Below are 112851 nucleotides of genomic sequence, written 5' to 3'. Positions count from 1 at the left end.
CACTGTTTAACAATAAGTGATATGATTTTTCTTATTTAATGTAATTTATTTCATTGCTACCAGAAGTAATCATTATGACATCAACTTGAACAAGGAAGATTTATGATGACAAAAGAAACGTTTAGTAAACCTTTTTAAAAAATCTTTTTACACACACACACACACACACACACACACACACACACACACACAGAGAGAGAGAGAGAAAGAGAGAGAGAGAGAGAGAGAGAGAGAGAGAGCGAGCTATTAATCTTGAGTTGAAAATGTTGACATGTCAATGTAACCAGTTCATGTATCATCTGCTGTCTGACGTGTTTCAAACTAATTTGTTAGGCCATTCTTTACACACTGATTTTGACTACGGAATTATTCCGTTTATCTGATTAAGATGTAGAGGCAATACAACTTATCACTGGGTCAAATGCTGTCTGATGTGTTTCAAATCCATTGTTATCGTTCTTAGCACACTGATTTTGACTACGGATAACTCCGTTTACCTGGTCAAGATATTAGGCTCACGGTGGATGTGAACGGTCGACAGGGGATGCTTAGTCCTAGGCACCTTATCCCACCTCTGGTGTGTCCAGGGTTCCGTGTTTGCCCAACTCTCTGTTTCGTATTGCTTATAGGAGGTATGAGATTGATCACTGTTCGTTATCTTCACCCTTCATAGGGCTCACGGTGGGTGTGACCGGTCGACAGAGGATGCTTACTCCTACTAGGCATATCACCCCGTATGTGGTGTGTCTAAGAGTCCGTGTTTGCTCAACTCTTTATATTGTATTCCTTATAGGAATTATGAGATTGATCACTGTTGGTTATCTTCACCTTTTCATCAAATACATGATCGGCTTATTTGAGCTCTTGGAATGAAATTGAAGGTAATGAGTCTATAAGATAAAGAAGACACTTCATGATTGTGATATCTGAATGTCCCGAATAGGTCTTTTCCTCCTTTTTCTGTCCTTAAACGGGGAGGGGCATAGATTCTCTGAATTATCTTGTTAATCCTTTTCATATGAAAACTGAGAAAAATATTTTAGCTACATATACATATATATTTAGTGAATCGTACAATAGAATTATAAATATTGAAGCTCGTTCAGAACAGACGTTATTTTATTGCCCCATATTGCACTCGATGATTTCAATATGTAGACATTATGTTTGTTCTCAGCTTTCGTAGTTTAAATTTAGTGAGTGTTTGCATTCTTATTGTATTTATCTAGTTTTCATTTATATGTATATGTTCTGTTGTCCTGAAGAAAGGATACATGTAGGTCGTCCCGAAAATTTGAGAAGTTCATATTGTACGTGGCGATGTTCATTTTTTACGCTTTATATATCCTTATTTATTTGACCTCGTACATTAAGATCTGACACTTTGGAGTGTTGTTGGTATTTAGTGCTCTCTCTCTCTCTCTCTCTCTCTCTCTCTCTCATATCTATTAAAACACTAAGTGTTATATCAAAATCTAACGATAATGTAAGGAAATTAATCTGGAATGTGGAAATGAACTATGTGTCTATTAAAATTTCATTTCAATCTTACTCCTTACAAGGATTTGTGATATCTGTACCTGAATCTATTTTCTCCTAGATACAAAGATTGTAAAACTTTGTAAAATGTTTTCAAAAATATCTAGTAAGTATAATGTAAGTACATATAAGATTAATCTCGAGGATATAAACCATGTACATTGATATCTGACGACTACGTGAAAACAAATAAGTTCAAGGACGAATTGAGTGATAAACGTACAATATCACGTCCTGGAGGATGGTTTACGAAATATGTAAGACGAATTGAGTGATAAACCTACAATATCACGTGTCCTGGAGGATGGTTTACGAAAGATGTAAATTATTTCAATCGATTTCTTCATTGTCAAAGTTTTCTTCATTCTAATCCTGGGCTTACTTGTCCAGAATGCAAAGTAATACGTAATAAAGTAGATGTTCTTCAAAAAGGTTAGTAGATAAAAATTAAAAAGTTTACGAAAAAGCAAACAAACCAAAAGGAAAAAAGAAAGAAAGAAAATTAAAAAAAAAGAAGAAAAAAGGAAAAGGAAAAAAAACATACACCCCACCAACCCCCCCCCACCCCCAAAAAAACAACAACAAAAGCAAAACAATGAATTTTTACATAAAAAAAAGAAAGAAAGAAAGAAGTATGTCGATCTTTCGCTGCTACTAAACGAAGTTCTTATAACCAACTATTTCTATTTTATAAAACCAAGATAGTAATCACTTCAACTGCTAACACCACGGGATGATCATTTCTGATTGATGCAATGCGGGGTCATTGAGTCGGTATATCCAATTTCTCTTTCATTCTGATTGAGCAATTCATCGCTCATTGCATTTACATTATTTCCTTTTTACTTCGTGTTTTTCTCGGGAATAAACAAAGTACAATGTTTGCTGTGATTCATGCTACAACTGCCCAAAGACGGTCTTGAATACGTCAGGTGACGTAACCAATATACTAACCAATGGAATGATTGGTAAAGCCAGTGGCTTAACTTTCATAACTGATTTTCATTTTGTATTCACTATGACATGTCCATATATAGAAAATACACACATACATATTCGTATACAGATTGGGTGGTCTTTGCATCTTTATCTGACAGGGATAACAATGAGATAACAAAATCAACGTTCTCGATATTCACAGCAATACTGTACGCAGCTTATGTGCAATATATCTAAGCCAACATACTGTTTGTATCTTTAAACATGCGGATGTTCGGTTTTGGCGCTGTTTTTGTAGCGTTTTGTGCAATTTGTGATGCCGATATACAGTTTCCATCTTATGAAGACCTCATATCGTTCGACGTCAGATTGTTAAATCCAAAACCCCTAAGTAACGTCACAAACCGGCTGCTAGAGCTGAAGTCTGTTGTTAATCAAGTACATGATGTCAATTTCCTAAAATCCTTAGCAGATTCTAATGGTGACACTTTGAAATCATCAGCAGAAGACGGATCTGTTCTATTCGCTGACAAATATAACGTGTCGGAAACCTGTCGAGATCACTGGAATCGCGCGTTCACAGCACTGAGGGCGAATGAGTACTGGGCTCTCAAAAGTAGGTATACTTATAAGAAATATTAGTTCAATGTCGATGTCAGTCCTCCTGGGAAGAATATCCGATGACTGTACCTTTGAGATATATTTTCTTTTCAGTGATTGACTCTTCCGCCAAAATTGAATCTGGAGTTTTAGATGGCAACACTAAATGGCTGGGATCCTATGATGAGTGCTTTAATTTGGAAGTTCCAGTGAAGCATTTCAACATCAGTTCGATTGAGACACAATTCTGTTTTGCTCACATACCTTTAAAACTGGCGTATATTCCTTTAGAGGTAGGTATTAATCAGAAGGAACAATATCGAATATGTTTTGTAAACTAAGGACAAACAATGTAAAACCTTTTTACAGACAGATATTGGCCTGTGTGCACCCAAAGCATGTTCACAGAGAGACTTGATGGAATTATACAACGAATGTAAGTAAAGTACTAGTACTTAACAAAAGTTATGTATGCATCTTCAATTCACAACAATACGTACAAAAGTACATGACACTATTGAACAAAAGTAAAATAAGTATCTGCAAGACAATAGATGGCAAAAGTAAAGTATCTACACGACAGTATTTAAAAAAGATAAGTATCTACACATTAGTACTTAACAACGGTAACGTAAATATCTGCACAAAAATATAAAAAAGAAAAGCTTTGTTCTAAGATGCTTTTTTCTCTCTTATCTATTGATTATGCATTACTTGAAATTATCATCAAAACTTTTTACGATTTTCATTGACCACTATTCATGACAGTATTGGGTATTGTACAAAGTGTGATACCCACGTCCAATCCAATCTACGCTTCCTATGTGTATTGTCCAGAGAAACCCGAAATCGACACAAGAGCCATTGTTGCCATGTAAGTGCATGCATAAGTTCTTATGTAAAAGTTAAAGAAAGCAAAATGTCCACTGTTAGACGTAGGTAAAGAATTATCATTAGACGAGGAGACTAGCATTTAGTGTCCACACTGGTTCCTAGAAAAAAGGTTGAATGGCTTATCATAAACATCGATGGAATTATTTGTCATTATTTCCTGCTTCATTCCATTATGCTGATTGATATTCAACCTCTGGTGTGTCCAGGGGTCCGTGTTTGCCTAACTCTCTATTTTGTATTGCTTATGGGAGTTATGAGGTTGATCACTGTTCGTTATCTTCACCTTTCATCCACACTCTTGATCTCTATTTTCAGCTCCATACTTGGAGTGTTTGCCGCTTTGATATTGATAAGCACAACGTATGACGTTGTGAAGCAGTTGTTGTCTCGCACTGATCGTAGTTCAATGAAGACCGTGCCCGATCAATCAGTAGAAATCTCGACTGGCGAGAAAACTCCCCTACTGATGGATGAAAAGGCAAATATGATAAAAAAGGAAGAATGTGAGTAAATCATGATATGACAATTATTTGCAGAGTAAAATATGTTTTATGTTACAAATACAGAAAAGCTGTACATCACTTCAAGATGAAAGTAAAATATTTTATCTTTGAACTACCTTTCATAGCAATACTGGAAAAGTTGCTGCTTTCGTTTTCTGCTTACACCAATGGGAAGAAGCTTCTCCAAGTGAATCAGTCCGCGGGAACACTGACTGCATTGAATGGGATACGGTTCCTCAGCATCTCCTGGGTCGTTCTCGGACACTCTTACGCATTCATTATGGGGGAAATGAGTATGGAATTTCAGATTGTTAGAAAATTTGCGCTGTACTTGAGCTTGTTTTTGAATATTCAAAAAATTAATGATTAATCATCTTTTATATCTGTGATAGACAGATTTTAATATTTCGTTCTCTTACTTTGAATTAAAGGCAACTCCTATTCTGGATATGCAATGTTATCCAAACGCTGGTCCTTTCAAGCTGTCATCAATGCTCTGGTTTCGGTAGATTCTTTCTTTGCTTTAAGGTTAGTGCTCATAAGCCTTTACCTTCTGCCCAAGATCAATGTCCAGCATACAATGCGTCATGACTTATGCACTATGAATTGAACTTTCTTAGGTTGATATTTATACCCCATCTTCAAGGAGGTATACAAACTGGTTTACCTATGTCTTTCAGTCCGTCCGTCCGTCTGTCAAATCTTTTCTTGTTGCAATATTACAGATAATGGTTTCCGTCTATATTCTGATTCTTGATCAGTTCTAAGTCATGTAGGAAGAAAGATGCCAAGCAACAAAGTCAAATTTTGGTCGCATTTCTGGTCATAATGGAGACCTTTGATATTAGACTATGTGACATGTTTTTACACTCAACAATTGTTTACTACCTGACAATCAGGAAGGCATATGTCACAAATAATTCCGCTTCCATCGCACTTTACTCAGCAACTGCAAAAATTAGATTTTTCGTGAAAAGATGAAGATAACGAACAGTGATTAATCTCATAACCCCCATAAGGAATACAAAATTAGGAATCGGGCACATGGACCCCTGGACATACCATGGGTGGGATCAGGTGCCTAGGGGGAGTAAGTCGACCGGTCACACCCGCTGTGAGCCCTATATTTTGATCAGGTAAACTGAGTAATTCACAGTCAAAATCAATGTGTAAAGAACGGCCTAACAAATCTATTGGTATCAAACACGTCAGACAGCATTTGGCCCAATGGCAGGTTGTATTGGTAAAACAAATCATTTTAACGTCCATATAATTTGCGGAATGCTGACTTTAAAGAAGACTGTTGAAACCCCTGTAACATCAACTTGTTTGTCAGTAATATGCCTCAATTTAACAGAACAAGCTTTTGCGTATCGAATCAGTTTGAGAGACATAAACACCATAATGATAATGGAATATTGTTGCATGAATAATGGAAGTTGAGAATGGAGAAGCTGATATATTGAAAGGGGATTCGACTTGTCATGTGACAAATTTCTATTCCATGGGCCCATATTTTGCAACAATTTTTTATTACTCCGAGTCAGATTATAACCCATAAACTCCCTAAAGATCATTTGTTAAATGTGAAGGATATGAGAATCTGGGTTTTTAAAAAAATATATCTTTCATTATTTTTGTAAGGTACATATTTTAGAATCTCATACTTTGAATATGAGTTTTGTGGGTTTTTTTAGTCTCACTAGGATATATCTCCTGATTTAGTTTTTCCCTATTCAGTGGCCTGCTGCTTTCCTACCTGACACTGAAGGAAATGAAGAAAGGGAAGGGGACTTTCAGGATCAATTGGTTCATGTTCTATTTCCACAGATTTTGGAGGTATTTATATATTCACAGATTTTGATGGATTGATTTTTAAAAACATATTCTGTTCATAAGAGTTATAAGGACCTCATTGGAAATAAATTATATGTAATTTCAACTTTTATGGGTTATCCTTAAACCATCATATCATTATAGGCTATATTATGTATTTTTAATTGTTATAATTGTATGGTATAACAGAATGTGTCAAGCTTCAATTTGCTATTTTTAATTTACAATTATATCACTCTGTGATATTTTACACCTGAATAAAATGAACATTTGTATACATTATGAATATCAATTTTAGATTCTTTAAAAAGTCTAAGAGTTCAGACATATTGGTACACAAAATTACATGTCATATCTGTGTTAATGCTTCAATTGGCAAATCCCAAATTTCTTATCGATTATTTGAAATCATAAGTGATTGTTTACTGTAACAATCACAATACAGGTGAAATACAATAGCAAGTACTTTTGGTAATCCTAATAATACAACGTAAAGTAAATCAGTCCAAACTAATCAAATATACAGGTACATGTGCATACAATTGCGAGGGTATACTCAATCAATGAAATGATCATCAAATCTAATGTGGAAAAGAGGTATGTGAAATGTCAAGGCTGTTTTCTTTCAATATTTAAATAACTGACAACACATTTGATCTTCAGAAGAAAGCAACAGATATCATCTAACAATTTATTGAGATATATCTGTTACCACTAATGAATTTGTGATCGTTGTAGATTAACTCCCGTGTACATGATTGTACTGATGATCAGTGCCTGTCTTGGACGGTACTTTGGAGATGGGCCAGTGTGGCCTAAGGACGGGTTCGAGAGAAACTTTTGTAAAGACACGTGGTGGAGAAATCTTCTTTACATCAATAATTTATTCAATGACGATCAGGTAATGGGATTAGATTAACGTAAATTTTAATTTAAATTCCAGCCACACCATATTCGGTTTACTAAAAATGCATAAAATCTTGGCAGTCAATACAAGAAACATAACTCTTAAAATTTAATTTTAGTAGTCACTTGTATGATACATGGCAGGGTAATATACAGTGAAATTTCTAATCTTAGTGTACGACGAGATTAAAAGAAACATGCATTTTCGGCCATCTTACAGTTTTTTAATATTCCTCAATTTTAAGGAATATGTGTTTGAAAATCTTTATTTCCTGTATTTGTAGTTATATAATACACTTTGAAATGTCTCTTTGAATTGAAAATTCTTGATGGAACGCTGAACTCAAAACAACAAACAACCTTGTCATTTTCAGTGCTTTGGAGTTTCCTGGTACCTTGCAAACGATATGCAGTTCTTCATATTAAGTCCACTTATGCTTGTGCCGTTGTATTTGTAAGTTGTTCTTCCCCGAAAGCCCATTATCATGCAAGTTACATTGATACCAATCGGTAGATTAGAAAATAACTACAACTTCATGTATTTGAATTTATTTTTCTCCCAGCTTTTATCCAGTAGGAATAGGCATCTGTTTTGTTTGGCTGCTCGGATCTGCTATAACACCAGGGGTTATCTCAAACGTCTTGGATCTTCCACCATCAACGTTTGGCGGCGGAGGATCGGAACAGTAGGTATTCTATTGAATAAAGAGTTTGAATATTAGAATAATTCCTGTTTCTTACAGAGCAATGTCTGAATTATTTACAGAGGAAGAGCAGATTACTCCAATAACTACTACATCAGACCCTACTGTAGGATAGGACCCTATATTGTCGGAATCATTGTTGGATCATTATTATACAAAACAGACTGTAAAGTGAAGATCAATAAGGTATTTTGTTTAATTCAATTTAAATCTTTGACCTTAAGATGGAATTAGAATCACAGGGTTAGGGTCATCAGACGAATTGATATATGTTATTACCGGAATAATGAAGGATGAAGAAGGAGATAATGTTATAGCATTTAATGGCAGTACATACATTCAGTCTAAATATATCGATAGACAGTTACTAATCATTACCTTCAACATGTTCTTAGCTAAACAAAGGTTTCTAATACCATATTCCTCTAAACCCGTGCACAGTAGGCCACGGGTTTGTGAAAAGAGTATCAGGACCAGCATTTCTATAGTGTAAACCGCCTTATATGAGACTGATCACTGTCTGTTATCTTCACCTTTTCATCAGTCATGTGGTGCATCCTTTATGTTCTTATGATAAGTTAGTTTTCTATTTCGTAGTTCTTGAATCTGCTCTTGTGGTTAATCTTCGCCACTCTGGCTATCGTAGTCCTGTACGGACTCCATGATCCTATCTCCCATCCGGATGATATCCTTAATCGTGATGTGTCAGCTCTCTACAATGCCACTCATAAGATTGTATGGGGAGCATGCGTATGCTGGGTTATATTTGCCTGTGCTACTGGAAATGGCGGTAATGTTCAGATACAGTCGATTTCGGAGTTGTTATATTTTCTTATCGAATACATGTGTTTCATTATTTGAAATATCTCAAATTAAGGACCACATTGAAAACAAAAATTACTTAGAGAAGACCAAGAAGTGTCCGAACACCCTGCTGTAGACATTCCGTTTTTATTATTATGTTTTCTTACTTTGTAAAGGATTCGTCAATACCCTGTTGTCGTGGTCTCCATTTGTTCCACTAGCTCGACTCTCGTATTGCATCTATCTGACTCACGCCACTGTGATGTATGCTTTTATATATAGCCAACGTACAGAATTTTATATGGATGACATCAACGCGGTGAGTTCTCTTCATAAATGAGAATAGATACATTCCTTTTATCATTGTAAGAATTGATGTATTGATTCGTCTCTGGTTGTTTGGAACATATTCCCTTCTATACATTTCAGATCTATCTATTCCTTGGCCATCTTGTTCTGTCTACTATGACAGCCTTTGTGGCCTCAGTTGCATTCGAGGCTCCGATGATGGGATTAGAGAAAATACTTCTTAGAAGACGACAGAGAAGATAGTTTTCACTGAATAATCTGATTCATATACTCTAAGCTCCCTTCGTGTGTGCGATGTTTTGTCATAATTATGACTATATTATGATTGGTATCCTGTAACTATATGAAGGGAAGATAACTGCAGAACGAAATATCAGCAATGTAGGAAGTAGAAAAGATAGGTTAAAGAGCCTATTTCGGCCCCAAAATTAATGGTTTATTATAAACATTAGCCTAATAATCATCCAAACGATCCATATTGACTACCTGTCTTTCATTATGACATCATGACTGTGGATTTTTTGTGTTATGACGTCATAACCTGCGTCATCAATTGCAAATTCTTGAAACTGTGTAAAATAAATTTTGGGTTTTAAACCATTTTCATCTAATGATAGGATAAAAGAACATTAATGAGTTTTCGATGTTACGTAAAAAAAATAATCGTGGGTTGGAGGTTTAAATATTTATTGTTTATTGGATTGATCTTTCTCTTAATTATTGGACTGAATATTCTTTTGCATTCAAAATCTTTAATATATATTTTGTTGTGATTCGCAGAAAACGTGGTGTTTGCTTGAAAGGTCATTTCAAGTTCGCCATGGATATGATGGATATGAAATATAGCATTCTTCAATAATGTCCAATATAGGTTTGCGCTTCCATGATTTCAACATAACTAAATAATTCACATTTTGTGTTATTTGCAAGATGTAAGATTTTTGGTAAAGTGCTTACTGTCCGAATGCAAACAGATTTTATCATTATGTACTGTGAACCTTTTCAATAAATGGAATAGAGAGATTAATATCAATCCGCGTTCGATGTGTTTCCTTAGTAACTTAATGTGCATGCAATTGCTGTTCCCAGTTCTATGTGCATTTTTATGTGGATTTTTTCCCTAAGTACATGTATTTCGTTTTATCAGTTCATCATAATACATATTTTTTCATACGTTTGCTACATGTTTACAGCACACCTGTACAAAAAATGAAGAAGAAAAAAAGATTTTCCGATAACATTTCCTCGTAAAATGTACCAATGGAAATTTTATACAAATAGAGACAGAGAAATTTACAAACCTAAATAAACATTTTGCTTTACACCATGATAGTCGCTAAGAAATGGGTTTTTTTTTTTATCTAAAAAGCATAGATGTTCTGAATATATTCTAAAACTTCTACGTGACAAGAAAAACCTCTTGCTGTAACCTTGTTAGATACATCGATGATCAGTGTTTTTATTTTTAATATATCGACTCCATATACCCCAGGGACCTCAAAATACGACAACACAGTCCTTTCCATCTGTTTCATATTTGGATATATCACTGAACATAGACGTTAACGGCAGACTGAAACTGAATTTTATATTGGATGGGATCTGCTCAACAACTACAATAACCACAGGGGTAAAATGTAGTGAAAGTATCCTCTTGTAGTGTAGATTTAATTTTCTGAATTCAATGATTTTGGATCCAGAACAGATATATGCGCGAAGTATAGAATTATATATACTCTTAGTGTTCTAAAATGTCTCTGTATGATCAAGGTGACCCAATGGACGTTGTGGTCCATTGGCCTTTCATTTAGATTTTAAAGTGTTTTTCTTAACGAGCATATTACTAACCATCAAATTAACCACATCAGCATAAATACAGAACACATTGTAAACGAATTTGATTTATATTGAAATTCCGATTTTAATAAGTGACAAAGAGCTTTTCCACGTGCAATGCAAATGCAGCAGATGAATGGACACGAATAAGAAACAAAAAACGATTTATCACTTCCAATGTTAACTTCAATTTATATGTCAGTAGCTAAATCCGCTGACGTTTCTTCAGTGAATCTGCAAGTGGTATTGCTTACGAAAGAAAATCTAAGTAAATCATGTTTGTATCTCCATTTTCTTTGTTGACAAACCTCCCAACGATTTCAGTTCCCGCGATCTCCATCTCCACGTACCCAGTAAATTTTTCTGGCCACATTCCACCGGGAGGTTCCATGATGATCTGTCCGTGTTTTGTGCAGTTAGAATCGGTGACGTAGAGAGGATGTGCGTCATTACTAACATAAATTTCCGTTATTTTTGGTTCTTTCCTTAAGTCCTGTCGAATTTCACTTTCATATGAATTATGAATCGGATACCGGAATGTCTGACCAATTTTAGTTTTCTCATCAACTGTGAAAAAGACTTGAAACAAGTTTTTGCAGTAATATTTCCCGTCCACCAATACCTTGTATTCTTCTCTGTGGATGCCATCTATGAACGGTCTTGCAATTCGTATTCCATAGGTACATTTACAGATCCTTGAGCAAATACACTCGGGATTTTGTCCATAGAGAACAGCACCTTTCAACACGGCCATACTTGGTTCTTTCGGAGTGATGATCATCATGTTGGGAAACGCTTCACGAACAGCATCTCGAACAAGAGGTGACTCGGTGAAACCCCCCACCATTAATAATGTAGCAATATGGCGTCCGGAGTTTTCATCGAAGATCTCCTTCATGTGTTTGATAATGCTGTCGATGGTTTTCTTAAAGAACTCTCTGAAAACGTTAGGGTCTATCAGAATTTTGTCACCTTTAACAATAACTTTGCCGTTATATTTTGTCTCGCGAATCACCTCCTCCAATTCAAACCCAGTCTTTAACTTCAGCAACATCCGTAGCTCTGCTGGGATCTTAAATGGGACTTCATCTGTTGTTTCTTTTGAAACTTTCCGCTTTTTTATCTCAAAAGCGCGAACCATTTCCAAGTACTCCGAGGGATTTTCTGCCCAACATTGATTAACAACGTCTTCGCCAAAAATCTTATTGAGAAATATAGTAAATTCCTCGTTGACTTTGCCGCCTCCCCACGCCCCACCCGTTGCTTTACGAATGTGCTCGATGTTTCCATCATTCACGACTTCCATCACTGAGACATCACACGTGCCACCTGAAATAAAAAATTATGAAAAAAGATGTCACACTGGAAATTGAATAACATTTGTTTGAATTCATGATAATTTATTCACAAATAGTGAAAGAGTATAGCCTATTCTAGCCCTCTCTCAATTCGATTTTTGAAAATCTGTATACTGAACCCACCTCCTAAATCAAGAACCATGAATTTCCTTCCTTTGTTAAACGACTGTAAAAGATCTCGTCCTCGTAGACCGACTAGACTCTTCTTTGGGAGCATTCGACAGTACACGGCAGCTACTTCAGACTCAAAAGCCAGAGTGAGGTTTTCGCCCGGAATTCCAGCCTGAAAAATCAACAAAATACAAAAATCTGGGAAATAACAAAAATTAAGGTCTTTTAAAACTGTTGTGAAATTAGATAGTTCATAGTACAGAGTCAAACTGCTAAAGTATCGAATGGGTATATAGCTTTACGGTAAGGGAAAAAAAAGTTTCGATGAAAGAGTTTACATCAGTATACTGTTTTCGAATTGAACACAATGATTAAAACAAAGGTGATGTTCTAAGATAGCCCTCTCTATATGTCTAGGGCCTCACAAACTCTGGTGTGTCCAGGGGTCCGTGTTTGCCAAACTATCTATTTTGTATTGCTTATAGGAGTTATAAGATTGTTCTTTATCTTCACCTTATATTGGTAAATCCGGATTCGTTCCACCATTTCTCCCACAGCCATTACTCTATAGGGATAGGCGTCTGTTTCATGTGGTTGCTTGGATCTGCCATCACACCAGGGGTTGTCTCAAACGTTTTGGATCTTCCACCCTCAAGCTTTGGTGGAGGAGGATCGCAACAGTAAGTGTTTCCTGAAGAGACCTGCCGTGTGTTATAATTCTAATGGGTTTATTACAAGGATCTATACGCATTATTTACAGAGGAAGAGCAGATTACTTCAATAACTATTACATCAGACCCTACTGTAGGATAGGACCCTATATTGTCGGGATCATAGTGGGGTCGTTTCTATACAGAACAGACTGTAAAGCAAAAATCAACAAGGTATTTAAGTAATGTTTAATAACAATTCATACTTAATGTTTGTTTAATTTGTTAAGAGAGCTATTAGGAGAAGTAATATCACTGTGTTTAATGATTGAAAAAAATTAACCTTAACATTAAATGTACGTAGAGAAAGTCAAACATTTTATCATCTAGCTCCTTAATGTGCTGCTGTGGTTGATGTTTGTCGTTCTGGCTATCGTTGTCCTGTACGGACTCCGTACGCCGATAGCCTACCCAGAGGAGGCACTCAACCGAGGTGTATCCGCTTTCTACAACGCCACCCATAAAATTGTCTGGGGAGCATGCATCTGTTGGGTCATATTTGCCTGTGCTACCGGAAATGGTGGTATGCCTATTCATAATTAAGCGATAGCTATCAGCTGAACCCGTCATATTTCCCCCTTCATATTTTTTTTATGGAGATGTTTTAATTTATTTGTACAAGGATTTATCAATACTTTGCTGTCTTGGTCTCCATTTGTACCACTGGCTCGACTTTCGTATTGTATCTACTTAATCCACCCGATAGTGATGTTTGTTTACATTGGCAGTCAACGTTCCCATTATAACATGGATGATATCCACACTGTAAGACTTTAACAATAAAGAGAAACATTCTGAGTATTAATGTCATCGTTGGCCGTTCATCATTATGTAGAAAATTGATTTCGTTGGACAAATATTCATTTTCAGATATATCTCTTTCTGGGACATCTCGTAATGTCCACCGCTATGGCGTTTGTGGTCTCAGTTGCATTCGAGGCTCCGATGATGGGATTGGAGAAAATACTTCTTAGAAGACAACAGAGAAGATAGTCTATTTTCATAAACTATTACTACTGTTGGTTTTCCTGTGGACAAGTTTGTTTTATAGAAGTGTAACATGTATTATAATAAAATTCAACAAACCTTTCGTTGAATGTACAATTCTTCCTTGAAAGCCCATTATTACATGTAGTTAATGATGATAGCTGATAAAACACGTTTAATTTATCCTTTATGTTCCAATGAATCGTCATTGACACAAGAGTAACAAATGATATATTTGTCTTAGATAATGTCCAAGCCATGCTCTGAACCGTTTTCAATATATGTATATCTGCTAACAACCAATGATAATATAACAATGAATTACCTACAAAAGCTATAAAGTAAATGATAAAGACTCTAAATAAAACATGGTAGTACATGTAAGATGACAAGGCGGTTAACTTTGACCAGCAAGATACAACTTACACACAGGTATTATAATTGCTAATTTGATAAAACGTCGTCGATATATCGAAATGTCAAATTGAAGTCCACGGCAAGATATTTTTTCTTCTCACGTAAATGTTTTTGAATAAAGATTGCTTTATAAGAATATAAGAAGAAGACACCCCTATAGCATTCATCTCACTTATTGTCCATGTCTTATGAAAAAATCAACAAACCAAACAAATTCATAACTGCACTATTTATTTATCAATAAGGTGAATATTTTGTTTCAATTTCCCTTTTGTCTGAGGTAAAAGTAATCTGAATTAAATCATGCTTTTTACAACAAATTGGACCATTCTGGTTTTGGGGTGTCGAATTTTTATTGACCTAAAGACAACATACTTAGAACAATTAAGAATACCTTTCATTATAAATGAGGTTCATCTGTTCTTTCATCTTTTCGGTGATGTTGTCTTTTCATGTCCACGTTTTAGGAGCCAATGATTGCTTTGACTAACAATTACCTGGAACGTGAAAAAAAAATTCGGATAAGTTAAACAAACTTTATAACAAACAGGATAATTCCAGCTCCTCCACCGCCAACTTCCCATATCTATGTTGCAATATTTCATTATTACCTGCATATGGTGTTTATACCTCTCCCCTGATTCGATAGGCAAGGGACTGTTCTGCATATGATCAGTTTTTAAATCGAGGCATGCTACTGACAAATAAGTTGTAATAGGGGTTTCAGCAGTCTCATTTAAAGTAAGTATTTCGCAAAATCTATGGTCGTTATAACGATCTAGTTTGACATTACAACCTGTCATAAGGTCAAATGCTTTCTGACATGTTTCACACCGATTGTTATGCTGTTCTTGCCACACTGATTCTGACTACTCCGTTTACCTGATCAAGATATAGGACTCACGGCAGGCGTGACATGTCGACAAGGGATGCTTACTCCTCCTGGGCACCTGATCCCACCTCTGGTGTGTCCAGGAATCTGTGTTTACCCAACTCTCTATTTTGTATTCTTTAAAGAAGTTATGAGATTGATTACTGTTCGTTATCTTCACCTTTTCACGATAGACGAATTAAGATTCTTTGTCTTTAATGCAAGGATCAGCATTATCAAGTTATATGGTGTTAAACATTCTGCAGGGTTTCGTTAATATCTCACCAGGTCGACCATGTCCCACTTTTCAAATAATATAAGTTTATGTATCATTGAAATTGAACTAAACTTAACTAAGGCCATTTGATTGTGGATACTTTTATTTAAGTTTATATATAATATTAAACTGGAAAAGATATCTCGATTGGTGTAAATTGTTCGAGAGAGTATGAAATTTATGTAAACTTTCCTTACCTAGAGTCCAAAAGAATAAAACAACCATCGAGGTATCTTTTCCAGTTTCTCAAAACATATTGGACGGTCGTATCATCAAGAATCTTTGGTTGTTGACTGTACATTTTTGGTTTCAAAAAAGCAAGTAACATCCCCACGTCAGAATTGATGAAAACACAACAAAAACCTGACAACTTGTGAAGAAAAATTCCAGTGATAATTACTCACAACACAAGAACTTATAACATCAAAACGTATTTCCCTCTATTTTAAAACAATCTGATAATCTGAAAAACTTGTTCAGCACCTCGGATATCGTAAATACCAATAGGCAAGCATCAAACCTTAAAAGAATCTGAACAACGGTCACATTTATTTCACAGAAAGAGACAAAACCTATTTCTAAATGTGGAGATCCGCGATGTGGAACTTGTTAGTATATTGAACGCCAACAAGAATTGCAAAAGTGAAAACCTGATATTTTGAACAATATGCCCCACATGCAAAGAGTTCTACATTGGACAAACGGGAAGACAGATCGCACGAGTTCGAGTACACAAACAGCAGATTCGAGTCCGCACTACTTCGTGCTGTCAACATTTTGCTGAATGTGACAAAGGACAGTTTAAACTTTTACTCTTTCACAAAATGTGGAACGAGTATGAAACATTGCGTTTATTGAAGGATAAGTTTTTCATAACACTGTTTAACAATAAGTGATATGATTTTTCTTATTTAATGTAATTTATTTCATTGCTACCAGAAGTAATCATTATGACATCAACTTGAACAAGGAAGATTTATGATGACAAAAGAAACGTTTAGTAAACCTTTTTAAAAAATCTTTTTACACACACACACACACACACACACACACACACACACACACACCGAGAGAGAGAGAGAAAGAGAGAGAGAGAGAGAGAGAGAGAGAGAGAGAGAGAGAGAGCGAGCTATTAATCTTGAGTTGAAAATGTTGACATGTCAATGTAACCAGTTCATGTATCATCTGCTGTCTGACGTGTTTCAAACTAATTTGTTAGGCCATTCTTTACACACTGATTTTGACTACGGAATTATTCCGTTTATCTGATTAAGATGTAGAGGCAATACAACTTATCACTGGGTCAAATGCTGTCTGATGTGTTTCAAATCCATTGTTATCGTTCTTAGCACACTGATTTTGACTACGGATAACTCCGTTTACCTGGTCAAGATATTAGGCTCACGGTGGATGTGAACGGTCGACAGGGGATGCTTAGTCCTAGGCACCTTATCCCACCTCTGGTGTGTCCAGGGTTCCGTGTTTGCCCAACTCTCTGTTTCGTATTGCTTATAGGAGGTATGAGATTGATCACTGTTCGTTATCTTCACCCTTCATAGGGCTCACGGTGGGTGTGACCGGTCGACAGAGGATGCTTACTCCTACTAGGCATATCACCCCGTATGTGGTGTGTCTAAGAGTCCGTGTTTGCTCAACTCTTTATATTGTATTCCTTATAGGAATTATGAGATTGATCACTGTTGGTTATCTTCACCTTTTCATCAAATACATGATCGGCTTATTTGAGCTCTTGGAATGAAATTGAAGGCAATGAGTCTATAAGATAAAGAAGACACTTCATGATTGTGATATCTGAATGTCCCGAATAGGTCTTTTCCTCCTTTTTCTGTCCTTAAACGGGGAGGGGCATAGATTCTCTGAATTATCTTGTTAATCCTTTTCATATGAAAACTGAGAAAAATATTTTAGCTACATATACATATATATTTAGTGAATCGTACAATAGAATTATAAATATTGAAGCTCGTTCAGAACAGACGTTATTTTATTGCCCCATATTGCACTCGATGATTTCAATATGTAGACATTATGTTTGTTCTCAGCTTTCGTAGTTTAAATTTAGTGAGTGTTTGCATTCTTATTGTATTTATCTAGTTTTCATTTATATGTATATGTTCTGTTGTCCTGAAGAAAGGATACATGTAGGTCGTCCCGAAAATTTGAGAAGTTCATATTGTACGTGGCGATGTTCATTTTTTACGCTTTATATATCCTTATTTATTTGACCTCGTACATTAAGATCTGACACTTTGGAGTGTTGTTGGTATTTAGTGCTCTCTCTCTCTCTCTCTCTCTCTCTCTCTCTCTCTCTCTCTCTCTCATATCTATTAAAACACTAAGTGTTATATCAAAATCTAACGATAATGTAAGGAAATTAATCTGGAATGTGGAAATGAACTATGTGTCTATTAAAATTTCATTTCAATCTTACTCCTTACAAGGATTTGTGATATCTGTACCTGAATCTATTTTCTCCTAGATACAAAGATTGTAAAACTTTGTAAAATGTTTTCAAAAATATCTAGTAAGTATAATGTAAGTACATATAAGATTAATCTCGAGGATATAAACCATGTACATTGATATCTGACGACTACGTGAAAACAAATAAGTTCAAGGACGAATTGAGTGATAAACGTACAATATCACGTCCTGGAGGATGGTTTACGAAATATGTAAGACGAATTGAGTGATAAACCTACAATATCACGTGTCCTGGAGGATGGTTTACGAAAGATGTAAATTATTTCAATCGATTTCTTCATTGTCAAAGTTTTCTTCATTCTAATCCTGGACTTACTTGTCCAGAATGCAAAGTAATACGTAATAAAGTAGATGTTCTTCAAAAAGGTTAGTAGATAAAAATTAAAAAGTTTACGAAAAAGCAAACAAACCAAAAAGAAAAAAGAAAGAAAGAAAATTTAAAAAAAGAAGAAAAAAGGAAAAGGAAAAAAAACATACACCCCACCAACCCCCCCACCCCCCCCCCCACCCCCCAAAAAACAACAACAAAAGCAAAACAATGAATTTTTACATAAAAAAAAAAAGAAAGAAAGAAAGAAGTATGTCGATCTTTCGCTGCTACTAAACGAAGTTCTTATAACCAACTATTTCTATTTTATAAAACCAAGATAGTAATCACTTCAACTGCTAACACCACGGGATGATCATTTCTGATTGATGCGATGCGGGGTCATTGAGTCGGTATATCCAATTTCTCTTTCATTCTGATTGAGCAATTCATCGCTCATTGCATTTACATTATTTCCTTTTTACTTCGTGTTTTTCTCGGGAATAAACAAAGTACAATGTTTGCTGTGATTCATGCTACAACTGCCCAAAGACGGTCTTGAATACGTCAGGTGACGTAACCAATATACTAACCAATGGAATGATTGGTAAAGCCAGTGGCTTAACTTTCATAACTGATTTTCATTTTGTATTCACTATGACATGTCCATATATAGAAAATACACACATACATATTCGTATACAGATTGGGTGGTCTTTGCATCTTTATCTGACAGGGATAACAATGAGATAACAAAATCAACGTTCTCGATATTCACAGCAATACTGTACGCAGCTTATGTGCAATATATCTAAGCCAACATACTGTTTGTATCTTTAAACATGCGGATGTTCGGTTTTGGCGCTGTTTTTGTAGCGTTTTGTGCAATTTGTGATGCCGATATACAGTTTCCATCTTATGAAGACCTCATATCGTTCGACGTCAGATTGTTAAATCCAAAACCCCTAAGTAACGTCACAAACCGGCTGCTAGAGCTGAAGTCTGTTGTTAATCAAGTACATGATGTCAATTTCCTAAAATCCTTAGCAGATTCTAATGGTGACACTTTGAAATCATCAGCAGAAGACGGATCTGTTCTATTCGCTGACAAATATAACGTGTCGGAAACCTGTCGAGATCACTGGAATCGCGCGTTCACAGCACTGAGGGCGAATGAGTACTGGGCTCTCAAAAGTAGGTATACTTATAAGAAATATTAGTTCAATGTCGATGTCAGTCCTCCTGGGAAGAATATCCGATGACTGTACCTTTGAGATATATTTTCTTTTCAGTGATTGACTCTTCCGCCAAAATTGAATCTGGAGTTTTAGATGGCAACACTAAATGGCTGGGATCCTATGATGAGTGCTTTAATTTGGAAGTTCCAGTGAAGCATTTCAACATCAGTTCGATTGAGACACAATTCTGTTTTGCTCACATACCTTTAAAACTGGCGTATATTCCTTTAGAGGTAGGTATTAATCAGAAGGAACAATATCGAATATGTTTTGTAAACTAAGGACAAACAATGTAAAACCTTTTTACAGACAGATATTGGCCTGTGTGCACCCAAAGCATGTTCACAGAGAGACTTGATGGAATTATACAACGAATGTAAGTAAAGTACTAGTACTTAACAAAAGTTATGTATGCATCTTCAATTCACAACAATACGTACAAAAGTACATGACACTATTGAACAAAAGTAAAATAAGTATCTGCAAGACAATAGATGGCAAAAGTAAAGTATCTACACGACAGTATTTAAAAAAGATAAGTATCTACACATTAGTACTTAACAACGGTAACGTAAATATCTGCACAAAAATATAAAAAAGAAAAGCTTTGTTCTAAGATGCTTTTTTCTCTCTTATCTATTGATTATGCATTACTTGAAATTATCATCAAAACTTTTTACGATTTTCATTGACCACTATTCATGACAGTATTGGGTATTGTACAAAGTGTGATACCCACGTCCAATCCAATCTACGCTTCCTATGTGTATTGTCCAGAGAAACCCGAAATCGACACAAGAGCCATTGTTGCCATGTAAGTGCATGCATCAGTTCTTATGTAAAAGTTAAAGAAAGCAAAATATCCACTGTTAGACGTAATTATAGAATTATCATTAGACGAGGAGACTAGCATTTAGTGTCCACACTGGTTCCTAGAAAAAAGGTTGAATGGCTTATCATAAACATCGATGGAATTATTTGTCATTATTTCCTGCTTCATTCCATTATGCTGATTGATATTCAACCTCTGGTGTGTCCAGGGGTCCGTGTTTGCCTAACTCTCTATTTTGTATTGCTTATGGGAGTTATGAGGTTGATCACTGTTCGTTATCTTCACCTTTCATCCACACTCTTGATCTCTATTTTCAGCTCCATACTTGGAGTGTTTGCCGCTTTGATATTGATAAGCACAACGTATGACGTTGTGAAGCAGTTGTTGTCTCGCACTGATCGTAGTTCAATGAAGACCGTGCCCGATCAATCAGTAGAAATCTCGACTGGCGAGAAAACTCCCCTACTGATGGATGAAAAGGCAAATATGATAAAAAAGGAAGAATGTGAGTAAATCATGATATGACAATTATTTGCAGAGTAAAATATGTTTTATGTAACAAATACAGAAAAGCTGTACATCACTTCAAGATTAAAGTAAAATATTTTATCTTTGAACTACCTTTCATAGCAATACTGGAAAAGTTGCTGCTTTCGTTTTCTGCTTACACCAATGGGAAGAAGCTTCTCCAAGTGAATCAGTCCGCGGGAACACTGACTGCATTGAATGGGATACGGTTCCTCAGCATCTCCTGGGTCGTTCTCGGACACTCTTACGCATTCATTATGGGGGAAATGAGTATGGAATTTCAGATTGTTAGAAAATTTGCGCTGTACTTGAGCTTGTTTTTGAATATTCAAAAAATTAATGATTAATCATCTTTTATATCTGTGATAGACAGATTTTAATATTTCGTTCTCTTACTTTGAATTAAAGGCAACTCCTATTCTGGATATGCAATGTTATCCAAACGCTGGTCCTTTCAAGCTGTCATCAATGCTCTGGTTTCGGTAGATTCTTTCTTTGCTTTAAGGTTAGTGCTCATAAGCCTTTACCTTCTGCCCAAGATCAATGTCCAGCATACAATGCGTCATGACTTATGCACTATGAATTGAACTTTCTTAGGTTGATATTTATACCCCATCTTCAAGGAGGTATACAAACTGGTTTACCTATGTCTTTCAGTCCGTCCGTCCGTCTGTCAAATCTTTTCTTGTTGCAATATTACAGATAATGGTTTCCGTCTATATTCTGATTCTTGATCAGTTCTAAGTCATGTAGGAAGAAAGATGCCAAGCAACAAAGTCAAATTTTGGTCGCATTTCTGGTCATAATGGAGACCTTTGATATTAGACTATGTGACATGTTTTTACACTCAACAATTGTTTACTACCTGACAATCAGGAAGGCATATGTCACAAATAATTCCGCTTCCATCACACTTTACTCAGCAACTGCAAAAATTAGATTTTTCGTGAAAAGATGAAGATAACGAACAGTGATTAATCTCATAACCCCCATAAGGAATACAAAATTAGGAATCGGGCACATGGACCCCTGGACATACCATGGGTGGGATCAGGTGCCTAGGGGGAGTAAGTCGACCGGTCACACCCGCTGTGAGCCCTATATTTTGATCAGGTAAACTGAGTAATTCACAGTCAAAATCAATGTGTAAAGAACGGCCTAACAAATCTATTGGTATCAAACACGTCAGACAGCATTTGGCCCAATGGCAGGTTGTATTGGTAAAACAAATCATTTTAACGTCCATATAATTTGCGGAATGCTGACTTTAAAGAAGACTGTTGAAACCCCTGTAACATCAACTTGTTTGTCAGTAATATGCCTCAATTTAACAGAACAAGCTTTTGCGTATCGAATCAGTTTGAGAGACATAAACACCATAATGATAATGGAATATTGTTGCATGAATAATGGAAGTTGAGAATGGAGAAGCTGATATATTGAAAGGGGATTCGACTTGTCATGTGACAAATTTCTATTCCATGGGCCCATATTTTGCAACAATTTTTTATTACTCCGAGTCAGATTATAACCCATAAACTCCCTAAAGATCATTTGTTAAATGTGAAGGATATGAGAATCTGGGTTTTTAAAAAAATATATCTTTCATTATTTTGTAAGGTACATATTTTAGAATCTCATACTTTGAATATGAGTTTTGTGGGTTTTTTAGTCTCACTAGGATATATCTCCTGATTTAGTTTTTCCCTATTCAGTGGCCTGCTGCTTTCCTACCTGACACTGAAGGAAATGAAGAAAGGGAAGGGGACTTTCAGGATCAATTGGTTCATGTTCTATTTCCACAGATTTTGGAGGTATTTATATATTCACAGATTTTGATGGATTGATTTTTAAAAACATATTCTGTTCATAAGAGTTATAAGGACCTCATTGGAAATAAATTATATGTAATTTCAACTTTTATGGGTTATCCTTAAACCATCATATCATTATAGGCTATATTATGTATTTTTAATTGTTATAATTGTATGGTATAACAGAATGTGTCAAGCTTCAATTTGCTATTTTTAATTTACAATTATATCACTCTGTGATATTTTACACCTGAATAAAATGAACATTTGTATACATTATGAATATCAATTTTAGATTCTTTAAAAAGTCTAAGAGTTCAGACATATTGGTACACAAAATTACATGTCATATCTGTGTTAATGCTTCAATTGGCAAATCCCAAATTTCTTATCGATTATTTGAAATCATAAGTGATTGTTTACTGTAACAATCACAATACAGGTGAAATACAATAGCAAGTACTTTTGGTAATCCTAATAATACAACGTAAAGTAAATCAGTCCAAACTAATCAAATATACATGTACATGTGCATACAATTGCGATGGTATACTCAATCAATGAAATGATCATCAAATCTAATGTGGAAAAGAGGTATGTGAAATGTCAAGGCTGTTTTCTTTCAATATTTAAATAACTGACAACACATTTGATCTTCAGAAGAAAGCAACAGATATCATCTAACAATTTATTGAGATATATCTGTTACCACTAATGAATTTGTGATCGTTGTAGATTAACTCCCGTGTACATGATTGTACTGATGATCAGTGCCTGTCTTGGACGGTACTTTGGAGATGGGCCAGTGTGGCCTAAGGACGGGTTCGAGAGAAACTTTTGTAAAGACACGTGGTGGAGAAATCTTCTTTACATCAATAATTTATTCAATGACGATCAGGTAATGGGATTAGATTAACGTAAATTTTAATTTAAATTCCAGCCACACCATATTCGGTTTACTAAAAATGCATAAAATCTTGGCAGTCAATACAAGAAACATAACTCTTAAAATTTAATTTTAGTAGTCACTTGTATGATACATGGCAGGGTAATATACAGTGAAATTTCTAATCTTAGTGTACGACGAGATTAAAAGAAACATGCATTTTCGGCCATCTTACAGTTTTTTAATATTCCTCAATTTTAAGGAATATGTGATTGAAAATCTTTATTTCCTGTATTTGTAGTTATATAATACACTTTGAAATGTCTCTTTGAATTGAAAATTCTTGATGGAACGCTGAACTCAAAACAACAAACAACCTTGTCATTTTCAGTGCTTTGGAGTTTCCTGGTACCTTGCAAACGATATGCAGTTCTTCATATTAAGTCCACTTATGCTTGTGCCGTTGTATTTGTAAGTTGTTCTTCCCCGAAAGCCCATTATCATGCAAGTTACATTGATACCAATCGGTAGATTAGAAAATAACTACAACTTCATGTATTTGAATTTATTTTTCTCCCAGCTTTTATCCAGTAGGAATAGGCATCTGTTTTGTTTGGCTGCTCGGATCTGCTATAACACCAGGGGTTATCTCAAACGTCTTGGATCTTCCACCATCAACGTTTGGCGGCGGAGGATCGGAACAGTAGGTATTCTATTGAATAAAGAGTTTGAATATTAGAATAATTCCTGTTTCTTACAGAGCAATGTCTGAATTATTTACAGAGGAAGAGCAGATTACTTCAATAACTACTACATCAGACCCTACTGTAGGATAGGACCCTATATTGTCGGAATCATTGTTGGATCATTATTATACAAAACAGACTGTAAAGTGAAGATCAATAAGGTATTTTGTTTAATTCAATTTAAATCTTTGACCTTAAGATGGAATTAGAATCACAGGGTTAGGGTCATCAGACGAATTGATATATGTTATTACCGGAATAATGAAGGATGAAGAAGGAGATAATGTTATAGCATTTAATGGCAGTACATACATTCAGTCTAAATATATCGATAGACAGTTACTAATCATTACCTTCAACATGTTCTTAGCTAAACAAAGGTTTCTAATACCATATTCCTCTAAACCCGTGCACAGTAGGCCACGGGTTTGTGAAAAGAGTATCAGGACCAGCATTTCTATAGTGTAAACCGCCTTATATGAGACTGATCACTGTCTGTTATCTTCACCTTTTCATCAGTCATGTGGTGCATCCTTTATGTTCTTATGATAAGTTAGTTTTCTATTTCGTAGTTCTTGAATCTGCTCTTGTGGTTAATCTTCGCCACTCTGGCTATCGTAGTCCTGTACGGACTCCATGATCCTATCTCCCATCCGGATGATATCCTTAATCGTGATGTGTCAGCTCTCTACAATGCCACTCATAAGATTGTATGGGGAGCATGCGTATGCTGGGTTATATTTGCCTGTGCTACTGGAAATGGCGGTAATGTTCAGATACAGTCGATTTCGGAGTTGTTATATTTTCTTATCGAATACATGTGTTTCATTATTTGAAATATCTCAAATTAAGGACCACATTGAAAACAAAAATTACTTAGAGAAGACCAAGAAGTGTCCGAACACCCTGCTGTAGACATTCCGTTTTTATTATTATGTTTTCTTACTTTGTAAAGGATTCGTCAATACCCTGTTGTCGTGGTCTCCATTTGTTCCACTAGCTCGACTCTCGTATTGCATCTATCTGACTCACGCCACTGTGATGTATGCTTTTATATATAGCCAACGTACAGAATTTTATATGGATGACATCAACGCGGTGAGTTCTCTTCATAAATGAGAATAGATACATTCCTTTTATCATTGTAAGAATTGATGTATTGATTCGTCTCTGGTTGTTTGGAACATATTCCCTTCTATACATTTCAGATCTATCTATTCCTTGGCCATCTTGTTCTGTCTACTATGACAGCCTTTGTGGCCTCAGTTGCATTCGAGGCTCCGATGATGGGATTAGAGAAAATACTTCTTAGAAGACGACAGAGAAGATAGTTTTCACTGAATAATCTGATTCATATACTCTAAGCTCCCTTCGTGTGGGCGATGTTTTGTCATAATTATGACTATATTATGATTGGTATCCTGTAACTATATGAAGGGAAGATAACTGCAGAACGAAATATCAGCAATGTAGGAAGTAGAAAAGATAGGTTAAAGAGCCTATTTCGGCCCCAAAATTAATGGTTTATTATAAACATTAGCCTAATAATCATCCAAACGATCCATATTGACTACCTGTCTTTCATTATGACATCATGACTGTGGATTTTTTGTGTTATGACGTCATAACCTGCGTCATCAATTGCAAATTCTTGAAACTGTGTAAAATAAATTTTGGGTTTTAAACCATTTTCATCTAATGATAGGATAAAAGAACATTAATGAGTTTTCGATGTTACGTAAAAAAAATAATCGTGGGTTGGAGGTTTAAATATTTATTGTTTATTGGATTGATCTTTCTCTTAATTATTGGACTGAATATTCTTTTGCATTCAAAATCTTTAATATATATTTTGTTGTGATTCGCAGAAAACGTGGTGTTTGCTTGAAAGGTCATTTCAAGTTCGCCATGGATATGATGGATATGAAATATAGCATTCTTCAATAATGTCCAATATAGGTTTGCGCTTCCATGATTTCAACATAACTAAATAATTCACATTTTGTGTTATTTGCAAGATGTAAGATTTTTGGTAAAGTGCTTACTGTCCGAATGCAAACAGATTTTATCATTATGTACTGTGAACCTTTTCAATAAATGGAATAGAGAGATTAATATCAATCCGCGTTCGATGTGTTTCCTTAGTAACTTAATGTGCATGCAATTGCTGTTCCCAGTTCTATGTGCATTTTTATGTGGATTTTTTCCCTAAGTACATGTATTTCGTTTTATCAGTTCATCATAATACATATTTTTTCATACGTTTGCTACATGTTTACAGCACACCTGTACAAAAAATGAAGAAGAAAAAAAGATTTTCCGATAACATTTCCTCGTAAAATGTACCAATGGAAATTTTATACAAATAGAGACAGAGAAATTTACAAACCTAAATAAACATTTTGCTTTACACCATGATAGTCGCTAAGAAATGGGTTTTTTTTTTTATCTAAAAAGCATAGATGTTCTGAATATATTCTAAAACTTCTACGTGACAAGAAAAACCTCTTGCTGTAACCTTGTTAGATACATCGATGATCAGTGTTTTTATTTTTAATATATCGACTCCATATACCCCAGGGACCTCAAAATACGACAACACAGTCCTTTCCATCTGTTTCATATTTGGATATATCACTGAACATAGACGTTAACGGCAGACTGAAACTGAATTTTATATTGGATCGGATCTGCTCAACAACTACAATAACCACAGGGGTAAAATGTAGTGAAAGTATCCTCTTGTAGTGTAGATTTAATTTTCTGAATTCAATGATTTTGGATCCAGAACAGATATATGCGCGAAGTATAGAATTATATATACTCTTAGTGTTCTAAAATGTCTCTGTATGATCAAGGTGACCCAATGGACGTTGTGGTCCATTGGCCTTTCATTTAGATTTTTAAAGTGTTTTTCTTAACGAGCATATTACTAACCATCAAATTAACCACATCAGCATAAATACAGAACACATTGTAAACGAATTTGATTTATATTGAAATTCCGATTTTAATAAGTGACAAAGAGCTTTTCCACGTGCAATGCAAATGCAGCAGATGAATGGACACGAATAAGAAACAAAAAACGATTTATCACTTCCAATGTTAACTTCAATTTATATGTCAGTAGCTAAATCCGCTGACGTTTCTTCAGTGAATCTGCAAGTGGTATTGCTTACGAAAGAAAATCTAGGTAAATCATGTTTGTATCTCCATTTTCTTTGTTGACAAACCTCCCAACGATTTCAGTTCCCGCGATCTCCATCTCCACGTACCCAGTAAATTTTTCTGGCCACATTCCACCGGGAGGTTCCATGATGATCTGTCCGTGTTTTGTGCAGTTAGAATCGGTGACGTAGAGAGGATGTGCGTCATTACTAACATAAATTTCCGTTATTTTTGGTTCTTTCCTTAAGTCCTGTCGAATTTCACTTTCATATGAATTATGAATCGGATACCGGAATGTCTGACCAATTTTAGTTTTCTCATCAACTGTGAAAAAGACTTGAAACAAGTTTTTGCAGTAATATTTCCCGTCCACCAATACCTTGTATTCTTCTCTGTGGATGCCATCTATGAACGGTCTTGCAATTCGTATTCCATAGGTACATTTACAGATCCTTGAGCAAATACACTCGGGATTTTGTCCATAGAGAACAGCACCTTTCAACACGGCCATACTTGGTTCTTTCGGAGTGATGATCATCATGTTGGGAAACGCTTCACGAACAGCATCTCGAACAAGAGGTGACTCGGTGAAACCCCCCACCATTAATAATGTAGCAATATGGCGTCCGGAGTTTTCATCGAAGATCTCCTTCATGTGTTTGATAATGCTGTCGATGGTTTTCTTAAAGAACTCTCTGAAAACGTTAGGGTCTATCAGAATTTTGTCACCTTTAACAATAACTTTGCCGTTATATTTTGTCTCGCGAATCACCTCCTCCAATTCAAACCCAGTCTTTAACTTCAGCAACATCCGTAGCTCTGCTGGGATCTTAAATGGGACTTCATCTGTTGTTTCTTTTGAAACTTTCCGCTTTTTTATCTCAAAAGCGCGAACCATTTCCAAGTACTCCGAGGGATTTTCTGCCCAACATTGATTAACAACGTCTTCGCCAAAAATCTTATTGAGAAATATAGTAAATTCCTCGTTGACTTTGCCGCCTCCCCACGCCCCACCCGTTGCTTTACGAATGTGCTCGATGTTTCCATCATTCACGACTTCCATCACTGAGACATCACACGTGCCACCTGAAATAAAAAATTATAAAATTATGAAAAAAGATGTCACACTGGAAATTGAATAACATTTGTTTGAATTCATAATAATTTATTCACAAATAGTGAAAGGGTATAGCCTATTCTAGCCCTCTCTCAATTCGATTTTTGAAAATCTGTATACTGAACCCACCTCCTAGATCAAGAACCATGAATTTCCTTCCTTTGTTAAACGACTGTAAAAGATCTCGTCCTCGTAGACCGACTAGACTCTTCTTTGGGAGCATTCGACAGTACACGGCAGCTACTTCAGACTCAAAAGCCAGAGTGAGGTTTTCGCCCGGAATTCCAGCCTGAAAAATCAACAAAATACAAAAATCTGGGAAATAACAAAAATTAAGGTCTTTTAAAACTGTTGTGAAATTAGATAGTTCATAGTACAGAGTCAAGCTGCTAAAGTATCGAATGGGTATATAGCTTTACGGTAAGGAAAAAAAAAAGCTTCGATGAAAGAGTTTACATCAGTATACTGTTTTCGAATTGAACACAATGATTAAAACAAAGGTGATGTTCTAAGATAGCCCTCTCTATATGTCTAGGGCCTCACAAACTGTGGTGTAGGAAGTTATCTTAGACAGTGTCTCTGTCAGCTTCATTGATACACTGTGTACAAATAAGAAAGGTATCTGCAACTTTATGACAGCTTCCTTAATGAACTATGTACAAGGATTGGTTGGTTGGTTGAATATTGTTTAACGTCCCGCTCGAGAATCTTTCACTCATATGGAAACGTTATCATTACCGGTGAAGGACTGCAAAGTTTAGACCTATGCTCGGTGCTTATGGCCTTTGAGCAGGGAGGAATCTTTATCGTTCCACACCTACTGTGACACGGGACCTCGATTTTTGCGGTCTCGTACGAAGGACCGCCCCATATAGTCAGCTCTTATGACAAGTAAGGGGTACTGAGAACCTATTCTAACCCGGATCCTCACGATATACAAGTTATCTGGAATAGACTTATCATTCTGACAGCTTCCTTAATGAACTGTGTACAAAGAAGATATCTGGGATAGATGAGTTTTTAATACGGCTTCCTTAACTAACTGTTTACAAGGAAGCTATCTGAATACTTCTACCTCTATGGCAGCCTCTCTCATAAACTGCTTGGCAGCGTCTGTCCAGACCGCGGGTATTGTTATGATGAAATGAACGTCCTCAATGGTATATCCAGAGTGCTTCGCCATCAATTTAAGAATCTCCATCTTTAGAAAGTTTATGGACATGGCGAAAATTGTGTTGGCTGGCATCTGCTTGCCATCAATGTCCTCCAGCATTCTCTTCCGGGTGACATCCTTCAATAAATGTATGAAGAATTGATAAATATGGCAGGTATGTTAACTTTATATGACTGTTACAATTCCTGATATTGATTATAATGATACTACCATATTTCCCTGTAGTTTCATTTTGAACTTCTGAAAGTAGTACCACTCTTTGCTGAGCCCCTTTTGAGCTAGTTCTGTGTAACGTTGATCAGCATCGTAGCCGAATGCGTGAAACTTCTGGTCGGGATTCAATAAGATGGATGTTGGGGCCTTTAAAGACATACTTCCAGACCCCTTAACAGTCCAATGATTTGTCATGATACGCAAAGGTTTGATTTCAAAGTCATGCTTTAAAGAGTAGGCAAAACCTGAAAAAGGATAGTATGATGATCATAGATAGGATGTGCATTTTAGAAAGAAACATATATCATAAGATAGAAATAAGGAACCCCCCACGGAATACACAGCATTGACTGATCTCTCTCCCACCCACCCCCACCCCCTGAAAAAAATAACCTCAACCTTTCTATGTTTCATTCACTAACATTTTGATTGGATATTGAACGATTGTAAATTTGAACTTGATTCAAGACATGAAGTAAACTTTGATCAGAACAATTTGTAGCATTTCTTTGGTGAGCTGCCATAAGAGATATTGGGAATTAAATCACAACCTTTTATGATTACATTTCTAACAATCAAGATTTCCCGTATAATATTTTGTTATGACTAGAGAAATAACTCGATCACCTGAGTAAGCAGTTCCAAAATCAATGGCGGCTACTACCATTTTGTTCTTCTTGTGTTCGGTCATCACCATCATGTTTGGGTCAGTCTTGAGTCCCGGTTTCTTGGAGGCCGCCCCTTTCTCTCTATCCGTGGCCCGGCCAGTCTCTCTATCCGTAGGGGGGCCACGATCTCTCTCTTTGTCTGTCTTTGTGTGTGTCTCTGTTCTCGGCTTTTCAGCAGGTTCGTCGCTGTCATTGACATCGATCTCTGGAATTTTTTCTAAACTTGACATTTTCCCCTAGTAACTAGAATTAAACAGAGGTAATTAGCAATCAAGTTAAAAGTGCTGACATCATTCGACAACCTTTAAATGTGCAAAAATGGAATTTCAAACATTTCGAAGACAAAATTATCTTCTAACAATTTACACAAGAAACAAGGAAGGTTTCTACAACTTACGATTTGCTTAATTTAGAGGACAAATTCCATTTTGTATGAAAGTATAGATATTATATTAAGCTTTAATATATGGGGGAAAACCTTGAGTATCTACATGTAAATCTAATTATGAACTTCTGTTCTTTAGAAATGTTAAAGAATTGAACAATATAGAGAAATTTATATACATGTATATTTAGCAACCAAAAGATAAAATGAACATGTACTAATAGATACATATACATTGTAAACATCATTTGTATTGTTTTGTGCTGACACAAAAAAATATTGGAAAATCAAATTTGTTCTTACCAAATGCTTTCATTAGTCCAAAATTCACAGCAATATCGTTTTAGAAGAGCAATCCCATATAGAGCATGCGATTAACATGCACAATTCCGCGCGTCAGAAATAATTAACAGTTAATTCCTCACTAGTATTTGGACGATCATCAATTTCTCAGACGGCAATTTACAGGGTTATACAAAAACAGGTATCAATCAGGGTATAATTAACTAGTTTACAGGGTTATATAAAACAGTTATCAATTAGGGGAAAATTAACCAGTTTGAATCCCGTAGTAGTTTATCTCATATAATACCTACAAATTTTGAAACTTTGATCAAATGCAAGTTTTCGTTCTACAGTTAAAGGTTTAGTTCGTATAAAATATAACAATTATGTGAATTATGTCGACGTTCCTAACTTTTGCAATAAGCTGTTTGTCACCATTTGTTCTGTTTTATTAATCCGGGTTATAAGAATCTTATGATAGATTAAACTCAGGTTTCTTTTGGAGATTAACAAGGGGCGGTTCATGATAAGTATATTAACCCTGGTCAGCACAATCCCCGTTGTGAATAAAGGTGCGACAATTGAAACATTTGTCTAACGGTCGGCCAAATATACAATCGAAAATACAGGTTCACAATCTGTTCGCCACGCAGAAACGTAGACAATTCGCCCAACAGTCAACTTGTCTCTATCTAGTTTTTATTAATGTATACCCCATATGAAAAATATCATATGATAGGAATTAATTTATTGCCAATATAAGGTTCCATTGTACTCGGATGCAGTACATATTCATAATTACATAATTCTAATCTCTCGTCTTCGCAAGTCCAGTGTCCAATTCGCTTACTCATGGCAATGGCAATGTACTTTACTCGCATGAGAGTTTTGCCGACTTCAGCCAAATACTTCTAAATTTAGTGACCTAATGTCAACTCTAACTTTTTCACACTTATGAATATGTAAATACATATGTAGTCACTTGCACATTGTGTAACATATATATGTAATTGTATATTAATTAAAGGAGAGGATTATATAAGTTTTGAATTTGTGTCCAACCCTTTTGTCTAAATGGCAGTAAAATGTTCTAATTAAATCACTTTTAAATTTAGTAAATTGATATTAACTTGCGATAAAGACATTCGTAAGAAAAATATGTTAGGACGTTTCGAAAATATTTGAAAAGTCACATTGGTGGTTAGCCGACAAGTACAGTTAGATTAGGTCAAGTGTGTTCAGAGTTTACGAGATAATATTTACATTCATTGAATCTTTACTCTTATGTTTCTTTTGAAATTGACATTGCTTTCATCATAGACCAGGATACATGTTTGTTGCAAACTAGATCGATCCGGTGTTTTAGTACCACCTGTCCGCGTACATGTAACCATGAACAAATATGGAGCGTCGTCAAGGTCAAAGGTTGCATTGGGTGTTTCGTTTAAAGAAAACTAATTTCAATTCTGAATATACATGAGAGTATGAACTGAATACTTCACGCTGACATCCTTTTCATTAAGCATTTAAAACTCGTTTTTTCCTGCAATTTTTGCGAATTAAATCTCCCATTTAACTAATCATAACACAGGTTAACAGGTAAGGGTCGTTTAGTTATCATTAAAGTTGTCTTTCTTGAAGTTCATGTTTTTCCCTTTATCTTATTTCTAATTCCGCGATTAATTTTATCCGGATCAATTGAAGGCGAAGAGGAAATTGATTTCTTCTTGTGTTCATTTCTTATTCGGGCAAGGACAACATATAATTAGCATATAAAACGATCCTAGCATCACCTGTTTGTCACAATAACATGTATCACAGATGTTATCACATTGTATGGCAGATGATATCACATAATCGCAGATTTCAAATATTATGAACGCCAACAAAAATAGGAAATAAATAAGACTTTCAGTAAATGATTATTTTATCACAGATTTAAAATATTGCCTGCGATAACCCATAAAAGCCAATTACATGTAAATGGCTTATCTCCCATTAGGTCCCTCAATGGTAAACATTTATTAGTCCCCTACCGGTTTGTATAACCGAAGGGGAATATAGCTTCTCCATCTGTCCGTCCGTCCCTCTGTCTGACTCTCAGTGTCCCATTGGATCCGTTATGCTTACGGTGATTTATTTGAAACTTTCAGTGTAGTTTCAGAATGACAAACTACAGACCAAGTTCGAATTTTGTAACGTTTGATGGACAGGTGTGAAGAAAATTGATTTTCATATTGCTACGTTTATATTCATCGGGATCGTGTACCGTAAAAGTGGGGCATCTGAATAGAGACAGACGACGAAACTCGGTCGATGATTGTGCAAATAGTCACTTCATTTATTTGATATCTCAAGCTCATTAATCGCAAAAGAACATATAACTTTTTGTAGTCGTTAATGGCCCTGTCACACTACATCACGACCATCACGACCTCACTACGTTCTATCATTTTTTTTAGATCGTGGTGAGATCGTAGTGCGAACGGCATGAATTTGTAATTTTGTCTGTCTTCACGATGTTACTGCGTCCTCACTACGCTCTTATCACGACTCCACTACGATTAAACTACGGCCTTGTTACGATTTCACCACGTTCTCACTACGTTCATCAAGTTCTTACTACGCTCCCACTACGTCCATCACGCTCTAACTACGCTCTTACCACGACTCCCACGACTGCAACACGAGTTTCCTACGTTTCTGCCACGATTATAACACGATCTTACTACGATTCTACCACGATCTTACTACGGTTCTACAACGTTTCCGCGCCGCTGTTGCCACGCTTTGCAGCAGCTGAATCAGATCCAGATTCAGTATAAATACAGCTCAGAACCTTCTTGTCATCCATTTGTACCAATATTTCCATTGTAAAAGCATGCCGCCAAAAACTGAAAGAGGTCGTGGTGGGAAAGGTAAAGGGAAAGGGAAAGGTGCTTGTTTGCATTTGCTCTCCAAAGACCTGGAGCAATATTATGTTGATCGTCTTCCATGTCCAGTAGAGCATTTTGTAAGGTTGGATATCGTGTTCTCATCAAGTTGTGCAGACAACACCAACGGTATCTGGGCCTTGCATCATTGTCGATAATAAAATTTGCCATCTCTGTGCTAATATCCCAAACGCGTTCTCCACAACACGTCTCCCCCTTGAAATTCTGTAATTAGTAATGGCTTGTTCTTTTGTCATACCTCGTATGGAATAGGGCTTCATCAAATAGGTTCTAAGTCCAAAAGCGTCATCACCCAAAATGAAATAAGGCATGTCCTGGACATCGTTAGGCATTGCATCTGGTTCTGGAAATCCAATACTTCTATCTTCCAAGCATTCTTTTAATTCAGAAGCGTTGAATATCTGGGCATCCGACATGGAACCATAACCACCTACATCTACCCATAGGAACTTGTAGTCTGCATCAACCAAGGCAAGAAGAACTATTGAGAAAAAAACCCTTATAATTATGAAACAATGTCCCAGTTTTTGGTGGACTTCTAACAGCAATATGTTTGCCATCTAATGCGCCACAAGCATGTGGGATGTTCCATCTTCAATTAAATTCCTCAGCAATAGCCCTCCATTCTTCTGGTTCTGTTGGACATGATATAACTTCGTCTTTATACTCTTGAACAATTTCTTTGCAAACATCAGGTATAAATGTGCATATGGTATTGCGTGCGACTCTAAAATTATACTGGAGGGTTGAATATCGACCGCCCGATGCCAAATGTCTTATGGTTATAGCCAGTTTTAGACCGGGTTCTAGAGCTTTTCTGAATGTGGTATTCTTCTTCTGAATTCGGGGTCCAACTCTATTCAATAATTCATCAAACATCTCTGGAGGCATCCTCAAAAAGTTGAAGAAGGACTGTTGATTCTCCATCCTCAATTCATTCATCAGTTGATCATAATGGTCAAACTGAAGTCTTCTTTCAACAGAAAGCCAAGGTCGTACCCAGCAAGATATACGCTGCCTTACGATTCTCCTCCTCCTTCGCCTAAGTAACAATATAGCAGCTTGGTCGTTAAGTGCCATATACTGAATATGCATCAACATCTCCATCAATATTTCTTGGTCTGGCCTTTCCATGATTCCAAAGAAGCAATGGTCATGTGCAACCTTTGTTCAGTTTTTATACCAGTGTGTGGGGGAGAACAGAACGTGATTCGGTCGTGGCTTGCGCGCTGTGAAATCGTAGCGAGGACGTATTAAGGACGGGATGAGCTTGGTAGAAACGTACTACAGTCTTCAACAACATAGTATGGACGTGTCGTGATCGTAGCGGAAGCGTGAAGAAAACGCAGTGCAAACGGGATGATCGTAATGAGAACGTAGTGAAAACGGGATGGTCGTACAGAGAGCGTAGTGGAATCGCAGTGCAGTCGTTTTCTTATGCATCACGATCCCATTACGATGCTACTACGACCATGCCGATCTAAATACGACCTTAGTACGTCCTTACTACGCTTCCACTACGATCAAATTTGACCACGACCGCACTACGTTTGTTTTGAGCATGTTCAAAGTTGCTCCACGACCATCACGACCATAAAGACCTTACTACGTTCTTACTACGACCTTACTACGACGTACCCGATCGCACTACGATCATCAATTTTTACATGGTCGTAGTGCGAACGTGGCCTAGTGTGATGGGGGTATAAGCGAAGTTGTATCAGTCGGCAGTACTCGATCTGATTTACCGCATTCCTGCAATCGAAGTTATTTGAAGTTGGCCGCGTTAAACAATTGATAAATTAAGTAGTATTACGAAGTCCTTTATAAGCAATTAAAATGCAAATATGAATGTGTGACAGTATTCCATATATTGTGTACTGACATTAAGAACTAACCCCTTATCTTATTTCATATATGCATGTTACAATTACTACTCCTTTGGTTATGTGGTCACGTGTTCAATAAAACTAGAAGTCATACTTCCGTTCTTTTAGCTTTGTTCAACGGGAGTCATTTAATGGACATATACATATGTGAAACAGAATGTTATGTCGGTGTCTTGTTTTTGTGTTTCATTTGAACGATTATTTCCCCCATGTAATTTTGTTGATGCAAAATCGGTGGCCCAAATTTGATGTGAACTGCATTGATACGTCGATGATGACGGAGTTTTTATAACGATAGTTATTATATAGCTAAGAAATAGTCTATTATAAAATCTGCGTAAAATCTAGAGAATTTATCAAACGTTAACCTTGCATTGCGTAAATTGTGTGCGCCCGAAACATTCCGAGTATGAGCGTTCAATATTGACGTTACCGTAACGACGTAAACAAGCCAAAATTTCAGACGACGGTCCTCCGAATCTGACAGAGCCAGTATTTGATATCATATTCATTTATATAAACAAGATGTTCTATGGAAATTAATTATGATGTCCCCATTCACAAAATCAGTTTGTTTCTTGCATTAACGACGGGTTTAATATTGAACAGTTTAAAAGAAATGCATGCTGATATTGCACACCTTCACCTTAGATGCCAATATTTATGAATTCTCGTCCATTTTGGAGTATTTTGAGTGAAAGGGGATATGATTTAATAACTAAATACTTTAGCTATATAATAAAAGGGTTATTGAACTTATATTGGTGAATATTGTCACTCGTTGGCTGTCAAAATGCACTCGCAAGCTCGTGCATTTTTACAGCAAAATCGTGCCAATATTCACCAATATAAGTTCAATAACCCTATATTATCAAATCCCGATGTGCGTTGCGCATTGATGAAAAAGTTTTCCGTCCAATTTTTCGTTGCATAAATGTATCAAAACAAGAATTAAAAGTTTTATTTCATTAACTTATATTTTAAAATAGAAAAACAAATAGTTTCTTTCATGAAAAAGCTTGAATTAACCTTTTTGAAATGGTGTGTAGGAATACATATACGTAACAATGAAAACAAAACTGGCTGTCCGTTCAGGTCAGGTACAGTTACTGTGCAGAATTAAATGGATTATCGAAAATACATCGCAAGATATAGAACATACATCACAAGATTATCGAATATACATCACAAGACATTAGTTTAAACAATATTTATTCGTAAATAATTCGATAATGTTTACAAACAATGTCTTATACATGAAAAAATTGAGAAACAAGCCAAAAGGCTTATATTAATCTCGCTCTAAATATCTTACAAGTAAGAGGTGAATGAAAATTCTAAGTAAAATAAGTCGTATACTAATTATTACAATACATGCAAAAAGAAATAGGAATAAGAGAGAAAAGCTGGAATTGAGTATTGGGAGAAAAAATAACACACGTTTATATCTATGATAACAAGACATTGAATATACATCACAAGATATAGAATATACATCACAAGATATTGAATATACATCACAAGATATAGAACATACATCACAAGATATAGAATATACATCACAAGATATTGAACATGCATCACAAGATTATTGAATATAGCAACATTTTACACGTCATATCCGAATGCTGAAATATTTCATCATTGTGTTACAACTAAGATTATGTACAATATCAAAAATATTGTTCTGTTTTTTTCTGCTGAAACATGCCATTACTACAAGGGGATTGTTATATGATTTTCATTTTTTAAAAAATAGATGGGTGCGAAAGGGGGGGGGGGAGGTCCGCGAATGTAAGTGCAATTGTGTTGAATTTGTGTTTTATGTTCACAGTTATACAAACTTGAAAGGTTTGCAACAAGACTTGAACATTAATGACTTGGAAAGATTAAGCAAGTCACAGTGAAGGCAACAGAAATAAATTGTATATAGTATAAAAATATTTCAATCACATTCATATATAATGTTAAACTTATAAAGTACCAATTTTAATGCACCAGATGCGCATTTCGACAAATAATGTCTCTTCAGTGATGCTCAACCGAAATGTTTGAAATCCGAAATAACGATAAACTTGCTAGAGCTATTTAAGGGAAAACCAGAGTGCCAAAAAGTGGAGTCAAATAATATGTTATAATGTCAAATAATATGTTATAATGATTTAATATAAAACCGATGGAGAAAACTAAAATGGGCTGTTTCAGCTGCCTAATTTCATTCCTGTACTGATTATTTGACAAATAGATATTGTTTAAATTCAACCTGATCAAAGCATGGACATTACAAAATACGAACATGAATGTAGCTGCGCTCGCTCAAACGGTAGCACCGTCAACATATTATCAACTGGTAATTGATACCAATAAAGTTTTTCCTTTGTACTCCTCAAGAGTGTTCTGCCATGTATATTAAGGTAATGCCATTAAATATATTGTAAACATGATTTTTAAATCGTAGTTGTGTTGCCCGTGTTTTGGCATTTACGATTTTAATTCGGGTATCCATTATAAGTATTATGTTTGAATAGTACTAAATAAGTATCAGACTATGTCATTGAATCGATGTTCTGTAATAATATAATCTTTTTATTTACATCTGAATATTATCGAATATCCATCAAGATTTATTGAATATACACCAAAAGAAGGTGAAGATAAGGAATAGTGATAAATCTCACAACTCCTAGAAGGAATACAAAGTTTATATTAAGATTTAGCACATAATATAAATCAAGATTTTCGGACATAAATAACAAGAAATCTTATTTTATCAGTATTAAAAAAAAGTGTTCGAGGACACGTAAATTCATGGGTAAATGTGACCCGCGAAATCAACGAACATCAATCCCCCACGAACAATGATGATTCCACAGTAACCCAATGTTGTTTAACAGGGCATTTGATTGGTCGGCGTCGACGTCCATCGACCTCTAGTTTATAAGAATCCCGGATGAACCATCAATAAACACTTTTACGGTCGTTGACTTAATATGTGTACAAATATAATCTAATGAGTGTCAGTAAAGCATAACGCTTCAAAGTCGGTGAAGCTTCACTACACAGATATTTTTATAAACAAATACATGTAGAAGGAAACCATACCGGATACTTACTATCAATCTAAGCCATTAATCTGGTGAAAACACAGCTGCAAACCAAGTATAGATTTATATATCCATAAGCTCCTCGTTAGTACCATTCAGTAGCATGTAACTGTATTTATATATTGAAATACAGTATGTATCTGATAAAATTCATGAGAGAACAATGTGCGCGTGTCAGTTATCCTAGATAATGTAAAGCATTTACAGAGATAATAGTTATGGAAAAACGTGGACAATTAGGAATTTCCAATCCAGTTTTATTTACGTTCTACTTTTTGAAATTTAATCAAAGTACTGGAGGTGCTGGGAAGTTGGTATTGATTGCTTTTCTGTTTTCCGCTACACTCAACAATTTTTCAGTTATCTGGTGGCGCTCAGTTTTTATTGGTGGAAGAGAGAACCCAGATACAATGTACCTGGGAAGAGACCGTCGACCTTCCGAAAGTAACCTGGGAAACTTTCTCACTTACCGGCTCGAGCGGGATTCGAACCCACACCGACTAGCATGTTTCCTAGAATCCTTGTCTGAAAGTACTGTACATTTCATGTACAAATAAGATAATACAAAAAATTTAGCAATATTTTATTGCATGGTAGGCCAATAACATTTTCCCCCAGGAACACCTTCAATCAATGGATACCATAAATACATATTAAATATCTTTTCTCAAATCAGAAGTTTAAGTGACAGACAAAAATAAGCATTTTAAAAAATGCTTATTTTTGTCTGTCACTTAAACTGTCTTCAAAATATACAGAAACTAGAGAAATATTTGTACTAACTGTTGATATAAATCTATTGCCATTGTTCTACATTATAGTCACGTGTCTATAGACGTCTAGTATTAATACTTATGTGCTAATTCTTTTCCCGGTGTCTTGTTGTAATTTATTTGCATGTATTGCCGTCATGGTACAGTGTTACAGTACATTTTTTTGTGTAAAACTTACTTGTGACCGTTTATTTGTCAATGATTTTTAACTTTGTATACTGTCTTTTTTGTTAGATATAGTGTCTGTACATTTATATATCGTAAAGCTCAAAACTGGTAAGCTTTATGTTAATGTACAAAGCATGCTACTCACTTTTCTTTTTACAATTATAGTGTAGCATTGTTGGATATATATCCTGTCATGCTCAACATGCTGATTTTACTTACTACCTCTCTCTCTATATGTTTCTCCTTCAATGCCTACTGCCATTTCCTCATGAATGCAATGCAGATGTGAACAATGTGCGGATGACTTTTCATAGATATAGTATGTTTTAGCGCTATAACCCCGAAAGAAAAAGTAGAATGTAAATATAAACAATAGGCCCATGGGCCACATCGCTCAGTTGAGTCAGTTTGGCCCTGCCATTGTTCAGCTGTTGTGCTTTTTAAAAGATTTTTATGCTCCCCGAAAAATTTCGGGGGAGCATATAGTCGCCGTCATATCTGTTTGTCCGTTCGTCTGAGCTCACATCTCTTAAACCTTTCATCAGAAATTGATATAATTGATCACAAATGTTTCTTGAGATAAGGACTTTTGGACTAAGGTCTTTCAAGGTCATTTGGAAAGATCAAGGTCACTCAGAACATGTAAAAGTTCCTTATTTCAACAGTTGTTTGGTTAAAATTCCCATCTTCTAAACCTTTCATTGATCATGACTGATCACAAATATTCCTTGAAACAGGGACTTTTGAACCAATGTCATTTTGGAAAGGTCAATGTCACTCAGAACATATACCTTATATAAGTAAACAGTTCTTTATTTCAACAGATTTTCAAAAGGGATTGATCATAAAGCACGCACATAAGTAATAGGTAAATGACTTTCAGACAAAGGTCAATAAAAGTTATTTTGTAAAGGTCAAGGTCACTAAGAACATAAACCTTACATATGAAAAAAATACTTCATCTCAACAATATTTCAACAATTATTGAACTTTTGGACCAAGGTCTCCTCTCGGTCATTTTGGAAGGGTCAAGGTCACTCAGATATATACCTTGTATACGGGAAAATTGCATTATTTCAACAGTTGTTGAACAGGTTTTGATCGTATATCACACAAATAAGTAAAAGGGAAATGGCTTTCCGACAAAGGTTACTCAGTCATTTTGTAAAGGCCACGTCACTCAACATGTGCCTTGTATATGAAAAAGAAACCTTCATTTCAGCAATATTTCAACAGTTATTGATCATTGTGCGAGTCATTCGTCATATGAAGTAGTTCATTGGTCAGATGCATTTAGGGGAGCATCCATCAGTCTTACTGATATTCTTTTGTTTATCAATTTTTATTCCCATGAAAAATTTTGACCCTATAGGATGACCCCAAAAGATCACAACATAACTGAAAATGAATTTACATAACAAAGAAATGCCTCAACACCAATGTGACTAACTGTGCTGTTCTGGATAAGGTCAAGGTCGCAAGGTAAATTAATCATGGTATGATATGAAGACCTTGTCATAAGTAATATATATATACAGAATATGAAAGCTCTATCTTTAATGGTTCAGGAGGTATTAGATAGTTAAAAATTTGATTTTAACAAACTTGAATCTCCATTTTGTCAGAAAGCTTTCATGTAAATTTGTATTTTCCTGGCCCAATAATTCATGATAGGATTGTTAAAGGTTTTCCCTATATATTCGCATGTAAAACTTTGAACCCCTATTGTGGTCCCACTCTACCCCGGAGGCCATAGTTTTAACAAACTTAAATCTCCATTATGTCAGAAAGCAGCTCTTCTGGCCCTGTAGTTCTTGAGAAGAAGATTTTTAAATAACCCCACTATAGTTTTGTGATTACCTCCCTTTTAAAGGGGACATGGCTCTTCATTTGAACATACTTGAAAGCCCTTTACCCAAGGCTGCTTTTTGCCAAGTTTAGATGAAATTAGTCCAGTGGTTCTGGAGAAGAAGTCGAAAATGTTAAAATATTTACACACACGACGGATAACAGGTGATCAGAAAAGCCCACTGAGCTTTCAGCTCAGGTGAGCTAAACTGAATTTTGATTTTGAAAATACATGAAGGTATGAACTTCAACGCTTCTCACTAAGATACTTTTTTATGAAGTGTTAACGCGCTTCATGAAGTATGCTGGCATAAAGCATCGCAGTGCATATGCCCTCAAAGTAAATGTTTAAAAACAGAACTTGTGTTTAGTGACATGTTAATTGTTTGCGCAACCGTTTTGATTCTTTTAAAAGACTTTATAGTTTTGCATGCTAAAATTTTGTACAGTTTTATTTACAATGAAATTTGTAAATATCAAGTATACAAGAAGTTATTTTGTGTGTGTGGTTATTATTATTTTACTGTATCAAAAACAGTTTATCACGAACTGGTTTGCATATTACTTGTGTAATATATGCAATAAAGATAAATAACTAACTAAAAAAAAAAAAAAAAAAAAAAAAAGAAAAAGAAGAAAAACTCATTCATTACCGTTATTTGTGTTTATGTGGTATCCCATTCTCAGATGTCTTTCCCTGATAATTTGCTGCAATCTAGTTGATACACGTCATGTTATTTACTTGAAGCATGTTACATCGAGATGCATTTAACATTTTCATGTAAAACTTCCTTCTATTTATTTTTACCGGTATGCCCCCTTTATACCACAAGGGACAATGTTTTAGACCCAAATCTTGGTCCCGTCCGTAGACCAAGTGTTGTCTGCTTAATGTTTGATCCAAGAACCTCATGCTTGATAGTTAGTATATCTAGCACTCGTACAGTGTTTTACCTAGAAAGAAGATGACCCATAGTGATTATTAGGTCAAAGGTCAGGGTCAAACAGAAAAACCTACAATATCGAAAAGTATTGTCTGCTCAATATCTTGAGAACTATTTGACACTAAGTATTGTTCTTAAAGAGTATATGACTGGTAATGTTTTTCAGATCACAAGGTCAAACAAATGTCAAGTTGAAGTTAATTTTGTACTTACAAACATGTTTTCGCCTATCAGTACTCTCAGTACTCCGATCGGGCTTGGTTCAAATTGGAAAAATCGCAATATTTCAGAATTTTGGCCACTTCGTGTCAATTCCTTTAAAAATATATTTCTCTGATACATCTTTTTCTAATTAACATGTTCCTGAAGATTTAGTCATTGACCTAAAATTATTAAGTAAAATGTTTTTAGTTTTCGTAAATATTTTTAACATAAAGGATTAGAACACCTATCCGAGCTAAGCTTGCAATCGATGCTTTCTGATAGAACACTTAGTGTAAAACACATATCAGTCTATTGCATTCAAATTACAGGAAATGACGAGAAAACATCGTCTTTATAGATATATGTTGCAATCTTACCAGTGTAGGAGTGTCCATAGTTAAAACTGCTCATGCTGAATTCAATTCATGTAAAACACGTAACAGCAAATGTACCAGAGAGTTTATGTTCACCTTTATAATGCGGGTAAAATTCTCTGTCGTTAATCATTCTCACAAATGAATGATTAAACAATATAATTGTTTTATATTTAGAAATTAAAATATTTTAATGACGACTTAAAGCCAATGATATAAAAAGAGTTATCTTTTTTTCATACAAAGTGAAACATCTCTGAAATTCTAGAATTTTAATTTGCATTATTAAAGTACTTTGTTTCCCGTGATTCATCTCTTTAATCTCTTTCTTCTTCTTTTTTTAAATGATCGTTTGATCAAACCACGTGTCTATCACCGGATATCGACAATGTGCTGTTTCATCAAGAACTTATATTCATTCTTTCATGAAATCAGATAGCAAAGTATACATATTTATGAAAGAGCGAAAGGCACATAGGAATAAGTACTAATAACTAAGTTTTTCTTTTTTGGCTTCCAATTGACGTATTTATGATAACGTTATAGGGTATACAACGTAAAGATATTAAATGTTACCAGTACCTGTACCCTAAAAAATATTTGTTTAATTATTCTGAATGCCATGGAAGAAATAGGTCAAAAGTTAAAGTTCATTCTTGACTAATTTAACTCACGGGTACATTGTATCTTTGTATAATGCATGCATTGCGTGCTCCCCCCACACATGTATCTCTCTCTCTCTCTCTCTCTCTCTCTCTCTCTCTCTCTATTTATATATATATATATATATATATATATATATATATATATATATATATATATATATATATACGATTAAGGACATAGCAGAGTAGATTCACTGTGCTAGATCATGTGCAGATCACTAAAGGGCATTGAGATATGCACAGATCGAAGAATTGGTGTAAAATAGTGCGCAGTATGCTAATAAGGTAGTTGCGTGGTCAACACTCGGTTCGTATTTTGAAATTATTTTAATCCATATATCTACAACTTTTTGTACTTTAGTTAATGTCTTTTTTAAAATATTTTTTTATTTCATTTATGGAACACCGTGGTATTGATATCTTAATTAAATTTTAACATATAAATGAAGCAAAGTGTACATTTAATATTTCAATGTATCAAAAGGAAAACATGCTTTAAAAAAACTTTTATCACAATTTTGTGTGCAATTGCCATAGCTAGAATAGATGAAAAATAGTACAATAAGTGCTAATATCAAAGTGGTCAAAGTAGAATACACAAATCAGTTTACGGACAAAGTAGTCTCCTTCACTGATGCGAGAAAGTAGTTCAATTCAGGTTACTATCTTGAACCATCGATACCACGGAATATGAAGTTAAACAGATTTACAAAGGACGATTGTACAAGTTAGAGGGAGTATATGGATTAAAAAAAAAGAGATGTCCAGTGATCCGTATAGATCAGACGTATATTCCAAGTGCACTCAGTTTTTTCATCGAATTTACATCGGATCAGAACATCAGACCCTAGTTCAGAAAGGTTCAGCACCTTTTCTATCGTCTAGTAACCTGGGAGAGAGGTCCTAGCTGTCTCTCTGTCTCTCTCTCTGTCTCTCTCTCTCTCTCTCTCTCTCTCTCTCTCTCTCTGCGCGACATTCACTATGATGTTTCCCTAACAACGAGTGACCAGTGCGCTAGACCACTCGACCATTTAGGTTTTCTGCATCCATCCATTCACACGCACCACGTGCGCGCCTGTTTTTTGTTTTTGGTTTGTTTGGGTATTTTTAATCGCACACCCACACATAAAATAATTCATACCATGTTATTAATACTTTTGAATACTATCAATATATTTCACAACATGTAATCTGATTCACTTCCTACTTTTACCTACATTGATATTGGTGAACTAGTAAGCCAATATGATGAATTTAGTGCATGCTTGTCAATAATTCAATACCTTCAGATTCATTCGCTTTAAAATTAATAGAAATAATTGAAATTTTTCATTCTAGTTTTTGTTTTGTTTTGATAAATTGAGGTTTGGAAATAAATATGGCTTTCACCCATTCCCCTTCTACTTCGATGAAAAATGCTTTTAAAATATGATGTTTAATTACATGTATGTACACTCATATCAGTAAAGGCTGCAGGAAGTTTTGTGCAGTGTGTTATTTCGTGAAAAGAAAAGTCGTCCAGTAGCTTTTTTTTTTTTTTTTTTTTTTTTTTTTTAGATTTTCAAATATGAAATGAAGAAAAGATATTTTGGCAGTGCAGGACCACTACCTCAACATGCAGTAGTATATATTGCTATCTTTTTTGTACAGAGTTCTGATATACATGTAAATGATAGATCTTCATATTACTTCAGTACTGCTCTACATGAATTCATTATGGTTAAAGGTACATACGCTCCAATTTTCATGGTAGATTTTAATGAAGATACCAATACGTCGGTATTCTATGAATAATTCAAAACAAAAACTTTATTAAATATGCATACAAAAATATACGGTTGTAGAAATAGTTTCAAAAGGCAGTCTGTCATTTTACACCCATGTATGTCGAATGCTGATTATGTGAAGTCTGTCTTTTAAACATATCATATACGTTATTTTCCAACCAATTCTATCTAACTACCTTTTAGTGTTTTACACATGATCTAGCATAATGGAGTTAGTCTGATAGGTCCTTATTCCTATATGTCGATGAACATACCGACGCCATTATGTTCTTTCCGACCACGTGTGAGGAAAGCGCGCACAATGCATGCTACATGTAGTACATCATACAAAATGTCCTAGAGAGTTAGTCAAGAATGAAGTAAAATATTTTTTTTTTTCGTTGGATATAATATTCCAATAATTTTTCAATCAATGAAAAAGCGTGTAACATGTAAAATTAAATGATTTGTAGATCACTGTTCGATATCTTTCATCTTTCATACTTATACTTGACATGAAGATTGCTTATATCTTGATTCCTGTAGATGTGTAAATATTATATGTGAACGGAGGGTATGTCATGACACTGAACAAAACGTGAAGGTCATCTGCTCAAGATCAGTTGAGTGGGAGAAAGAATTTGAATATCTTATACCAAGGTTATTTGAACAGCATCACGGAGAGAAAATGTTTTAACTGCATCATTTTGCCCAGGCTTTATCTTTGTAACATTGATGTTGCTGTTGACATTTGGTGTGTTGATCCACAATCAAGGTTATTAATAACAGGTCAAGGTAAAAGATTGACCAGCTTTAGGCTTGATGCCTTGATGGTATTTTCACAAAGTTTGAATGGTTATGGTTTCAGATAATAATTTACGTGTTATTCCATTCAAACGTTAGAATCATTACTAGTGACCTTAAGTTTTACATTAATGACTGTCTAGGTAACTTATGCAAAAGTTATAAAACCCTTAGAGTAATTGAATTTTGTCATATTTTGCAGATGGATGATGGCACAGAGACTTTACAGACTCTATCCCGAAATAACATAAATGTTCTCTGTCAGTGAAGCATTGGACTTGTACAGGTATTTAGTAGTGCTTTAGTCCCCTAAAAGGAGACTGCACTCATAAATTTCCAACAACGTGTCATAAAGCTGAAAACCATCGGTTTATTTCACGTTTTAACTTGTTGGACCATAAAACAAATTTTGAATCCTGTGTTAAAGATACTTTACAATAAATTCAGTCGTTTGGTGTCACACGACCCAACCCACCCCAACGTCCATACAGACATTTATACAAATAAGAAAAATAGCTGTCTATTGCACAAGTGTCACTACAATATACCAAATCTGGGTCTGAATACTGGTTATTCTACCACGGTTATTGCAAAGATCAAAGGAATGCCGCGGTCATTATTCTGCGATATACCCTCATACGTAATAACTAATTACTAGTATGGGAAAATTGATACACATCTCGCTTGTACTTGTGTTTTGCTGATACAACAATAAAGTAACTGATAATTCAGTTTCATAATCGTAAAATATCAATCCACATATGTTGCAAAACTGAAGAATATTTGTCATTCTATGTAAACCAATCGTCTGCATTCCGAGATCGATACACATGTAAGGAATGAGAGTACCAAACCCCCGTATGCGTAACCCGGACGCAGTTCACCCAAGATTGAGCGGAGGTATAAATGTCTAGGTGTTGCGTGATTGGCTAATATCAAGAGTGAAATTATTTGGAATTGAAAGAAATATTATAGAGGTTCAAATTAATTGTCAGGATGAAAAATTATCGCACAAAATCGAGAAATGACTGAGGAAATTACCATGGTAGGGGTGTGCTTAAAATGAAGTGTGTAATTTACTGCAGATTGCTATGTGTTTTAAAAAAGTACAAATATGGCCTATAAAAGGCACGGGACCCTATATATTTTTGTCATTTTTTATCAACACTTGGAATAAACTTTGAAATGTTTGCGGTCATTTGTTTAAAATCGATATAGTTAATTAGTGAGAGGGCCAAAGGTTAACATTGAGGTATATGGGAAATGAATTGGTACTCTTTTCCCGTAAAGAAGTTGATGCACCGCCAAGTTACGCTCTTACACGTAGATGTATGGACTGTGTATTCAAAGCAGTTGATATGATCCGTCAACATCAAACTAAATTCTTGAATTTTTTTTCCAAAATATATCTAGTATACCCCTACCATCTAAACTTATTTGTCAGCAAAAAAGATGTTGACCTAGTCCGTTTCGGAAACTTGCATGATGTCACGTAGCTGTATAGGTAAACGATCTGCTGTATATTTCTGAGCGGTAGTAGAATAGAAATAAAGTTCTTGTTCTCGTGGATTATGCACGCTATTTGATTAAAACCAGATCTTTGATCCGCTCCGATATTCTGATATCGCTAATAACCCAACCTTTGATCTGCTCCGATATTCTGATGTCATTAATAACCAGACCTTTGATCCGCTCCGATATTCTAATGTAACTGATAACCGGACCTTTGATCCGATCCGATATTCTGATGCCACTAATAACCTAATCGTTGATCCGCCCTGATATTCTGATGTCACTAGTAACCAGATCTTTGATCCTCCCTGATATTCTGATGCCACTAATGACCAGATCTTTGATCCGCCCTGATATTCTGTTGTTGCTAATAATCAGATATTTGATCCGCCCTGAAATTCTGATGTTGCTAATAATCAGATATTTGATCCACCCTGATATTATGATGCCACTAGTAACCAGATCTTTGATCCCCTCCCATATTTTGATGTCGCTAATTCAAAGATCTGATCCCATATAGGGTCACATTAGAATTAATTTTTGATAAACCATTCAAATCGTAGCTGGCAAAATCATTGACAGTTGAGGAATAATGACAAAGGCCTCGGCGTGTATATTTCAAAACAAACTTTCTCGACTTCAAAGGTTATCATGCAAAATACACGAAAACGCGATCTTCATTTCTGAATTAAATATCAATAAACCGGGTATTTTTCTGAACACTTCATTTATTTATACCTGTTGCTACTGACCATTGCCTAAGTGACTTCATTTTTATAATTTCTACAATATATGTTCAAAGGATATTTAATCTAGATAAGTTTGGTCAAGGCTGGATGTACAGTGAAACTGATTTATAAAGGGCCTTCGTCGTAAAGAAATGTTAGTAATGTTAAAAACCCAATGTTGCAACCCCTTTCGAAAATCTTTAAAAAGATATTAAGAATATAGTTATAAAAAATGGATATCAATTTCACGTTCTAAAAGTCCCTCCGATATTTACACCACGTCAGTACTGATTTTAATAAATTTTAGTTTATGCTTGGCGTATTTTTATTTTTTTTTTTGCTCACGTTTTTGATGACAGAAAGGTGATGTTTATATATATATATATATATATATATATATATATATATATATATAGCTATAAATTGATAAGTTTTTAGGGTTTACATTACATGATATTTTTGTGATGTTGAATGCATTTTTTGCATTGTCTCTAGTCATTACTGACAGCCATGTATGTGTACAATTTTTCGTCATTGACTTAATAATAACACATGACGTTTTCCATCATAATTGGCGTTTTGTGTATTGCTGTTTTAAGATACGGGCTTCTGCTCCCTGACAGATAATATCGATAATTTTTAACAATGATGGAGTAACGGGGTTCAAATAAAATGCCATTCAAATTACACGGCGCTAGGTGTATCCCCCTAACCCTGGTAGCCACGCACTGGAGTCGCGCACATCTATCCAGCAACAAGATTGTCCATATTCATGACCCCATGTTACATGTACTCCACAAGGAATTCATGTTATTCTCTGTTTAAAAAACCCCATGCACTAGATAGCTTTTCCTTTTACCGAGATAACATTTATATTTAGTGAAATGTTCAATAATCTGTTATTAAAATCAGGTATTTGCATATCAAAAGATTTCATGGTATTTGTGAATAGATGCTTTCTAGCTATGAATCACCGTGTAATATCTTGTTAAGTCCTTTCTCAATCGCTAAGCATAAAATAGGCTTCTTTTTCATTTTCTACAATTTGCATGTAGTTTTTTCTAATGCTAGCACGTTCATGTATTTTCCCATGGAATATATTTTGTTTTGATATAGATATATTTTAATCATATGGAAGTCAAATCTATTTTTGTTGTTGTTGTAATTTTGAAAAATAAAAAGAGATTCGATTGATTTCCACCCATTTTTATCAATACCACCAAAGGACCTTGTCATATACCAGTTTTGAAAAATTCAGTTTTATTCTAATTTGATTCTTGAAAATCTTATTTCACCTCACCAAAATTCATTTGTTGCTATCTCACATATGTTTGTGATGTTTTGATTCAGTATAAACGCTTCTGTAATATAACAAAAGGCCCGCAGGTCCTATCACTCACCTGTCTATACATTACATTGTACATTCTCGAAAGGACGTGAAAAAACACCAACTAATCCAATAAAATGCAATCGTGTGTGTGTGAAAGAGAGAAAAACAAAGAGGAGAACAGATTTAACACGTTTTAGATAAGGTACTTCCAGAATAAAAATATGTAAACCTTCATTCTCTTACTCACAGTTTCATTTATGACCAATGCGCATAGCATGCGAAATGTTTACTGCTACAAACCAACAATGCACAGTTTATTGAAAGTAGACATTAACGACAAACTGACAACTCAACTGAATGACAAACGGGATGATTTCAGCTTCTCCATCGTCAACTTCCCATATTTATGTAGCAATATTCCATTATTACCTGCATATGGTGTTTATATCTCTCAACTGATTCGATACGCAAGAGCTTGTTTTGCGTATGGTCAGTTTTTAAATCGAGGCAAGCTACTGACAAATAAGTTGGTGGTACTCTCGATTAAAGTCAGCATTTCGCAAATTCTATGGTCGTTATAACGATCTAGTTCGTCAATACAACCTCGCATTGGGTCAAATGCTGTCTGACGTGTTCATACCGATTGTTAAGCCGTTCTTGGCACACTGATTTTGACTACGGATAACTCCGTTTACCTGATCAGCATATAGAGCTCACGGCGGGTGTGACATGTCGACAGGGAATGCTTACTCCTCCAAGGCATCTGATCCCACCTCTGATGTGTCCTGGTGTCCGTGTTTGCCCAATTGTCTATTTTGTATTGCTTATAGGAGTTATGAGATTGACCACTGTTCGTTATCTTCACTTTTCACAGTAAATTAAAGTAGATATGAAACATGTTTACTATATGTCCAAGTTAGTCCCCCACCCTTTTTTAAATTTGTTTTTTTTAATTTTAATTGATCTGACCAATAAGATATTGTCATAATCAATATATTAACTATATGGCCATACTGCCCATATCCTAGATATCATGCATTTGGTTTTTCTCGCACATGTGTGGTAGCGGAGAAGATTTTTGAAGATCTGGCATTGGTTTTTGCAGTTTTTGTCCCACCCATGAAGCCCTGGAGGTGTTGTGTTAAGGTAATATATTTCACAAATTATAATCCTCTTATCCCAAAGAAGCTTCACTCCAAAACATTTAACAAAGTTCAAGAAGTTCAAAATGTAATTGGTAGTATTCATAGGCATAGCTTGGGTTCGAATATTACCGAGGCAGGGGGTCTGGGGGGTTGTGCCCTCCAGAAGCTATCGACATTTTAACAACGTAAAAGGTGTTTTTTTGTTTTTTTTTACCGAGGCAGCTGCCTCGGTTGCCTCAATGGAAGCTACGCCACTGGTATTACTACATAACATTGTAATTTGTTTTTCTTTTTTGATATCTTAGTATATGGGTTAAATCCCGTTCAATAAATCAAATTATAGAGAAAGATCTTAATATTATTATCATCTTCAGCTATCAAGTACAGTACCCAAGAGTTTTTTTTAAAAATTCTTTTTACCTTTGATTCAATATTTTACATGTATATCATGAATAATGTTTTCCTTTTGATTTAATCTTTTTTTCCATTTGAAATTGAAAAGTAATTTATTCAAAAGTCATTAAAGCAACGTACGATATCAAATTAGATAGTTAAAGCATTTACTGTAAAAGTTTGCCTAAATAATTGTCCTAGGGTTTCAACAATCTTTGTAACAATTAAATTTATCATGAATAGGGAAGAATGCCATTTTCTACAAAAATGATATTGGAAATATTCAAGTAAGACTAAAATGTCTATCAAAATCTGCATTTTGAAAACTTGCTATGAAGACGTGAATAGTAAGTTTTGAACAAAACGGCTGCTCAACGGACAATCAAGTGAATAATATTCTAGCTTCAGGAACTGGGGACAGTTTCGCAATATATTTCGCAATATAGGCGCGTCAGCTTTCTTAAAAAATGGAACTATTTCATATTTGAAGTGATATTACATGTCAAAAAATATTGCAAACAATTTAAGGATGCATGTCAAGTGCAGCTGAGTGCTTAATGAAAAAGTGATATATGCAACATGTAGGTGTCACCTTGATTCCTAGCAAATAAACGGGTGCAAATACGAAACTAAGACTTGTGATCAATTGCTGAAGAAATTTAGATGAAAACATGCATGGTCCAGTAAAAGGTCTGTAGCTGAATGGGAAGGTGGATGGTCCCTGATAAAAGGTAGATTGTTAAGAAAGGTAGACAGAGTTCATGATTGTCCACAGTGTTTAAACCCCCTCGCACAGTACTCTGATGGGGTTCGGTGGTGGGAATTTAGCCCAAATGAGAAGAAAAAACAACGTGAGAAAGGGGCACCTGCTCAGAGCATGTTTGTGCACCAACACCAGTGTGTATAGATTTCATGTAAGGGTAATAATTTATCAACTACACTAATATTAAATACAAGTATTGACACAAAAGGGAAATATGATTTTTATTCGTCTGTCATAATCGGGCTTTGATGTATACCCCCAACCCACATGTTTCAGAAACAAAACAAAAATCCTGACTTATGCCACCTTCCATCACAACCGGAAACTGAGATCCATGTCGCTTGGTACGACGAACATTATAGAATTATATATGGATTTATTGGTTAGACTTAAACATGCAGCAGGAAATTGGTGACAGCTCACCTACACTCAGTAAGACCGTCAGCTGTATCTTCTAATGACCAACTCGCGTTCGGTTTGCTGTTTTACGTTCAGTTATCATAAAAGTTTCCCCTTACGTAGAGATGACACCAGCTATTGGTGAAGTGCAAACAAATTTTGACCTATGCACGGCGCCCAGGGCCGAAGAAGTTATTGTTCTTGATCGTATCTCCGTTTTTAAAATCATACTAGAAAGACTCAAAACCTTTGTTTTTATTGCCGGGCACTTAGTGAAGGAACAATCTCGATAAACGACATAAGTTTGACAAGAATCGAACCCAGGCTTCCCAGGTGTCCTTACCACTAGCGCCCTTACCACTAGGCTACCGCGTGTTGTTCTATTGGAATGATTGTATAAGATTTTATATCTAATGGTTCCATTACAATGATTGTGTAAGGTTTTATATTCAATGGTTCCATTACAATAATTGTATAAGGTTTTATATTTAATGGTTCCATTACATTGATTGTGCAAGGTTTTATATTTAATGATTCCATTACGATGATTGTATATTTTATATATAATGGTCCCATTACAATGATTGTATAAGGTTTTATATTCAATGGTTCCATTACAATAATTGTGTAAGGTTTTATATTCAATGGTTCCATTACAATGATTGTATAAGGTTTTGTATTCAATGGTTCCATTACAATAATTGTGTAAGGTTTTATATTTAATGGTTCCATTACAATGATTGTATAAGGTTTTGTATTCAATGGTTCCATTACAATAAATGTGTAAGGTTTTGTATTCAATGGTTCCATTACAATAATTGTGCAAGGATTTTATTAATCAGTGGTTCCATTACAATGATTGTGTAAGGTTTTATCTTTTATAAATTCAAATAACCATGTGATGAGTAGGCTGGGTCTTGATACACAAGCGTGAACATTACTTTCGTCTAGCTAAATAATTTTTATAAAGTGAGAACTACGTACAAATAGAAAAGATGAAAGATGTACTGCCAGTCTTACTATACTATCATCTGGAAAGTATCTAAATGTAATTGATAATATCTAGGTACAAGGTGTAGTACAATAAATATTTATATTCCTCTTGTTCGACTTTAACACCAATGAAAAGATTTATAGGAAGATAGGAAAATATAACTACCTAAGACAAAACATACTTCAAAGGTTGACAAATTCTAATGCTTTATCTTAACATAGCATTGATGTGTTAGTTGATTGGATACGGCACTGCGTGGTTTTAGGTACAAACAAGTGATTGGATAATTTTAAATTTGAGCTAGTGTAGTGCTACTGAATAATCCTATTAAAGTCGGCATTTTGACATTTGTTTCAAATACCGGTGCGACGCAATAACCATGGGTAAGTACTTTTGAGCCTTTTCCATTAATGGAAGATGAAATATTAAGCAATCTCTGTAATAGTGACTACAATCATCTTTCTTTTATACGTTTCCTACACCCTGAAGTTCTTTTGGTCCTTATAACATTACATTGTCGTGTGAATCATTTACTAATGTTTAAGGATTTTTTAAAATATACAAATTAACATTATTTTTCATAATGTTTAACAACCATGTATAGACACTATTTTGTGGAGAATACCCATAAAAATAATGCATGGAGATGTCGTTCAATTGTAATATGGTTTTAAAACTTCATTGTATGACAAAAGTTTCAGATGTTGAAATACAGTTTTCTTTTTTTTAAAAAACACCCAAAGTATTAAATCACGTGATACTTTTATTTGAAAAACTCACTGGTGAGCCGTTTAGGACAGAAAATTGAAGAATAAAAATAGAATTCCTGAAATATTTGAAAGGGAATACCATTCTATATAAAATGATCATGAAAACAATTCTAAAATTTGCACCAGAATACATAAGATTTAAATGTAAAATACATTAGAGTTTTGTGTAAAATACGCTACAGTTTATTGCAAAAATGCATTTGAGTTTAATGAAAAAGTACACTAGAGTGGAACGTAAAATTTCACATGAATTGCTACTCAATATGCATATGCTGTATGCATATGTATTACCTCTTCATGGAATATAGAAATGTTACATAAATTCAGCTATGGCTTCCACTTGAAAATTAAAAAATAAATAAATACATATTCATACATATACATTCTTGAATTTCAAAACACCTAATTTTATAAGTGTCATCTGAATATTTTTCTTCAAATATAAGATTAATGTGTATATTATAATTCAATTAAAACATCCATATTGCATTAGTGTATGTACATGTTTGAATGATATTTTATATACTTAAATGTTTTGAGAACAACACAAGTGCTCTTACATAAATGGTAGTAATCATGCTCTTTTATAAAGTCAGTATCCAAGGTATCTCATTACACCAAACTTTTATCTAATCAAAGTAAATTAAAGTTATAGCACTTCACGTGAAGAATAATTTCACCATTTGGGTACAATGAGTAACCTTCACATTGTTTCTTTTTCTGTTTCCATTTTTGACTAAAAGATCTCATACTAAAATTTCTTTGTGTTTCCTTGGAAATGACTTGAAATGCTTAAAATTTTAGCTTTAGCAACCGATTTAATGCTTTGCATCCAAATTATCTTGTCAATTCTTATTTCAAAACATCATTTCAGATTGTTTATCATTTTGTACCTTTGTTGGACATTGTTTGGCAATATTATGTTTGTACGAGTTGCTCCATTTTCCTGATCAAGATAAAGGGCGCACGGTGGGTTTCGTCGGTCGACAGGGGGTGCTTACTCCTCCTAGGCATCTGATCCCACCTCTGGTATATCCAGAGGTCCGTGTTTGCCCAACTCTCTATTTTGTATTGCTTATAGGAGTTACAAGATTGATTACTGCTTGTTACCTTCATCGTTCACGGGACAGTACAGTTTCACGAATGGTCGGACATCTCCGTACAGTTAATTTATAGGTTAAATCCCATGCCGTATTACCTGTCGGAAACACGAGTGATGTCAGAGAAATGTAAAGTTGCAGCTGCGGCAATATTTGAACTCATCTCCTCCTTTTTGAACGCCATCTAGATATAAAGATTAGGTTAAAATTTTAATAAGATATATATCTTCCAACACACCGAATATTTGCTTTACTTTATCTATCAACAAATAAGTAGATAATCGGTCATTTTGTTTCCTTCTTGTACTCAAACCTGTTTCGGCCATAAAAAAATAGTTTGATACCATTTCCTGTCAAAAGAACGAAATTTATATAATATTGAATCAAAACATCGTTCTCCTTTACCTAGCTAGAATCCCTTTAAATCACCCTAGAGGTCTTTGATTGGAGAACTGAAGATATAACCTGAAAGTCATTGTAACAAGGACTTAAAATTTGAGTTTAACCATTTAGCCCCGATATTTAACGGACCATGGGGAACTATTTTCTTTTTCGACGGAATAGAATTTGTTTGAGAAATCAGTTGCTAATCTCTTATTTCTGTTTTCAAAATACTCTGGATTGAAGCCAAATATTGGGGAAAAGAAAATACGGGTAGGATCAGAACCAGTCTTTTGTTTTATGTAATTTTATGCCCAGTTCGAGAATTTCCCCTCCTTTAGAGGGGAAAGGCTATAAGCCCGTGAACTGATCCGACCGGAAACTCTGTGCACTCAAACACACACAAATTGCATACGTCATACCTTCTACTTTCGTTTTCCTATATATGATGCTGTACTCTGTTCACGGGCCTGATTCTAACACGAATTAAAATGTGATCCAGTTTCCAGGCCTGACTTTAATACTAATTAGGATAAGATTCAGTTCACGGGCCTCTAATTAGGATATGATCCAGTTCACGGGCCTGACTCTAACACTAATTAGGATGTGATTGAGTTCACGGGATTGCTTCTAACACTAATTAGGATGTGATTCAGTTCACAGGCCTGACTCTAACACTAATTAGGATGTGATTGAGTTCACGGGCCTGATTCTAACACTAATTAGGATGTGATCCAGTTCACGGACCCGATTCTAACACTAATTAGGATGTGATTGAGTACACGAACCTGATTCTAACACTAATTAGGATATGATCCAGTTCACGGACCTGATTCTAACACTAATTAAGATGTGATTCAGTTCACTGGCCTCTAATTAGGATATGACCCAGTTCACGGGCCTGACTCTAACACTAATTAGGATGTGACCCAGTTCACGGACCCAATTCTAACACTAATTAGGATGTGATTGAGTACACGGGCCTGATTCTAACACTAATTAGGATATGATCCAGTTCACGGACCTGATTCTAACACTAATTAAGATGTGATTCAGTTCACGGGCCTCTAATTAGGATGTGATCCAGTTCACGGGCCTAATTCTAACACTAATTAGGATGTGATTGAGTTCACAGGCCTGATTCTAACACTAATTAGGATGTGATTCAGTGCACTGGCCTCTAATTAGGATATGATCCAGTTCACGGACCTGATTCTAACACTAATTAAGATGTGATTCAGTTCACGGGCCTCTAATTAGGATGTGATTGAGTTCACGGGCCTAATTCTAACACTAATTAGGATGTGATTGAGTTCACGGGCCTGATTCTAACACTAATTAGGATGTGATTCAGTGCACTGGTCTCTAATTAGGATATGATCCAGTTCACGGGTCTGACTCTAACACTAATTAGGATGTGATTGAGTTCACGGGCCTCATTCTAACACTAATTAGAATATGATCCAGTTCACGGACCTGATTCTAACACTAATTAAGATGTGATTCAGTTCACGGGCCTCTTATTAGGATGTGATCCAGTTCACGGGCCTGACTCTAACACTAATTAGGATGTGACCCAGTTCACGGACCCAATTCTAACACTAATTAGGATGTGATTGAGTACACGGGCCTGACTCTAACACTAACTAGGATGTGATTGAGATCACGGGCCTGATTCTAACTCTAATTAGGATATGATCCACTTCACGGACCTCATTCTAACACTAATTAAGATGTGATTCAGTTCACAGGGCTGATTCTAACACTAATTAGGATGTGATTGAGTTCACTGGCCTGATTCTAACACTAATTAGGATGTGATCCAGTTCACGGGCCCGACTCTAACACTTATTAGGATGTGATTGAGTTCACGGGCCTTATTCTAACACTAATTAGGATATGATCATGTTCAAGGACCTCATTCTACCACTAATTAAGATGTGATTCAGTTACCAGGTCTCTAATTAGGATATGATCCAGTTCACGGGCCTGACTCTAACACTAATTAAGATGTGATTGAGTTCACGGGCCTGATTCTAACACTAATTAGGATATGATCCAGTTCACGGGCCTAATTTTAACACTGATTAAGATGTGATTCAGTTCACGGGCCTCTAATTAGGATATGATTCAGTTCACGGGCCTGACTCTAACACTAATTAGGATGTGATTGAGTTCACGGGCCTGATTCTAACACTAATTAGGATATGATCCAGTTCACGGGCCTAATTCTAACACTGATTAAGATGTGATTCAGTTCACGGGCCTCTAATTAGGATATGATCCAGTTCACGGGCCTGACTCTAACACTAATTAGGATGTGATTGAGTTCACGGGCCTGATTCTAACACTGATTAAGATGTGATTCAGTTCACGGGCCTCTAATTAGGATATGATGCAGTTCACGGGCCTAATTCTAACACTAATTAAGATGTGATTCAGTTCACGGGCCTCTAATTAGGATATGATTCAGTTCACGGGCCTGACTCTAACACTAATTAGGATGTGATTGAGTTCACGGGCCTGATTCTAACACTAACTAGTATATGATCCAGTTCACGGGCCTAATTCTAACACTGATTAAGATGTGATTCAGTTCACGGGCCTCTAATTAGGATATGATCCAGTTCACGGGCCTGACTCTAACACTAATTAGGATGTGATTGAGTTCACGGGCCTGATTCTAACACTAATTAGGATGTGATCCAGTTCACGGGCCCGACTCTAACACTAATTAGGATGTGATTGAGTTCACAGGTCTTATTCTAACACTAATTAGGATGTGATTCAGTGCACTGGCCTCTAATTAGGATATGATCCAGTTAACGGGCCTGCTTCTAACACTAATTAGGATACGATCATGTTCACAGACCTCATTCTACCACTAATTAAGATGTGATTCAGTTAACAGGTCTCTAATTAGGATATGATCCAGTTCACGGGCCTGACTCTAACACTAATTAAGATGTGATTGAGTTCACGGGCCTGATTCTAACACTAATTGGGATATGATCCAGTTCACGGGCCTAATTCTTACACTAATTAAGATGTGATTCAGTTCACGGGCCTCTAATTAGGATATGATGCAGTTCACGGGGCTGACTCTAACACTAATTAGGATGTGATTGAGTTCACGGGCCTGATTCTAACACTAACTAGGATATGATCCAGTTCACGGGCCTAATTCTAACACTGATTAAGATGTGATTCAGTTCACGGGCCTCTAATTAGGATATGATGCAGTTCACGGGGCTGACTCTAACACTAATTAGGATGTGATTGAGTTCACGGGCCTGATTCTAACACTAATTAGGATGTGATCCAGTTCACGGGCCTGATTCTAACACTAATTAGGATGTGATCCAGTTCACGGGCCCGATTCTAACACTAATTAGGATGTGATTGAGTTCACGGGCCTTATTCTAACACTAATTAGGATGTGATTCAGTGCACTGGCCTCTAATTAGGATATGATCCAGTTAACGGGCCTGCTTCTAACACTAATTAGGATACGATCATGTTCACAGACCTCATTCTACCACTAATTAAGATGTGATTCAGTTAATAGGTCTCTAATTAGGATATGATCCAGTTCACGGGCCTGACTCTAACACTAATTAAGATGTGATTGAGTTCACGGGCCTGATTCTAACACTAATTGGGATATGATCCAGTTCACGGGCCTAATTCTAACACTGATTAAGATGTGATTCAGTTCACGGGCCTCTAATTAGGATATGATCCAGTTCACGGGCCTGACTCTAACACTAATTAGGATGTGATTGAGTTCACGGGCCTGATTCTAACACTAATTAGGATGTGATTCAGTGCACTGGCCTCTAATTAGGATATGACCCAGTTCACGGGCCTGACTCTAACACTAATTAGGATGTGATTGAGTTCACGGGCATGATTCTAACACTAATTAGGATATGATCCAGTTCACGGGCCTGATTCTAATACTAATTAGGATATGATCCAATTCACGGGCCTGATTCTAACACTAATTAGGATATGATCCAGCTCACGGGCCTGATTCTAACACTAAATAAAATGTGATTGAGTTCACGGGCCTAACTCTAACGCTAATTAGGATATGATCCAGTTAACGGACCTGCTTCTAACACTAATTAGGATATGATTCAGTTCACGGGCCTGATTCTAACACTAATCAAAAATGTGATTGAGTTCACGGGCCTGACTCTAATACTAATTAGGATATGATCCAGTTCACGTGCATCTAATCCAATCCTTGTAAACCCTAACCCAGTCCTTGTAGAGCATAGATTAGTCCCTGTAGAGCATAACCTAGTCCCTGTAGAGCATAACCTAGTCCCTGTAGAGTATAACCTAGTCCCTGTAGAGCATAACCTAGTCCCTGTAAAGTATAACCTAGTCCCTTTAGAGTATAACCTAGTCCCTGTAAAGTATAACCTAGTCCCTGTAGAGCATAACCTAGTCCCTGTAAAGTATAACCTAGTCCCTGTAGAGCATAACCTAGTCCCTGTAGAGCATAACCTAGTCCCTGTAAAGTATAACCTAGTCCCTGTAAAGTATAACCTAGTCCCTGTAAAGTATAACCTAGTCCCTGTAGAGCATAACCTAGTCCCTGTAGAGCATAACCTAGTCCCTGTAAAGTATAACCTAGTCCCTGTAGAGCATAACCTAGTCCCTGTAGAGCATAACCTAGTCTCTGTAAAGTATAACCTAGTCCCTGTAAAGTATAACCTAGTCCCTGTAAAGTATAACCTAGTCCCTGTAAAGTATAACCTAGTCCCTGTAGAGCATAACCTAGTCCCTGTATAGCATAACCTAGTCCCTGTAAAGTATAACCTAGTCCCTGTAGAGCATAACCTAGTCCCTGTAGAGCATAACCTAGTCCCTGTAGAGCATAACCTAGTCCCTGTAAAGTATAACCTAGTCCCTGTAAAGTATAACCTAGTCCCTGTAAAGTATAACCTAGTCCCTGTAGAGCATAACCTAGTCCCTGTAGAGCATAACCTAGTCCCTGTAAAGTATAACCTAGTCCCTGTAGAGCATAACCTAGTCCCTGTAGAGCATAACCTAGTCTCTGTAAAGTATAACCTAGTCCCTGTAAAGTATAACCTAGTCCCTGTAGAGCATAACCTAGTCCCTGTAAAGTATAAGCTAGTCCCTGTAGAGCATAACCTAGTCCCTGTATAGCATAACCTAGTCCCTGTAAAGTATAACCTAGTCCCTGTAGAGCATAACCTAATCCCTGTAAAGTATAACCTAGTCCCTGTAAAGTATAACCTAGTCCCTGTAAAGTATAACCTAGTCCCTGTAGAGTATAACCTAGTCCCTGTAAAGTATAACCTAGTCCCTGTAGAGTATAACCTAGTCCCTGTAGAGCATAACCTAGTCCCTGTAGAGCATAACCTAGTCCCTGTAAAGTATAACCTAGTCCCTGTAGAGCATAACCTAGTCCCTGTAAAGTATAACCTAGTCCCTGTAAACTATAACCTAGTCCCTGTAAAGTATAACCTAGTCCCTGTAGAGCATAACCTAGTCCCTGTAGAGCATAACCTAGTCCCTGTAAAGTATAACCTAGTCCCTGTAGAGCATAACCTAATCCCTGTAAAGTATAACCTAGTCCCTGTAAAGTATAACCTAGTCCCTGTAGAGTATAACATAGTCCCTGTAAAGTATAACCTAGTCCCTGTAGAGTATAACCTAGTCCCTGTAGAGCATAACCTAGTCCCTGTAAAGTATAACCTAGTCCCTGTAAAGTATAACCTAGTCCCTGTAAAGTATAACCTAGTCCCTTTAGAGTATAACCTAGTCCCTGTAAAGTATAACCTAGTCCCTGTAGAGCATAACCTAGTCCCTGTAGAGCATAACCCAGTCCCTGTAGAGCATAACCTAGTCCCTGTAGAGCATAACCTAGTCCCTGTAGAGCATAACCTAGTCCCTGTAGAGTATAACCCAGTCCCTGTATATCCTAACCTAGTCCCTGTAGAGCCTTACACAGTCTTAGCCTATAAAATGCAACTTTGTCTCTGTACAACAGTATCGTATTTCACTGATAATAAATTTTCCATACATGTTTATTATTAGTTTAATCATCAGGCACAATTGAATAGTCTCGTGGGGATTCGGGTTAGAATAGATCCTCAGTACCCCCTTGCTTGTCGTAAGAGGCGATTAAATGGGGCGGTCCTTCGGATGAGACCGCAAAAACAGAGGTCCTGTGTCACAGCAGGTGTGGGACAATAAAGATCCCTCCCTACTCAATGGCTATAAGCGCCGAGCATAGGCCTAAATTTTACAGCCCTTCACCGGCAGTGGTGACGTCTCAATGTGAGTGAAATATTCTCGAGAGGGACGTTAAACAATATTCAATCAATCAATCAATGACAATTGAATAAATACCCAGTCTCTCTGTGTTATAGACTTTTCCAGTCATCTTGAGCTAAATCAACATTTTTGTGCCAGACCCATTTTTGTGTGCATCATAACTCAGTATCTCTATAAATAGTTGAATCTGCAACTACTACATGTAAGAGCTTGACGTATTTGACAGACATTTTTTTCCACAATTTCCTCTGGTACTTAGTCTTGATTTTAATTAAGAAGAAAAAGTTGAACAGATAACAGTTTTATTATCAAGACCTTAGACATACAATGATTACATTATCACATTGTTGTAACCTTTGACATTGAAATATATTTTCCAGATACATGTACTTATGAAAGAGCTGGCTCGCATTCTACCTCATGCTCCAAGATTGCGTAGCAATAGTAACACATGATGGCTATATTAGACAGATTGATAATGATGGGTAATCAGATCAAACATCCTTAATATAAATCAAATTTACATAATCTGTTAAGAATTGATTATATATTACTGGGTAATTAAGGGGTCTTTCATGAAAAGAAATGAAACATTTTTAAGTTTTCATAAAACATATGAAACAACAATTTTATCTTTCTTTCAGTGATTAATTGGTAAACGCATTAAACGTTTCAATGTTCCATGGGAAATACAACATAACTACATGTATTTATTCTATATGTTGAACAAGAGGCCCATGGGCCACATCGCTCACCTGAGCCACCTTGGCTCATATTGAAAGATTTTTCCTGAATAATTGTATGTAAAACTTTGATTCTCTATTGTGGCCCCATACAACCCCTGGAGGCCATTATTTCAATAAACTTGAATCTGTACTATGTCAGGAAGCTTTCATGTACATGTCAGCTCTTCTGGCCCAGTGGTTCTTGATAAAAAAAAAATTAAATGACCCACCCTATTTTTGTGGTCATCTCCCCTTTGAAGAGGGCATGGCCCTTCATTTGAACAAACTCGAAAGTCCTTTACCCAAGGATACTTTTGGCTAAGTTTGGTTATTATTGGCCCATTGCTTCTGGAGAAAATATAAAATGTTTAATCACGGACAGACAATGAACAACAGGCGATCAGAAAAGCTCACTTGAGCTTTCAGCTCAGGTGAGCTAAAAAGTATTTACGTATGGAATAATTTTCTTCATATGTGTCTTTTTTCATCCAATGCTATTTCTCCCCACTTTTAAATTAACGTTCAGATTTGAAATACATCAGAGTTTCCTGTAAATATGCATATCGATATGTGATATATGTCCTTATCAACTACAGAGTTTCATAATACTGCCTTGCCTTGCACGTGAGTTAAAACAGTATACCCTTTACAAGTCGTTGCCTGCAGTATATAATAACCTCTCTATGATAAGAATGAGTTGAATTAAACAATGCTATAATTCTAATATACAAATGATCCATGTGTACATGTATACTCTCCAAAGAAAACAATTTAAACAATGTTAATGTTGCTGAAGAAAATTTACCACAAAGCAAAAGAAATGCAAAAGTTTGGCATCGGATCAAGTGCCTTTGACCTTGTTGACAATATACAATTACAAACAAAAGAAATAATAATAATTTATTCGTTTTGTGAGTGCACACTCAGTGGAGGTCAGTGGAGGTGCATCTTCTGTTGGCCTCCTCATATGCCATTCCTGTTTTGGAACAAATGAGAACAACGGCCTCTTTTAACATCACTAGGGGCAGGTAGTGAGCTGCCATTCTGGATAGCAAACAAAATTCTATGAAAATTTAAACTTTAAATATTGTGCAATCATAATAAACTATACTGTCTTTAAAAAATTTAAAGGTTGAAAAAGCATAACATACATAAATATACTATATTAAATTAGTTTTTATTGTTTCAAGGATGATATGTTTAAGTTCTAGATATGAATTACTGGTAAGTAGCCTTACAGTGGATAATTTAGAATTTTTTTTACTGAGGTCTTCATTTTGTAAGCCTTGCAATGTTCTGTATTTGGTAAAATCTAAAATAGATATTGAAAAAATATTATATTCAAAACATGATAAAATCATGAACTCTTTGGGAATAATTTATGATTCAATTGCAACTACATGTAGGATCGTCTATGAAATAGACATGAATGCCCTTTCTTGCAGAGTGGTGAGAAATCAACACACAGAACAATAGATGGAAGGAAGGACATAATTTAGATAATTATAACAAACATTATACAACCTAGCCATATACATGCTTGGATATGAAAAGTATCAATATTAAATGGGAGTATCTCTACCCATGACGAACCTTGCTGCACATCATTCTGTCCCTGAGTATATTTAGAACGTGTCCCAGTTCCTAAAAATAAAAGAGTCGGATTAGAAAGCTTTAATATGTTATGTGATGCACTACTTGTGTAAAAATTGAGCAAACATGTTCATTCAACTTCATAAAGATGTGTATTTTGGATCCATACCCAAAATATATATTGACTAATTCCTATCATATCAAAGTAATCAAAATGTGAGCTGCTGATTCTTTAGAAAATTACTTTCTTACCAATATATCAATATACTTTCCCCAAAGCAGTAAAGTTTAATATATTTATTGAACGGATTTTTTTTTATAAACTGTTGGTGTCTTTCATGGTTTTCTTCCTCACTGGAAAAATACTGTTGTCTTGTTAATACATGGTTTTGAAGTGGACATTGTTTTCAGAAGTAAGGATGTAGATGTATATCATGTTTTCCCCACAACCCCTGGCTAATGGATTTTTTTTTTTTTTTTTTTTTTTTTTTTTTTTTTTTTTTTAGGTTCATACAACATTTATTCACATTATGACAGTCAGGGTTTTAACATCATGCCCTTACAAACCCACCTGACTAGGGGGTACAGGGTATTTTATCTACCATTTACTCACACATCCACTCTAATAGGCATTCATTCAAAGATAGGAAAAAAGGAAGAGAATTAGAAAGGAATGAAATTACTCTGGCTTATCATATGTACACTATACAAAATAATATTAATCTAATAGGTTGTCACAAACTAAAGGTTTTAAATGTATAACAAATGTACTGTTATGACATTGATAATAACTTCCGATGATATACATAGGCTAATTAATATATACAATTACATATTATATATTCTGGATGATCTAAAATCTATAAATCTTTTAATTTATGAAATGTATTCCATTTCTTCTCAAAAACATCTACATAATCATTTTTACATGCTAACTGCCTTTCTACTTTGTACACATTTGTCCAAGTGGTAATAAAGTTATTTAACAAAGGCGGATTGCCTCTACATTTGCAACCATACACAAAGTACTTTAAATAATAATTAATCAAATTGATCATTTCATTTTCTGAGCTACCCAGCAAAAAGGTTTTTTTATCAACAACAATATTTACGGGAAAAAAATCCCTAAACCATGACTGCACATTCTTGCAAAAATAAAACAACATTTTCACAGTCATACAAAACATGCTCTATTGATTCCCTTTCTTTTACACAAAACGAACATAAATCGTTGTCTATTTTCTTTATTTTGAACAAAAATAAATTTGTGACTAAAATTTTTTGATTTATACGATATTGTAGCCACTGTAATTTTGTATCCTTTGTAATAGTAAAAACATTTTTATTAATTGTATTCCACTCTTCTTGAGAGATATCAAATTGTATATCCCACTTCTTTTGACCTGTAGGTTTTTCTTCACTATGATTAAAAATTTGGTACAGTTTTTTCTTGTTTCTTTTAAAATATATGAAAGGGGCTATATGTATGGGAATAGTAGGTTCTTGAACTTTTATAAACTGGTTTATTCCATTAACTCTCATTGCTTTCTTCAATGCTTGTCTTAAACCAAAAAATTCCAAAAAATGAGATTTTACTTTATACATTTCCATGAATTGATTATAATTCATGATATCTCCATTCTCATCTAACATTGAGTTAACTGTATATACATTATTTTCACACCATTCTTTCAGATATAAAGTTTTTCTATTTACCTTTATGTTTTCATTGTACCATAAAACACTATTAACCATACGTTCAGAAGATTTTTTTTTCTCAAAAAGACATACTAACCATTTCCAGGATTTACTTACATCCCTCCAAAACATATTCTTTGATTTTTCAAGTTTTTGTAAAGCAAATTTAATAACAATGGATTTGAATAATTAGGAGCTAGGATGAACTAAAAATTGTCTACCACAGCCACATACAAACAAGAGGCCCAAGGGCCACATCGCTCACCTGAGTCACTTTGGCTCATACATATGTATTTAAAGATTTTTCCTATATATTTGTATGCAAAACTTTGATCCCCCATGTGACCCCATCCTACCCCTGGGAGCCATAATTTTCACAAACTGAAATCTGAAATATGTCAGGAAGCTTTCATGTCAATATCAGCTTTTCTGGCTCAGTGGTTCTTGAGAAAAAGATTTTTAAACATTTTCCTTATATATTTGTATGTAAAACTTTGATCCCCTATTGTGGCCCCATCCAACACCCGGGGGCCATGATTTGAACAAACTTGAATCTGCATTATGTCAGAAAGCTTTCATGTAAATATCAGTTTTTCTGGATCAGTGGTTCTTGAGAAGATTTTTAAACATTTTCCTTATATATTTGTATGTAAAACTTTGATCCCCTATTGTGGCCCCATCCAACCCCCAGGGGCCATGATTTTAATAAACTTGAATTTGTACTATGCCAGTAAGCTGTCATGTAAATTTCAGCTTTTCTGGCCGAGTGGCTCTTGATTAGAAGATTTTTGAATGACCCCACTCTATTTTTGCATTTTTGTGATTATCTCCCCTTTGAAAGGGACATGACCCTTCTTTTGAACAAACTTGAAAGCCCTTTACTCAAGAATGCTTTGTGGGAAGTTTGGTTGAAATTGGTCCAGCGGTTCTTGAGAAGAAGTCGAAAATGTAAAACGTTTATGATGCCGACGACGACAGACAACGGGCAAATTTTGATCAGAAAAGCTCACTTGAGCCTTTGGCTCAGGTGAGCTAAAAATATAAATGCTCACCATTTACGAATATCACAGTTTATCATTCCTTTCGGTGCATGGAGTAAACTGCCAATCTGCAAGATATTTAATTATCAAATACTTTTATGCTATTCTCTAAACTGAGCACACTAAAACCTGTAATTCATATAATACAACACAAGAGATGTTTCTAAAACACATATGCCCCCAAGTTGCAAAATTGAAAGGGTTATACCCGTGCCTCATTTAATTGATAGTAGTATCACCAATTCAAAATATTGAGCAGACAATACCTTCCTATGTCAAGAGTGGACTGACCATGTGACCTAAGAATCAATAGGGGTCATCTACTCCTTATATATGCTGTACAAGTGTACCAAGTTTGTTGTCAATCAACCAATTAATTCGTAAAATATAGGAAACATCCCCCTTAATGTATTGAATAGTATGGAGGAGAAAGCATGGGCAGGAAGATAGACATGAACTCTGATAAGCCATATAGGAGGAGAAGCGTTCACAAACTATTTTATACCCTACACCCCTCAGATCCACTTTAACTTTAAGGATAGCAATTGGATCCTCCTGTCCCTACAACTTGCACATCTACAAATGGCATTGAAGCATTGTACAAATTCTCAAGTCGATCAGATAAGCCATATAGGAGAAGTGTTCACAAGGTATTTTAACATCCTCCACCCCTTTTAGATCCACTATATCTTTTAGGAAAAACTTTGGATCCTCCCATTCCGACAATATGCACATCTACAAATGACAATTAAGCATTGTACAAAGTTTCAAGTCTATCCAATAAGCCATATGGGAGGAGAAGAGTTCATAAGCTATTTTACATCTTCCACCCCTCTTAGATCCACTATAACTCTTAGGAAAACAATTGGATCCTCCCGTCCCAACAATATTCACATCTGTAAATGACAATGAAGCATTGTACAAAGTTTCAAGTCTATCTGATAAGCCATATAGGTGGAGAAGCGTTCACAAGATTTTGTGACAGAAGGAAGGACGGACAGAAAGTACAAATACAATATGTCTCCCCCTGGAAGAGGGAAGATATAATTATATGAGTGCATGTTTATATACACACAGCACTAAACATAACTTAAAGTAATTCCACCCTCCTATGATGTCATCAGATTTTGCAAAATCAATGATTTATTTTCAGATTTATGCATGATAGGAACATAAATTTTGTTAGTCTTTTCCGATAGTTATTGTAAAAAAAAAAAACCTGTTAAAACAAGAGGTACTGTGAGCAATGCTCACTAAGAATACCCCCCGCTTACCCCAATCTCCTAAAGGGTGTTGGAAATATATAGGTAAAACTTCAATATTATGATCCAAAAGGTATCTAGGAACACAGCATCTCCATGCGATGAAAAAAGCCGTTAAAGAATTTAAATGGAAACCATATTGCTACTTTGATGTCCAGTGCGCGTGACCTTTGACCTTTTGACCCCAAAATCGATAGGGAACATCTTCATCCCATGGGTAGTTCATATATATGATATGGTGACGGTAGGTGGAAAGGATAATGCTTTAGAGCCCGGAAACCATTGCGTCTACAGACGGACGGACAGATGGACGGACGGACGGACAGACAGACGGACAACCCGATTCCAGTATACCGCCCCCCCCCCCCCACAACTTGTTGCGGGGGGTATAATAAACTATTTCAAAAGTCTAAGTTATAGATGAATAATCAATGATACGATTTAAATCAAAATAGATGTGTGTAACATTTCACTATAAAGAGTTGTATGAAAATGTGATTTGTGGAAATAAATAATAATGCTATAATTCTAATTAGAGGCCTGTGATCTTAATCACATCCTAATTAGTGTTAGAGTCAGCCCCCTGAACTGGAGCATATCCTAATTAGTGTTAGAATCAGGCCCGTGAACTCAATCACATTTTACTTAGTGTTAGAATTAGGCCCGTGAACTCAATCAAATTTAATTAGTGTTAGAATCAGGACCGTGAAGTCAATCACATGCTAGTTAGTGTTAGAATCAGGCCCGTGAACTTGATCACATTTTGATTAGTGTTAGAATCAGGCCCGTGAACTGGATCATATCCTAATTAGTGTTAGAAGCAGGCCCGTGAACTCAATCACATTTAATTAGTGTTAGAATCAGGCCCGTGAACTCAATCACATGCTAGTTAGTGTTAGAATCAGGCCCGTGAACTGGATCACATTTTAATTAGTGTTAGAATCAAGCCCGTGAACTGGATCATATCCTGATTAGTTTTAGAATCAGGCCCGTGAACTCAATCACATTTTACTTAGTGTTAGAATTAGGCCCGTGAACTCAATCAAATTTAATTAGTGTTAGAATCAGGCCCGTGAAGTCAACCACGTGCTAGTTAGTGTTAGAATCAGGCCCGTGAACTGGATCATATCCTAATTAGTGTTAGAAGCAGGCCTGTGAACTCAATCACATGCTAATTAGTGTTAGAATCAGGCCCGTGAACTCAATCACATGCTAGTTAGTGTTAAAATCAGACCCGTAAACTGGATCACATTTTAATTAGTGTTAGAATCAGGCCCGTGAACTGGATCATATCCTGATTAGTTTTAGAATCAGGCCCGTGAACTCAATCACATTTTCCTTAGTGTTAGAATTAGGCCCGTGAACTCAATCACATTTAATTAGTGTTAGAATCAGGCCCGTGAACTCAATCACATGCTAATTAGTGTTAGAATCAGGACTGTGAACTGGATCACATTTTAATTAATGTTAGAATCAGGCCCGTGAATTGGATCATATCCTAATTAGTGTTAGAATCAGGCTCGTGAACTCAATCACATGCTAATTAGTGTTAGAATCAGGACCGTGAACTGGATCACATTTTAATTAATGTTAGAATCAGGCCCGTGAACCGGATCATATCCTAATTAGTGTTAGAATTAGGCCCGTGAACTCAATCACATTTAATTAGTGTTAGAATCAGGCCCGTGAACTCAATCACATGCTAATTAGTGTTAGAATCAGGACTGTGAACTGGATCACATTTTAATTAATGTTAGAATCAGGCCCGTGAATTGGATCATATCCTAATTAGTGTTAGAATCAGGCTCGTGAACTCAATCACATGCTAATTAGTGTTAGAATCAGGACCGTGAACTGGATCACATTTTAATTAATGTTAGAATCAGGCCCGTGAACCGGATCATATCCTAATTAGTGTTAGAAGCAGGCCCGTGAACTCAATCACATGCTAATTAGTATTAGAATCAGGCCCGTGAACTCAATCACATGCTAATTAGTGTTAGAATCAGGCCCGTGAAGTCAATCACATGCTAATTAGTGTTAGAATCAGGCCCGTAAACTGGATCACATTTTAATTAGTGTTAGAATCAGGCCCGTAAACTGGATCATATCCTGATTAGTGTTAGAATCAGGCCCGTGAACTCAATCACATCCTAATTAATGTTAGAATCAGGCCCGTGAACTGGATCATATCCTAATTAGTGTTAGAGTCAGGCCCGTGAACTCAATCACATCTTATTTAGTGTTAGAGACAGGCCCGTGAAGTGGACCATATCCTAATTAGAAGCCCATGAACTCAATCACATCCTAATTAGAACCCTGTGAACTCAATCAAATAATTATTAGTGTTGATTCTGTACCTCCACTTACAAAAGATTTTTAATATGCATCTCGGGTACGAGTTAATACTAGGCCTTTAGTAAAAACGAAAGTAAATTGTATGACGTATGCAATTTGTGTGTGTTTGAGTTCACGGAACTTCCGATTGTATCAGTTCACGGGCTTATAGACCCTGCCCCTTTAGAGACGTCACTAACTTCACGTGGTGAAATGCAACAAACTTTGACTTCCGGTTGTGGTAGCTCGGTGGTAGACCGTTCGCACAACCCCTTTACATCTAGATTTAAAATAAAACATAATACAGGAACGTTACATCGTTCTCTCGGGGAGGGGGGAGGGGAAGTAGAATTTAACTTTTCACAAATCTATCATATCAAATATCACCCTATAACTGACTTAAACTTCAGAATTGCTCAAGTAACAAATTTGGGGAAGAAGTATTTTTAAGTCAGACCTGACACAAAGCGTGATATACATATACTCGATAAGTTCCAGTAAACCTCGGGATCTTTGTGTTCTCAGGCTGAACGGAGTAGCCCCTTCTCGTCCAACCTGTACAAATGAAAGGGCAGAGACAAAGTTCTGTATCGACTACTCTTTTATTAAAGAAACATTTCATCATTATAATTATTGATTAGATTCCATATTACACAATATACAATAATAATTACAAACATTATTATAAAAGTCCACACAAAAATTAACTAAGCCATCTGAAATATTGAAAAGTTATTTCAGAAATGCGCAAGTATACTCAATATCTTACCTGTATAAATGAGAGGCAGAGACAAAGTTCTGTATCGTGTACTAAAGAACTCTGTCTCTGTTCCTCGCATTTATACCCCCGTACATCCTCTAACATTCCTTACCATATTTGTTATACATGTATATTAAAAATCAGCACTATTGTCATTGGCTTTTAATTCAAACTCAAAGCCAACAGAATTCTTTCCTTGAAAAATCTGTAATTTAGCGTTGCATACTCAACTGCACTTGTAAAGTTTTGCATAATTTTTAATTTCATTTTTCTTGTAAATAATATATATAAATGGTTGACCTCTGGTGACTGATTTCTTACACTCCGATTGGTTACACGTTTCCTCTGACCAAATCGATTTCACCCTCTTGACCTTGTAAACAAGCTATAAACAACCTCACGGTGAAAAGTTCATACACTCTTGTTCAGCATCTTACTGTTGTTTTTGTTTCCCATTATTTTGACAATGTCCATTCATTCATTATCCTTATCATATATTTCAGAATTCTATTTATGTTTAATACATTGCAATATTCGTTATGATAAATCTTTCACATGCTAAACCTGGAAGGGGGTGCATGTAGCTCTTTCTTAAATAGTCACTCTGCTACACTACTATCAAAACTAGGGGAGGGTCACTCAATTGATATCTTTATTTGCATGTATAAATCATGGAAAATAAACATGGTATTAAGAAGAGCAGAACTCCCTCATTCTGTATACCTGTAATAAATCATATAGCTAATGAAAATAATACTATATCCTTAAATAAAATATTAAGACAGGGTGTTTATACAGAGTGATGTTACCCCCCCCCCCCCTCCCCCCCCCCCTTCCCACACACACACACTCACTTGTTTACAACGATGGGAGTCAAACAATATTTTATATGTTATTTTTGAAAAAAAGATCAATATTGACCATGCGTGACCTGGGGAATCTTGTATCCTATCATGAATAAACGTCTGCACAATTTCCATGCATTTTATTAGTTGTTGTAATCCATGTGAAAGTTTGACGACTTGTATCAGCCACACGATATATAACTTAATCAGGCTAATATGTAAGCCCTCTGCTCTGTCACAATAGCTACAGGTCTTCAATCTCTTCTTTTTTCAGGATATATCAGGTTATTTATTTTCGTGATTGTTGTTACATTCTGTGCGGAGGCATTGCAGAAGAATTATAGAGGCATCAAGAGAGTGCCACTCAAAAAATGTAAGTTCATTCATTTTTTGTGATAAATATAAGAAAATTATTATTTGTTTACTTCTGGCACTGCATAATTGAGATACATGTAAATGAAGGTGTTGCACGTCTCGTTTTGATTTCCCTTAAGGTGTTGCATGAAAAATCGGTAAAATCAAGTTATTCTATTTTAAAACTTGTGGTCAGTCTATCTTTCATTTTGAAAAAAGAGAGATGAAATGATATTTAAAAAAAAAATTAAACTTTGAACTGTCCAACACATGATTCAACTCTAATGAAGTAGGACTGCTTGTCATAGAGCTACATTAAAATTCTGAACGCGTATTTTTATTTTAAATGAGTTTCACAAACCTGATTTTAATCATCTAGATACGAGCTTTAAAAGAATAATTTGCATATCAAACGACAGATACACCTGGCGACAAATCTACTCACTGCACGGATAGAGATTGAAGGTCCGGATAGCATGTAAAGCTGAATATTTGAAAGTTGTCAGTAATAAATCTATGTTTTAATGTATTTCGTTTGTCGCTATAAACAATGGCATTTCAACCTGACATATATAGACCTATACATCGATACAAACAAACCATTCAGATATCGGATAAAAAGCCCAGAATATATTTCTTGGTTGTTTGTTTTATGGCGTACATGTAAATACAAACATATAAAGCAATGAAAAGGTCATCTATTTTATGAATTATTCCATTTACGCATTCTCTACCAAGAGTTCCGTGCATGTGAAGCTTGCGTAACGCGCCCTCTGGTGAGAGAATGCCATTTACTGTCTTAAATCTCTAATATACAAGTCGTAAATGTGAACAGTTCACAGACAGGTGGCACGCAAACAGGCGACAGACAAATTTCAATGTTAAACATGTACACTGTACATGTATACACTAATCCCCCTACGCCTTTTTAGAAGTGAAAAATATATTTCATTTGTTTGTCAAAATTTTAAAGACACCCCAGCCATTTTGAAAAATCCCAGGTCGTTTGTCTTCCTACCACCAGTAGTAAATAAACTTTTTGTTATTACACGAAACTAGCAATCTAATTAGAATTAGATCCTTTGATCCGCTCACCTACTATCGCTACCTGTGTGTAATCTAATTCTAATGAGATTGATGAAACTGGAAAGGTGTTTGAATTCGCTTAAGTCGTCGTCCTCTCTGTGTTATCCATAGAAAATCTCACAATTTTGGGGGGTGGGGTGGGTGGGTAAAAAGTTAGTTTTTATATGTACATGTAGTGATGTATCGACATGTAAAATTCTACGTTGTCTTCCCTAATCTATATAAATGCAATTTAGTGGGGCTTTGACCAATCTAATTAAAATCAGACGTCTTAGATCGATTGTGAGCGTATCTTAGGATCTGATTTTAATTTGATTGTGCTTTGACAAATCGTGAACACTAATGTTCTATTGATCACTATCAGAGCAGTATGTCATCAACTGAGGTTAGATATATTTAGTACTCCACTGTAGATAATGGGATATTGTATTATGACGAGCGGGCACAATGAACATATTACAGGTGTTTTGAAACCGAGGTGCGATCCACACTACAAATACAGAACGGCGGATGGCTCTTGCAATAATCTGAAACGTAAATCATGGGGTCAAAGCAACACCATTCAGCGAAGGTTTCTGGAACCAGACTATGATGACGGTAAGTCTTAGAAAGCTTTCATAAACCAAGGCGATGTTCATTATTTCATCATCATCATCTTCATCATCATAATCTCCACTGTCATCATCATCATCATCATAATCATCATCTTCTTTTTCTTCTTCTTCATCATCATCACTATCATCTTTATTATCATCACCATCATCTTTATCATCATCTTCATCATCACCACCACCATCATCATCATCTTCATCGTTATCATCTTCATCATCATCATCAAACATAAATTTGTGTTCTCGATGAGAGTACTATCAGATTGAATTGAATCTAATTATAAGAAAGACAGGATAAGGTTTCCATGTAGCCCCCATTTTCACCAAACTTTCGAAATACATATAGACTTAAAAACTAAAACATGACGCCATTGTGAATTATGTATGATAATGTGAGTGACTAAAACCACAGGATGTTCACAGATTTGAGTATAATTAGGGCTTTAAAAGATTATGGCATATTCTTTTATTTTTATTTTTGAAAGGTTTTGCATACATTTAGTTGTAGAGAACATGAAACGCACGTTTGCCTACAAACGTTTTTGTTGCAGCTGGTACAGGTTTATAGAATATATAATCATAAGTTCGAGAAGTTAGAAAATGTTAGCTCTATATTTTCTGAAGCAAATATCCTTCATGTTTTTCAAATTTGGCCAAAAATGAGGATATTCGAAATTTTCATTAACTTGATGACCTTTTTGTGAGCTTCGAATACTTCATATGGTAAAACTGATACTTAATTTGAGATAGACATAAACTGGATTACTAAATTATGATATCCTAATTTCTTATTCGTGGTTTCCTTTCAAATGGGAAGTGGTGGTGGCATATAATGTCCTTACCTTACCTTCTACGTGATCAAAAGAATTAATGCTTAATGAATTCAATCACTGATCTTCACATTACAATACTTTTCATAAAGGTTGCCAATCCCCACGGGAAACAGGATATGACAAGAGACCGTTGCCAAGTACTCGAGACGTTAGTAACAAAATCCACCGAAATAGAAGGGCAAAAACAAAGAAGGACCGGAAGTTGAACATGTTTCACATGTCCTTCGGTCAATTTCTATCACACGACATCGCTCTGACCCCTTCAAGTGGTGAGTCTCTCTCTCTCTCTCTCTCTCTCTCTCTCTCTCTAACACTGCCTGAATTGTTCACTGTTGATTGACAGATAAATCCGACTGCTGTGGAGCACATAAGAACAGACCCCAGTGTATGCAGATCGTTATTCCTCGTGGGGACCCGTTTTACAAATTTCAATGTATGCCACTGGCCCGTTCAGATCCGTTTCCTACTCGATACGGATATTCATGTAAGTACACGTACATGTACATAAGTTTTGAATAAATATGAAATTTTATTAGATTTATCTACCTTTAATTCGAGAGAACTATAGTTGGGTAATACATTTGACCAATTAGTCAGCTTCCACTCATTAGCCAGGTTGCACATTTGACCTGTTAGTGGGGTAGTGCATTTGTCGTGTTAGTGGGGTAGTTCATTTGTCGTGTTAGTGGGGTAGTACATTTGACCTGTTATTGTGGTAGTACATTTGACCTGTTAGTGGGGTAGTACATTTGACCTGTTAGTGGGGTAGTACATTTGTCGTGTTAGTGGAGTAGTACATTTGACCTGTTAGTGGGGTAGTTCATTTGACCTGTTATTGTGGTAGTTCATTTGACCTGTTAGTGGGGTAGTACATTTGACCTGTTAGTGGGGTAGTTCATTTGACCTGTTAGTGGGGTAGTACATTTGACCTGTTAGTGGGGTAGTACATTTGACCTGTTAGTGGGGTAGTTCATTTGACCTGTTATTGTGGTAGTTCATTTGACCTGTTAGTGGGGTAGTACATTTGTCGTGTTAGTGGGGTAGTACATTTGACCTGTTAGTGGGGTAGTACATTTGACCTGTTAGTGGGGTAGTACATTTGACCTGTTAGTGGGGTAGTACATTTGACCTGTTAGTGGGGTAGTACATTTGACCTGTTAGTGTGGTAGTACATTTGACCTGTTATTGTGGTAGTACATTTGACCTGTTAGTGGGGTAGTTCATTTGACCTGTTAGTGGGGTAGTACATTTGACCTGTTAGTGGGGTAGTACATTTGACCTGTTAGTGGGGTAGTACGTTTTATTCATTAGCCGTGTAAGACATTTGATCTTTTAGTCGTGATCTTCAACGTCAGAATATTTGTATAAAAAATTGATAAATAGCAAGTGAGAAAATATTTTCGTGTAAGGATTCAATAACTGACTTCTGTGTTTCTATTGGCAATGTGTTATGTTCGTACGTTGTGTAAACGTCCAGGGCCGTAAATTACATGGAGGCGGAGGAGGCAGCTGCCTCCTCCAACTTTTGAGCCAAAAAAATTTAAAATTTAAAGTTCATTAGAATTTATGTTGTTTCCAATAACTAAGAACATGATACCTCCCTTAAAAAGCATTCCAAATCTTTCTTTTAGAATGAGTTAATCAAGTAACATCTTAGAAGGCCCTAGAATCAAGGATTTTGCACGAAACGTGTTCAGTGTGCACAAAATGTGCTCAGCGTCTGAGGGCCTGGGCGGCCCCCAGACCCCCGCCTAATTTCCTGCCTCCTCCAAATTGAAGGTTAATTTACGGCCCTGAACGTCGTGCACAACCCACGACTGTGCGAAATTTTAACTTCGTTGAAATTAGTAAATACTGTAACGCTCTATGGGGATGGTCTTATCTTTCGTGGTAAGGCTTGCATTACACGGCTCAACCTGAGCTATGGTTTACTTCCTACAGGATACCCATTTAAAAGTCCCTGGCAAATTAAGTAAGCTAAAATTCTACAATTTTGCCACAGCTTACGATCAGCTGATTTCTACTAAAGTCAAAACGTGATGTGCTCAAACTATTCCAACACATACAAATCACTTAAACTTTTCAATAACCACCCATCAACTACATGAAATGCATAAATTATACATATTCCTGCCATGTAAAGTCAATATACACAAATAAAAGTTCCTCTAAACTTTCCAGCAAATGTCATCAATAATCAGGTTCAATGACTCTGTATGAAACTAATCTGTCAAATCACTGGACTGTTACAGTACACTTACATATGTATAGTATATTTGCGTTCTTCAGGTTACAGAAGACAAATCAACAAAGTGACAGCGTACGTGGATGCCTCTAATGTCTACGGATCTACCGAGAAGAAAGCGAAGGAGTTAAGATCATTCAAAAATGGTAATGTATCATGTGATGTAAAGAAATTATAGATTATCTGTAATACCAGCAAATAATAATGAGTAGGATTTTGATTTTAAAAAATCCATATTTATGGTTTGCCAGGTATTCGATGTTTAGTTGAAAGTTATATGTATTATTTTGTTATGTATGTTTTACCCAAAAGGAAAAGGTTAACACTTTTTCAAATTGTAATGGTTGTCTGTCTGTTTGTCGTTATAACACAAATCAGTTCTAGCTTACTACTTTAAAATGTTCTTATTCATGATTCATTTGATAGAGTATAGTTATTCCTTGTTAATTCATTATCATCTTAAAACGTCAGACACACGTCATAGATATAAATAGCATTGCTCTTTATGTCTTCAAATTATATAATGTATAAGTGATTTAGTTTGATACCAGCGAATTCATGCACCACGAATTTATAGTTGATATAGTTCGGTGTTAGAATTGATTTGTTTTGATAAAAGCGAATTCATCCCCACGAATTTATAGTTAATTTGTTTTTATATCAGCGAGAAATTTATAGCTTTGGTTTGATAACAGCGAATTTATCCTCCCTGAATGTAAAACTTCTACGGTACCAATTTTGATGCACCAGATGCGCATTTCGACAAATAATGTCTCTTCAGTGATGCTCAACCGAAATGTTTGAAATCCGAAATAACTATGAAGTTTTAGAGCTAAATATAGCCAAAAACAGCGTGCCAAAATAAGAGTTATGCATGAGGGAGATAATCCTTCATTTTGAAATGAATTTCTAAATTTTATAACAGCAATTAAATATACATCCGTATTTTCAAGCTAGAAACGAAGTACTTAGCTACTGGGCTGTAGAGACCCTCGAGGACTAACAGTCCACCAGCAGAGGCCTCGACCCAGGGGTCATAATGTAAAACTTCTACGGTACCAATTTTGATGCACCAGATGCGCATTTCGACAAATAATGTCTCTTCAGTGATACTCAACCGAAATGTTTGAAATCCGAAATAACTATGAAGTTTTAGAGCTAAATATAACCAAAAACAGCGTGCCAAAAAAGTGGAGTCATGTATAGCCATGTATAGTTAATACTGCCGTGTGTAGTTAATACTGCCGTGTATAGTTAATACAGCCGTGTATAGTTGATACTGCCGTGTGTAGTTAATACTGCCGTGTATAGTTAATACTGCCGTGAATAGTTAATACTGCCGTGTGTAGTTAATACTGCCGTGAATAGTTAATACTGCCGTGTGTATAGTTAATACTGCCGTGTATAGTTAATACTGCCGTGTGTATAGTTAATACTGCCGTGTGTAGTTAATACTGCCGTGTATAGTTAATATTGCCGTGTATAGTTAATACTGCCGTGTATAGTTAATACTGCAGTGTATAGTTAATACTGCCGTGTGTAGTTGATACTGCCGTGTGTAGTTAATACTGCCGTGTATAGTTAATACTGCCGTGTATAGTTAATACTGCCGTGTATAGTTAATACTGCCGTGAATAGTTAATACTGCCGTGTGTAGTTAATACTGCCGTGTGTAGTTAATACTGCCGTGTATAGTTAATACTGCCGTGTGTAGTTAATACTGCCGTGAATAGTTAATACTGCCGTGAATTTAATGTTTCCTTGCAAAGAATTTCTGAATGAAATCAAATCAATGATGTCAGTAAATGTCTACCATTTGATGCTTGAAAGGCATCAGATATAAAAGGTGTTAGATATCACAGGCGTCAGATATCATCGGCATCAGATATCAGAAGCATCAGATATCATATGCATCAAATGTCAAAGGCATCAGATATCATAACTGCCAGATATAACAGGCGTCAGACATCATCGGTGTCAGATATCATAAGCGTCAAATTGTTTTTTAAGAACCATCATCAAACATGCATTCTGATATACTAATGCGCCGATCTTATGATTTCTCCTTGTAGGGAAAATGCGACAAAATAACTTAGGCTTGCCGGATGGTGGTAGTAATTGTGTTTTCGATGACATGAACAATGACTATTGTCAGGATGCTGGTACGTACTGCTCTTAAATTCCAAGTCCACTCGCCCGACAGAAACACCCCCCCCCCCAAATAAAACCAAGAGGCCCATGGGCCACATCGCTCACCTGAGTCACCTTGGCCCATATCTAAAGATTTTCAATATATATTTGCATGTAAAACCTTAGTCCCTATTGTGGCCCAAACCTATCCCTGGAGGCTATGATTTTTACAAACTTGAATCTACACCATGTCAGTAAGCTTTCATGTAAATGTTAACTTCTTTGGCTCAATGGTTCTAAAGAGAAGATTTTTAAAGATTTTCTCTATATATTTCTATGTAAAACTTTGATCCCCTATTGTGGCCCCAACCTATCCCCGCGGAGGCCATTATTAGAACAAACTTGAATCTGCACTATGACAGGAAGCTTTTATGTAAATCTCAGCTCTTCTGGCTCAGTGGTTCTTGAGAAGATTTTTAAAGATTTTCCCTATATATTTCTATGTAAAACTTTGATCCCCTATTGTGGTCCTAACCTACCCCCGGGGACCATGATTTGAACAAAGTTGAATCTGCACTATGTAAGGAAGCTTTTATGTAAATCTCAGCTCTTCTGGCTCAGTGGTTCTTGAGAAGATTTTAAATATTTCCCCTATATATTTGTATGTAAAACTTTGATCCCCTATTGTAACCCCATCCTACCCCCGGGGACCATGATTTGAACAAAGTTGAATCTGCACTATATCAAAAAGTTGTCATGTACATCTCAGCTCTTCTGGCTTATTGGTTGTGGAGAAGATTTTTTAAGATTTTCCCTATATATTTCTATTTAAAATTTGATCCCTTATTGTGTCCCCATCCTATCCCCGGGGTCCATGATTTGAACAAACTTGAATCTGCACTATGTTAGGAAGCCTTTATGTAAATCTCAGCTCCTCTGGCCCAGTGATTCTTAAAAAGATTTTTAAATGACCCTACCCTAATTTTACATTTTTGTGATTATCTCCCCTTTGAAAAGGATATGGCCCTTCATTTGAACAAACTTGAAAGCCCTTCACCCAAGGATGCTTTTGGCCAAATTTAATTCAAATTGACCCAGTGGTTCTTGAGAAGAAGATGAAAATGTGAAAAGTTTACAAGGACGCCGACGACGACAGACAACGGACACATTTTGGATCAGAAAAGCTCACTTGAGCCTTTGGCTCAGGTGAGCTAAAACGCTTTTATTCTGCAGGTAGTAAAATATTATATAATCGAATCGTGAATTTTAAGATATCTCAAAACAAGATACTGTGGGATAAAAGTCACCAAGCTTAACATTTTGTTTACTATATACCCCCCCCCCCCCCCAACAAACATTCTTCACATACACGTAATTCATATAAACATCCCGTACATTGAGTATTTATCATGTTTTCGATGTAGGAGATGGACGACAGAATGTTGTTCCTAACCTCGGGGCCACGCACTTGTTGTTCATTCGCTACCACAACCTTGTTGTTGAAAAATTAGCAAAACTGAATTCTAACTGGGATGACGAAAAATTATACCAGGAAACTAGACGCATTGTATCGGCCATTATGCAAGATGTGGTTTACAACGAGTACCTACCACACGTATTGGGTCCAGCGATAATGGAGGAATACAATCTCTACTCAAAGTCATCTGGCTTTGATTCTGTGTATGATAAAAGGATTGATGCATCCATGAGAAATGCAGTTGCCGTTGCAGCACTCCGCTTTGGACATTCTCAGATCAGGAACGTCCAAAAACATTTCAGTAAAACATACAAAGCGATAGAGTCCAGAAAAATCGAGAACACTTTCCATCATCCACATATGTGTGTAAGGCAGAATGGACTAGGTAGTGACGGTGTTTTAAGATGGCAACTTGCCGAACGCGCGGCCAAAATGGACGGGTATGTACATTTCATTATAATTCTTTTACTCCGATATCATGTGATTTTTTATAATACCCAAATCTAGACGACGTTCCTTTTCTATGTAGTGTTTTTGTGAGTGGAATTAGAGACAAACTTTTCCCTGACTCGGATGGTAAGAGCTTCGATCTGGTAGCTAGAAATCTCCAGCGTGGAAGGGATCACGGCACACCTCCTTACTGGAAATGGCGGAAGTTTTGCGGACTGGACCACAGAAAGCTGTCAGACCACACAAGAAGAAATAGGAGGAAACTTCTAAAATTATGCGGGTTTGCATTTTTCGGCTTTCCTTAATTCAATACTGCTGCTTGCTCCAGTAATTAATGCATGTATGAAATCAGTATCTTTCGTCACCATAAAAAAATCTTCAGTTTGGGGTCCAATGAAATGTGATGAATTGTGGATCAAGACCCATGTACACGAAATTTCCCACAAATCACAAAAACATTTGAAGTGCACAATGATTTTTGCGTCATGAGTGTTGTGAGGTATGCATGCTTTACTCCGTTGTGTTATGAGGTATAATTTACTCCGCTGTGGAATGCTTCATGATGGATGATTGATGCAATAGCATTCCTTTTAAGACACACACAAGCTATTTTTTGAAACATTTGAACTTTTCATTTGTTTTCATCTGATTGATTTTGCTTCTTATATGTTTAAAGACACATCAAAAGTATTGATCTGTACACTGGCGGCACAACGGAAGTTCCCGTACCGGGTGGCATTGTGGGTCCAACGTTTGCCTGTCTCTTAGCACGCCAATTTTCGCTTTACAAAAGAGGTGACCGTTTCTGGTACGAGAACAACCTTCCATACACTGGGTTTACGGAAGGTTAGTGATTTCCCAATTCCATGTAATCATAAACGATTGAATACCAACACACGTGACAGGTTTCAAAATGGCAAGATAATGTTTTACCGACTTATTCGGGAATTTTAGAAACCATTAGAAATATCCTCAAAAAGAGCATGACTTTGTGTAATACAAGGTCACTTGAAAAATGGTACTACACTGTCCTATTCGATGACCTTGTGAGTATTATTGTTTTTAATTTCGCTAATCTGGACCGAAATGGGAGATATATCCCTGTGAAGTTGAATCCTGAACATCTGGATAAAACATTTGTGAGATCTTGTTTATTCCTATAATGATGTTTCTGAACAAATAGCAGTCAGACAGTGAAACAGGAGAAACTAAAACAATATTTTCAAAAATATATTTGTGATCATCAAAAACCAAAGACAAAGGGTTATAAGGTATAGGTAATGAAGCCAGTAATTTAGAAAATAGACCATGAATTTCCATGTAGATATAGAAATCAGACAATACATATTGACCCTTTACCGATCATATTTTCCAATTGTAATATTGTATTATGATTACAAATAATGCATTGAAATTTATTGATTTTCAGATCAGTTGAATGAGATAAAGAAGGTCACGTTATCTTCCATAATATGTGAGAGCATGGACGTGGATCGAGTAACTCGGGATGCGTTCCGAGTGAAGAGTAAAAAGCACGTATACCACCTTTATTATATTCTCTGTTGTTAGAGTTCTTTAACATGAGCATAACATTAGATATATCTCTATAAATGAGCACATTCCATTATGATTCTAGATATTAACCAATCTAATTAACAACAAGCTTTTTAATAGTATAAAGTTGCACATAAACAATTTACAGTTTTATTCCCATTATCAAAGAAGGCGGATCGTGTAAACTAATGGTTTGTTAACGTTCTGTGGAATATTGTTATCAATTTTTTTTTTTCAAATTCCAGAAACAAAAGAGTCAAGTGCAGCGCAATACCAAAACCTAGTTGGTTGTCTTGGAAAGCATAATATGTGTTCATTATAATTTTTAGCATAAACTTCAAATTCAGTATTGCGTTTGTTTTGTTGTGGAAAATAATTCAATATATAAAGCATTCCAATGACACAGATAAGGCAATGGATATGATTCCCCCTATATTTCATGTGAAATTTGAAACCGTCAGTTCTTGCCCTGCGGCGTTTCCAGGACCATTGCTTGTATAACATCACTTGTATAATATCACTACATCATGATATATGTATATCAATCTGACAAATTGTAACCCTATCAATTTCGAGAACATTTCATATCGGAAACTTGAAACCTAATGTGATATTCACGAAAATTAAAAAGTCGTATTTGCAAATATAACCTGACAATGGGTCGAATGCTGTCGGACATGTTTTATACAAATTCCTAGGCTTTGCTTTACTTACTGATTTTGACTAGGGGTTACTCCGTTTACTTGATCAAGATACACGGATAACCGTGGGGGCTACTGGTCAAGCACCTGTCATGGGTAACCTTGGGTGTGACCGGTCAAGCACCTGGTCCCACCTCTGTTGTTTCAAGGGAACCGTGTTTGCCCTAATCTTAATTTTGTATTCTTTATAGGAATTTTGAGAATGACCTGTGCTTCTTGCTTCTAAACACCGAGCAATAGATGGGGAAGCGATCACTGCCGATCATTATACTTTGTATGTAGGTTTGACACGGCGGTAGCTCAGAGGTAGTGCGTTCGCTTTGTAGCCGGGAGGTCGTGGGTTCGAGTCCCGCTCGTGTCATTGCTACGTTAAACCAAAGACGATAACATAAGTAGTGATTGCTCTATCGCCAATCGCTCGGCATTTAGAAGTGAGAATCACGGGTCTTTCGGATATGACCTGTCGCGGCAGGCGTTGACACATTAAAGAGCCCCCACTGCCATGGCTCTAATTCTCTGTTAAGCATAAGTCTAAATATGTGGTACTTCACCTACAGCTGATGACGTCTCAATATGAGTGAAAAATTATCGACGGGATGTAAAACAATCAATAAATTGATACAGCCATGACTCGTGCATGGATCGAACTCGCGACATCCCAGTCACTAAGCGAACGCTACATGACCACTGAGCTACCGTGACCGACAAACGATATAGATACTATAACAGTGTTGTATTAGGTTGATTGTCCTGGTTCATTTTTTGTACTATTAAATGAAACGAGTAATTTAATTTAGCTATATCATCTGAAATAAGTGATATGAAATGGAATACTTAATTAACGTAGCTAAAACTTTTGATAGCAGTCATCGTTATCAAAAGCATAATATATATTTGATCAATAATAAATTTGAAAGAAATAACTATTATATCTATAGCTCTATATATCCATCAAAATAGACATTAGTACTATTGGTTCAAAATCAAGTGCATTCTGTTTAAGAATTCCAATGTAACTTGAATGTTATTCTGAATATAATCAAAATGACACAGAACAAAGATTATAACATTAAAAACCTTGACTTTATGGTATTTGACATCAAATTGCTATTTCGATGCATGTTTTCTTCTGGTAACAACTAGTGTACCATCAATTTATCTTTTCTATACACAAATCGGATAGTAAAGTGGTTTTTTTTTCAAAGCTGCTAGTTATTTTTTCCCGAGAGAAAAGTGGTTTTTTTTTAAAAATCACTATAACTACATTTTGTATAGATGAAGCTGTGGATAATTCCTACTGAATGTATATAACTTTTCAACCTCCTAATGTGAACGTATACTGGCATCAATGCCAAATGTAGAGCTAACTAGAATCTATACTCGATGAGGATACTTGTATATCGGTATGGAATGTTGTTTTCGCGTATCGAAACATTTGAGAACATAGCCACGATGTGCAGGTGATAATGGAGTAATGCTATCAATGATCAGAGTGGTGTTTAAGAAAGCAATATTGTCAGTGAAGAACTCAAGCATTTTTTAAATATCAGAGTGGTGTTTAACTTACATAAGTGTAAATTTTTGTATGACTGATTTATTGAAAAACTATGTTGACGTCAAACACTTAGTCTTTAATTAATCGTGAGGAATGGTCGTGTAAAGTCGTAGCTTTTTCATGCAGTTGATTTTGGAAAAGTTTTGCAATTTCAAAATTTACTAAACGTACCTTAGAAAGTTTTAGAATACTTTATTTTGATTACACCCTTCTTGCATAGGTTGTGGCACAGTATATCTGAAGATTTTCCTATGCAACAGTTATTATTTTCGTAAGGAGCTATTGGCCTGGTAGAACATTTGCTGGATCCTGCTATGTCTCAATGTAAGGGTTGGTGTGATGTTTTAGAACCCAGTATACATACACGAACACTAACTCAAATTCACTCATTTCATTGATTGGGATGCTTACTCCTTCTTGGCATGTAGTATATCCAGGGGCCCGTGTTTGCCCAACTCTCTATTTTGTATTTCTTATAGCAGTTATGAGATTGATAACTATCAGTTATCTTCACCATTTCATACCAAATATATATAAAAATAAAACTTGATTTTGAAGAATTTCGTCTTATAAAAAGGAAATTTGAGTATAGTTTGGATTAGCAATAGCGGATTTAAAGCACTTTTCTGAAATATAGATGCAATAATGAGCCTCACGATTACAAAGAAGACAATGTTGTTACATGTATATGTTCAATCTCTCTCAGATGTAACCAGTACATATTCCTCATGAAAGTGCGAAGATAACTTTGATCAATCTCATAACTCCTTTTAGCAATACAAAATAGAAAGTTGAGCAAACACGGAGGCCTGGACACACCAGAGGTGGGATCTGGTGCCTAGGAGGAGTAAACATCCCCTGTCGACCGGTCAAACCAGCCGTGACCCGTATATCTTGATCAGGTAAACGGCGTTATCCGTATTTAAAATCAGTGTGCCAAAAACGGCCTAACAATCGGTATGAAACACGTCAGACAGCATTTGACCCTATCATAGGTTGCGTTGGCAAACTAGATCGTTATAGCGACCATATAATTTGTGAAATGATGACTTCAATCGAGACTGTTGAAAACCCTGTACCATCATCTTGTTTGTCAGTAGATTGCCTCGATTTAAAAACTGACTATACACAGAACAAGCTCTTGTGTATCGAATCAGTTGAGATATAAACACCATATGCAGATGAGAATGGAATATTACTACATAAATATGAGAAGTTGACGATGGAGAAGCTGAAATCATCCCGTTTGTCATACAGTTGAATAGTCAGTTTGTCGTTAATGTCTACTTTCAATAAAATATCTAAGTATGAATCAGAAGTGGACGACTTTGTGGTGTCTTTTATTTCGAGCTCACAGGGATATAACGAAGCGACATACAAACAATCCTACATTAAGCACCCCTTTTCGTAGACAACGAGAGGATCACTGGATCAGGACCCTAGGCACTGTATTTCCATATGGATGCAATGATAATGTATATGATGTGGGAAATTTGACTAGTCCACAAGGAAATAACGTGAATATAATGAGACTCTTTCCCAATACCCAAAAACGAAAACGCAGTCATGGACATCGTTCATATAAAAGATTCAGTATAAATGATGTCACGTTTGATTCACTTTTGCCTCACGTCAACAGACAATTAGGTCCACATCATATTTGTACAAAACTTTACTCTATTCCATTGAGGGTTTTACACACGTTATTTGAATTGGGATTTTTCAACACCTGAATATAGACTGAACTCTATGATTATGGATGTTGCCTACCACAGGCTCTATAAACCAGCACGGACCATGGATGATATTCCTTCCAAATCATGCCGCCAGTTCCTTAAGCTCAAATTTACAAACAAAGGAATAGATGCCGTCAACATAAGCAACATTCTTCGTCATAAAAGGGTTCAGTCGTGTATTCCAACGTATTTCAAGTTCAAGTCTACACCCTGTATTTCCTACTGCTATACTTCTACTATTGCATCCACACTTATTAATTACAAATAAACTTTGCAGTACTTAGATATAGACCATCTTATACGTAATCCACCAACATGTTCTTGTTCTTCATCTTCTTTCAACTATAGTCCAGCTGGACATGTCATTACTGGTGATGTTGATATAGTTGAAAATGAGGACCTCAAATCACTTATTCTTAAAGGTCCTAAATACAGAGAACATCGGTCTTTTAGTTGGCGACAGAACTTCATCTCTATTATGAGTTCTGTCGAAGATTATGCCAGACGATGGGCTAAATATGAAAAAGAACTTGATACATTGTCAGAATGTGTTAAAAGCATAAAAGGGATATTAAAATCCCGCATTGGACACATGAAAACAAAAGTATGTACCATCTATCCTTCTGTGTTTAGTAAACCAGAAGTGATCAAAGAATTAGATAGGTTACAACAGGGGATGCTTACTCCTCCTAGGCACCTGATCCCACCTCTGGTGTGTCCAGGGGTCCATGTTTGCCCAACTATCTATTTTTCATTGCTTGTAGGAGTTATGAGATTGATCACTGTTCGTTATCTTCACCTTGCATGAGGAATATGTTTTGGTTCCAGCTGACAAAGCTAGTAACAACATTGTCTTTGTTTGTAAGGCTCATTATTACAACTGTATTTTAAACGAACTTGGCATTAATTCCACTTTTGGTAATCATACTTTCATTCCAACTGCCCTTTTAAAAGATGAAATTCTTCAAAACCATGCTTCAGTTTTAGAGACATTTAATATTCCAGTCAATGGCTCGTATGAATATAAGTTACCGTACCTATACTGGATTCCTAAACTACATAAAAACCCTTAAAAACAAAGATACATTTCTGGATCCAGTAAGTGCTCTACCAAGCCCCTATCTTTGCTCCTCACGAAAATGTTAACAGCTGTGAAGGAGAAACTTCAAACCTACTGTGCGACTACATATGCCAGAAGTGGTGTTAATGAAATGTGGATTCTAAAAAAATCTATAGAACTTTTAGTAAACTTGAAATCACAGAATTTCCCCCCAAATCAATAGCATTAAAACCTATGACTTTTCAACAATATACACGACCATTCCTCATGATAAATTAAAGACTAGACTTTTTGACATCATAGACAGTTGCTTCTTCAACAAAAACGGAAAATGGAAATATTCATATCTAGTGATCAGTCATTCAAAAACTTACTTTGTTAAGCACCACTCTGGTTCCACGCACAAGTACTCTGAAGTTGAAAGAAAAAATATGCTAGAGTTCCTCATTGACAATATCTTCGTGGTCTTTGGTGATCAGGTCTTCCAACAGTCTGTTGGAATTCCCATGGGCACGAATTTTGTTCCTTTGTTAGCTGACCTGTTTTTATATTCATATGAAGCAGAATTTATTAAAAAACTTCTACATGAGAAGAAAAAATCTCTCGCTGTGACCTTCAATTCGACTTTTAGATATATCGATGACGTTTTGTCTATTAACAATGATACCTTTCATTCATATGTCGATTTGATATATCCCTGTGAGCTCGAAATAAAGGACACCACAGAGTCCTCCACTTCTGTTTCATACTTAAATATTTTATTGAAAGTAGACATTAACGGCAAACTGACAACTCAACTGTATGACAAACGGGATGATTTCAGCTTCTCCATCGTCAACTTCCCATATTTGTGTGGCAATATTCCATTATCACCTGCATATGGTGTTTATATATCTCAACTGATTCGATATGCAAGAGCTTGTTCTGGGTATAGTCAGTTTTTAAATCGAGGTAAGCTACCGACAAACAAGTTGATGGTACAGGGATTTCAACAGTCTCGATTGAAGTCAGCATTTCGCAAATTCTATGGACGTTATAACGATCTTGTTCGTCAATACAACCTCGCATTGGGTCAAATGCTGTCTGACGTGTTTCATACCGATTGTTAAGCCGTTCTTGGGACACTGATTTTGACTGCGGATAACTCCGTTTACCTGATCAGGATATAGGGCTCACGGTGGGTGTGACCGGTCAACAGGGGATGCTTACTCCTCCTAGGCACCTGATCCCACCCTGGTGTGTCCAGGGGTCCGTGTTTGCCCAACTATCTATTTTGTATTGCTTGTAGGAGTTATGAGATTGATCACTGTTCGTTATCTTCACCTTGCATGAATGAAAGTTATCATTGTTAATAGACAAAATGTCATCGATATATCTAAATGTCGATTTGAAGGCGACAGTAAGAATTGTCTTCTCGCGTATGATTTTGAAGTAAATTCTGTTTTAAATGAATATAGAAAAAGGTCAACTTTTGAAATATTTGATATAGTGTTCGTTATTTTCCGAAATTAAATCAAATATAATTTCCCCCCATTTCTATGTATTCAACTAAACGTGATTTCATAAGAGTTTTGACTTTTTTGTTTGAAAATTAATATACTATGATAATATTTCATCCGTAAAATGATGTAAAAGATATGTAATAAACTTAAGACAATCCTAAGACCATTCTAGGTCCAACATTGTTATGCAATCCTAAGATTGATTTATAATTTAATTTTGATTTATAATTTACGATTGTTCGAAGATGGCCCTAATACTGTCCTAAGATTACATCTTAGGATCAATCTTAGTATACTCTCGATAACCAGGCCCAATATTCATAGATCCAACAAAACGTAAATTAATTCGTTAGAGTGAATAATATATAATGACTTATCATCGCTCTCAAAAGGTTCGTTTCTAGTTCGTATTTAAAGTGCATAATAAATCATAAAGAATATATCTTGATATTACACTGTTACGCATGCGCCTTGCTGAATTCATTTGTCAATTCTACAACTCAATATGTTGCTTCTGAGAGAATAAGAATGAATTTCATAGGTTTATATCTAAAATTTGCCTATCTTATTTCTGTGTTTTTGAAAGTAGTGAGTGCACAATGTGAATATCATGGGGAGTTTTCCTTGAAGTTCTTTGGAAAACTCTCTACGAATGGCTTCCAGACCCTTTTTACAGCAGAGGGGAAAACGTTAGGACAAGCATTACAGAAATGTTCCAAGTATTGTACCAGTGACCAGCGCTGTGTTGGAATAGAACTTTGTGAATTGAATTTAGATCTATTTCAATGTCGTGTTTGCTGTGAATGGAAGAAATTGGGATATGGCTACATCGATGAGCAACCTGGTTGTAAATACTTGGAGATGGCAAATACGGTAGATTTTAATAAATGTTACTTGTTTGCTTAACTTTATTTGCAAATCATTTTCAATTGGTAATATAAGGAATTTTGAAATTAAAAGTGGTCATATTCACATTATGAATCGAAATTAACTGATATACGGTTTACTGGTTAAAGATTGTAACATTTCTACCAACATAGATGTATCTATCAGCTGCTTTTTCTTTGTAAACAGGACAAGAAAATCGGAGAAAATCGTAAGTAGCATACATTTTGAAATCCACATTCTAATATCTAATGTAAAAGGAGGCCCATGAACTATAAAGCTTATCCGAGTGTCCTTGTTTATCCAGAGATTAGAACAGTGCTAGTTAGTCCAAATAACCCAAAACCTGTAATGTATTGTCTATTTTTTAAAACAAATTCTATGATTGCTATTTTGACTACCTAATTGTAGAACTGAAACAAAACTCCCGAAGAAAATCAAACGGGAAAAATGGTTTGACGAAAATCGAATCTAAATTACACGAGAATTCATGCTTATTGTTTTACTTAAATCTTTCTACATCAGTAAGATACTTATATTATCCTGTATCCTTGTTCACTAGAAGCTTTGAACACAACACAATGCTGAAAAACAGTAATTGCCTGAGATTTTATGTCTGATAACTTTCAAGGTCATGTATATTTTGTTTCCCAACATGTACGTTCTACTCCACTTATATTGAGGTCGCTTATTTTGAACTATCTGTTATATTTAAATAAAATAAATCCTTAGTAACCTTATTTATATTATTCAACATCTGTTATATGGAACATTCGATATAATGAAGAAATCATGTTTGACTTTCAATACGTCCCAAGGAAAGTATATATAATACCTGTAATGTGTCTATATATACCAGCTTCTTGGACGAATAGGACATGTCCTAATTCGATCCCCGCTTAGCACTGATTGGTAAGCCTTAAAACCAAAAACATGTAGTTTGCGGTGTAAATACGTTTGTAGATTTAGTGTAGTTTTAGTGCTAGGTGCATTTATTTGTAGTTTTTATACGCACGTCTTTAGACGGGACGTATTGCGGTACAATGATGTCTATACACCCGTCCGTCCCCCATCCGTCCGTTTGTCCGTCCCTCCGTTCGTGGTTATTTCATTTCTCTGTCATATATCAGACTTAAACTTACTCTGTAGCTTTTGAGGGGATCACTCTAGATCATATTACAATTTTGATCCATTTCGATCTCTCTTGCCCCTGTACTTGAAAATCATTGTTTGTTATATGGAGGGTATAGAATTTTTCCGGTTAACTCTTCCCACAATCTTAAATGAGGACGATCTTGTTTTACAGAGTGGGTATGGAAGATACGCATATAGGAGGGATTTTTATTTTCCTCAATTTTTGAGAAAATCACAGGTCGTTGAAGTTAGTCCGTTTTGAGAAAATATGACATAGAGAGTACATGATTTGTCCGGTGAACTCCTCCCACAGTTTTCAAGTGAAAACTTTCTTATCTTACAAAATGTTTTTATGGGTATTGAAGGTATGCATATGGTAATGATTTTGATTTTTTTCAATTTTTGAGAAAAATACAGGTTGTGGAGCGTTTTGAGAAAACACTATATCAATTAAAGGGTATGGTTTGTCCTTATAACTCCTCTCGCAGTTTAGAAGCTATGGTCTTTGTAAATAACTTGAAAATCTGCATAGAGCAAGGAATTTGGTTTTTAACAATTTCTAATTTTCTTTGATGTTTTAATTATTTACAGGTTGTTGAACTTTGTCAAATTTGGAGAACTATTTTACACACAGAACTCTTAGTCTGCCTATCTATACCTCTTGTCACAGTTTTAAGCTAATACCTTTTATTCATACAATGCAAAGAAAATGTCACAGTCTGATGATGGCAGATATTACTTGAAGCAAAGTTCTACACATTATGGCTTAAGAAAACCACCATATGTATAAATTTTCACGTGCGTATTATATACCGTTTGCGGTACTCTTGTTGTTAGTATCTGTATATATTGGTCACATTATGTAATTCTTTTTGTTTGTCTTGAAGAAGGGATATGTCATCTCGAAAATGGTTGTTCGTATTGTTGGTCATTTTTGCTCTCTGTCTGTCTGTCTGTCTGTCTCTCTCTCTCTCTCTCTCTCTCTCTCTCTCTCTCTCTCTCTCTATATATATATATATATATATATATATATAAATATTTAAAACTTTTATGGTCGTTATAACGATCTAGTTCGTCAATACAACCTCGCATAGGGTCAAATGCTGTCTCGCGTGTTTCATACCGATTGTTAAGCCGTTCTTGGGACACTGATTTTGACTGCGGATAACTCAGTTTACCTGATCAGGATATGGGGCTCACGGCGGGTGTGACCGGTCAATAGGGGATGCTTACTCCTCCAAGGCACCTGATCCCACCTCTGGTGTGTCCAGGGGTCCGTGTTTGTGCCCAACTATCTATTTTGTATTGCTTATGGGAGTTATGAGATTGATCACTGTTCGTTATCTTCACCTTGCATATATATATATATATATATATATATATATATATATATATAACTGGGTGCCACCAATAACTGACAAAGTGTTGAGTGTGGTGGATTGATTGAATATTGTTTAACGTCCTTCTTGAGAATATTTCACTCATATGGAGACGTCACCACTTGCGGCGAAGGGCTACAAAATTCAGGCCTATGCTCGGCGCTTATGGCCATTGAGCAGGGAGAGATCTTTATCGTGCCACACCTGCTGTGACACGGGACCTTGGTATTTGAGGTGTCATCCGAAGGACCGCCCCATTTAGTCACCTCTTACGACAAGCAAGGGATTATAGGGGGTTCTGAGGAACTATTCTAACCCGGATCCCCATGGGATTAGAGTGTGGCGGAAACATCAATCAATGTATGTATATGTGTATATATATATATATATATATATATATATATATATATATATATAGCACTGTTGGTTATTTAAAACTAAAATTTTCGACACAACCCGCGTCTTTATCAAGAGATATAAATTACATAAACAAATAACACACACCACGAAAAAACGACAAGTATCAATAATCTACAAAGCTGCATTTTCCTCGCCTTTATAGATAGATATATAGATGCGCTGTAAAATCATATACACTGTATATTGTTTGAAAAGTTGCAGAATCCGCCCAATTTATCGGTTTGCCTTTTAACATGGATCACAACCCATCCCTAGCGATAGATGGCCTCACGAACTGCATGCCAAATATAACTGGGACGCGAGCAGCTATTACCCATGGGACGAATCCTGCGCTGACAATCAACCTGAAAAATAGAGGCATAAATATAATGAAGGTGTTATTATACACAAGACAGCATTGTTGTGGTAAAGTATATTCAAAGTTTATTGAATTACAAGAATTATCCTATGCTGCCATTTTTCATGAATCCCTTATAAAGCAAACAACCTAAATAGCCATTTAAAAGATGTAGATTTGTTTCCTGTGATAAGCATAAGAAATGAATGCCTGTATGCTGTTTGTGTACGGGTGGTGAGATAGGGTGGATTGGGAATGCGTGGAAACGTGGTCATTTCCTATTAACTACAGGTTTTATACTCCCATCTGTTGGTCATCTGATAACTCGCCGCATAGAAGTATGATTGCATCAATTATTTTTACAGTATCGGAGCTAGCTAACATTTGCATAATTTGACATCTCTCTACAGAAAACAAAGTGAATATTTCAAAATCACTGCTTTATAAATGATCATTGACACCAGGAAATATATTGCTGGAGAGCTTGGATGTTGTATCTGTTTGCTCTCTTTAGTATTTCTAGCAGTTGTACATTTTTTTATTGCCTAAGCTACTTTGCGTCACGTGACTAGTTCGTCTGGTTTAAACATTAACTAGTCAATTTGTAATGATTAACAAATGTTCAATTTTCCAGGCAATTAATTGTTAAGTAAGATTGTTTGATATTCAATATTTGTTTTTTAGTTAGTTTGATGCGTGATAAATTCACACAATGGCATTCTTTCTTATTCCTTCCATATATAATCAACAGCAAAAACAAGCTGCGAATTAACAGAATTGTTTTTCTTAAACTCTCTTGGTAAAATTGTGTAAGTATTTTTTCTTTTTCCTTCATTACAGGTGAACGATTCCATGATGTATCCGTACGCGTCTCAGACAATGGGTCGGAATATACCTGTGGATTTTACCCTGGACCCGCTACCACGGGAGACCGCATCCTGTTTTTCTGTGAAACCGGCACCAGGGGTAGCAATGTCAGCATCATGATTCACTCTGCAGACGGACAAGAAGTTGACACTCTTGCTGTGTGTGAAGCTGAGGTCTATGGCCAACCTTAGACATATATATGATATACATAGCAGACAGCTATAATTTGTGTTGTCTCTAATTTTCAATCTACCATTAAAGCTTTTGTTTTGTTGCATGAATTTGTCTCTGTGTTCTTTTACATTTTGCACTGATACAGAAACGTCATTAACATTAGATGAAGAGCCATAGATCCTTATCAGTGAAGGACCCTCATTATTGTGACAAACCTTACCGTAATAAATTCCGAAACTTTTAATCGTACTAGTGAAAGTCAAATAGGTTTTAAGAAAGGGTATTTTACTCTAGACAATAAAATAACTTTGTATGTTTTTAGGAATATGGTACTGTTCAACAAAAAAAGAAACCTTTTTGTGCTTTTATCGACTTTAAACAAGATTTTTAATATGTGTAAAGAAATAGGCTGTGTCATGAATTGTCGAAAATAGTATTAATGACAAGTGTTTACATTACATTTATTAAATATATGCACAATAGAGCTTGTGGTGCTCCTTTATTAGCTGACATGTTTTTATATTCCTATGAAGCAGAATTTATTCAAATACTTCTATATGAGAAGAAAAAATCTCTTACTGTGGACTTAAATTTGACATTTAGAAATATCGACGACTTATTATCTATCGACAATAATAATTTTCATTTATATGTCGATTCGATATATCCCAGTGAACTCGAAATAAAAGACACCACAGAATCCATACTTAGATATCTTATTGAAAGTAGATATTAACAGCAAACTAACAACTCAACTTTATGACAAACGGAATAATTTCAGCTTCTCCATCGTCAACTTCCCATATTTATGTAGCAATATTCCATTATCACATGCATATGGTGTTTATATATCTCAACTGATTCGATATGCAAGAGTTTGTTTTGCTTATGGTCAGTTTTGAAATCAAAGTAGGCTACTGACAAACAAGTTGATGGCACAGGGTTCCAACAATCTCGTTTAAAGTCACCATTTCGCAAATTTTATGGTCGTTACAATCCAACCTATCATTGGGTCAAATGCTGTCTGACTTGTTTCATACCGATTGTTAGGCTGTTCTTGTCACACTGATTTTGACTACGGATAACTCGGTTTACCTGATCAAGAGATAGGGCTCACGGCGGATGTGACCGATCGACAGGGTATGCTTACTCCTCTTAGACACCTGATCCCACCCCTCGTGTGTCTGATGTCTGTGTTTGCCCAAATCTCTATTTTGTATTGCTTATAGGAGTTATGAGATTGGTCACTGTCCGTGATTTTCATATTTCATGCTATCTATAAATGGCCAGTTATCTGAATTGTTTTCGGTTGGGGTCCGTCCAGGTGAACTTTTATATTCTCACTGTAATTAGGCAATTTAGAAGGATTTCTTGCTAATAAAAATGTGCTGGGGCTTTCCATTAGGTCAAGTATTCCAAGCACCACTGAAAATCAGTATTTATGTGATTCAAAACTTTTTGAATTATACTATGCCGACGATACGGTTATTGCTTCAGAGTCTGTAGACGGTTTCATATATAGAAGTAGATCCAAAACAGTGAACGACCCTCATTACCGTGTCAAACACCAGTACAACACGGAACCTTCATTTTTCATTTTCATTGACAGTCACAGCCTATGTTCAGTAATCTTTGATATAGCGTCTGGATTGCACTAAATATACATTATAAGCGTATTCAGATTTATTTAAGAATCTTTAAATAATAAATTATACGGTTTGAATACGATATTACAGCTTGGAAATAATGAGTTTGCTTAAGATGTACCGTTGCTTTTGTGCATCCTTCACCATAATTTAGAACGTTATTAAAGCGTAACGTAATGTAAAAGCAATACCATGCACGTCCTGTAAACCGGAAGTTCGAGGTTCTGTCACTTTCTCGGGATTAATACCATGATCGATATCGAAACTATACCGTGTAGTTACTTATATCATATACCTAAATTACAAGTCGATATGCATAGTATTGTTGATGTACAAAAAATATCAGTACATTTTCCGGAATGAAGACTGCGTTATTGTGTATGACTAAGAACTACCGAACATTGAGGTTCGCTGTGACTTTCACAAAATTACACATACCTGTCTATTCTTATCAAATCATCTTTTAAATGAAAAGATTGGACTTTTCTATTATCACTGAATGGACAAAATTCTTGAATGAAGACTAAGCAAACATATCTATTGAATCGTATGTTAAATATCTGGCACCTGGTCCCGCCTCTGCTGTATCCAGGGGTCCGTGTATGCCCAACTATCTATTTTGCATTGCTTATGGGATTTATGAGATTGGTCGCTGTTCTTCAACTTTCATACTGCATTCGCTTAAATTGTCGAAACACAAGATCCCCAAATTTCATATGACATATCCACAAAACAAAAGTCATATATTCCTCAAAGAAACACTTCCCGAGTTCAATACGGATTTGAATCTTCCAAGTACCTGATGAAACGTGTATTTACTTCTTTTAGTATGCATGTTTTGAATCAGGGCTTGAGTCTGATATCCACGACCGTTTTTAATGAATATAATCCTTTGGACTTGATGTCGGTCTATTCAATGGTGATTCGTACGACCTCGGCCTATTCAATGGTGATTCGTACGGCCTCGGCCAATTCAATGGTGATTCGTACGGCCTCGGTCTATTCAATGGTGATTCGTACGGCCTCGGTCTATTCAATGGTGATTCGTACGGCCTTGGTCTATTTGATGGTGATTCGTACGGCCTCGGTCTATTTGATGGTGATTCGTACGGCCTCGGTCTATTCAATGGTGATTCGTACGGCCTCGGTCTATTTGATGGTGATTCGTACGGCCTCGGTCTATTTGATGGTTATAACTACGGCCTCAATCAACCAATACGTGAACAGTTTCAAGTAGATCCCATCAAAAGTTAATAAGTTTTAGAATATTGCATCAAAGACATCTATAAGAATTTAGGACATCTCCCACAATTTGTATTATCTCGTGTTCGGCAGTAATTTGCTAATAACGCACACCATGATTCAAATCATGTACATTATACTGAAAGACTACGGTCTCGGTCTTTTCAATGGTTATACCTACGGCCTCGGTCTATTCAATGGCTATACCTACGGCTTCGGTCTATCCAATGAATAGGAATATAGGAAATTCCCCACAATTTGTATTCTCTCATGTCCCACAGTAATTCTGTAATAACACACACCCTTACAAATACAACTTGTAAATAGGACGAATATTGTCTTTGATAAAAACTATAAAGAATTCCTATACAATCTATATAAAAATTTCAACCTCCTAATGTGACCGATTGCTGACCTCAATGCCAAGTGTAGAACTCATCAGAATCTACATTAGATGAGAATACTTGCATATCGGTATGGGATGTTTATTCTTTCGCGTATTTTATCAGTTGATTGTTCGCTTGTTTTACGTTCCGTTGAACATGTTTCACTCATATTCCGATGTCACCATCTGTAGGTGAAGTACAACAAATTTAGACCTATGCTTGGCGCTCAGGGTCGTAGCAGTTAAGGTTCTTTAACGTACCAACGTCTGCTGCGACATGCGACATCCTTTTAAAGGTCATATTTGAAAGACATGCGATTCTCACTTTGTAGTCTTTGTTGATCAGGTCTTCCAACAGTACGTTGGAATTCCCATGGGTACGAATTGTGCTCTTTTGTTGATTGACCTCTTTTATATTCGCATTAGCAATAACCTGTCATGCATATGTCGAGTCCTCCACATCTGCATGGTACTTAGACATTTTATTGGAAATATATATTAACGGCAAACCAACAACTCGACATTATAACAAAAGGGATGATTTCAGCTTTGCCATCGTCAACTTCCCACATTTTTGTAGTAATTTGCCATTACTATATCGATATGTTCATGTATCTCAACTGATTCGATTCACAAGAGCTTGTTCTGCGTATGATCACTTTTTAATTCGAGGCAGGTTACTGATAAAGAAGTTAATGTTGTAGGGATTTCAACAGTGTCGTTTCAAGTCAGCATTTTAGTACATAGCTGTGCTGTTTGCCAATACAAACTCTCATTTGGGTCAAATGCATGTGACGTATTTCATACCGATTGTAAAGCCATTCTTGGCACACTGATTTTGATAAGGATTACTCCGTTTACCTGGTCAAGATACAGAGTTCACGGTGAGTGTAAACTAGTGATTCAGTGATAGTCTCCGACCATCAAATAATCGTCGCTAGATTGCTACCGATGGTGACAATCGATGGCTGACTTCTGACATCGATAGTTGGTAAAAAAAAAAAAAAAAAAAAAAAAAAAAAAAAAAAAAAAAAAACATTTTTATCATTTTGCCGGTATTAATCTTGGTGTCTTTTTTTTTAATTTCCGGAACTGGCGATAACTCTAAATTTAAATAGTGTACAATGGCCGACGACAGTGAGATCTTACAATACAATACGTTCTATTGTGTGGAAATATTTTTGATCTAAGAAGAAAAACAAAGGACCGCCTAGCAAACAAAAGAACAGGAATCAACAGGTCTACAATGTAAACAACAACCACTGAGCTTCGCGAAAGGAGTGAGTTGTTCACATTGTAGACCTTTACAGATAAAACTGCCATCTTCTGTGATCAAGCTTGTTTGTTTCTAGTTTGAATAAATTTAATTGAATGTACATGCATAATTTCTATTAACAAATCGGTTGTATGAAGTTTATTGTGATTTTCTATATAATTTATCTATATTTTCTTTGGCAAAGAAATACCGTGGGGACCCGGGTTAGAATAGGCCCTCAGTACCCCTTCCTTGTCGTAAGAGGCGATTGAATGGGGCAGTCCTTCGGATGATACCGCAAAAACCGAGGTCCCGTGTCACAGCAGGTGTGGCACGATGAAGATCCCTCCCTGCTCAATGGCCATAAGCAACAAGTATAGGCCGAAAGTTTGAAGCCCTTCACCAGCAATGGTGACGTCTCCATATGAGTGAAATATTCTTGAGAGGGACGTTAAACAATATTCAATCAATCAATCTTTGGCAAAGGAAATACAACCAACTTATAACAATTCCATGTCGACAAACATCATGGCCATGAAATCAATATTTCAAATTATATCAATATATCATATCATGCTATATATTGGTATTGATTTAGAAAATGAAGAGGGAAGAAAACAAAACTGATGGTTCAGTTTAGAAAAAAATAATTATGGGTATAGAAAATAAAACTGTTGCCTTGTTTGTTATTTACAAAACATACAGTAAGTAACACCAGTGATTTATTTATTTAAATGAATGAAATAAATTGAATTTAATTCTCTGTGTAATCTCGATTATGAATCGAAAAGATACGTTTGATAATCTTTTGTAAATTTCATCCGATTTTGGAACACTAGTGTGGACGGTCAACAGGGGCTGGTTATCCCTCCTATGCACCAGATCCTACATCGGATATATCCAGGGGTCCGTGTTTGCCCAATTATCTACTTTGTATTTCTTATAGGAGGTATGAGATTTATCACTGTTCGTTATCTTCACCTTTCTAAATAAATGGCTAAGGAGCAATCACAGCCTGTTTTAACGTCCTGGGTTTGACGCGGCCATGGCACAAACAGGTCTCGAAGTAACGACCTTCCAATTACGAAGCTAACACTTTATCACTGAGCTACCGCGACCGGGCGAATCAGTTGAGAAACACAAACAGTATGTGTAGGTGATAACTGGAATACTGCTATATGATTATGGAAGATACATGTAGACGATGGAGATGCTGAATTCACCCTGTTTGTCATCAAGTTGGGATGTCTCAAACATGAAGGAGAATATATATATTCAAACTTTACTGGGATATATTGAATCAATATATGGATGAAAATGAAGATTGGTAATAGATAAAACGGGACCGATGTGTTTGAATGTCGAGTTCAAGGTCAGAACAAGAGGTTTTCTCCTATTTTATAGAAACTTTTGAATGTAAAACTTATACGGTACCAATTTTGATGCACCAGATGCGCATTTCGACAAATAATGTCTCTTCAGTGATGCTCAACCGAAATGTTTGAAATCCGAAATAACTATGAAGTTTTAGATCTAAATATAGCCAAAAACAGCGTGCCAAACAAGGGAATACGTTTAACCATATATGAATACAAAACAGGTCAGGTAATAAAGGAACACAATTCTTACCTATAGAAATTCCAACAGACTGTTGGAAGATCTTACCACCAAGGACTATGTACACATTGTCAATTAGGAACTAATTTTCAATATCAGAATGGTGCTTATCAAATTGATATTGTCAGCGTGGAACTCTATAATCTTTTTGTAATATTAGAGTGGTGTTTAATTTCTTTGGATGAAGGATGAAGTATCCGTCTCGCCATCTAACACCTAGTCTTTAACCTATCGTGTGGGATTGTCGTGTTTGAATGTCAGTTGTCGAGGTATATGGGAGATACAGAGCTTACAATTCTTTTCCTATATAAACAGGACCCGTGCCATGTTTTTGTTTACATATGTTAGATATACTAGTAAAAGTTCGTTTAAAGCAGCTTTTTCAAATTTCAAGTAAATTCTGAACACAATTAAATAGTTTTTAGTGTTTAGCACAAATCATTTTGTTTTACACGTGCTATTTTCTATTAAGCAATCTATATGTAAACAAAAACTTGGCACGAGCCTTGTTTACATAACAAAGAATTGTGAGTGCTATATCTCACTTGTAACTCGAAAATTTTAATTGTGGTTGACCATTAGATATACTTTAGTTAAGCATTGTAAACAATAAGAATTAAAAAAAATAAAATTTTCAGCTGAATCGTGTCCATGCCCCTTTAAGTCGTATGTTTTATGCTCTTAATTTTGGAAAAGTTTTGTATTTTAAAATTTACTAAATGTTCTTTAGACAAAATTAATTGACTAAACATTTAAATAAACAAATACATGAGATGCATACACGATATATTCAGAGAGATATTGGTGATATTCCAAAATCAAACGTTTACTCTGAAATAAAGATTGCAGAAGTACTCGGTATTAAAATAGTATTTGGAAATCAAGTTTATCTTACCCACGGCCTTTGACCACGTGTACAAGCATGGTTTAGTAAAACAGTTTCATTTGTCGTAAGTGTGGATATTAATGTCGGATTTCCTGAAAAGAACATAGAATGAACATTATATCGGTTTAATACAAAATTTCACTAAAACGATTTAACACGAATTATTCTATTTCCCCAAAACCATACTCATAGATCAAACAAAACGTAAATGAACTCATTTCAATGAATAATACATCTGTATAGTAACAACTTATCATCGCTCTCAAACTGTTCGTTTGTAGATATATTGCGTTTGACTTTATTTCATTCTTATTCAAAGTGCATATTAAATCACAAAGAATATATCTTAATATCAGCACACTGCTACACCTGAATTCATCTGTCAATTTCACAACTCAATCTGTTGCTTCTGGTAGAATAAGATGAATTTCATGGGCTTATATCTAAAATTTGCCTATCTTATTTCTGTGTTTTTGAAAGTAGTGAGTGCACAGTGTGAATATCATGGGAGATTTTCCTTGAAATTCTTTGGAAAACTCTCTACGAATGGTTTCCAGACCCTTTTTACTGCAAAGGGGAAAACGTTAGGACAAGCATTACAGAAATGTTCCAAGTTTTGTACCAGTGACCAGCGCTGTGTTGGAATAGAACTTTGTGAATTGAATGTAGATCTATTTCAATGTCGTGTTTGCTGTGAATGGAAGAAATTGGGATATGGCTACATCGATGAGCAACCTGGTTGTAAATACTTGGAGATGGCAAATACGGTAGACTGTAATAAATTTTACTTGTTTACTTAACTTTACTTGCAAATCATTCTCAACAGGTGAAAATATTAGGATTTGTTTTATTTAAGGTGACCATATTCACATTATGAATCTAGATTAACATAATATACAAGTCTTTCCGGTTGAAGATTGTAACATGTCTATCCACATATATATATCAGCTTTTTTTCTTTGTAAACAGGACAACAAAATCGGAGAAAATCGTAAGTAGCAGGCATTTTGAAATCTACATTCTAACATGTAATGTAAAAGGAGGCCCATGGACTATAAGGCTTACCTGAGCGTCCTTGTTCATCCAGAGATTAGAACAATGCTAGTTAGTCCAAATAACCCAAGATCTGTCGTATATTGTCATTTTTTCCAGAATCCTCGATTGTTATTTTGACTACCTTCTGCTAATTGTATAACTGAAACAAAAATCCCGAAGAAAATCAAATGGGTACAATCATTTGACGATAATTGAATCTAAATTACATGAGGATTCATGGGTGTGACCGGTCGACAGGGGATGCTTAATCCTCCTAGGCACCTGATCCCACCTCTGGTGTGTCCAGGGGTCCGTGTTTGCCCAACTCTCTATTTTGTATTGTTTATAGGAGTTATGAGATTGATTACTGTTAGTTATCTTCACCTTTCATACATACTATTTACATATATTTTACATAAATGTGGTGATGATATGAATAAAAGAAATAACATATATATTATTTTCGTAAACTACATCAGTAAAGTACTTGCATTGTCCTGTATCTTTGTTGGTCGTTAGAAGCTTCGAAGTCCACACAACGCTAAAATAGATTAATTACCTAAGATATATTGCTTTGCAACTTTCTAGGTCATTCACACTCACATGATTTTTTTTAATTTGTAAATTAAGATATGGGGTGAGGTAGAATCTGTTTCTCTGCATGTCTGTTCTACTCCTCTTATATTGAGGTCGCTTATATTGAACTATTTGTTATTTTGAAGTACAAGTAATAGTTATTGTATATTTATTTTGGTGTATCTTGATTTATTTGGACGAAAGGTGGTGACGAGTGCGAAGCACGATAAATTGATAATTTGGACGAATGGCGGTGACGAGTGCGAAGCGCGATAAATTGGTAGTTTGTTATAACAAATTAATAATTTGTTAAAACAAATTACTAATCTGTTATAACAAATTACTAATTTGTTTTAACAAATTATCAATTTGTTATAACAAATTATTAATTTGTTATAACAAATTATTAATCTGTTAAAACAAGTTATTAATCTGTTATAATAAATTATTAATCTGTTATAACAAATTAGTAATCTGTTATAACAAATTCGTAATCTGTTATAACAAATTATTGATTTGTTAAAACAAATTAGTAAATTGTTATAAAAACAGATTATCAATATCAACGACAAGAGATCATAATATACAATCATGAATTCAAAGGTCTATGTCAAAGACAAAAAAGCTATTGCCTGGAAAAACTTATTATAAGAAGTGAAAGAAGAAGAATTCACACTAAAACAATACGTCCCCCTTCTGGGAAGGGGAGGTATAATTATTCATAAATATTTTTAAAGACAAAATGTGAAATATACGGAAACCCATTTAGGACCTATCAAAAATATTTTTGAAAATATGTTGTAACGAATTATGCAATTTAATATAACGAATTTCGGAATTCGTTATTTCAAATTGAATTCGTTATTTCAAATTCTGAAATCCGTTATTACGAATTTTATAAATTCATTATAACGAATTTAATCCGTTAAAACGAATTTCAATGTTTGAAATAACGAATTAAAATCGAAATAACGAATTCTGAAATTCGTTTTTTCAAAATTAGAAATATATTTTGATAGGTCCTAAATGGGCTTCCGTAGAAATACAACTGGTACAAAAAAAATTCCATCAAGAACATGCATACATTTTCAAAATGGGTTTCCTGCAAACTGAAATTGATGTGCTCAATATCAGATCTAGCATCATGTATTAGAAGGCTTCATAAGTTACAATAATTCACAGTAGTAACTAAAGTGGTAATAATGCAAACCAAGAGGTTCGTGGGTCTTGAAGACCGCCTGAGTCAGCTAATATGTAAAAGTTAAATATAATATGAATAGAATTATTTAATATTATTTTCGTTATGGATATTGATTTTCAATGCAAAGTGCTGTGTAAGCATTCTAGTGTCTATGTGTCACGTGGTATGATCAGATAAATAGGAATGCGTGTTCGAATAGGTAACTCTACAGCTCGGTTAGAACGTGAGTCGGGTATAGCAGGTATTATGGAAGCCAGTTAATTTTAATATGATATGTTTGCTGTTGGTGTATTTATAAGGCGGTTGGGATTGGTTTGCGTTTAATAAAAACGTTATAACGAGCAGCATTCCAAACATGGTGTTTTTATGTTTTTCATATTTATACACATAAATTCAGAGTATAATTAATTTATATTCGGACGAAGAAAGTGAGGGAGAATATAATTTACATTATATGTAGCTTAGATATGCAACCAGGAAAATTAGTATCGATTTCATAGCCTTTTGCTGTGGTAATACTTTTAACTAGTGCTCAGGTTACATATAATGTACCAATAAAGCATGTGGGCCACTTGTTAAATTAATGATTGTAAATAGCAATTTAGTAACTTGAAATAACAAATTGATAATCTGTTATAACAAATTAGCAATTTGAAATAACAAATTAATAATTTGTATAATTGACTGATAATTTGTTAAAACAAATTAGTAATTTGTTATGACAGATTAGTAATTTGTTATAACAGATTAGTAATTTGTTATAAAAAATTAATAATTTGTTATAACAAACTAAGAAAAGATACTGCTGCGGCCCTAATATGCTTCCGTAGTATTGTCCTCTTCCCGCCATGCATGCTCATCGCGCACTTATCGATAGTTGGTGAGAGCGGATGAAGAGAATGTGTCTGATCAGAGCACCTCAACTATGATCATTGGCGATTTTCACGATTTGGATGTACAGTTTTTATTCAATGATGACCATGAGGATTTTCTCACAAGCATGTGATGATCACACATTTCGTGAAATTAAACTGACATGGGAGATGATAAATGGATATTGACACGGCCGCGAGCCCAGATCTCGTGAATTCTAATTTGAACTTTATACCCCCATTACACTAGGCCACGTTCGCACTACGACCATGTAAAAATTGATGATCGTAGTGCGATCGGGTTCGTCGTAGTAAGGTCTTTATGGTCGTGGAGCAACTTTGAACATGCTCAAAACAAACGTAGTGTGGTCGTGGTCAAATTTGATCGTAGTGGAAGCGTAGTAAGGACGTACTAAGGTCGTATTTAGATCGGCATGGTCGTAGTAGCATCGTAATGGGATCGTGATGCAGAAGAAAATGACTGCACTGCGATTCCACTACGCTCTCTATACGACCATCCCGTTTGCACTACGTTTTCTTCACGCTTCCGCTACGATCACGGCACGTCCATACTATGTTGTTGAAGACTGTAGTACGTTTCTACCAAGATCATCCCGTCCTTAATATGTCCTCACTACGATTTCACTGCGCGCAAGCCACGGCCGAATCACATTCTGTTCTCCCCCACACACTGGTATAAAAACTGAACAAAGGTTGCATATGACCATTGCTTCTTTGGAATCATGGAAAGGCCAGACCAAGAAATATTGATGGAGATGTTGATGCATATTCAGTATATGGCACTTAACGACCAAGCTGCTATATTGTTACTTAGGCGAAGGAGGAGGAGAATCGTAAGGCAGCGTAGATCTTGCTGGGTACGACCTTGGCTTTCTGTTGAAAAAAGACTTCTGTTTGGCCATTATGATCAACTGATGAATGAATTGAGGATGGAGGATCAACAGTCCTGAAGGTTCTGAGCTGTATTTATACTGAATCTGGATCTGATTCAGCTGCTGCAAAGTGTGGCGACAGCGGCGCGGACACGTGGTAGAACCGTAGTAAGATCGTGATAGAATCGTAGTACCAGGGGTAAGATCGTGGTACAATCGTGGCAGAACTGTAGGGAACTCGTGTTGCAGTCGTGGGAGTCGTGGTGAGAGCGTAGTTAGAACGTGATGGACGTAGTGGGAGCGTAGTAAGAACTTGATGAACGTTGTTAGAACGTGGTGAAATCGTAACAAGGCCGTAGTTTAATCGTAGTGGAGTCGTGAAAAGAGCGTAGTGAGGACGCAGTAACATCGTGAAGACAGACAAAATTACAAATTCATGCCGTTCGCACTACGATCTCACCACAATCTAAAAAAAATTATAGAACATAGTGAGGTCGTGTTAGTCGTGATGTAGTGTGACAGGGCCATTACCATGTGTTGAAATTGTCAGGTGCTGTTCAATACTTTATTTACACAGCAGTTTTTAAAAAAAAATATGCAAATGATGGTTCCGCCCACTGGTGTATCTCCAGTTATTGTACACTTTTCATAAAAGGAAAAACACCACAGCCATGATACCAACACTAGTAAAACAAGCACTTTCATTTTGATCATCAAACGTTTTTAAATCAGAACGCGACCCGCAAAGCGATGTCAAGAAGTTTAAGGCTGTCAATCAACGTAAAGGCTCGGGTACGATGGAATAAATGACAGAATATAACAAATAAAACGGATGGCATGGAATTTATTTGAAAGACATAAGTAGAACTACATTAGCCTGATTAGATTCCTTCAATAAAGTTGGTTTATACCACGTGAATCGGTCTCGAAGGAGGTAGCCCCCTGTTTGTTTACATGTTTTGTTGCACAACTTTACATATATTAGCATCTCACAAGTGGTCATCTCAAAAGCTTACAAAAGGTAGAAACTAACTATTCCGAACGACTTATGAGGGTGATCGATGGGGAAATAACATATTTTGGATAAATTTTTGGTTCTGTATAAAAATAATTTCATTCTAAAGGGGGTATGTACAAAAGATCTATACAAGCTATCCACACTCCAGGCGCCTGTGGCTTTACTTGTGTTGTCAATTTTTGAAAACTTTTTCTATTTATTGCCGGATTTGCTGTAAAATTATATATATTGTATATTGTTTGAAAAGTTGCAGAGTCCGCCCACTTTATCGGTTGGCCTTATAACATCAATCACAACGCATCCCTAGCGGTAGATGGTTTCACGAACTGCCCAGCAGGTATATCTGGAAAGAGATCAGCTATTACCTATGGGAGGAATCCTGCCCTCACAATCAGTCTGAAAAATGGAGGCATAAATATAAAGAAGGTGCTATTATACACCAGGCAGTATTGTTGTGGTAAGATATATCAGGAGTTTGTTGATTGCAAAAATCATCTTATGAAGTCTTTATTCATGTATACCCTCATATAGTGAATAGCCTAAATAGCAATTTAAAAGATTCTGATTTTTGTGCTGTGGTAGCCATAAGAAATGAACGTCTGCATGTTGATTATTTACGGGTGGTTGGGTGGAGCGGACAATGCATGGGGTCATATCCTAAACGTATTATATATCGATCTCTCGGGTCAACCAATAATTGGGCACACAGAAATGTAATTGCATCAATTATTCTTATCATAACTGGCTAATATTATATAGTACAATTTGCATAATTCGATATTTCTCTCTCTCTCTCTCTCTCTCTCTCTCTTGATCTCTTGAGTCAGCATTTCGCAAATTCTATGGTCGTTATTACACATTTATTGCATGATAGTGAGGGAGATATGAAGATTTATTCACCCAAGAAAAATCATATTCCCCTCGGGCGTTGCCCTCGGGGAATATGATTTTTCTTGGGTGAATTAATCTTCACATCTCTCGAACATTCATGCAATGAATTGTTTATTATACCGAAACAAAGCAAGACTACAAATGTGCATTTGAAATTGGAGTCCGCTCATCTATACATTGCATGTAGCTGAGATCGCCCTAATGGTAACACCGTTAACGTATTACGGTATACATGTAAGGTACAAACAACGAAATACAGTGATATAATAACCAGTTTTTGTATTTCCATTCTCCTTGAATGCTGATTTACTTGCTTGTTTTTTGTTGGTTTTTTTTTTTTTTTTTTTTGGTATCAACCAGGCGATTTAAGCAATTAATTCTATAGATATATTTTACATAAACTATGACAAAAATGTTATTATATTCGAAATAAAAACAAATCGCGTAAATTTTACGACTTTAATTACTTTTCGGCAATGTAAACATAGTGAGACTTTTGAAACATTGAAATGCGGGGGAAACGCGGATTTCAGTCAGCTAAAGCGATCCAGCGTTACATCAAGGTTTTTTGACCCACAGAAGACGATGGAAAGCTGCCTCACCAAGACACCAGACGCCGGATCATCTATATTTGCAATCGCAGACGCAAGTCATGTGTTCAGGTTTGTCAATCACTGTTAACAGGTTAATAAATTAATGCCGAGTACGCACGTACGTCAAATAAGAAGAAAACAAAATTGTTCAAGTGCAAATCTTCCCAAAAATTCCATGAAAATCGATGCTTGAAAACAATATTGAAATAGGGTATGAATTCACCGGCGCTTATTAAATTGTCAATGTCAGCTGATTGTTCATAGACTTTGAAGATCTAGATCAACCTAAATTATATAGCCAAACATACAAAGTGTATGATACAAGCATCTGAGTATGAATATATGTTAAAGTATTTGTCAAGTTTTAATATACATCTCTATAAATTTAAATATCTGTTGGAGGAGGGGTCATATAAAGCTAGGATATACACAATAGATCAGTGGTGGATCTTTGGTTTTACATAAATTGATGAGTAAGATTTTTTCTTCCTTTAATAGTTGATGTTTGCAGTACAGAAAACAGAGACAGAACACTATAAAAATCTACCACCACATACAAATTATACAAACCCAGTGACATGCTTTGATTTATTTTCACTTTGTGCAATATATACAGCATAATGCCATAAATGGGTCAACTTTTATTTATTTTGCTATATAATTGATTTTGAAATCATTTTCATCCACTTATTAAGATTCAATTCATAGTAACCTTTACACTATTAACAGCACAAATATCTCCAGTATCTTGTTTCAGTGTCTTATTTTTTCCCCGGAACATTGCAGCCATACACATATTATATGATTGTGTTCCACTCTTACAAAGGAATATAAGGAAATGGAATGATAAATTTCATTAATCATGCATGTTTTCTGCATCTAATGTTGCTAAAAGTTTTTGAAATCATGAATAGAATTTATGTCCAGATCAAATGTTTTTTGATAAATGTTTTAGATTTCATAAAAATGAGTTTAGAATTATGATTTAAACAAAGGTTATTTTTCAATGAGTTATAGGCCTAGCGTAAGATGTGAAAGTTGACTCATTCATGACAGTATGCTGCAATTCTATGCCAGCATGAATGTGTTGAACAACAAAAAGAATATGAATTGTCACTCAGCTTCCTTAGGCCCCAATATTAACACTTCATGTAAATAACCGAGGTTCATTGATGTATCAGTATTGTTTTTCAGTTCAGTAATTCAAATACCCCACTCCCCTCCCCCCGAGTAACAAAAAAAGTAATTCTATTACAAAGGAATAGTAATACACTAATTGATAGCTGATTACAATAAAATCGTAAGGTAACCATGGCCTTTTTCGATCATGCAGGAAGATGGATGCTAGGTATTTTCTGCCAATTAAGTTTAAATTCAGCCCAACAATTTCAACACTATGACACTACTATTATACATGTACAGCACTAAATATTTTTTTTAACAACACGCTTCATTAAAGAAATTTATTTAACATTATTAGTTTTCTATTCACCTAATGTATTATCTAGTTTCTTCAGACCAAAGTGTCCACTATTATATGTCAGCTAGACCATGTAGACAGATTCAATGATGAAATCTAGTTGTATTCACCTTTTTTGTGTTACACATACCATGTGAGAGTAAAATATAATTGTTCTATATCTATTTCATGTAAACAATATTTGGGAATTGTCAAGCTAGCTGGATAATTGTGCTTGTTTTTAAAATATATATGCAAATTAAAGATCGCCCAAGTCCTATAATGAAAAAATGACAAGCATGGTATTATGATAAATATGTACGTTTTTGTTATATGCATAATTTTGCAAGGAACTCTAGTTTTTTTTTAAATGCATACATACCTACATGTATATACTGCCCACCATGAATAAGTATACATTCACCAAAATAAGTTACTTGTGCATAAAAAAGAAACATGGGTTACATCATAGATACAGATATTTTGATGCAAATACATAACTCTTGCAAATAAATATATAATGGTAGGCTTTTAACTTTTCATATCCTTCTGGTCTTTTTATTAAAATACTTGATTTTCTGAATTCTCTAAATAAGAGATATTATGTAAAATTTAAATTGAAACTATTTCGAACTATTTACTAATACATATTATTTTGTATTTGATGTGAATATAGTAACTTTTATAAGACCCTTTGATTTTTCAACTGTAATAAATCAATATCACAATTTAACAGACTATATCAAAATATTGAAAGTCCATTATTGTTTCACATATATTGAATTTGTACCCTTAACTAATTATTTTATTGAGCTTAATTGAAAGTTATATCCAGTGAATTAATTTGGCTCTTTTTCATTATATCATATACTATTGGCTATCATTAAGGTACAATGTATCTAGGTTTATATAATTGCACCTGTCAATAAGTTAGTCCTAATACTAAATGCAGTTTGGGCAAGACACACATCAAATATTTGATGCAAGTGTACCTCTAAGTTTTGAGAGGAATTCTTAAATCGTTTAACATGTTAAGGGGCGATGGCGAAATCAAAAGTTCAATGTCTGACAAAAAACTAAATTCACATCAAAATTGGTACCGTATACGTTTTACATAGTTTTCACGAAATCACACCCCACTCCCCTTAAATCTAAATATTGTGAATGTTGAAACTAATCGATTAACAAGTAAAAACATGCGAGTATAAATAATACTGTTATACTTTTACTTCTGTTTATTCACAAATTAAAGTGTACATTTAAAATATTTAATGGTCATTACCGGTAAAATGTAATATATCATTATGTGGTTTTTAACAGCCACTTGTCTTTTTTCCACTAAAGTGAAATCGATGTTGGATGACAAAAACTTATTTGAGTTTTTACTCCCCCTGAGGCCCCCTAACTATTTGAATTTAATTTGTTTTCCTGACATTGGTCTTTTGATTTCGCCCCTAAACATGATGGACACTCAACAACCATGGATCAAATTCTGTATGTTGACTCTGCCATTGACCCAATAACCAGAAAACTTACTACAAAATTTATACTTAGTAATAAGTTTTTATACAGGACCCTGCATACAAAATAACCTCTAAAGTAATAATCTTGAATACTTATGATATTCATTGTAAAATTTAATATTGTTTATTTATTCTATTAATATATGTCATAGGGGCACATACTTCATTACAATTTTATGTCTTATTTTAAGTTATACATACACAACTACATGTATA

General features: G+C 35.6%; 6 protein-coding genes and 2 long non-coding RNA genes across 8 annotated transcripts in view; 4 read left to right on the top strand and 4 right to left on the bottom strand.

The window, feature by feature from the left end:
- The first annotated feature begins 246 nt into the window (after positions 1 to 246).
- On the top strand, positions 247 to 10067 carry LOC125682347 (nose resistant to fluoxetine protein 6-like). The gene is made up of 15 exons (XM_048922855.2): positions 247 to 3094; positions 3193 to 3371; positions 3448 to 3514; positions 3847 to 3952; positions 4288 to 4475; positions 4601 to 4768; positions 4907 to 5003; positions 6216 to 6314; positions 7050 to 7212; positions 7592 to 7671; positions 7781 to 7903; positions 7984 to 8107; positions 8519 to 8711; positions 8902 to 9044; positions 9155 to 10067. The coding sequence occupies exons 1-15, from the start codon at positions 2743 to 2745 to the stop codon at positions 9275 to 9277; spliced, it is 2205 nt and encodes a 734-aa protein (XP_048778812.2). The 5' UTR covers positions 247 to 2742; the 3' UTR covers positions 9278 to 10067.
- Positions 9578 to 13619, bottom strand: LOC130051523 (heat shock 70 kDa protein 12A-like). The gene is made up of 3 exons (XM_056153493.1): positions 13333 to 13619; positions 12352 to 12635; positions 9578 to 12199 (listed from the first exon to the last, which is right to left on the bottom strand). The coding sequence occupies exons 1-3, from the start codon at positions 13617 to 13619 to the stop codon at positions 11121 to 11123; spliced, it is 1650 nt and encodes a 549-aa protein (XP_056009468.1). The 3' UTR covers positions 9578 to 11120.
- A 5060-nt stretch (positions 13620 to 18679) lies between these two features.
- Positions 18680 to 26578, top strand: LOC130051904 (nose resistant to fluoxetine protein 6-like). Its single transcript, XM_056155065.1, has 15 exons — positions 18680 to 19607; positions 19706 to 19884; positions 19961 to 20027; positions 20360 to 20465; positions 20801 to 20988; positions 21114 to 21281; positions 21420 to 21516; positions 22727 to 22825; positions 23561 to 23723; positions 24103 to 24182; positions 24292 to 24414; positions 24495 to 24618; positions 25030 to 25222; positions 25413 to 25555; positions 25666 to 26578. Exons 1-15 carry the CDS (start codon positions 19256 to 19258, stop codon positions 25786 to 25788), a joined length of 2205 nt encoding a protein of 734 aa, XP_056011040.1. The 5' UTR covers positions 18680 to 19255; the 3' UTR covers positions 25789 to 26578.
- A 777-nt stretch (positions 26579 to 27355) lies between these two features.
- LOC125682349 (heat shock 70 kDa protein 12A-like) lies at positions 27356 to 31027 on the bottom strand. The gene is made up of 5 exons (XM_048922857.2): positions 30757 to 31027; positions 30127 to 30374; positions 29818 to 30033; positions 28872 to 29031; positions 27356 to 28711 (listed from the first exon to the last, which is right to left on the bottom strand). The coding sequence occupies exons 1-5, from the start codon at positions 31025 to 31027 to the stop codon at positions 27633 to 27635; spliced, it is 1974 nt and encodes a 657-aa protein (XP_048778814.2). The 3' UTR covers positions 27356 to 27632.
- A 3477-nt stretch (positions 31028 to 34504) lies between these two features.
- LOC130051522 (uncharacterized) lies at positions 34505 to 35348 on the bottom strand. The gene is made up of 2 exons (XM_056153492.1): positions 35222 to 35348; positions 34505 to 34902 (listed from the first exon to the last, which is right to left on the bottom strand). The coding sequence occupies exons 1-2, from the start codon at positions 35346 to 35348 to the stop codon at positions 34505 to 34507; spliced, it is 525 nt and encodes a 174-aa protein (XP_056009467.1).
- A 19222-nt stretch (positions 35349 to 54570) lies between these two features.
- On the top strand, positions 54571 to 84139 carry LOC125680083 (chorion peroxidase-like). Its single transcript, XM_048919526.2, has 12 exons — positions 54571 to 54607; positions 73328 to 73426; positions 74956 to 75090; positions 76027 to 76206; positions 76281 to 76421; positions 78227 to 78328; positions 80255 to 80344; positions 81737 to 82229; positions 82319 to 82519; positions 82916 to 83085; positions 83669 to 83771; positions 84039 to 84139. Exons 1-12 carry the CDS (start codon positions 54604 to 54606, stop codon positions 84097 to 84099), a joined length of 1779 nt encoding a protein of 592 aa, XP_048775483.2. The 5' UTR covers positions 54571 to 54603; the 3' UTR covers positions 84100 to 84139.
- LOC125667342 (uncharacterized) lies at positions 63081 to 65101 on the bottom strand. The gene is made up of 2 exons (XR_008800164.1): positions 64757 to 65101; positions 63081 to 64562 (listed from the first exon to the last, which is right to left on the bottom strand). It is a non-coding gene; the product is annotated as an uncharacterized LOC125667342 (long non-coding RNA).
- Positions 84140 to 109409: 25270 nt separating the features above from the next.
- Positions 109410 to 112851, top strand: part of LOC130051902 (uncharacterized) — a 6792-nt gene continuing 3350 nt past the window's right edge. The window contains exon 1 of the long non-coding RNA XR_008800163.1: positions 109410 to 109722. This is a non-coding gene — a long non-coding RNA (uncharacterized LOC130051902). The remainder of the gene's footprint in view (positions 109723 to 112851) is intronic.

The sequence above is a fragment of the Ostrea edulis genome, chromosome 2 (genome assembly GCF_947568905.1).
Source record: "Ostrea edulis chromosome 2, xbOstEdul1.1, whole genome shotgun sequence".
NCBI classification, from domain to species: domain Eukaryota; kingdom Metazoa; phylum Mollusca; class Bivalvia; order Ostreida; family Ostreidae; genus Ostrea; species Ostrea edulis.
The sequence above is the reverse complement of the archived record's forward strand: the minus strand, read 5'-3'. Positions and strand labels throughout refer to the sequence as shown.

Bases quoted from the DNA above. Each gene is read 5' to 3' on its own strand.
- LOC125682347 (XM_048922855.2), top strand. From the start codon at position 2,743: ATGCGGATGTTCGGTTTTGGCGCTGTTTTTGTAGCGTTTTGTGCAATT. The intron at 3,095-3,192 runs GTAGGTATACTT...TTTTCTTTTCAG, and splicing joins TGAGTACTGGGCTCTCAAAA to TGATTGACTCTTCCGCCAAA. The intron at 8,712-8,901 runs GTAATGTTCAGA...TACTTTGTAAAG, and splicing joins CTGTGCTACTGGAAATGGCG to GATTCGTCAATACCCTGTTG.
- LOC130051523 (XM_056153493.1), bottom strand. From the start codon at position 13,619: ATGACGGGTTCAGCTGATAGCTATCGCTTAATTATGAATAGGCATACC. The intron at 12,636-13,332 runs GTTAATTTTTTT...CTTACCGTAAAG, and splicing joins TACGTACATTTAATGTTAAG to CTATATACCCATTCGATACT. The intron at 12,200-12,351 runs GTGGGTTCAGTA...TTTTTATTTCAG, and splicing joins CATGGTTCTTGATTTAGGAG to GTGGCACGTGTGATGTCTCA.
- LOC130051904 (XM_056155065.1), top strand. From the start codon at position 19,256: ATGCGGATGTTCGGTTTTGGCGCTGTTTTTGTAGCGTTTTGTGCAATT. The intron at 19,885-19,960 runs GTAGGTATTAAT...ACCTTTTTACAG, and splicing joins TGGCGTATATTCCTTTAGAG to ACAGATATTGGCCTGTGTGC. The intron at 25,223-25,412 runs GTAATGTTCAGA...TACTTTGTAAAG, and splicing joins CTGTGCTACTGGAAATGGCG to GATTCGTCAATACCCTGTTG.
- LOC125682349 (XM_048922857.2), bottom strand. From the start codon at position 31,027: ATGTCAAGTTTAGAAAAAATTCCAGAGATCGATGTCAATGACAGCGAC. The intron at 30,375-30,756 runs GTGATCGAGTTA...ATCCTTTTTCAG, and splicing joins TTTTGGAACTGCTTACTCAG to GTTTTGCCTACTCTTTAAAG. The intron at 28,712-28,871 runs GTGGGTTCAGTA...TTTTTATTTCAG, and splicing joins CATGGTTCTTGATCTAGGAG to GTGGCACGTGTGATGTCTCA.
- LOC130051522 (XM_056153492.1), bottom strand. From the start codon at position 35,348: ATGGAGAATCAACAGTCCTTCTTCAACTTTTTGAGGATGCCTCCAGAG. The intron at 34,903-35,221 runs GTCTAAAACTGG...TTTTCTCAATAG, and splicing joins CAGAAAAGCTCTAGAACCCG to TTCTTCTTGCCTTGGTTGAT.
- LOC125680083 (XM_048919526.2), top strand. The intron at 76,422-78,226 runs GTAAGTACACGT...TGCGTTCTTCAG, and splicing joins TACTCGATACGGATATTCAT to GTTACAGAAGACAAATCAAC. The intron at 80,345-81,736 runs GTACGTACTGCT...TTTTCGATGTAG, and splicing joins TGACTATTGTCAGGATGCTG to GAGATGGACGACAGAATGTT.